Raw genomic sequence first — 144,179 nt, 5'->3', positions numbered from 1 at the left:
CCAGTTTACATCCTGGATGAGAGGGGGCTAAAAGATTTGCACTTGTCATCATCCCTGAATGTTCCTTTGTAACTGATATTCATACCAATGGTATCGCTCAAATAGTTTGTTAACTGATGAAATCTGAGCTAGCTGTTAGAAAACTCCGCGTTCCACTAAGCCATATTATCATGCTTTTATCATCAGCAGGTGAAGTTTCTCTCTCTCTCTCTCTCTCTCTCTCTCTCTCTCTCTCTCTCTCTCTCTCTCTCTCTCTCTCTCTCTCTCTCGCATGTTACCTTGTTATTTTTTACGAAAATACTAATGAGCAATGCAAAGTGAATCGATCTAGTGTGTTACGAAAAAGTAAACAATTATTTTTTTATGGCTAAATGGACACGCCCATGAGGTTATTAAGTACATAATTGTTTTTTAGTTTTTTTTCGTATAAAAATTAATAGAAGTAAGCAATAGTGAGGTTTTATTACCATCATCATTATTGTAACAGCATTAGCAATATTATTTTTACTATTAATAATCGCGGTTATCACAGAGAGGACAGGCTAGTAACGATAGTAATATCTAACTTAATAGTGCATCTATTTGTTCTCGTTGAAAACAAGTAAAAAACGTGTCTTCGGCGCAGTCGGGTTTTCTGTACAGCGTATATAATTCTGTTTGAGCCGCGGCCCATGAAACTTTAATCACTGGGCTGGTGGTGGCCTATCCTATATCGTTGCCAGAAGCACGCTTATGGCTAACTTTAACTTTGAAAAAAACTACTGCGGCTAGAGGGCTGCAATTTGATATGTTTGATGATTGGAGGGTGGTTGATCAACATACCAATTTGCAGCCCTCTAGCCTCAGTAGATTATAAGATCTGAGGGCGGACAGGAAAAGTGCGGACGGACAAACAAAGCCGGCACAATAGTTTTCTTTTACAGAAGACTAAAAACCTGCATTTTTACATTTACTCCGCATAATAGTCATCAACTCAAAAAACATGAACAGTTTTTTTTTTGGTAAACTTTAAATAAAGTACTTATTTGCTATGAACAAAGGTATGTGTCTACGTGCGGGCAAAATCTTGATAGCAGCTGGGTTTTTTTTATTATTTTTCTTTGTTAAGCGTTCTTTAGTTGCTCTGACCTTTTACTAATGTATATCATTTTGTTTTTTGAAATATTTATCCCGCATGAGAAGATTTCGTTCGGGTTGCAGAAACCCTATAGTCGTTCAAGGCTTCATATATACATATATATATATATATATATATATATATATATATATATATATATATATATATATATATATATATACACATATAAACTGTACTGTACATATATGTATACATACATATATATACGCATATATTTTTTTTTTAATGAATGTCCAGGTAGAATTCTGAAACAGATTTGACGTCATGTTTCCTTGTCCAAGGGAAACTAGAACCTTTTTTTTTTTGTCAAAGCAAAGCAGGTCATAGTTTGAATAGGGTAGAGAGAGAGAGAGAGAGAGAGAGAGAGAGAGAGAGAGGAAGAAAGAAAGAAAGATTAGGGCCAGGCGCTAGAATATTTAACTGAGCTTGTTTAGAAATAAGCAAAAAGTGGTCTTCTCTAAACTACGGGGATAAAAAAAAATTACATAAAAAACAGCTGCAAGGTTGAGACTGCCTTCAGAGCTTGTAGGTCGGACAAATGACTTTTTTTAGAAGTGTGTATTTTTTTGTGGTTGAATAAGTAATTTAGGCTACTAGTGGCACTTATGAAAAATATGCCATCAGGAAAAACATGGTATGTATCTGTATATATACATACACACACGGATATATATATATAATATATATATATAAAATATATAATATATATATATATATCCGTGTGTATGTATAAATAAAAAATCTTACGTGTTTCTGTCACGTATGGATTCAGCGTGTGGAAACGTGGAGTCTTTTAGAATTTATATTTTCGATGCCTAAAATATGTATTAAAACTAAATGAAGATTAAATTTCGTTAATGTTAAAAGAATGAAATTGTCAAATTTTTATTACTATATAAATAGATTGACCTATGATTTTTGTAATAATATTTTAATTTAACTTTATCCTACTTCATTCCTTGGTGCACTTACAGATTTGATTATATATATATATATATATATATATATATATATATATATATATATATATATATATATATATATATATTTATATAGTAATAAAAATTTGACAATTTCATTCTTTTAACATTAACGAATTTAATCTTCATTTAGTTTTAATACATATTTTAGGCATCGAAAATATAAATTCTAAAAGACTCCACGTTTCCACACGCTGGAATCCATACGTGACAGAAACACGTAAGATTTTTATTTATTTATTAATTAACTTATGTATTTATTTCTTTGCATCGTGAATTCCCAAATTAAAATTGTTATTGGATTCCTTTGTGCTATAACTTGGAAGCACCGAAGGCGAGTTTTTGAGGAATATCACATTTATAATGATTTAATAAATCTGATGGAAGTTCATGAGGTCTCATCAGTTAAAATGATTTTTAACCAATTAGGTGTGCATGAGTGTGTGCGTGTGTGCTTGTTTTTTTGTCTAAGGACAAATTATAAACATGACAGCTGTTCAGATACTCCTATGCCTTCATTTCTGTAAATTCTTTATAGTGATCAGCGCTGAATGACCTCAGTGGTCCCAGTGCTTGGCCTTTGGCCCAAACCTCATATTCCATTCCTGTGCTTTGATAACAGTTCATGAACAGACGGCTAAACCTTTATAATGCTGTTGCCTGAACCCGTCAGTGGGTAGTGCCGTCAGAACACCTCATGCGGTGCACTGTAGGCATTACTTACATTCTTTTACTGCGCCTCCTTTCATATTCTCTTTCTTCCATCTTACTTCCCACTCTCTCCTAACATGTGATTCATAATGCAACTGCTATATTTTCCTCCTGTTACACCTTTCAAACCTTCTTACTGTCAATTTCCGTTTCGGTGCTGAATGACCTCATAGGTCCCAGGGCTTTGCTTTGGCCTAAATTCTCTATTCTTTGTAATGGGTGCTGGAAGGAGCGAAGAAGAGAGAGAGAGAGAAAGATGAAGAAAAGATAATTAGAATCAGTCAAAAGATGCAGGAAATGGCTGGGTCTTAAGGTGACCGAGCGAAGAGGGCAGTACGTGCTGGCCGCCTCGTGTGTCAGAAGGTAAATTTATAAAAACTGACCACCCCCTGACAGGAAAAAACTAACCCCCGTACCATTTTATAGAAGGAAAAAAACTGTCCCTCCGAGGTGCCTGGGTCTGGTGAACTATCAACACGTGTAATTTTTTTTTTAATTGATGGCTCCTAGTAAAAAGAGGTTTTTGCTCTGCGTTAGAATTGTTTGTGTAAGTTTTTTTTTTTTTGCTCGTCTAACTTGATTTCTTTTTCAAGTTTTTGTGACAATAGGTATTCCTAGGTTTTTTTCACCTTGCTAAGTTCTGCTTTGATTAAGGTCGTTTAAAGTAAAAGCAAGTTTTTTTTTTTTTTTACCAACTGCAGTACTGCGGATTAGTCTGGCTCTGTTAAAGTGGCTCTGGGTCAGAGCGCTTTCCTCGAACACAACTAATCTTGTAATGATATAACCAGTGCCTTCAGTGCACCTTATGCTGTGTACTGTAGGCATTACTTAAGGTTCTTTGCAGCGTCCCACTAGCTGCAACCCCTTTCACTCCTTTTACTGTACCTCCATTCATATTCTCTTTCTTCCATCTTACTTTCCACCCTCTCTTATCAATTGTTTCATAGTGCAACTGCGAGGTTTTCCTCCTGTTACACCTTTCAAACCTTTCTAATGTCAATTTCCGTTTAAGTGCTGAATGACCTGATAGGTCCCAGGACTTGGCTTTTGGCCTAAATTCAGTATTCTATTCTATTCAATAACTTATGGTTCCAGTGACACGTGGTAAATGCCTGCTAAAATGGACGATCTCTTAATTTTTCAAAGACAAAATCCCATTGCTTTGTCATGCAAGCATGTACCATGCAGTGCATTTCTGCATGCAGTCTCGCATGCATGCCCTAAACTAAGTCTTCAAATATGATCTGGATCCTTTATCTCCCAGTAGCATTATGGCCACACTTCCGCCTACTTTATTTTTTGTTCTTTACTTGCTTCCGTGTTCCACGGCTGCCGCAGGTGCCTGTCCTTTTGATTTTTCGTCAGTGATGTGCCACGTAGGAGAATTGGGTTGCCTTTTCCATTGGCCTCTATATGCAGCGATTCTTGCTGAATATTTTGCAGTTGATTTCATCGGTGCGCTTTGGGTGATGTTGCTTACCTTCCAACTCACAAGTACCGAGAGACCAACTTTTTTGGGGGGAATTACACCTACTTGTATTTCCCTTCTCTCTCTCTCTCTCTCTCTCTCTCTCTCTCTCTCTCTCTCTCTCTCTTAGAAACTTCTTCTCTCTCTCTCTCTTCTCTCTTAGAAACTTCCCTCTCTCTCTCTCTCTCTCTCTCTCTCTCTCTCTCTCTCTCTCTCTCTCTTCCCCTCCCCGAAATCTTTCACGCCATTTTTCTCGACGAAAACAGGAAAGGCAAGAGATGACGAAATCATCAGAAGCGCTTGATTTTCGGAATCTTGGTCTTTCTGCCCCCCAAAAAAGAAACCTTAAAAAACTCTATTGTCTTTTTTTTTTTAAACAAAAATATCTGGTGTACAGTCTTCAGAGATGAAAAAAAAGGGCCATTTCTTCTTTTCCAAGGTCACTGGTGACTCACGAGGCGGGAAATAAAGGACCTTGAATTCAGTGGCCATGACCGTTATAAATGTCCATCTTTTTTTTTTTTTTGCCTCTACTGATCACGAATCAGAATTTCCTTTTTATTCAAGGAAACATCATCAGGTTGCTCCTCATGATTTTAATTGAAGGTTGGCCATCTTACCCATCTGTAACAAGATAATTGGGTTGCCTGCCTTGTATATTATCAATATATAATAATTTCAACTAACTCGATCTTCTTCTTCTTTCGACTAACTCGATAATATAAACTAAATGTCACGTCTCATTTTCTTATGCTTATTATTCTCTTCGTCTGGTTTTTTCTCATTCTTTTTCAGACTCATATTCTCATTCGCAGTCACAATATTTTCTCAAAATTCTAATTTCGGTGAAAATGGAATTGAAAATAAGACTGGCTGCAATTGTCCAAAATAATTAAACAGGGTCCTTCTTACTCCCAGTGAGGATGATGATGTTAAGGTAGTCTTCAGATAAAATGACAGTTTGACCTTGATAGTTCTGCTTAATATACTGATAAAAAAATTAAATGGTCTCGTGAGAAAATGTAATGTGCTGTTGGACCGTAAGCTCCTTGCATGATTATTAGCAATTATGTCTTGAAAAGTATGCTTTGTCAAGCATAAAAGTTGTAGCATAACACTGCGTAGATCAAAATGAATTTTTTTTTTTTTTTTTTTGTGCGTTTGTTTTTGTACAGGGCGCTTTGCAAATCACTAATATCAATTTTTTTGTGCTTTTGTTTTTGTACAGGTCTCTTCGCAGACCACTAATTTCAATTTTTTTATGTGCTTTTATTTTTGTACAGGTCGCTCCGTAAATCACTAATTTAAATTTTTTATGTGCTTTTATTTCTGTACAGGTCACTTCGCAAATCACTAATATCAATTTTTTGTGCTTTTATTTGTGTACAAGTCGCTCCGCAAATAACTAATATGATTTTTTTTGTGTGTGCTTTTATTTTTGTACAGGTCGCTTCCCAAATCACTAATATCAATTTTTTTTGTGTGCTTTTATTTTTGTACAGGTCTCCCAGCAAATCACTAATATAAATTTTCTAACTCGCACAGTTTATTTAGGCATAATGATTTGTAGCTGACAGGATTTCATGCAAAAAATAAACACTAGAAGTAAACTCGTTAGACTAATCAGTGAAACTTCCAAGGAACTTGGAAGGTATGAAAAGAAGGCACCCTTCCACAGTCCTTGGCTGCGAACTTTTCGTTAGAAAACTTGACGGTGGAGGACCCGACTGTTCAAGAGTCTAGTTTGTTGTGGGCAGTCGTGACATCGTTATTTGTTCATGAGGCGTTTCGTAATTCGTGGTTCCTCTTCGTTTGTTCAAAGGGAGCGGTTTCCTGTCAGCGAAGGTAAGTTTTGTATCGATTATGGAGTACTGTAGTTATGTAATTTTAATGGTTTTGATTCGGTAAGAATCTTCATTAATATTTTTTTTAGCTAGCAAAGGGTGTACGATAATCATCGTTTATTAATACGTTTTTTTTACCTGTACAACATAGCAAAGGGTGTATGTATAATTTTTTACCAGGAGATATCTTTTAATTACGGAGATATCTTTTAAATTTTTTGACCTGAACAACATGGCAATGTGTATATATAATCACGGACATAGTTTAAATTTTTGTCAGAATTATCTAAACGTAAAGGGTGTTACATATATTGCAAGTACAGGTGATTTAAGTTTATATATAAAGGGTAATTTGAGAAACACTGTTTGTATTTAGGTTCATCTCAGAGGGGTTGGCCCTAAACGCGGCGCCCAGCGGAATCTCTGTAGAACTGCCTAATTCAGTGTTGACATAGAATGCGTCGGTGGTTTGGTTTATTACGAGTCGGTGGTTTGGTTTATTTATTACGAGTCGGTGGTTTGGTTTATTTATTACGAGTCGGTGGTTTGGTTTATTTATTACGAGTCGGTGGTTTGGTTTATTTATTACGAGTCGGTGGTTTGGTTTATTTATTACGAGTCGGTGGTTTATTTATTACGAGTTTGGGGTTTTGGTTTATTTACGAGTCGGTGGTTTATTTATTACGGGTTTGGTATTTATTACGAGTCGGTGGTTTGGGGTTTATTGCGAGTCGGTGGTTTTTTATTTATTACGGGGTTTATTTATTACGAGTCGGTGGTTTGGGGTTTGGTTTTATTTATTATGAGTCGGTGGTTTGGTTTATTTATTACGGTTTTTGGTTTTATTTATTACGAGTCGGTGGTTTGGGGTTTTTATTACGAGTCGATTTATTACGAGTCGGTGGTGGTTTGGGGTTTGGTTTATTTATTTTGAGTCGGTGGTTTGGTTTATTACGAGTCAATGTGGTTTGGGTTTATTAAATCCTGGTTTGGTTTTGTTATGACTGGTTGGTTTAAAATCGCTTGATCTCCTGTTATGACTGATCACCTTTCTCCTTTCAGAAGAGCTCGTGGAAATAAACTGGCGTGTCAGAAGTGTTGGTATGACATCTACGCGACCAAGAGGAATTTAGGGTATAGTATACCAAACAGAATGGTGAGTCTTTAAATCTTTTCTTTGAAATCATTTTTGCAAGCTAGTCCTCCCCCTTCAGGGGCGGAGCCCCTGATGTGGGGAGGACGTCCTTTCTGATGTACGGTAATTTACCGTACGTCAGGAGGGGGCTTGCAAAACCTTAGTTTTAAGGCCCTTTAAATTATCTAAGATTAGTTAAGCATTAGTTAATTATCAATGAAATTTTGATCTTCAATTTTAATCTAGTTGCTATCCGTACTCCAAAATTTAAATGCAACATTCAAAATTATTCCAGAATTGAAATGCTGTGTAAATTCCAAAATTTAAATGTAGTTTTTTAAAATCCAATATTTAAATGGTTTTTAAATTTAAAATTTAAATGCAGCTTTTTTAAATGCAGTTTTCAAAATTATTCGAAAATTTAAATGCGGTTTTCAAAATTATTCCAAAATTTAAATGCATTCAAATTTACAAGAACGTTTGTCTTGATGCTAAAAAGGTTTTCAGTAGTCTCAAGTTTTAGAAGTCATTGTTATTGAAGTAGGGTTGAGGACTTGTACGAAACATTTTCTTTAGCTCCATTTTCTTCGCAGGTGTAATGGTACAAGGAAATTATAATAGGCTTCTCCAGTGGGGTTCGTCAGTAGGAAGCCAGAATTCCTCGTGACTTGTCCCGTTTTTGAGATTTTGGAACCTGATAAAGGTTAACTGGACACGACAGACCGATGGCGAAGTATTACAGTGATAGTGATAAGGTATTATAACTATATTCATGGAATAAAACACTTTGAAATATATCCCAATAAAACTTCAGAATTCTTTTACCTAAAACCACTGTCATTTAGGTCGTAAGTCTTAACCAAAATTGAAGGTTACTAAAGCTGATAAAGTAACATTTTAGATTTTTTTGTGAAGTTCACCCTTGATACGTCAAGAATAATCTGGGTCACTTTGAGTTCAGATAATTCATCTAATCTAGTACAATTACGTTGTCCTTGGACATGCTGTTCTTACTTGGGCCTCATTTAGCCCATTACTGCCGCTCACGCCTAACTTTTAAGGTCTGTTGCAAGTTCTTGAACATATAATTTGTATATTGATTATTGATTGCTAGGAAAATTATCAATGTCCTGGGTCACAAGGAAATTTGTGGAAACGGCCGCTGAATGCTTTAGTTATATTATCCAGAAGATGAACCCTATAAATATTCAACTAGCCACAGGGGCCATTGACTTGAAATTAGTTTCAAAGAAAATATGGTGTTCATTAGGAAGTTGAGGTAAAGGCAAATGCTGAAAGATCTCGCCTATTAAAGAAAATAAATGTATTAAAATGCAATGAGAATAGTGTTAGGGAGTAATATACACTGCCCATACCAATGGAAGGCACCTTTAAAAGAGTTTAGTCTTTGTCGACCACGTTGAATGGTATAATTAATCACACTGATACGCTTTTGGGGAGGTAACATGTTCGGCAATGCGATGTTACTGAGAATGAAAGAATAAACCAGACAATTGCTTTTTAAGACCACAATGTGAAATTGTTGGTAGAATCAATGGCTGATGATCAGACTAGCTAGAAAGGTGTGTTCGAACCTTGGCGTTGCAGTGTTTAACTTTAAATACCTGCTGCTGGGTGATCTAACAGCAATTTTAATTGGTCATACTGCAGTACAGGCATTAATATATCTTGATATGACTTAATATAAAACACGCACTGTGAGTGAACATTCACATGAAAAAAGTAGTCAGTTATTGACGAGAGAGGTAAGTTACCACATACTGTAAAGTTCTTTTCCACCTGAGTAAAACGATGAAATGCAATAACTAGCTAATTATGTAATTGCTTAGAAATCAGAGAAGGCAATGATACATACTGGCGTATATGAAACATGCCTTGACAAACTATAACCATTAACGTCTAGAATACTGAGAACACTGGAATAGCTTCACAGTAAATGGAATAATTACTGTGGATGTTGGCACCCTATTACAGCAAATAGCCTGCTTTAATTCTAGAGGCGTGGCCTCTAAGGAAAAAAGATACGAAAGTAGGAATTTTAGAAAATGAAGCAATTTGCCTTTACCACAATTAGCATATTGAAACTACCAAGATAAAATGCTTTTAAAGTTGTAACCTTTGTAATTTTTTTCTGTAACATGAGTACATTTTAATTTGTAAGGGAGAAAGTTAGTTTTCACAATTCCAGCTTAAATGTTCTTAAATGTATTTGGTAACTGCTATGAAGGCCAAGAGTATCTTGTTTGCTATGGAGTTACTGGGTCGTTTTAAAAATCTAGTGCAGGGTAATTACATTCGGTCATTTCAGTGTTAATTCTGAAAGCGAGACTTGTAGTTAGTTAGGACTGATTTTCAAGGCTCTACTTAATATTGAGGCCACCACTCGGTTGGTATTAAGAAGTCGGTCAGATTTCTCTCTCTCTCTCTCTCTCTCTCTCTCTCTCTCTCTCTCTCTCTCTCTCTCTCTCTCTCTCTCTCTCTCTCTCTCTCTCTCTTTAAAATGAAATCAAGGTCATATAATTGCCGCTTTAACAGAACAGGTATTGAATTTATGTAACACAATATATCCAAAATACTGAACCACTTAAAAGCCGACTTTTGTTCAGGACTGAGGTTTCATAAGTAGAAATTTCCTACCAATACCCGTGTTTTTTTATTTTACTTTTTTTAACTTTTTTTAAAGATAAATTCTTAGGTTTTATATCGCATGAAATACGTCACGGTTTGGAGGAACAGGAAGTCATGCCTGGGAAAATACCCGGTAGTTCTTTAATACTCACTAGGCGAGTGATTGAAAATTTCTTGCTCAGGACAGATAACTAGACAATCACGGTAGTTTTCGTCAAGTTTTACGTATATCCTATATTTACCTCCTTCGATTCGTGTGCGTCAGAGGGAACTAATATATCTTCCTGGTCTGTGATTCCCATAGTATGTCTTCCTTGTCTGTGACTAATGTTTTGTGATCAAGACTGTTTTAATTTTGTATAGAATTTTTCAAGTATGCCATTGTGGAACGGAATGAAACAGAATATAGAGTTTTGGCCAAAAGCCAAGTACTGGGAACTGTGAAGTCATTCAGCGCTGGAAAGGAAATTGAAAGTAAAAAGGTTTGAAAGGTGTAACAGGAGAAAAACCTTTCGGTTGCACTATGAAATTATTGTTAGGAGAGGGTGGATAGCAAGATGGAAGAGAGAATATGAATGGAGGTACAGTAAAAGGAATGATGAAAGGAGTTATAGCATCTAGGGGAAGAAGGGGCGCTGCAAAGAACCTTTAGTAATGCCTACAGTGCACCCCGTGAAGTGTGCCGTTATGACACTCGTTTTCCATTCACTAGATAACGTACCTGTGAGCTCATTGGATTATCAGTAAAGGAAAGACGTTTTAGTTAATAAACATTATTATATTATAAACTATTACAAAAACTTGCATCGGACCCTGTGAATCTGGTGAAAGCGGCATTGGGTCACATGAAGGCCGTGAGAGCCGACGAAATGAGTTAGTAGATTAAAGAATGCTGAGATATCTTGTGGAAAATACATGAAATAAAACAAAAAAGGTCAATGAAAGTATTGTAAGCAATGTAAGTAACTCGCCTTTTTATCTGTAGAATTGTAACACTTCATGATGTACACTTTCTATACTCTCGAGAAACACGCACTAATTAAGACAGCATGAGATCTCTGTTACATTTATAGAGATTTTAACCTTGTATATGCTTTAGAACATTGATGTGTCCTCTCAAGAAAAACGCACTAATTGGACAGTATGAAATCTGTTACATTTATAGGGATTTTAACCTTTTATGTACTTTAGAAAGTTTAAGAAAAAAAACGTAATTTAGGACAATATGCAAATTTTTAAAGTATTCAAGACCCTTTCAATAATTTGGCAATTTGTTTTCCAGGAATGACGTGACGTCAGATAACCCAGGAAAAAGACGTGGATTAGGACAACGTAAGAGTTTGAAATCACTTAGAATCATGTCAACTTAGAATCATGTCACCAGCTAATCACTCCCATGATGTTACCCTACGGTTATAGAACTTAATGCTTCTGAAAGCTATTAAGAATGACATGCAGAACAAAAAAAAAAAAGTTATATGAGCTAAGAAACTGCACCCAGAGGAATCCACAAATTATCACTTTGTTTGCGGTTATTGTAAAATTGCATGATTTTCAACTCATGCTGAAAACGCATGAATTAAGACAACAGGTAAGCTATGAAAAGTACTTTCAGCCGTCTTACTAATTTGTCGTTTAGTTTTGCAGGGATTCTGACACTGCATTCTTTTGAACTTTCAACTTGAATTGAATATAGAATTTAGGCCAAGGGCCAAGCTCTGGGACCTATGAGGTCATTCAGTGCTGAAACGAAAATTGACCGTAAAAGGTTTGAAAGGTCTAACAGGAGGAAATTCTCAAAGCAGTTGCACTATGAATCAAATTGTTAGGAGAGGGTGGAAAGTAAGATGGAAGAAAGAGAATATGAATGAGGTACAGTAAAAGGAACGAAAGGGGTTGCAGCTAGGGCCGGAGGCACACTGCAAAGAACCTTAAATAATGCCTACAGTACACCGCATGAGGTGCACTGACGGCCCTACCCTCCTACGGGTTTGAACTTTCAAGGAGAGCCCATTGAATTAGGGCTGTGTGTGAACTAGTAGACCATTTTAAGAGTTAACAGCTAATTAATTTGTTTTTCCCCGGAGTACAATACTGTCTACTTTTGGACAGTCTTCATGAACAAGCATGGATTAGGACAGTATGTGAGTTATGAAATTATTTTTCATCTGTCGATAATTTGTCATTTTATTTTCCAGGGATTATAACCCTTAGTTGATTTCGAGTCTGTTTTCTGATGGTTCAGTAACCTACCGTGTTGTCTTCATGGCTGATTGATTGATTGAGTTATGGCTGCTAAAACTTGCGTCACTACATCTAGGTTATTGACGCCTAGTCTCCAAGGCATTCTGACCATTGAATGCTTTTGAGGTTGCTCGAGGAAAACGCAGGTGTGAGGACAACGTTTGAACTATTAAAATATCTCACTGGGGTCGACAAGTTGTCCACTATGCTGTCCTAAAATGGAAGACTGCAGTACGAGTATCTGCAAAAATACAAAACTGAGAAAATTGGTAGATACTGCAGTTTTCCCTTGCCTTACTACTGATTTTGCAGACACTGCAAATGGGACCCCCTAAATACTAGTGGAAAGCATTGAAGAACCATTCTGAAACTGCAGTAACTTGTGTATTTTGGTTTCACGAGCACAGCAGGAGGCATATCTCAATTTCGAAAATTTTCAGATACTGCAGTTTTCTATTTTAGGGCGGTATGCCTCCAAAGATTTTGAAATTCAAAAGGCATTTTTCTGGTCTATTTCTTTGCAGGTAATTTTGACAAATGTTTCCAGTGTCAATAAAATAAGTGACTTCATTCTTGGACAGTTTCTGGATTTGTTTTGACTGTATGGGACATAGATTGAGTGACCCTATATCTCGAACGTTCAGTCGTCCTCAAGAATTTATAACTGGACTAGATCGGTCCATGCTAGCACTCTGCTGGGCCAGCGTTCGAGTCTCCGACCGGCCAATGAAAATTGGAGGAATTTATTTCTGGCGATAGAAATTCATTTCTCGGTATAATGTGGTTCGGATTCCCAATAAGCTATAGGTCCCGTTGCTATAGGCAACCAATTGGTTCTTAGCCACGTAAAATAAGTCTAATCCTTCGGCCCAGCCCTCTCTAGGAGAGCTGTTAATCAGCTCAGTGGTCTGGTTAAATGAAGGTATACTTAACTTTGATCAGTCCGTTGGTTTATTCATGTAGACAAACAATTTTGCCTTTCAGCAGTTTTTATAATTAGGAACAACTATGATTTGAGAAACACGCATACATAAAGGAGAGAGAGAGAGAGAGAGAGAGAGAGAGAGAGAGAGAGAGAGAGAGAGAGAGAGAGAGAGAGAGAGTTTATGGTTAATTTCGAGTTATTCTGCTTCCTGTAAAACTATTCATCATATTTTGCTTTCCATAATATCACCAGCATTTACCAGTTACCGTAGATGGCAGTCTCACAAAAAAAGTCCATTGTCAGTTAATGAAACATAAGACTGTGATAATTACCGGATAAAGATTTTTAGGGTATTCTAATATTTCTTAAAGACTATTTACGAAGAGATCATTTTCGCAAATAGAAGATCAAAAGTCTTGGAGAGTTAATTGTCTTGGATTTCATGTGTGTTTGTGTGTGTGTGTGTGTGTGCATGAGTGTGTAGGAGAGAGGTCTCTTTTTTCTTCCTCTCTCTCTCTCTCTCTCATATGCGGTCGTTTTATTACCTGCATAGTGCAAACATGGAAGGTGCAACATGGCGTGAACATGTTGGTTTTAAGCATTTGCTAACTCATTTTACGACTGGGTGGTTTCAGAAAGAGGGGAATTTTTTTTTATTCGTTTAAATTTAAGTTTCGTTGGCAGAAAAACCAACCTTTTCGCTGCCGTTGCATTTTGAAAGGTCATCACTGACAGAGTGGCCTTTTTGGCAAAATCTCCTTCTAATTCAGTTTCATTTGTTATGGGATACAGAAATTGTACTTGATGTAATCATCAGAAATATGACAGACGGACTTAATATGATTACTTCGATTATAAACACAACACACACATATGTACTGTATATGTGTGTGTGTACATATTTTATATATACATATATATATATAAATATAAATATATATATATATATATATATATATATATATATATATATATATATATATATATATATATATATATATATATATGTATAATGTATATATGTATAATGTATATATATATATATATATATACATATATATATATATATTATATATATATATATATATATATACATATATATATTAGTAAAAGGACGAGATTTCTCGTTACGAAATGCGACAGATAAAAAGTCCTCTTTCACAAGCTAATTTTACATTGGGTTTGCATGTCTTTGTATTTTAGAGTTGCTAGCTGGCTCTCTCTCTCTCTCTCTCTCTCTCTCTCTCTCTCTCTCTCTCTCTCTCTCTCTCTCTCTCTCTCTCTCTCTCTCTCTCTCTTCTTTCTCTTTGTCATGCCATAATTTAAATGCTGCTGCAACATTGAAAGCTTGACAAGCTCGACATTTATCAGGATGCGACCTTAATTGCAAAGAATGCTATCCTTCTGGCCTCCAGAATCCAAATGAACTTTTGTTTATGTTAAAATGTCTTGGATTCTATTGAATTCTTACATCAAGTTGATTTCTTGGTTCTTTGATTCCATGAGTGAATACAACTCTTACTTTTAAAAAGCTTCTAATCGCCCAGGGGAAATATCTATTATTTCATTTTATGCTTTCGCTTCCCCCCGTAGGGGTGTAGTGTCTCAGTGCACCTCACGCGGCGCACTGTAGGCGTTACTTGAATGTTCTTTGCAGCGTCCCATCCTTAGGCCCCTAGCTGCAACCCCTTTCAGTCCTTTTGCTGTACCTCTGCTCATAGTCTTTCTTCCATCTTACTTTTCGCCCTCTCCTAAAATTGATTCATAGTGCAACTGCGGGGTTTTCCTCCTGTTACACCTTTTAAACCTCTTACTCTCGGTTTTCTTTTCAGCGCTGATTGACCTCATTAGATCCCAGCGCTTGGCCTTTTTATACTTTTGTTTCCATATGCCTACTAAAACCTCTCGTCATTTTATTTTTAATTCGATTCAGGGAGATTCTCCTTAGAAGGAAAATGGGACTGCTTGGCCTTCGTTTCATTCCTTTTTCTTAAATTTACTCTGACGACTCTCAGGCATCATTATGACCCATTGTCGCGAGCACCATAACTCACCATGGCCTCCCTCGTTTAGGCGTTATTGCAGTAATTACCATTTTTTTTTCTTTCCTAGTTCCTGTTATTGTTATTTTAATTGGTGAATACCGACCTGGCCTGCGTAACATTTGCTCAGAAGTACGACCATGAGAATCCCATTTAAGCATGCCTGCCATTTTAATTATGTTTGCCCAGGCGACAACAGGACAACCTCTTCAATGAGGAATATCAATGAATAGCCGTTCAGTGGGGTCTCCTGGGTTATATTTTGATTAGAGAGTTGCTCTGCATAGCGTAAGTCGTGATTGCTTTATTTCTTAACGACATTTTATGGCGGCCGTCGAGTTTTCAAGGCAATTTGGGTTACGACAGGTTTCCACCTGCATTGTGGCTTGTTATTTACCTAAAATTAAGCATGATAAATATAGGTCAAAGGTTCCACCCACCCGCACTCCCCCCCCCCACCTTAATTTCCCGATCATTCACCTTCACCCCAATTTTGTCCAGTGACCCATTTTCCAAAACATGACCTTTTTTTTTTTAAAGTCCCCGTTTTCATTTGCAAGAAGTACTACCTCCTCCGCGTCCAGTGCTTCTTGTCTTCATCCCGGACTCCTTCCCAGGAAGCCACCTGACTCTATTTTGAGAGCAAGGTCACTCGGAGAAACTCCCCAGGCCACTGTGGACATCAAGGTCCAGCTGGGCGCACAGTGGACGGGAACAATGGCGGGGCGGACTCAGCCCAGCCCGAGATCAGCTGATCGCGAGATCGCAACATCTAATCGTCTGGGATGGAGTAATGTCATCTCATCATGAATCGTATATTAATTTCTTCGGCCTCGACGTCATGTCATCGCTATTTCGGTTCCTGCTCGATGTATTATATATAATAAATGTTATACAATGATATGTGATCGATATAATAACAAAAAGAAAAGCCCTGTGGGCTGTGTCTACGTATTCGTTTCGTTTCCAACACTTCGCTTATTTTTGTTTTCTCTCTAGGAAAAATCCTTCACGAATTTCAAATACATTTTGGATAACGATCTATTTACGGGAATGAAATAGCGGGAGTTACGTTGCGTCAGTCAGATTCAGTAAAACAGGGGATAGTGTTATCCATTACTCGAGGTTCTTTGCAGCGTCCCTTCGGTCCCTAGCTGCAACCCCTTTCGTTCCTTTACTGAACCTCCTTTCATATTCTCTTTCTTCCATCTTACTCTCTACCCTCTCCTAACAACTGATTCATAGTGCAACTGGTTTGAGGTTTTCCTCCTGTTACGCCTTTCAAACCTTTTGCTGTCAGTTTCCGTTGCAGCGCTGAATGACCTCATAGGTCCCAGTGCTTGGCCTTTGGCCTAAATTGATTTGCTTATCATTTCTACGTATTCTCGGTGTCGGAAACTATAAACACCACTTGTGGTCAGTCACCCTTTTCAATTAGGTTTTTTCAGCGAAACGAGAGAGAGAGAGAGAGAGAGAGAGAGAGAGAGAGCTAGTCTACAGTGGACACTTTACCAAAATGTTCCAGAAACTTTTGATTAGAGAGAGAGAGAGAGAGAGAGAGAGAGAGAGAGAGAGAGAGAGAGAGAGAGAGAGAGAGAGAGCCTTCAAGTGGACACTTCACAAAAATGTTCCAGAAACTTTTGATTAGAGAGAGAGAGAGAGAGACAGAGAGAGACAGAGACACACAGAGAGAGAGAGAGAGAGAGAGAGAGGGAGAGAGAGAGCTGGTCTTCAAGTGAACTTTACAAAATGTTCTAGAAACTTTTGATTAGAGAGAGAGAGAGAGTTAGAGAGAATTGGACAGACACACACAATGAGAGAGAGAGAGAGAGAGAGAGAGAGAGAGAGAGAGCTAGTCTTCAAGTGGATACTTTACAAAAATGTTCTAGAAATTTTTGATTAGAGAGAGAGACAGAGAGTTACAGAGAGAGTCTTCAATTGGACACTTTACCAAAATGTTCCAGAAACTTTTGATTAGAGAGATAGAGAGAGAGTTAGTCTTCAATTGGACACTTTACCAAAATGTTCCAGAAACTTTTGATTAGAGAGAGAGAGAGAATTGGACACTTTAGAAAATGTTCCAGAAAACTTTTGATTAGAGAGAGAGAGAGAGAGAGAGCTAGTCTTCAAGTGGATACTTTACAAAAATGTTCCAGAAACTTTTGATTAGAGAGAGAGACAGAGAGACAGACAGAGACAGACACACACAGAGAGAGAGAGAGAGAGAGAGAGAGAGAGAGCTAGTCTTCAAGTGAACGCTTTACCAAAATGTTCTAGAAATTTTTGATTAGAGAGAGAGAGAGAGAGAGAGAGTTAGTCTTCAATTGGACACTTTACCAAAATGTTCCAGAAACTTGTGATTAGAGAGAGAGAGAGAGAGTTAGTCTTCAATTGGACACTTTACCAAAATGTTCCAGAAACTTTTGATTAGAGAGAGAGAGAGAGAGAGAGAGAGAGAGAGAGAGAGCTAGTCGTCAAGTGGACACTTTACAAAAATGTTCTAGAAACTTTTGATTAGAGAGAGAGAGAGAGAGAGAAAATGTTCCAGAGAGAGAGAGAGAGAGAGAGAGCTAGTCTTCAAGTGAACGCTTTGCAAATGTTCTAGAAATTTTTTTAGAGAGAAGATGTTCCAGAAACTTTTGATTAGAGAGAGAGAGAGAGAGAGAGAGAGAGAGAGAGAGAGAGAGCTAGAGCTAGTCTTCAATTGGACACTTTACAAAAATGTTCCAGAAACTTTTGATTAGAGAGAGAGAGAGAGAGAGAGAGAGAGAGAGAGAGAGAGAGAGAGAGAGAGCTAGAGCTAGTCTTCAAGTGGACACTTTACAAAAATGTTCCAGAAACTTTTGATTAGAGAGAGAGAGAGACAGACAGACAGACAGAGACAGAGACACACCCAGAGAGAGAGAGAGAGAGAGAGAGAGAGAGAGAGCTAGTCTTCAAGTGAACGCTTTACCAAAATGTTCTAGAAATTTTTGATTAGAGAGAGAGAGAGTTAGTCCTCAATTGGACACTTTACCAAAATGTTCCAGAAACTTTTGATAGAGAGAGAGAGAGAGAGAGAGAGAGAGAAACACTTCCGCATCCACTCGAAGGTAATCTCCCGTTTGCTTCGTCAAGGCAAAACCCCATCATTGATCCGGGCACCGTCTCTGGAAATCCAGCGAATGGAACGGCAAGGGGACAATAATTCCCTCCGATGGAAATTCCCGTTGTTGCAAATCATTCGGGAGATTTTTGTGAGACCTTTCTGAGAAAACATATTAAAAAGCTTTTAAATGTACGTCCTGTAAACTGAAAGTAAAAGTAAACAAGAGCATAATTGGCAGTTTTTCGATTCAACTTATTTTTCGAAAGGTTTATGCAAGCAACTGGAGAATAAAAGGAGAACAAGTAACTTATTATTATTCAACTTAGTTGAAAATGTTAATGACCGTGGGCAGGTGAGCTCAGGTAAGCACCTGAGCTAAAGGGCAATTATGACTCAGGTGGACAACTATGGCCAACATAGCTTCGTATAATGCCATATTCCCGTCTTGCAACACGGTACTTGAGATTAATTTCCAGGTTGCACTAATGCCTTTAACTGCTACTTATGCAATTTATGCGTGAACTGGAAAGTTTCACTTGAATCTCAAATGCACCCGTGGGTTTGGACGCTCTCTTATCTTTTATAATAAAACTGCTTGTATCTGTAAATTTTCCCGTGTGTGACAATGGTATCTAGGAGCAATAAACTTTTAGACTCACTCACTGAAATAAAGCTAGGGGTCAGGAATTGCCGTTTCGACCCTCTCTTACATTACCGCCATTTTTAGCGGTGTGGGTACACTGTTTGATACAGCAATTTCCCGTAGGAGGCTAGTGCCGTCAGTGCACCTCATGTGGTGCACTGTAGGCGTGACTTGAGGTTCTTTGCAGTGTGCTTTCGGCCCCTAGCTGCAACCCCTTTCGTTTCCTTTTACCGTACCTCCTTTCATATTCTCTCTCTTCCATCTTACTTTCCAACCTCTCCTAACAATTGATTCATAGTGAAACTGCTTTGAGGTTTTCCTCCCGTTACACCTTTCAAACCTTTTTACTGTTAATTTCCGTTTCAGCGCTGAATGACCTCATAGGTCCCAGTGCTTGGCCTTTGGCCTAAATTCTATATTCAATTCAATTCGACACAGCAATTATCACTGTTTTAGATAGTGACACAGTATTTGTTGTAACTGTTACTGTTAACAGAAGTAATCTGATTTTATCATTGGCGTCTCAGGTCTCCTTGTGACCTACTGCTCGCCACGTCAAACTCCTCAAGTCAGGTGGAAGCTTTTGGGCGTAGATTTCTTTCGGGTGAAGCTGCAGGACCCAGGCCCTAAAAGAGTGAAAACTAGGAAATAGAGTTTTACATTGTTATTTTATTCAGCGAAATCATTGTTTCACTTCAGATTAAAATTTTAAAAGTCAGTTAAATTATGGTTCTTTGCCATCACTAATACTTAGGCACATATCATCTGAAGAAGAGTGGAAAATGAAGAATGTTCAGTGGAAAATAAGCTTCCAATTATTATTATTATTATTATTATTATTATTATTATTATTATTATTATTATTATTATTCAGAAGATGAACCCTACTCATCTGAAACAAGCCCCACCAAAGCCATTAATTTGAAATTCAAGCTTCCAAATATTATTATTATTATTATTATTATTATTATTATTATTATTATTATTATTATTATTATTCAGATGATGAACCCTATTCATATGGAACAAAGCGGCCGTTGACTTGAAATTCAAACTTGTTAATATTATTATTATTATTATTATTATTATTATTATTATTATTATTATTATTATTATTATTATTATTATTATTCAGAAGATGAGGCCCTATTCATCTGGAACAAGTCCACCAAAGGGCCACTGACTTGAAATTCTTCAAGCTTCCAAAGAATATTTATGGTGTTCATTAAGAAGAAGTAAGAAGAAGTAAAGGGAGATACAGAAAAAAGATTATCTCGTTTATTGAAAAGAAAAAATTAATAAATTAATAAATAGATAAAAATATATTAAAATGCAAGGAGAATAGCATTAGGGTAGTAATGCATTGCATCTTCGCTTTAACTTCTGAAGTTCCAATTACACAACAGTCTCTGGGAGGCTGTTCCACAGTCCAAAGGTGTGAGGAATAAAGGACCTCTGGAACTGAGAAGTTCTATAGCGGAGGCACATTTACTGCATAAATGGACTCTTCCTATAAAACCTCACACGCTCGAATTATCTCATTTTTAGGGATCTTGCATTCAAATGAGTAGCCATTAAGCGCCTCCCCAGGCAAAACCAAACAAAACCAGGTGAGGCTGATCTCTAAAGTAACGCCGAACAAACTTACTACAAATAATTGAGTTTATCTTTGTTGACCGAACAATCACTCACTGTGCAATCAGTTTCAAAATCATATCTCGATCAACTTCAATGTTGAAATGGTTTTGAAATCTCTTGAGGTTATATTAGGCCTAATAGAGTTCGAGGGACGATGCCGTGCTTTGCAACCCTAATGCAGTTCTCCTTGCATTGCATTTTAATAATTTACTTATTTTTATCTATTTATTTATTTATTTGTTAATAATTTTTTTTATGTGTTCTCTTCTTTCTATATTTCTCTTTACCTCCTCTCAGTTCTTCCTAATGAACTCCATATTCTTTGGAAGCTTGAATTTCAAGTCAGTGGCCCCTTTGGTGGGCTTGTTTCATATGAATGGAGTTCACTTTTGATTACAAATAATAATAATATTAATAATAATAATAATAATAATAATAATAATAATAATAATAATTATTATTATTTATTATTATTATTATTATTATTATTATTATTATTAATGGGCTTAACCGTAAGGGCCCTGCGCCAGGCATGCTCGCCCAGACCGACAATTCCTGACCTTGGAAGGCTGGGGAAACCCTTGTGAAGAACCGGCCTGTATGGAATAACCTCTTTTTCTGGGGTAGGCCAACACCCAGCCATTAGCAGTGTTGACCAGAAACGCTCCAAAGGGAGCAACGGTGCTTTCCATTGCCGAATGATTATCTGGTTGTTTGCATAACTGTAATCTCTTTAATGTCATCTTGTTCAGTATGACGCCTGAGTGTAGACAAATACAAACATTTGGACGAGTAACAGGGTACCCCGTAGTAAGGCAGTGCCGTCAGTGCGCCTCACGTGGTGCTCTGTAGGTATTATTTAGGGTTCTTTGTAGCGTCCCTTCGGTTCCTAGCTGCAACCCAACCGCTTCCATTCCTTTTACTATACCTCCGTTCATATTCTGTTTCTTAAATCTTGCTATCCAACCTCTCCTGACAATTGTTTCATAGTGCATTTGAGAGGGTTTCCCCTTTTTACACCTTTCAAACCTTTCTACTTTCAATTTCCCTTTCAGCGCTGAATGACCTCATAGGTCCCAGTGCATGGCCTTTGGCCTAAATTCTGTATTCCTGACAAGCAATAGGATCCGTACACAAAGCAAGGGTGGTGAAATATATATAAACCATAACATGCAATGTCACTCATTACAATGACAGAATTGCTGTTATCAACACCTGATGCGTCTGGGAAAAGGAATGTCTTTGTTAAAAATCAAGCTGCGTCCTGAATTGATTGATTTCCAGGCAGTGGAATTCTCTTTAACTATTCCAGCATTTGATGAATTTTTCAACCTGCCCTCACAAAGAGGCTTTGGTGCCATCACCTGCAGAATACTCTTTTATTAGTTTTCTGTTAGAAAAACCTATTGTGCCGACTTTGTCCGTCCGCACTTTTTTCTGTCCGCACTTTTCTGTCCGCCCTCAGATCTTAAAAACTACTGATGCTAGAGAGCTGCAAATTTGTATGTTGATCATCCATCCTTCAGTCATCAAACATACCAAATTGCAGCCCTCTAGCCTCGGTAGTTTTGTTTATTTTATTTAAGGTTAAAGTTAGCCATAATCGTGCTTCTGGCAACGATATGGGACAGGCCACCACGGCCGGCTGAGAGATTCACGGGCCGCGGCTCGTACAGCATTATACCGAGACCACCGAAAGATAGATCTATTTTCGGTGGCCTTGATTATACGCTGTGCAGGAAACTCGATTGCGCTGAAGAAACTTGGGCTCATTTTTTTTTTTTTATTGGTACAATTACCTCTGTTTAAGAACCATCATGGATTTTATTGGTAATTCCCATCTGGTTGTCGGGTCAGTTACTGATAACATATCTGAGTTTCGAAAGCGAATATTTCAGGGCGCATTTCATTCCTGGGTTATGGACGCATGAGCATTGCAGATTTTACGAACACAGACGATGACTTCAAGCAAGATGTTGCGGAATCGAGGGCCTTTCCAGTGATGAAACTTCTCTTCGTTGACGATTATGAAATGTGTGACGCGACGGGGTTGACTGCGCAAGCAGAGGAATGGCAGAGAAGTGAAATTAGACTCAGAAGAGGCTGTAAGACTTAATGAAACATAGGCGAGAAATAAAAAAAAAAAAAAAAAAAAATATATATATATATATATATATATATATATATATATATATATATATATATATATATATATATATATATATATAAATATATATATATATCGAAAGGCCTCTCACAGCACTCCAGTGTTTCGTTTCTTCGTGGATTTTACCTATGACTGCTGAGTAAAGGACCTAGCGTCGAAGGCCTCACAACTCCAGTGTTTCCGTTTCCTTCGTGGATTTTACCTTTATTACTGCTAAGTAAACCTAGCGTCGAAAGGCCTCGCAGCACTCCAGTGTTTCCGTTTCCTTCGTGGATTTTACCTTTATTACTGCTAAGTAAAGGACCTAGCGTCGAAAGGCCTCGCAGCACTCCAGTGTTTCCGTCTCCTTCGTGGATTTTATCTTTATTTATATTTTCATCACGTTCCATACTTTCGTGATTCAGTTATACATACATACATATATATATATATATATATATATATATATATATATATATATATATATATATATATATATATATATAATAATGAGAAATTATTTCAAAACAGAGAACTTCGCTGCAAATCAAAATGGCAAATGTATCAACTCGTACTTTTGAGGCCAGCACTTTTCCCTATATAAGAATCTTTCTGTGGCTGCATTAGATAAATATAAAGAAATGGTGGACCCATCCCCATAGGGGAGTAATGCCGTCAGTGCACCTCATGCGGTGCACTGTAGGCATTACTTAAGGTTATTTTTTGCAGCGTCCCTTCGGCCCCTAGATGCAACCCCTGTCATTTCTTTCAGCGTACCTCCGTTCATATCATCTTTCTTCCATCACACTTTCCTTAACCTTATCCTAACAATTGTTTCATAGTGCAACTGCGAAGTTTTCCTCCAGTTACACCTTTCAAACATTCTGGCATAAATTCTATATTCCAATTCCAGTTCAAAAGGAGTTCCTATGGACTAGTAAACATAGAGAACACCAACATATGGTAGACATCGTCAAGTCAAGGAGTAATCGTTTGCAAAAGGTCCGGGACAGAGTTATGACTGACCCCGCCCTTCGCTTGTTATCAGGCATTGAGGCCTGCTGTCCTTCGGAAACCAGTTTGATAATGTCGTGTCCTTTGCGTTATAACAAAAGCATGACGAAATGATAGAGAGAGAGAGAGAGAGAGAGAGAGAGAGAGAGAGAGAGAGGAGAGGGTAGGTGTCAAGGTTGACAGTGACAGGGATACTGGCAGATAATAAAAAAGGCATATGGATACCAAGAGAAAAAACAGTGGAACATTATATATATATATATATATATATATATATATATATATATATATATATATATATATATATATATTTATATATGTATATATATATATATATATATATATATATATATATATATATATATATATATAGAGAGAGAGATATATATAGAGAGATAGAGAGAGATAGAGAGAGAGAGAGGAGAGAGAGAGAGAGACAGAGAGAGAGAGAGAGAACCTATAATTTTTAGATAATTTTCTTGTTAACAATGAAAACAAACCAATATTTCTCTAGATCAAGAGATTTCTGTCGAGTTCCGTTCAAATTCAACATTGACTTGCAGTAGAGGCTCAGAGAGACGTCTAGGTTATAGCTTCCAAATACTGAAAGAATTTTATAATACCTTATTTATCACCAGCCACCAGTACACGTCAGGAAATAATTATTGACTTACTGTGTAAACTAAGATATGTTAGATGCGCCACCGGCCTCTCTGAAAATTCAGTGGAGCATGAAGGATATTTATTGAGCAATTGTGTTCTCTGGCGTTTCACCTGTGAATCAGGGACACTCATTGATCAACAGCAAAAATAAATAATTAAATAAATATATACACTCTCGCATGCGTACAAACTTAGAAAAGTTTCTTGACCAACTATGGGGAGATTATCATGGATGTAGCGGACACATCGCTAAACAACACACCTTATGGCTCTGAGGCTATCGGCAGTGGGTCACAGTGAGGTTTGAGGAGCTAAGATAGTATGAGAGTTCCCTTCGTGTCACTTCCATATCATGCGTACCCCGTAGGGATTTAGTGCCGTCAGTGCACCTCTCATGGTGCACTGTAGGCATTGCTTGAGGTTCTTTGCAGCGTCCTTTCGACCCCTAGCTGCAACCCTTATCATTCATTTTACTGTACCTCCGTTCATATTCTCCTTCTTCCATTTTACTTTCCTACTGCGAGGTTTTCCTCCTGCTACAAACCTTTCTACTCTCAATTTCCCTATCAGCGCTGAATGACCTCATAGATCCCAGTTCTTGGCCTTTGACATAAATTTTATATTCCATTCCACTCCATCTTATACGTACCAAAATTGTGAGAAGAAGAACGAAAAACTAATTATAGGATTTTAAGGGGCTGACGTAATGTAAAGAAGCTGATATTTAATTATTTATCTGATAAGTGAGCATATTTCCCCATGCGAAAGAGAGTAGAAATGATTCTCAGTTTTCAATGTAAACGACGAGGCCGTTTCAGGAATAATCTTAAAAGATATGATTCAGCTGTATTCCAGAGTTTATGTAACATAAACTGTCGTATTCTTAGATTAATAAAAGATTGTTCAGAAGGGAAAGAGAAACGCCTGGTCATTTGGAACGGGGCCTGAATTAGAATTGATATAAAAGAAATTCTTCGAATACCGTAAAAATTAAAACTACTTTTTAGTTTTCTGTAAAAGAAAATTATTGTGCCGGCTTTGTCTGTCCGCACTTTTCTCTGTCGGTACTTTTTCTGTCCGCCCTTATATCTTAAAAACTACTGAGGCTAGAGGGCTGCAAATTGCTATGTTAATCATCCACCCTCCAATCATCAAACATACCAAATTGCAGCCCTCTAGCCTCAGCAGTTTTTATTTTATTTAAGGTTAAAGTTAGCCATAACCGCTCTTCCGGCAACGATATAGGATAGGCACCACCGGGCTGTGGTTAAAGATTCATGGGCCGCGGCTCATACAGCATTATATCGAGACCACCGAAAGATAGATTTATTTTCGGTGGCCTTGATTATACGCTGTAGAGGCTAAACAGAAAACTCGATTGGGTCGAAGAAACTTCGGCGCATTTTTACTTGTTTTTTCTTACAAGTAATATTTTTGTAAATGATGAGAGAAAATTGTCGGGGCGGGGGCGGGGGCAAAATCCACCGACAAATTGAACCTGAAATTAAAATTCACTCACCCATACCTATTCATGAAAGTTTTTTTGTCAAAATGGAACCGTAACATTGGAATAAATTTCTCTCTAATCAAGTAAGGTCAGTGGTCGGCTTTTTTTTCTGTTATTTTTTTTTTTTTTTTGCTTGACCTCCTGTAAAAACGTTTTCGCTTTCTATTTCACATTTCTATTTTTACGAAAATGGCATTGACAGAGGTAAAAAGTCACTTGCAATATAACGATAAGAAGGAAGGAAGAAAAAGAAATGTGGAGAAACTGCAGTTTTTCTCTTCGTATTCCGAATCGTATCACCGTTTCAAAAGTATGACGTGTCCGCAGTATTTCCCCATTTTGATATTCGTGTATTAATACTCATTTGTATCTAAACGTTTTTCACAATCTTCTCATTCTGCTTCCAGTTTCAACATCGCTGTCCTTTCGTTTTTACGACCTTTCTTTAACCTGGACGTGGGCGATCTTTTTGGAACCTTATTGTCTCTCGCCATCTTTTCTTGTAAAGGAAGACGTCGGAATTTTGTCAGTCATTTCTTGCTGCACAAAGCGTGGACTTGACTTTTTTACCAGGGGCTTGCGCACGAAGGCATTTCTGAGCTGTGGGCGAAGTCTGGAACAACAAATCCGTCACACCCGAATGGGGCCAGGTAGATACAATCTAACCTCCTTGGGTAGACAATCGTCCCGCACGGGGGTAGTGCCGTAAGTGCACCTCCTGCCGTTAACCGTAGGCATTACTTAAGGTTCTTTGCGGCGTCCCTTCGGCCCCTAGCTGCAACCCCCTTCATTCCTTTTTACTGTACTGACGTTCATATTCTCTTTCTTCCATCTTACTCTCCCCAACCGTCTCCTAGCAACTGATTCACAGTGCACCTGTCGCGAGATTTTCCTCCTGTTACGCCTCACTTTCAATTTTCATTTAATTGCTGAATGATCTCATAGGTCACAGCCCTTGGCCCTTGGCCTAAATTCTATGTTCTGTTTTGTATTCTATTCAGGTAGGCGTTCGAAGCGGGATTTCCCCCTTTCCCTCGCCAAGCAAGTGGGATGTCTTCTGCCCAGAAAGTGAAATCAGGTTGGAAAGTTTGCCAGCTCGCGTCCTCTCGTAAACCTTTATTCGCCAATGCTTGATTTCTGTTTTTTGTTTTCCGTCAAAGAAAACTATTGTGCCGGCTTGAGTCTGTCCGTCCGCACTTTATTCTGTCCGCACATTTTTCTGTCCGCGTATTTTCTGTCCCTAATTTTTTCTGTCAGCATATTTTTCTGTTCGCACTTTTTCTGTCCGCGTTTTTATGTCCGCACTTTTTTCTGTCCGCACTTTTTCTGTCCGCCCTCAGATCTCAAAAACCACTGATGCTAGAGGGCTACAAACTGTTATGTTGATGATCCACCCTCCAACCATCAAACGTACCAAATTGCAGCCGTCTAGTCCCAGCAATTTTTATTTTTATTTAAGGTTAAAGTTGGTAATAATCGTGCTTCTGGCAACGATATAGGATAGGCCACCATCGGGCCGTGGTTAAAGTTTCATGGGCCGCGACTCATACAGCATTATACCGAAACCACCGAAAGATAGATCTATTTTCGATGGCTTCGATTATACGCTGTGGCGGCTGTACAGAAAGCTCGATTTTCGGCGTAGTTTTTATCTTTTATTCAGTTAACATTTGGAAGGTCCAGATGGAATCTGGAGTTTATATTTCAGATGGTTAAATTAAGGAGGCATCTTGAAATATTTTCATTTGCTTATCTCTTCTCTTTTTCTTGGCTGAACCTCTAGCAATGCGGTAGTATGTAAAACAATTTTTTTCTTTGTTTTTCTTAATTATTGTTCGCAATTTAGAGTTCCGTTGTCCTTCGCTGTATTCGGATGCGAGTTTTTGACTTAGATACCAAAAGGTGCCACCTGTCAAAATCTACACTGCGCAGTTATTTGTTGAAGTTTCAGTACGTAATTTACATTCTCGTTTTAAGTTAAGGTTATCAGAGTATGTGGACTAACTGTAAGAAGTTTATGTGTATATAAATATAAATTATATATAATATGTAAAATATATATATAGTAGCCTATAATCCCCATTAATACAAAAGAGGCGTTGCAAAAATATAAGCTTTTCTGGTGTACACTCTAAACAAATTCTTTTTCCACGTAACCCTACACAATGGAATATCATCTTGATCTACATAAGAGAACAGCAAATTCACTCTTCTTTCAACATGACCGTAACATAAAATCGAAATCACTGCAGTGGGCATTTCGCTCTGAGTGTGGGGCGGGGGGCGGCGGCTGGGCATTGCCTTGTAACCCCCCCGCCCCCGTCGGGAGATTTCACACACACACACACAAAGTCGGGTCACTCCTGGCTTCTGACATATATGCGGCGAAACTGCCGAATCACTCTTGCTTAAGTAAAGACTAGTTTTTACAATCTACACATAACAGATTTCCCTCTCCCCCCTCCCCCACTCCCCACCCTCATACCCCTCCCTCCCTCCCCCAAAAGAGCGGAGGAGATCGGCCACGATACGTTCAGCTCGTTTCGCCTTTTTGTCGTAATAAATGAATCACGATCTGCCCAGGCCGTTCGTATGTTTGTCAAGTCTGAAGCAGATTTGACCAGTTCTTGCAAAGAATGATAATAAAAAAAGAAGTTTCTGATTAATGGGAGCAGGAATTTCGCCTACAACAGGCCGTTAGGCATATAAGGTTATTCGTGAGTCGAGCCTGATCGCTGTTGTTCTGGTAACATGAGTTTTACTACGTACGAGTCAGGGGAAGAAGGAGTTGAGATACACTGATATATATATATATATGTATGTATATGCATGTATATACAGTATATATATAAATATATTTGTATATATATATATGTTTATCTATATACATATATGTATATTTATACTGTATATATGAATTATAAATATATATAATTATATATATATATATATATATATATATATATATATATATATATATTTATACATAATATATATATACAGTTTATTATATATACATAATATATATATATATATATACATATATATATACATATATATATATATATATATATATATATATATATATATATATATATATATATATAGAAAGAGAGAGAGAGAGAGAGAGAGAGAGAGAGAGAGAGAGAGAGAGAGACAGACAGAGAGAGAGATATAATAAAGGCAAATGCACATCCACAGGATAAAGAAACAAAAGAGGAAGAAAGAAAAAAAAACCCTCTAAGCAAAAAAAAAATAAATAAATAAATAAATCAAAAGCATAAAATAAGAGGAGGAAAGAACACAGGCAGAAGCAAAGACAGGCAAGCAAAGCAGTCTGTGTTTGTTTCGTGTCAGTATTTGCTTGTCATGCCAAATGGGTTCATTTAACTGAATTCGCGCAGCACAGGTGAGATTCGTGGACGTTCGGTTACCTGTGTACTTTTGGGATGTCTTTGTACAGAGGTTTAGTTAAGACAGAATGCACTGGATAACTTTTATTATTATTATTATTATTATTATTATTATTATTATTATTATTATTATTATTATTATTATTATTATTATTAATAAAGGTTTATTTAAGATAAAATCCACTGGGGAACTTTTATTATTATTATTATTATTATTATTATTATTATTATTATTATTATTATTATTATTATTATTATAATAATAATAATAATAATAATAATAATAACAATAATAATGATAATAATAATAATAATAACAACATGCTTGAATTTCAAGTCAGTAGCCTCTTTAGCGGGATTATTGCATATGAATAGGTATTATTATTATTATTATTATTATTATTATTATTATTATTATTATTATTATTATTATTATTATTATTATTATTATTACCTCCTTCTGTTACTTCTCTCCAATGAACACCGTATTCTTTGGAAGCTTGAATTTCAAGTCATTGGCCCCTGTGGTGGGCTTGTTGCATATGAATACGTATTATTATTATTATTATTATTATTATTATTATTATTATTATTATTATTATTATTATTATTATTATTATTATTATTATTATTATTATTATTATTACTCAGAAGGTGACCCCTATTCACATGGAACAAGCCCACCACAGGGGCCATTGACCTGAAATTCAAGAAGTTTCCAAAGAATATTATGGTGTTCATTCGCAAGAAGTAACAGAAATTAAAGGGAAGTACAGAGTTAGGAGACCAGCTATCATAAAAACAGATAAATTAACAAATTAATAGAGAATTAAAATGTGAGGAAAATATTAAAATACTTAGGAGAACTTCATCCTTGAAATTAACATGTTTTAAAAAGCACCGAAGGGAATTTATTGGAAAGTTAAGTGGAGAGGGGAAATAAAATTTAAACTATTTAGGTGGAAAGAAGTTGCGTGATCATTAGCATGATGAACAGAAGGAAATTTATAACACAAAAATGTGCTTGCATATATATATATATATATATATATATATATATATATATATATATATATATATATATATATATATATATATATATATTTATATATATATTATATATATATATATATTGTATATATTTGCATATATATATATATATATGCATAGATACATATACTTACAGTTATGCTAAGATATCTACATTATTCTACAACACTTATACTGTACATTCATTCAATTAAGATAATTGCCAAAAACGTATTTGTCATCACTGACACCAGCAACTGGATTTCTTTACATTCATTCATTTTTTTAATCAACTTGAATTTTTTTTCATTTTGTCTCTATTACTGGAAAATAAATGAAATAGAGGGATTTGATTAACTCATTCCTTATTGGTAATGCAATCAGCGAGCGTTCGCAATGATAGAGGAAGTCAGTCGCACGACAATTGCAGCAAAAACATTATTTGTGCGACAATCGATGTCAGAAATTAGGACAAAGTGGGACAAAAAAAAAAAAAAAAAAACTTTGGCTGCTTTGGGGTAGGTCAGTCCAAATAGATGCTCGTCATTGTCACTAATGGAAAAACTAAATATTTCTGATTTTCATCTCCCGGTTCGATGTATGACAAAGCAAAACGTAAGGGAATAATAAAAAAAAAATAATGGTACTCATTTTAACTGAAAAAATTTGATATATTCTTCGTCATGGCGTCTCTACATTCTCCCCATTATTTGACAAAAATTTCTCAATGTTTTTTTATTGTAATTTGGTTTCCAGTTCGTTACGATGCACGGAAATCGAAAGTATTTTCTAAGCAGACGTCTGGGAAATTTGTGTTGATTTAGCTGCGAAAGATTAGTTCTCCAGAAGTTTTGAATTAGTGTGTTGTTCATGGTGTCCTTTCTTGCGTGAATCTTGAAACTAAGATGGACCTTTAGTCTGAATTTTTATAGTTTTCCTTTGACCAGAACGAACTAAAATCGCTGATCTGGTTTTGTTAAATTTGGCAAATTTATGTTGATTCATTTATGCAAAATTCTTTCGACCTAAGTTTAGATTGAGTATGTTGTCTAGGGTGTCCTTTTTTTGGATGAATCTTTCAACTAAGATGGACCTTTAGTCTGAATTTTCATAGTTTTCCCTTTAGTCAGAACGAACTAAAACTGCTGACCTGGTTTTGTTAAATTTGGCAAATCTCAGTTGGTTTAGCTGTGAAAGTTTACTTCTCCTTAAGTTTAGGATGAGTGTGGTGTTCATGGTGTCCTGCCGAGCCAGAACGAACTATAATTGCTGATCTGGTTTTGTTAAATCTCTTCATGGCGTAATGATTCTTGATAGCTGTGCAGTCAGGTTACATCATCCTCCAGACTTTTGGAAAGCAATTTTTATCCGATTATGGTACCGAGAATATGCTGATTAAGCATAATGCCCATCACTTTGGGCACAATGGTTCAAGATGCTAATAATAAACTGTGTTGCATCATTATACTGTCATTTCCTGAATAATAAGTAAAACTCCACAGGTATTATTATTATTATTACTATTATTATTATTATTATTATTATTATTATTATTATTATTATTATTATTATTATTATTATTCAGAAGATGAACTGTATTCCTGTGGAACTAGCGGCAAGGGGCCACTGACTTGAAATTCAGGCTTCCAAAGAATATTATGGTGTTCACTAGGAAGTAAAACAAGGATGGAAATGCAGAAAAAAAGATACCGCTTATTAAAAAAAATTACTTGATAAATGAATAAATAGCCGGTCCTGTTCAGCCAACAGTTGGCGAACGCTCCCATTTCAGTAAGTTTTGTAATTTGATAAATATAGCCTTACTCAACTACATAACTGTGGAGTTTTATACTTATTAAATTTCACTAACAGTAGAAATTTCTTTTAAAAGATGAACAAGTACGTAGATAGAATTATATTTTCCTTTATTAGATGGAAAATTAAGAGCATTCAGAGAATTCCAAAGCTTGCCTGCTATTCTGATAAGTCCCCTAAGTGCCGTCAGTGCACCTCACGCGGTGCACTGTAGGCATTCCTTAAGGTTTCTTTGCAGCGGCCCTTCGGCCCCTAGCTGCAACCCCTTTCATTCCTTTTACTGTACCTCCGTTCATATTCTCTCTTCCATCTTCACATCCACCCTCTCCTAACACTTGTTTCATTGTGCAACTGCGAGGTTTTCCTCCTGTTACACCTTTCAAACCTTTTACTGTCAATTTCCGTTTCAGCGCTGAATGACCTCATAGGTCCCAGTGCTTGGCCTTTGGCCTAAATTCAATATTCCATTCCATTGCTATTTTGATAAGTGAAATTTCATGGAAATATTTTGTAACAATAGGTTTTGACGTCGTTTGTCCTCATGAATGTCAGTGCCAGTGACACGGTTCTTTATATCACCAAGAAAAGAAAAGATTAAATAATATGAAAATATGAACTTCAGTTTCAAATAATTTTCTTAAAATAAAAAAAAAAACTGGAACTTAAGTTTTTAGTTTTCTGTAAAAGAAAACTATTGTGCTGGCTTTGTCAGTCCGTCCGTACTTTATTCTGGCCGCACTTTTTCTGTCCGCCCTCAGATCTTAAAAACTACTGAGGCTAGGGGGCTGCAAATTAGTATGTTGATCATCCACCTTCCAATCATCAAACATACCAAATTGTAGCCCTCTAGCCTCAGTAGTTTTTATTTCATTTAAGGTTAAAGTTAGCCATAATCGTGCTTCTGGCAACGATATAGGATAGGCCACCACCAGGCCGTGGTTAAAGTTTTATGGGCCGCAGTTCACACAGCATCATACCGAGACCACAGATAGATAGATTTATTTTCGGTGGCCTTGATTATACGCTGTAGCGGCTGTACAGAAAACTCGATTGCGCCGAAGAAACTTCGGCGCAATATTTACTTGTTTATTCTTACGTTATAAAAATCATTTAAAACTGAAAGTCTGCATTTTTGTATTATCGATCTTGGAACTTAAGGGCGTTCATGCACATTTTATTTTCGATCTTTACCTAATCCAAACTGCACGAAAGTTTGTAAGAAATATTGGATGATAGTATATTTGATTTAATTTATGTTCTTCCTCCGTTAAAACCGTTATTAATTTTGTAAAAAGCTTCGAGACGAAGCATAAAGTGTAAAGTAATACATAAAGCAGTGGGTTATTCACTGACCTCCGCCCATCCAGTCCTTTTGACCTTTCCAGTAAATATACAGTAATCCTGTTCAATAAATATTATATTTAACAGTTTCCCGTGTATGCCTGTACCTGGATACGATCGCTTATCGAAATCTTACCCATGAAATCTTCCTGGGTTCATAAATCCTAATCTAATCTTACCCGCTGTCATGGTCTGAGTCACCACTTTTATTTATTTATTTTTTTTTTTGTGGCAAAGAATCAAAAGGGAAGCCTTCCCAGATTAATAAAAGTCAGTGGAAAAGACGAATGTTAACCTTACCTCATGCGGAGCACTGTAGGCATAACTTAAGGTTGTTTGCAGCGTCCCTTCCAAAGGCCCCTAACTGCAACCCCTTTCGTTCATTTTACTGTATCTCCGTTCATATTCTCTTTCTTCCATCTTACTTTCCTCAACCGTCTCCTAACAGTTGATTCATGGTGCAACTGCTTTGAGGTTTTCTTCCTGTTACGCCTTTCAGACCTTTTTTACTGTCAATTTACCTTTCAGCGCTGAATGACCTCATAGGTTCCAGTGCTTGGCCTTTGGCCTGAATTCTGTGTTCTATTCTTTTCTATCTTACTCCTTACTTAACCGATGATAAATTTGTAATTATCGGCGAAACACAGATAACTAATAATCTCCATATATACACACATATATATATAAACCCCCGCGATATATATATAAATATATAATATATATATATATATTCTATATATATATATATATATATAATTATATATATATATACACATTCCTGTCGAACCCCTGTATTCGCAGTGCATGCCACTAACACCCCGCGAATAGCTAAAATAGTTTTAAAACCCTCTCTAAAAACGCTTATAATTGCTTAAATTTGATAGTTCAAAACACCAAAAATTAAAAATGAATGTTTATACAAAATATAGTTTTATAACGAAAAAGTGCATTTGGTCACAAAATTGATATAAAAGTATGGTATCTGTGAATATTTCTCCAAAATATCTGCGAATTGGCGAATTTTCTGCAGATAATGTGTATATATGTTCCATGGAGAAATCCGCAAATAGGTGAGTCTATAAATTCTGAACCATAATATATATATATAAATCGATAGTATATATACATACATACATATATATATATATATATAAATATATATATATATATATATATATATATATAAATATATATATATATATTAATCTTGGTTATAATCATATCCTAGTAAAGGTTTCGATATTGTCGGATTTTGCCATTCGTTTCCACATTTTATTCATTATTATTCACTCACATTCCATTTAAATCTGCATCCATCAGAATCTGGTTCATTTTGCAATATCTTGAAATATCTTGAAATGAGTTTCAGGCGTAACGTTAATATTGTTTCTTATCTTGAATCGTCAACATATCTTAATCTTTCTGTCTTTCTTACAGCTCACTAAATTACAGTTGGAAAGAATAATAAATAAAAATGTGCCGGAGTTTCTTCGGCGCAACCAAGTTCTCTGTACAGCCGCTACATCGTATAATCAAGGCCACCGAAAATAGATCTGTCTTTCGGTGGTCTCGGTGTAATGCTGTATGAGCCGCGGCCCATGTAACTTTAACCACGGCCCGGTGGTGGCCTGTGTTTTTACGTTGCCAGAAGCACGATCATGGCTAAATTTAACCTTAAATAAAATCAAAACTACTGAGGCTAGAGGGCTGCAATTTGGTATGTTTGATGATTGGAGGGTGGATGATCAACATACCCATTTGCAGCCCTGTAGCCTCAGTTGTTTTTTAAGATCCGAGGGTGGACAGAAAGAGTGCGGACAGAAAAAAGTGCGGACAGAAAAAGTGCGGACAGAAAAAAGTGCAGACAGAACAACGAGCGGACGGACAGACAAAGCCGGCACAATAGTTTCCTTGTACAGAAAACTAAAAGTGGTCGAAGTTAAAATCTTATTACTCTGAAAAAATTTCCTTAATTGTACAGTAACTCCGTCGAAGAATCAAAACACAAGGATTTAACCTTTTATTTATTTATTTTTTTGTTGTATAACGGAGAACGTTGAGAATTGGATAAGTAACATTCGCTAATTGGTCGGTCATTTATCTTGTCCTCGCCACTGCTATTAAGTACGGGATATCTATGACGCAATTACTAGGAAAATGAACTGGCAAAGCAACTTTTGGGCTCGACAGAAATGCAGTGTTACTAACAAGAACTCTTATTCCCCTTAATTACATAGATTTGGCTGTTTTTATATGTATTATTTGTCATAGATGACAAATAATCTGTTCCTTTTAATTTTTGTCTATTCGTCTATTTATTCATTTTATTTTTTTCTTATTTTTTTTTTAATAAGTGCGATCTCTTCTTTCTATATTTCCTTTTACTTCCTCTTACTTCTTCCTAATGAACACCTTAATATTCTTTGGAAGCTTGAATCTCAAGTCAGTGGCCCCTTTGGTGGGCTTGTTCCATATGAATAGGTTTCATCTACTGAATAATAATAATAATAATAATAATAATAATAATAATAATAATAATAATAATAATAATAAATTATTATAATTTATAGTAATAAATTATTACATCACAATTTTGACTCTGCTTCGCTTTCACTTTTTATTTTTTAGGAAGGATTTTGAGAAAATCATTATATCAAGTTCAACGAAAATGAACGACGCGTCTTGTGAATTCGAATTCATTGCTTCGTAAATGAGGTAAAAATACTCAAAATTTAAGCAGCTCGCTGTATAACCTTTCCAGTAAGAACAACTCAGGCGTTTTTCTCGTTTGACTCATGATTGAATGAGCCCAAACTTCTCTCCCTTCCCTTCCCCCCTCCCCTTCTCACCCCGCCCTATCCCCAGGGCGGCAGCAAACCTGATACCAAATAGGCTTTAAAAGTGATGTCCTCGACGGAAAAATCGCCCACGTCATCCAAGAAGCTGCTTGTTTAAAAAAAAATAATAAAATAAAGTGCTTCTGTCAATAAAACGAAAATTTTATTCAAGAGTTCCATTTAGGAGGAAACAAGATTGACAACTCTGTTGGGTTCTAACTGAACTTTGAATCTTCAGTATCCTCCAATGACTGGTCAAGATTGGCCATTATCAATAAAAGCTAAGCTTCTGGGATGAATTAAGAGATACTGACTCTTTAGTATCTTCCAATGACTGGTCAAGATTGGCCACTATCAATAAGTGCTAAGCTTCTGGGATGAATTCAGAGACACTGAATCTTCAGTATCTTTCAATGAATAGTCAAGATTGGCCACTATCAATAAGTGCTAAGCTTCTGGGATGAATTCAGATGTATTGAATCTTCAGTATCTTCCAATGACTGGTCTTCAACATAGGCCACTATCAATAAATGCTAAGCTTCTAGGATGAATTCAGAGATATGAATCTTCAGTATCTTCCAATGACTGCTCAAGATTGGCCTCTATCAATAAATGCTAAGCTTTTGGGATGAATTCAGATATCTTCAGTATCTTCCAATGACTGGTCAAGATTGGCCACTATCAATAAGTGCTAAGCTTCAGGGATGAATTTAGATATATTATTTTTAATCTGATCCCATGCGTGATGTCTGCATGTAAAAAAAAAAAAAAGTTTTAATGTACCGATATTGAATTTTGAATCTTCAGTATCTTCCAATGACCGATCATCAACATAGGCCACTATCAATAAATGCTAAGCTTCTGGGATGAATTCAGATATACTATCTCTAATCTGATCCCATGCGTGATGTCTGCATGTAACAAAAAAATTCATTGCACTGGTAATCTTTCTGGGAAACTAGTCAACCCCAGCTAAGGCTAGCAAGAGTGACCTTACCAGCCTTTTGATGCTAGCGTGTATTATGACATCCATACCAGGGTTATCTTAAAGATGTGTCTGGGCATGTATTTGATTGGTTTTGCGAGGTATACATATGTATTTTCGTTTTAATAATGGAAAATATGGTGACATCAGTACTTTGCGTCCTTTTACTGGGACCTATCAAGATCATTCAGATGACCCCGGAGAGAGCCACAGGAATTTATGATATGCTGGTCAGCTGGCATAGTGGTTAGTGTCGTGGAAGCCACTCAGATGTCGCGGGTTCGCGTCTCCCCTAGGGCGATGAAAAATCCCTGGCTGTGTGTCATGATCAGTTGCTGCTGCAGTTTGGGGTCTACGGTGGGAGGTTGAAACCAAGATTCTTTGGAAGCTTAAATTTCAAGTCAGTGGCGCCTTTGGTGTGCTTGTTCCATGTGAATAGCTTAAATCTATTGAAATAATAAATAATAATAGTATTTTCAAAGTAATATAATGAAGTACACAATTCTTAACAGCAGTACACTTTGACAAACAAAATAAAAAAAAAGTATCCTATTAGAATTGTTGGGTGGTCTCCTTTTGGCTTCCATATCATAAGATGCTCTTGGAGCAAGAGCCCGTGCCAGAATGAGGCTCCGTATCCTAAACCAGCTGTGACATCTGAGGTCGATCCCCGATGCAGGATTGTGTTAAATTTGGAGTAAGGGCCTAAGAAAGGATTACTTTCATTGAAAATGAATCTCCCAAACCCTTATCCTACAAGAAACATTATTACACACAGATCCACATAAACCAGAATCATGTGAATGCCAAGGAATTTGATATACGTAAAATTATTGCTCACGATTAAGGATAAAGGGAAATTAATCAAGGAGAAAGCGACCTTCAAAAACAATCTGGAGGCTTCGAGTTTTCCCAATGACGGGTCGACGAAAATGCCTTAATTTCTCATTAGACCCTGGCATTTAATTTCAGCTCGATTCTCTTGATGAAGTTTCTAAGGAAGGACTAGGCCTACTGGTCAAGGTCTGCTGAAACCAGGCCACTTGCAAATACGTCAAGGAAGGTAATTGATTTCATGATTTCTCCGTTTTCACGTCAGGAAGTCGAAGGGCCACGAGTCAGGGGTGTCCCCAGAGAGTCCTTTTTGAAATTTAGCGAACTGGGCGGAACTTTCTCCCTAATCGCCGTGGCTTTGGGAGTTTTTCTTTTTCTGTGAGGGGCGTTAGCGAAGTCTTTTTCCATCAGAACCGTCGAAAAACATCGCTTTTATAATGGTCTGTTACTGATGATGGTGTATTTTTCCAATTCTATGAATCACATCTCTTCCTTTATGATGTTTTCAAAAATACTCGTCAGCCTTCCCAGTTTATCTTTACGTCAAGAGAGAATCTCATGTTGATAATTGACGCTAGATAGAAAATGTCACAATTGATTCTAAGTTATGAAAATCTATTTTTTGTATATTTATTTAAGTATGACCAACATCCTATATTTTATTCCCCCTTCTAATAATTGTAAAGTTTTCTAGAATATTGTGTTAAGAAACATCACTGTTTCATGAAACTATTTTCCAAATTGGAAAGTTCTAATCGTGTCCTAACTTGGAAGAACGCGGTCTTAGTATTCAAATCTCTGTTAATTCACTGGCTAAGTCTATCAGTCAGATCCTCTAGGCTTGAAAAAAGTGAACAGAAATCTTGATCTGTTGCATTGTACGAAGAAATCTAAGTGGTAGTCAGCAATATTACTGAAATGCGCAATTGTACATCGTTACAGAATCATGATTTCATTATCACTTTGGGCCTATTTCTTATTATAACCAGTCTCTCTCTCTCTCTCTCTCTCTCTCTCTCTCTCTCTCTCTCTCTCTCTCCTTCTTCTTCTTCTTCTTTTTCTTATTATTATTATTATTATTTTTGTTTGTTACTTTCACCTTGTTTGTCACGCTTGCTCTTACGTTCGTCTCTCTCTCTCTCTCTCTCTCTCTCTCTCTCTCTCTCTCTCTCCTCCTCCTCCTCCTCCTCCTCCTCTTCTTCTTCTGTTTGTTACTTCCACCTTGTTTGTCACACTTGCTCTCTCTCTCTCTCTCTCTCTCTCTCTCTGTGTGTGTGTGTGTGTGTGTGTGTGTGTATGTGAGCGTATTCTTCCTCAATCTCTTCTTCCTTCCTCTCCTACTGTTTCTACATACCATCACTTCACAAACCATCATTTCACAATTCATCATTTCCCCTTTCATGACTAAAACGGCTTTCCGCCCCACAAGACCAAAATGCTAAGGAATTTCCACAACTCCAATCGGAGAGTAGCCACTTAAGACAGGCCATGCGAGTCATCTCTGTCCCGCATTCCTCGTGGACACTCCATCAAAACTAGATTCAGGAGAGGGAAAAAAAAAAAACCTATAGAAGAACAGTGCTATTGACGCGACATTTACCCGAAGGCTGCTTCCTGCTCCGAGTGAGGTTTTTCTGAAGCGTTTTACCTTACGCAAGAAAAATTGTGTCGGTAAAAAGTCCCGACTTGGAGGTGTCGATTTCGGGGAAAAAGTGTGCGTGTTTTTTTTTATATATATAGCTTGTTAGAGCTATGGCCGAGTGGCCTGATGAAGTATGGTGAATCAGTGGCTTCGTGGAGAACAGTGAATCAGTAGCCTGATAAAGAATGATGAATCAGTGGCTTGATGAAGGATAAATGAATAAGTAGCCTGATATAGAATGATGAATCAGTGGCTTGATAAAGGATAAATGAGTAGCGTGATGAAGAATGATGAATCAGTAGCCTGATAAAGAATGATGAATCAGTAGCCTGATAAAGGATAAATGAATCAGTTGTCTGATAAAGAACAACGAATCAGTGGCTTGATAAAGAATAAATGAGTAAGTAGCTTGATGAAGAGCAATGAATCAGTAGCCTGATAAAGGATAAATGAATCTGTGGCCTGACAAAGGATAAATGAGTCAGTAGTCTGATAAAGAACAATGCATCAGTAACCTTATAAGGAGTAATGACAAGTAGCCTGTTAAAGGATAAATGAATCAGTAGCCTGTTAAGAACAATGAATCACTAGCCTGATGAAGAACAATGAATCAGTGGCTTGATAAAGAATAAATGAACAAATGATCAAGAATGTTGAATCAGTGGCCTGATAAAGAATGATGAATAAGTAGTCTGATGAAGAATAATGAATCAGCAGCCTGATAAAGAACAATGAATCAGTAACCTGATAAGGAGTAATGATAAGTAGCCTGATAAAGTATAATGAATCAGTAGACTGATAACGAACAATGAATCAGTAGCCTGATAAAGGATAAATGAATCAATAGCCTAAATTCTGTATTCCTTTCCATTCCTTTTCTATAAACGAAAGTGAGACTTCAATATCCCCGATCATGTGGACCACTTTCGTTCAAATTTTGGCGGTGAGGAGTTGAGAGATCTCTGAAACGCGTAGGATACCAACATCAAGTCCTTTTGCATGAAAAAAAAAGAATGTTTTAATCATATTGGTATAAGCTTCTGCTCAAATATATATCACCAGTTATGAATTATAATTGATATTATGTAACTGATGCCTATCACGCCTCGCACCAACCCGGTAAGACCTGTTGCAGCCTTCAATAACGATCAATTTTAGTTTTGTGCACAAGAAAACTACTGTGCCGGCTTTGTCTGTCCGTCCTCACTTTTTCTGTCCACCATCAGATCTTAAAAACTACTGAGGCTAGAGGGCTGCAAATTGGTATGTTCATCATCCACCCTCCAATCATCAAACATACCAAATTGCAGCCCTCTAGCCTCGGGAATTTTTATATTATTTAAGGTTAAAGCTAGCCATATTGTGCGTCTGCCAACGATCTAAGCCAGGCCACCACCGGGCTGTGGTTACAGTTTCGTGGGCCGCGGCTCATACAGCATTATACCGAGACCACCGAAATATAGATCTATTTTCGGTGGTCTTGATTATACTGATGCAGCGACTGTACATAAAACTCGATTGCGCCGATGAAACTTCGGCGCGTTTTTTATTTACTTGTTTAGTGTTGGTCCGGCATATACCCGTTTCCTTTTATGCGGGCTTAGAATCTCTCCTTAGCAGGAAGAGTAAAAATTCTAAGACCTTCACAAACTAAGTAGTCATGAGTTTTTATATTTTCATTACGTTGCTGATGAAAAGTGAAAGAATTCAGTTATTAATTTTTCTCTTAGTGCCATTTACAGAATCAAAGGTTATAAAAGGTTATAGCTGCATTCGCAGCTCTAGCCTAGACCTATGCCTTTTAAAGTAAAAAAATAAATAGATATTGCAACCTCGGTCCAGCAAGACTTACTATAGACCTTTCAAGAAGTACTTCGACAATGATTTTATATATATATATATATATATATATATATATATATATATATATATATATATATATATATATATATATATATATAATTCAAGCCTGAATGTGGTTTTGGCAACGATGCTTTTTTGGGCTGATATTCCCTACGTTTCAGTTTCTCCTTTAGATGTGTGTGTGTGTGTGTTTGTGTGTGTTTGTGTGTGTGTGTGTGTGTGTGTGTGTGCGTGCAGAATCGGTCAACAGAAATTACGGAATATCATTGGTTCAACTCTTCTCATTTTCAGAATTTTGATATTCTTTTACAAGATAGAGAAGAGAAATTTGCTATTATTATTATTATTATTATTATTATTATTATTATTATTATTATTATTATTATTATTATTATTATTATTATGGAATTAAAAGCCACCGCAGTGTTAAAAATATCTATGTACGGAGTTCAATAAATATTTTTAAAAATATTTATTTACAGAGTTAAATCAATATTTTTAACAATTGTGTCTTTTAATTCTCGATACTATATCCTCGTTACAGGGTCGTCATGTTTTTTATTATTATTATTATTATTATTATTATTATTATTATTATTATTATTATTATGATTATTATTATTATTATTATTATTATTATTATTATTATTATTCAGTAGATGAACCGTATTCATATTATTATTATTATTGAGAATTAAAAGCCACCATAATGTTAAAAATATTTATGTACGGAGTTAAATAAATATTTTTAACAACTGCCTTTTAATTCTTATATTATAGCCTCGTTTTACAGGGTCGCCTTGTTTCATTATTATTATTATTATTATTATTATTATTATTATTATTATTATTATTATTATTATTATTATTATTATTATTATTATTCAGTAGATGAAGCCTATTCATATGGAACAAGCCCACCACAGGGGCCACTGACTTGAGATTCAAGCTTCCAAAGAATATTAAGGTGTTCATTAGGAAGAAATAAGAGGAAGTAAAGGGAAATAGAGAAAGAAGAGATCCCACTTATTAAAAAAAAATTAATAAATAGACAAATAGGTAAAAATGTATTAAAATACAAGATGAACAGTATCTCAAATATAACCAAATGCCCACACGCGTTGCCTACCTCAGAACTCAGCAAAACCAGAGGGGTATAGACAGGAGAAGAAAATGCGGGTTTGTCATTTAAAGCCCCCACCCCCTCCACCCTCCAACCCCCATCCCTTCCCCAATAGAAGATAATAGGCTTTAACGAAACCGTTTTACTTATACTATAACAAATAAGAACAATACTCGACGCCCATTCATATTCTTCGAAGACCAAATCACTCATGAATTTCAAAATTGCCATTCTAAGCCATTATAATATAACCTCGTATTGATATGCAGGACTTCTGGACTGGAAAAGTTAGTGCCCTTTTCCTGGGCATGATTGAAGGGTACAGAGGAAAAGTGGATATGAAAAATTATCCTATAAAAAATTATAGACTGAGTTAGCATTTAACCGGGGTAGCACAGAAGATGAGAACATTCTAATTTCATTTATGAACTTGAAGCAGAAGTTCATTGGTATTTGCTGATGTGAAAGATTACTCTATCGAATGAATGGATTTTTTGGATTGTTTTAAATATATATATATATATATATATATATATATATATATATATATATATATATATATATATATATATATATATATATATATATATATATATATATATATATATATATATATTTATTTATATATAGTATATATATATGTATACAGTATATATATATATAATGTATTTATATATGTATATACTGTATATATAATATATATATATATATATATATATATATATATATGTTTATAATAATAATAATAATAATAATAAATAATAATAATAATAATAATAATAATAATAATAATCACAGCAACAGCTAAAATAAAATGCAGTTTTGTCAGCAGAACTCTTTCCTAAGTCATAAAACAAACTCTTCCTTGGATGTGAAGATAGGATTTATAAATTCGGTCTAAAAAACCCACTCTTTACAATAGCGTCCAAAGGTCAGTTGACCTTTTCTCGGCAATTAAAGATTCTACAGTTATACAAGAACGCGAGTTTCCCCCCCCCTTTTTTTTTTAAATACCGTTTAGATATTCGTTCGGTATCCGGTAAGTTATGCGAATGATTTTAGTTTGTGCGACGTATTATCGGAAGACGACATCAGGAGGTGTAAGTTACGTTCGCTACATGTTCTTCAAAATATAATTAAATATACTCGACTTTATTTTAGCTGAATTCCTGTATTTGAATTTACATGACAGTGAGACGCTATTCAAAGGTTTTATTTGCATTTTACATAATATTCATATATACAGTTCTCATATTAATCGAAAAATCTATCTGTCCTGTATATGAATTTATATGACAATGAGACGCCATTCAAAGGTATTATTTATATTTTACGTAATATTAATACACTCCTATTAATCGAAAAATCTGTCTATTTTTTTCCTCTACTCTTTATCTCTATATTGTCCCTTTACTCATTATCTCAACGCTCATTCAAATCCCCCTACCCCCCTTTCCTTCAAGTAACTCCTAGGTGCCACTGTAGCCTAATAACACCACCTGCCCTAGGCTATGTCTGAAAGTCTGATGCGAATTTCAGTAACGCCTTAATTCTCGCTCTCTTTTTTAAAGGCTTCGTAACTGTGATTACCAAGAAGGCTGATTTGACATGACGTTAAGTGTAAATGAGTGCAGATTTCTGAAAGGTGCTCAATAACCTTTGTGCGCTGAACGAGTACCGGACCGGCTTGTCAAGTTATACACGTGTCGTGTAACGTTAAAGGTAATAAAATCAGATTTTTGTCACTAAATTGTACAAACAGGATAAATGAGATTGGATATCGGTGCATTGCTGCTGTCTGTAAGTGAGGTTTGTTTATTCATTTCTGTATTATGTTTGTATTTTGTAACTTTTCATTTTCAAAAGACGCCATTTCTGGTGGACCGTTCAGAGTTGGACTGGGCGGTGTCGTTTAGGTAGGTATAAAATGGCTGATTCTGTAGACGTTTTCTGCAAGTAGGTCTCACCCTTGATTCAACAGATTAATGAGTATCGTCTTTTTCCTGTCTTTTGGGTGAATAGACGGAAAGAAAGATAGATAGGTAGATAGATCGATAGACAAATAGATAGATAGATAGATCGATAGATCAATACACTTGCAAACGTTTTCGTTTATCACGTGTATGTAAACATAATATATATATATGTATGTTTATATACATACATACATATATATATATATATATATATATACATACACACACACATATATATACATATACATGGTGGTGTATATATGGGTACTCATGTATCCGCAACTGCAGCATGACGAGAGGAAAAAAAATGGAAATGTGATGATGACGATGACTGTCTCGAGACTTTCTGACCGAGAGTAATGTAATTCGAGGAGTTCCCTCCTCCTCCCCTCCTCCCCTCCTCCTCCTTCTCCGACGGAGGACCATTAAAAAACTTTATGGTTCCAGCCTGCAACTTGAGTCATGGCCCCAGTGACCGGGGAACTAGTGACATTCTGAAGGGAAAGTAGAGCAAGGCTTGGTCACGGTGTGTTCCTCACGGGAGGCATCTCTGAGAGAGCGAGAGGCAGACAGAGAGAGAGAGTAGAGAGAGAGAGAGAGAGAGAGAGAGAGAGATTGAGAGATTGTGTGTGTGTGTGAAAGAGAGATAGTGTATGTGAGGGAGAGACAGAGAGGGTGTGTATGTAAAACGGGGAGAGAGAGAGAGAGAGAGAGAGACAGAGACAGAGACAGAGAGTGAGTGTATATATGTGAAAAAGGGAGAGATAGTGTAGGTGAGAGAGAGAGAGAGAGAGAGAGAGAGAGAGAGAGAGAGAGACTATGTATGTGGAAAGAGAGATAGTGTAGGTGAGAGACAGAGAGAGGGGTGTATGTAAAACGGAGAGAGAGAGAGAGAGAGAGAGAGAGAGAGAGAGAGAGAGAGAGAGAGAGAGAGAGAGATTTACAAGGATCAGGATGTCTCAGAGAGGTGTTAGTCCATCCGAGGAGACATCTTGAGAGAGATCTCTAGAGAGCAGATACTAGTCATTCAAAGAGAGAGAGAGAGAGAGAGAGAGAGAGAGAGAGAGAGAGAGAGAGAGAGAGAGAGAGAGAGAGAGAGAGAGGGGGCTATGTGAAACGAGAGATATTGTTTATGTGAAAGAGAAAGAAAAAGAGAGACACAGAGAGAGAGAGAAAGAGAGAGGGAGAGAGAGAGAGAGTGAGGATCTGGATGTAAAAAGAGTCCATCCGAGAGAGACATCTTGAGAGAGAGAGAGAGAGAGAGAGAGAGAGAGAGAGAGAGACTGTGTGTGTGACAAAGAGAGACAGAGAGAGACAGAGAGGGTGTGTATGTAAAACGGAGAGATATTGTTTATGTGAGAAAGAGAAAGAGAGAGAAAAAGAGACACAGAGAGAGGAAGAGAGAGAGACAGAGAGAGGAAGAGAGAGCGATAGAGAGAGAGAGTGAAACTGTATGTAAAAGAGAGAGAGAGAGAGAGAGAGAGAGAGATTGTGTGTATGTGAGAGAGAGATAGTGTAGAGAGAGATAGTGTAGGTGAAAGAGAGACAGAGAGAGACAGAGAGGTTGTGTATGTAAAACGGAGAGAGAGAGAGAGAGAGAGAGAGAGAGAGAGAGAGAGATCAACAACGATAGATACACAGAGAAAGGTGAGGATGAGAAATATTCTCCTGACAACCAAATTCCTTTTTCTCTTGATACGCGAAAGAATTAAGCTGTGAAAACAGCCATTTGAAAATAATATAAAAATGGTACATAAATCACACATACGAAAGAAAAGGTCTGTATTAACTGTTCAGTTTTAGGAAGACTGATGTATAAAGTATTTGAAAAAAAATATTGTGATTAAAGAATTTTAGAAATATTAACAAAGTTGGTGCTGAGTGACCACAGATTAAGATGTCAATAGTTATGGAATATTTTTTTTTTAGTTTTTCTCTGGCAAGTCATTGCATGAATATTCTGGACTGAATCATGTTGAACTCTGTGAGAGATTTCTTGGTGAACTCTGACTTTTAATTCAACCCACAATGAACAGTTCATTTTGTATTTGTTCATGTGCATTTCATTACTCTCACTTTTCCGGACACAATATACAGCCTCTCGTCATTGTTTGCTAGTCTTAAACTGACTGGAAAAAAACCTGCATCTGTCGAACAATAGGCATTCAACTGATGAGTCTCGTCGAGTCAAGAAGATCATGCTATTATAAGCTGTAGCACTGAAGGTCTGGCTAAAGTTCAGCGGACTTGGTATTTCCGAAGATTTCGTCAATGGCGGCTCACATTTGGGCAAGTCTTAAAATGGCGACGTTCGTCGCCCAATTTTGCCGGTTGATTTCGTCAGTAGGCGACATCTGGAAGATTTTCCCCTGTCTTCCACGAGTCTGTTTACAATTGGTAGGATAATTTCTCCCAACTTGTAGGCGCCGGATCCCCTGCGGCGTTTGGTTTTTCGTAAGTTGTGTTTCAACAGAGATCTTTCATATTCGCAATTGATCCCTGATCCACTTTACCTGCCGAGAGCAACAAGATTCGCTGAACAGCAGAAGCACCAATATGCGGTAATTGTGCCTCGCTGTCGAACTTCTCAGTTCCAGAGGTCCTTTAATCCTCACACCGTTGGATTGTGGAACAGCCTCCCAGAGGATATCTTGCAATTGGAAGCCCAGAAGTTCAAGCGGAGATGCAAAGCATTACTACCCTAATACTATTCTCCTCGCATTTTAATGCATGTTTATATATTTATTAATTTATTTTTGTATTTTTAATTAGTGGGATCTCTACTTTCTGTATTTCTCTTTACCTCCTCTTAATTCTTTCTAATGAACACCGTATTCTTTGGAAGCTTGAATTCCGAGTAAATGGCCCCTATGGTGGGCATGTCTATTATGAATAGGTTTCAGTCTTCTGAATAATAATGAGTTCTGAGTAAAAACTCAAGAAGTGACGTGATCCTGTATGTGAAATTCTCAGGCATATCTCACCGAATAGATTGTGGTGCTGCTGTTACTCTGACATACGAGAACTTTCGTAAGTTTATGATCTGAGATTCATCATGCCCAAGAACTCTAGCCTTTGGGTAAACTTGTCGTGTCCAGGGCTTATAGGTTCCTGGTTGTTGGTATCAGATTACTAATATTCATAATAATTATACCCTTAAGACAATCCCTCATCCTCCTGGCTTGAAAAATTAACTACCCTCCTCTCCTCACCACCCCTACCCCAACCCCCAACCCCCGCTCCTTCCCATAATGGTTCCTTATCCAGATCCTTCTGTAAAATTCTCGCAGAAGTCAAGACAACCTCATTGAAAATTAGACATACAAACCAAGCCTCCTTTGTTGGCCGAGTCGGTTGAGCTTCAGACTGTCATTCGATGGGCAGGAGTTCAATTCCTGCCGGCTGATGAAGATCCTGAGGAATTTATTTCTGGATAGAAATTCATTTCTCGCCATAATGTTATTCCACAATCTGGTCCCGATAAATTCATTTCTCGAAAATAAGTCTAATTTCGACCAGTATTAATCAGCCTGCTAACATACTTACTCGTCCCGTACAAACTGATCTAAGAGGACTAACCAGTTCATCAGGAACTTCAATCCACTTTAATCACTCCTGTAAAATAACTGTCTAATCCCTCCAACATTTTTCATCCTTCTGACCGAAAAGACCAGCCCTAGCGAATGGCTGTTAAGTCAAGCCCTACTGTGTTTCACAGAAATAATACTTTTTTAGGAATTTTAAAAGACTGGTTCTGTTTTAATATCCTTAGGAAGTAGATTCCAAGGCCATGCTGAGGACAGATGAAAAGCTGATAAACGTAAGACAAAGGGAACTAGGAAATCATGAGAACACACCTTCGATAATCAACTTTTTTGGGGGGCCAGTTAATTTTCATTACAAAATATTTCAGTCTGAAGGAGATACTGTGTAACTTTGTAATTAAACTCCCCATCAGAAATCGTTGCCCTTTCTTGCAGAAAGGGGGGAGGAGGAGGACATAAAGATAAAGTTAGCAAACCGTGAAGCAAGTATTAAAGGCCAACTGATAAGTTAGGCAATGGTAAAAACAAGACAGTGTTTCCTCCTCAATAACCTCTCCAGGAACTTGAACTGTGGGGTGTGGAGTGTGAATGTCCTTATGTGTATAGTAGATTCTGAATGTGAAGAACTCCAGGTTTGATAAGTTCTTCATATGCAGAAGAAAAAGGGAACTATTTTATACTCAGTCCATCACTTCGATAATCAACTCCTTTTGTTCTTGCGTTTTGACTGTTCAGTCAAATCAGCTGTTTCATGGTCCGCCTGTGTTACCTAATCGCAATACTTCATGTGTTAATTAGATCTTTACTCATCAGTCGGGGTCCCAGAAATTTCTTGCTCACCTGGAAATCAGGTCATAGAAATTTTGCTCACCTGTCAGTCATAAAGATTTTGCAAACTGTGTCAGTCATAGAAATTTTGGCCAACTGTCAAGAAATTTTGCTCAATAGTCAAAACAAGAAATTTTTACTCACTTGTCAGTCATAGAAATTTGCTCAACTGTCACAGACTGTGTGGGTCATAGAATTTTACTAACTGTCATAGAAATCATGTGAAATTTTGCTCAACTGTCAGTCATGAATTTTGCTCAACTGTAGTCTGAAATTTTAATAACTTCATCATGCATAGAGATTTTAAAACAGTCGTTAAATTTTTTACTCAGTCAGTCATAGAGATTTTGGCTCAACTGTCAGTCATGAAATTCTTGCTTTTGGCTGTCAGTCAAAGAAATTTTCATGCTCAACTGTCAGTCCTAAATTTTACACCTACTTCATAGAAATTAATTAGTCATAGAGATTTTGCTCAATCAGTCAGTCATAGAAATTTTACTCACTTGTCAGTCATAGAAATTTACTCACCTGTCAGTCATAGAAATTTTGCTCAACTGTCAGTCATAGAAATTTTGCTCACCTGTCAGTCATAGAGATTTTGCTCAACTGTCAGTCATAGAAATTTGCTCAACTTGTCAGTCATAGAAATTTTGCTCAACTGTCAGTCATAGAAATTTTGCTCAACTGTCAGTCATAGAAATTTTACTCACCTGTCAGTCATAGAATTTTGCTCAACTGTCAGTCATAGAAATTTTACTCACCTGTCAGTCATAGAAATTTTGCTCAACTGTCAGTCATAGAGATTTTACTCACCTGTCAGTCATAGAAATTTTGCTCAACTGTCAGTCATAGAAATTTTGCTCAACTGTCAGTCATAGAAATTTTACTCACCTGTCAGTCATAGAAATTTTGCTCAACTGTCAGTCATAGAAATTTTGCTCAACTGTCAGTCATAGAAATTTTGCTCAACTGTCAGTCATAGAAATTTTGCTCAACTGTCAGTCATAGAGATTTTGCTCAACTGTCAGTCATAGAGATTTTGCTCAACTGTCAGTCATAGAAATTTTACTCACCTGTCAGTCATAGAAATTTTACTCACCTGTCAGTCATAGAAATTTTACTCACCTGTCAGTCATAGAAATTTTACTCACCTGTCAGTCATAGAAATTTTGCTCAACTGTCAGTCATAGAAATTTTGCTCAGAAGTGTCAGTCACAGAGATTTTATCGACTGTCAGTCATAGAAATTTTGTCAACTGTCAGTCATAGAAATTTTACTCAACTGTCAGTCACAGAGATTTTGCTCAACTGCTCAGTCATAGAATTTTACTCCTTGTCAGTCATAGAAATTTTGCTCAACTGTCAGTCATAGAAATTTTGCTCAACTGTCAGTCATAAGAAATTTTACTCAACTATCCAGTCATAGAAATTTTGCTCAACTGTCAGTCATAGAAATTTTGCTCAACTGTCAGTCATACGAAATTTTACTCAACTGTCAGTCATGAAATTTCCTCAACTGTCAGTCATAGAATTTTACTCAACTGTCAGTCATAGAAATTTTGCTCAACTGTCAGTCATAGAAATTTGCTCAACTGTCAGTCATAGAAATTTTGCTCAACTTGTCAGTCATAAATTTTGCTCAACTGTCAGTCATAGAAATTTTGCTCAACTGTCAGTCATAGAAATTTACTCAACTGTCAGTCATAGAAATTTTTTTCTCACCTGTCAGTCATGGGGAATTTTGCTCAACTGTCAGTCTTGAGATTTTACTCAACTGTCAGTCATAGAAATTTTGCTCAACTATCAGTCATAAATTTTACTCAACTGTATCAGTCATAGAAATTTTGCTCAGCTGTCAGTCATAGAAATTTTGCTCAGCTGTCAGTCATAGGAATTTTCACTCACCTGTCAGTCATAGAGATTTTGCTCACCTGTCAGTCATAGAAATTTTGCTCAACCAAGTCAGCCAGAAATTTTTGCTCGACTGTCCAGTAATGAAATTTTGCTCAAGTGTCAGTCATAGAGATTTTACTCAACTGTCAGTCATAGAAATTTTACTCACCTGTCAGTCATAGAAATTTTGCTCAACTGTCAGTCATAGAAATTTTGCTCAACTGTCAGTCATAGAAATTTTACTCAACTGTCAGTCATAGAGATTTTGCTCAACTGTCAGTCATAGAAATTTTGCTCAACTGTCAGTCATAGAAATTTTACTCAACTTGTCAGTCTAGAGATTGCTCAACTGTCAGTCATAGAAATTTTGTCAACTGTCAGTCATAGAAATTTTACTCACCTGTCAGTCATAGAGATTTTGCTCAACTGTCAGTCATAGAGATTTTACTCAACTGTCAGTCATAGAAATTTTACTCAAGTGTCAGTCATGAAATTTTGCTCAACTGTCAGTCATAGATTTTGCTCAACTGTCAGTCATAGAGATTTTGCTCAACTGTCAGTCATAAATTTACTCAAGTGTCAGTCATAGAAATTTTATAAGTGTCAGTCATAGAAATTTACTCAACCGTCAGTCATAAATTTTACTCACCTGTCAGTCATAGAAATTTTACTCAACTGTCAGTCATAGAAATTTTACTCAAGTGTCAGTCATAGAAATTTTACTCAATTGTCAGTCATGGAAATTTTGCTCGACTGTCAGTCATAGAAATTTTACTCAACTGTCAGTCATAGAGATTTTACTCAACTGTCAGTCGTGGATATTTTAGCTATGTTTAGAGTCATTGTACAGGTTGTTTGGGTAAGAAAATTGTATAGTAGTGAGGTACAGAAACAATGTGAGGAATATCAAAGACTTATTTACTTTCCTATCCATTAAATTTAATTACTTTTCTCCAAACCTAAAGGAATCTATTTTTATTACCCAAAAAACTTGGAACTGCCTTAGGTTACACATGTACGAAAGCGAATGCATATATTCAAATTTTGCATGAATAAGTTGATGAAAAATATTTACTTTTTCCATCTTTGATTCAAATAGTCTAAGTTTCATTGTGACCAGAAAATGTATTTTTGTAGCAAACCGTATAGCTGGACGTAATTCATAAACGAAGCTTTAAGATATAAAGAGTTTAATAACTATTTATATTATTTGATGTAATAAAATGAAAATTTAATGCTGGGATAAATTTAGAGCAAAAGGTCATTGTTGTAATAGATTAATAGTAATTAATATGAATATTATAATATTAATTGAAACAACTTCTTTGTACTCAAACTTTCTGTATCTATTTTGTTATTCAATATATATATATATATATATATATATATATATATATATATATATATATATATATGTATATATATATATATATATATACATATACATATGATAATATTATATATATATATATATATATATATATATATATATATATATATATATATATATATATATACACATATCTGAATTAGGTCATCTTAAGTTCTCAAAGATGCTCACAGGAAATAGGTAACCATTTAGGTCATCTGAAATTCTTGAAGAGCTACAGAAAACAGTAACCTATTTTTTATTTTATCTACAGAGGAAAAAAGTAGGTTACCCCACACCTCTTGGGGGGATTTGTCTCTGCGTCCCAGAAAAAGCTATAGCAACAGCTTTCCTTAAACTCTACTATGACTGAGTCATCGGTCCATCCGAATAAAATCCTGGGGGATTCCACGGCTTTGTTTCCCTATAGCATTTGAGCAATAGGTTGCCTACATTTACCTAATAGTGTTTTATCCTATCTTACGCTGCTAGTAATTCCCCTTATCGATGTTCTGACGTAGGAAGTGCAGTGACGTAGATGGCATTCCGTCAGTGGGGCGACCTTGGTGGGGCCAAGATATTTTTGGGAGGGGGGCCCAAATAAAATTACACAAAGCTAATGTACCAATACTGTAATTAGTAAAATATACCATTCTCGAATGTATACATCCATGCGAATGAAGGAAAATCATAGTATTAGTAATTAGTGAACCTATATTTGAAATTATAGAGCTCAATTTTCAATTTATTTTCAGCACTTATTATATGCAAATGTATCAACTACTGTCAGGGTTGAAGTTTAGCTATAAAGGAAACTTCAACTGGGGAGGGGGCGGCCAAGCATCTGACTTTAGCCCTGGCACCCTCTGCCCTACCCACACCACAGAAGTACGCCACTGAGGAGATACAAAACTGATTCCAGTGAGGCGTGGTATTTAGGGAAACTTGGCTCAGGATTTTTGGGGGGAAGACACGGGCGATCTTCAAATGCCACGAACCCCGTAACAGGAAACGAGGATTGATTATGAGCGCATTTGTGCTAAATGTCTTGGTAGAATCTGATTTGTTTTAGTTTTCTGTAAAAGAACACTATTAGTCCTGGTTTGTCTGTCCGTCCGCACTTTATTCTGTCCGCACTTTTTCTATCCGGCTCTTCAGATCTTAGAACTACTGAGGCTAGAGATGCAAATTCAGCATATGTTGATCATCCACCTCCAGTCAAACATACCAAATTGCAGACCTCTAGCCTCAGTAGTTTTTATTTTATTTAAAATTAAAGTTAGCCATAATCGTGCTTCTGGCAACGATATAGGATAGGCCACCACTGGCCCGTGGTTAAAGTTTCATGGGACGCGGCTCATACAGCATTATACCGAGACCACCGAAAGATAGATCTATTTTCGGTGGCCTTGATTATACGCTGTAGCGGCTGTACAGAAAACTCGATTGCGCCGAAGACGCTTCGGCGCATTTTGTACTTGTTTAATTTTTTTGTGATTGTGTAGCAATGTAACAGAGATAGACTACGAAAAAGCACAGTAATAATATATTTAAAAAATCAGTGTTATTCATTCTTGTATAGTTATGCATGTATATAATATGTGTATATATAATATGTATATTTATGTATAACTATAATTACAGAATCTTCCACGTCGTTGGCAGCTTCATACACCTACACAGAAGGCTCATCAGCAACACTTTGAAACCGCCTGCACGCACAGCGCCATTTTCCTCTATCCTGAACAGACTGTCGTGAGCTGCCTGGTATCAGTGCTTCCTCTGTTCTTTCCACATGACCAGACCATCTCAAAACATGATGATCCATTCCTTCAACTGTGCTTTCCTCCTGTTTAAGTTATTCTTAAGCCAAGTATTCTACGCAAAAGTTCATCTCAGCAGTAATTCTAAATTTTTTATTTCACATGCATTCAAAAGACGTACTTTACATCCATAAAGAATGAATTGGCTCAGCAAACCCTTTGTGGATATATATATGTATATATATATATGTATCTTATATATATATATATATATATATATATATATATATATATATATATATATATATATATATATATATATATATATATATATGTATATATATATGTATATATATATATATATATATATATATATATATATATATATATATATATATATATATATATATATATATATATATATATATACCCATGAAGGGTTTGCTGAGCCAACTCATCCTTTATGGATGCAAAGTATGTCCTTTGAATACATGTGAAATGAAAAAGTTTAAAGCTGCTGGTGAGATATGCGTGTGTGTGTGTGTGAGTATGTGTGTGCGTGTGTGTGTGAGTATGTGTGTGCGTGTGTGTGTGTGTGTGTGTATGAATTACCTCAAGTGACCCAACCATCTTGCTCTCCTTTGATAAGGTGTCAAGATGCTCACTCTTAGGAGTTTATATAGAGACAAACGGCATTTATAGATCCACCGCGTTTCGAGATGACCCAACGCAATTCCTGTACTTTCTTCTTCTTCTCTTTCTTCGCCTGGTACGAGGCACGAAATGCCATAACGAAGTGTAGCACCTGATAACGACCTTCGGTAATGGAGGCATTAAAAGCAACGCTACGAGGAACAAAAAAAAAACGCGGAAATCATTCATGACATTTCTTTCGAAATACCTGCGAGATATCGCGACGGTTACGCGGGTTTTCTGGCGTCAGATTTTGTCGAGTTCCTGCTAAATGTTTCAAGAAGATATTGAAGATATTTTTACCCGATTCGGGAGAGTTTGGTTGTTTATATTCTGCAGATAAACAAGCAGTTGTCATATCATTTTATAGAGGCAGGTAAGTGTTCATTGCTATATTCATTTTTCTAAGGTGGGGTGGAGTGCTACCGTCTGTCTAGAAATGTATTTATATATATATATATATATATATATATATATATATATATATATATATATATATATAAATATATATATATATATATATATATATATATATATATATATATATATATATATACTGTATATATATATATAATGTCGTGCTTTGGTAGAAATATCAATCACATTTTTTTACATGATTCGACTTCAGTCCACAACTATTTGTAGTAAAAAATATACCAAAGTATCTTGACTTTATATATATTCGCTTTAGGACCTACAATCACAGTTGTAACAGATAAAAGAAGTAAATTCGCGGAGGTTGTAAAAATGTTTTGCGGAAAAATAAATATTAGGATCATTTTTGTTTTTGGAAGGACCGACAGTTTCTTGGCGTCCTCAATATAATACGCGACTTCTGGGACCAGCTAACGAATGGAGGTGTCAAGCGTATATATATATATATATATATATATATATATATATATATATATATATATATATATATATATATATATGGAGCTAACCAACAACACATGAGCACGTCGGGATCGAACCCCGGTCTCTCAATTGAAAGGCCATGTGGGGCCTATCAACTGACTATGCGGGTCAGCTGGTAGCGCCGGGGCCTATCAACTGACTATGCGGGTCAGCTGGTAGCGCCCCTGCCTTTCATTTGAGAGACCAGGGTTCGATTCTGATGTGATTAGAAAAATATGATTATACATATATATATATATATATATATATATATACATATATATATATATATATATATATATATATATATATATATATATATATATATATATATATATATATATATATATATATATATATATATATATATATATATATGAGAAGAGAAATTTGGAAATCGCCTGATTCGGATTGCAGACGCCATCGGATACCCTTCGCATTATGAAAATCGCTGGAACACCGCCAACCAACCCTGACAATTGTCCGACGCCGTTCCAGAAAGAGAGGGAAAATAAAATTATCACCGCCTGATTTAGGAAGCCCGATAGCGAAGGTCACTGGAGCCTGAAAGCAAGGTGACATTACCACTTGATATACTGACCTTTACGGCAAAGGTCCACAGTCCATGGTCCACGAGTGCGCCGAATTTTCGTAAAATTAGAGGCCGACCTTTTTCGTTGCTAATTTTCAATTAGTCACTCACGGCCATGAGGTCATTTTCCCCATAGCGGGGTAGTGCCGTCAGTGCTCCTCAATCGGTGCACTGTAGGCATTCCTTGAGGTTCTTTGTAGCGTCCCTTCGGGCCCCTAGCTGCAGCCCCTTTCATTTCTTTTTACTGTACCTCCATTCACATTCTCCTAACAATCGTTTCATAGTGCAACTGTGAGGTTTCCCTCCTGTTACACCTTTCAAACCTTTGACTCTCGATTTCCCCGTCAAAATTGCTTGACCTCTTAGGTCCAAGCGCCTGGTCTTCGGCCTAGATAGTGTATTCCGGATCATGATTCCATAAAGACTAGCCTAGTTTTCCAGTTGTGGATGGATCGTGGATCAATTTGGCCGAAGCCCTGTGGCAGACTTAAATGAAATAACATACAGATTCTTTCTCTTCGAAGCGTTCTTATTGATGCCTCTGGTTTAAAGACATATTGCTGTTGATGTACATTATTTTATGTTTAAGTAATTTCTGGTCTATCTTCCCTCGTTAATTATCTATTCTCCTTTTTAACTATTCTCCTTTCTCCTTTCCTTTGTCTCTCCTATGTAGAAACTTCCTTTAAAAGAAGTTGGTTTTAGTTTTCTATAAAAGAAAACTGTTGTGCCGGCTTTGTCTGTCCGTCCACTTTTTCTGTCAGCCCTCAGACCTTAAAAGCTACTGAGGTTAGAGCGCTGCAAATTGGTATGTTGATCATCCAGCCTCCAATCATCAAACATAGCAAATTTTCTTCAAAGCCTCTAGCCCTCAGTAGTTTTGATTTTACTTAAGGTTAAGTTAGCCATTATCGTGCTTCTGAAACGCAACAACACAGGCCACCACGGCGGCTTAAGAGTTTCATGGGCCGCTGCTCCATACAGCATATTATACCGAGACCACCGAAAAGATAGATCGATTTTCGGTGGTTTCGCTGATTATACGCTGTGGCGGCAGTACAGAAAATTCGATTGCGCCGAAGAAAATCCGGCTCATTTTTTTACTTGTTTTGTCTTAGGGCCATGTTGATGTTACTGTCATTGTTTTGTCCTTGATATTATCGTTGCTTTTAGATATCACTGCAGTGGCCAAAGCACCAAGCACAGATAAATCACAGATAGATTTGAAGCGAACCGAACATCACTCTTGAACCGAGTCGCATTTTGAGGTCATTTCTGGAGATTGCGATTATCTACACAGAGGTTATGCGTCTCTGGTTATCCAGGATAACCGTCGGATAGCAAATCAACGCAATAACAGGAGAATGAAAAGGCAACTTCCTTCGTCAGGGACTTCGGCATTATATGCCAAGGCTGAGTCCAAGACTTTGGATATAAAAAAAGAAGAAGAAGAAGAAGAAGAAGAAGAGGAAGAAGAAGAATAAGAAAACGAGAGAATTCAGTGACATAATAATATTTCTTGCACTACAAGTCGATTGTCATAAATCTGGCAAAGACTAGCTTTGAGTCAAAGGGTGGTGGGTTTTTTTCCCCCGAAATTTTGGACACGTTTGTAATTATACACTGGTTTTTTAGTTTATATATGAGGTGGTATACTTATCCGTCCGGGTTCGAAGGCGTGGCTTTGGCTTGGGCTCATTAAAAAAAAAAAGTCAATGTTCTCAATGCTCACGAGAATCATTTGCAATTGGTGTTAATTCAAGACTGAAGATATAATTTAGAATTATATATATATATATATATATATATATATATATATATATATATATATATATATATATATATATATATATATATAATCACAATAGTTCATATCAATCTACCTTCCCGACCAGCTAGGTCCTTTTACCGGTGAACGGACAATAACAGCGCATGCGCGCCATAAGGTAACGGAAATATTACGGCTCAGTTTTTTTTTTTCCGCCACATTTCAATGACCTCTGACCCTCCCCCTCCTCCCCCCTCCTCCCCTCCTCCCCCCTTCTTCCCTCTTTGAAGCATTAGCACAAGTGATCTCATTAACTCTAATTCCCCACATTGAGAGCCGAGGTTGCGCTTGCTTGCGAAAGTGAGGAAGAAGAAGAAGAAGGAGGAGAAGAAGGAGAAGAAGAAGGAGAAGAGGAAGAAGAAGGAGGAGAAGAAGGAGAAGGAGGAGGAGAAGAAGAAGAAGAAGAAGAAGAAGAAGAAAGAAGAAGAAGAAGGAGAAGGAGAAGGAGAAGAAGAAGAGGGGGGAGAAGAAGAAGAAGGAGATGAAGGGGAAGAAGAAGAAGAAGAAGAAGAAGGAGAAAAGGAGAAGAAGCAGAGGGTAGAAGAAGAAGAAGAAGGAGAAGAAAAAAAAGAAGAGGGAAAAGAAGAAGAAGGAGAAGGAGAAGAAGAAGAAGAGGAATAGAGAGAAGAAGAAGAAGAAGAGGAAGAAGAAGAAGAAGAAGAAGAAGAAGAAGAAGAAGAGGAATAGAGAGAAGAAGAGGGAGAAGAAGAAGAAGAAGAAGAAGAAGAAGAAGAAGAAGAAGAAGAAGAAGACAACGTTGACAGAAGACAGTCAATCGGACGAGATTACGGTGTGCGCATGCGCTCCGGGAAGTGAAAGTTCGTTAATTAAGAAAATTAGAGCAAAAATAACGAAGTCAACAAAGAAATTAAACGATCAATTGATGTTTCCGAGAAGAGTACGAGGAAAGCGAGAGAGAGAGCCGGCTGAGAGAGAGAGGCGCCATCAAAACAATTACGAAATCGCTCTAGGAGATGATAATGGTGGTGTTGACGATTGAGTGATAATGATTTTAATGACAATTTGATTATAATGATAATTTTTGTATTCTCTCGATGCGCTGGATAAGATAAAGCGCAAAGAAAAAGGTGATAATGATTTTATAATGATGATAATGATTATAATGATTTTTTAATGATGGTGATGTTTTACCTCTGATGAAAATACAATGAATGATAATGACTATGATGAATAATGTTTTCATTATCTCGTTGCGCCGGATAAGATGGTGATCATTAGCTAAAGTGCAGAGAAAAAGGTAATGATTTGATAATGATGATAATGTTTATAATGATTTTTTAATGATGGTGATGTTTTACCTCTGATGAAAGTACAATGAATGACAATGGTTATGATGAATAATGTTTTCATTATCTCGTTGCGCCGGATAACATGTTGATCATTAGCTAAAGTGCAAAGAAAAAGGTGATAACGATTTCATAATGATAATGTTTATAATGATTTTATAATGATGATGATGCTTATAACGAATTTATAATGATGATGAGGTTTTACCTCTGATGAAAATATAATGAATGACAATGATTATGATGATAATGTTTTCATTATCTCGATGCGCCAGATAAGATGGTGATCATTAGCTAAAATGCAAAGAAAAAGGTGATAATGATTTTGATAATGATGATAATGTTTAACCTCTGATGAAAATAAAATGAATGACAATGATTATGATGAATAATGTTTTCATTATCTCGATGTTGATAATTTGGTGACCATTAGCTAAAATGCAAAGAAAAGTGGTAATGATTTTTGACACGATGATGTTTACCTCAGATGAAAATATAATGAATGACAGTGATTATGATTAATAATGTTTTTATTCTCTCGATGCGCCAGATAATTTGGTGACCATTAGCTAAAATGCAAAGAAAAAGGTGATAATGATTTTGACAGGGATGATGATGTTTTACCTCAGATGAAAATATAATGAATGACAATGATTATGATGATAATGCTTTCATTATCTCAATGCGCCAAATAAGATAATGACCATTAGCTAAAATGCAAAAAAAAAAAAAAAGGTGACAGTGAATATGACAATTGATGATAAGGCTTTTAATATCTCGGTCCACCAGATCAGATGGCGATCATTACCTGAAGTACAAAGAAAAACATTGCCACTAAAACTTCCATTTTCTCTTAAGACCACCAGGAAACGGTGTAGCGACAGGGAAGCGACTATGAAAAGACTTTTCATTTCCCTGTTGCTCGAAAGAGCGGATTGTTTCGGAAGGGTTGAAGGCTGTTTCTCTGGATTGTCATCTGCTTCGAGACAAGTCATGATGGAGAGAGAGAGAGAGAGAGAGAGAGAGAGAGAGAGAGAGAGAGAGAGAGAGAGAGAGAGAGAGAGAGAGAGAAACGATACGACTAATCGATGCCCCGATGCCAAGGCATTTTTCTTTTTTAATTCTGGGCATTTCTCGCTTTGTTGAAACCTGCCACACAAGGTTATTTTACGATTAAGTTTTTTCTCTTAAGAAAAAGTAAATTTATTGTATGATGTATAATTTTTCTCTGCTGTCCTTTTTATAACCTAATCACTTGCTGTTTATATATCTTCGGGAACTGGAAAGACGCCGGAGAGTTTCAAATTAAAAGATGAAGGGTTAAAATTTCAACGCATGCATCTTAAAGTGAACCTGAATTTTATTTTGTAAATTCAAACTACAGATGAGACGACTTTACTAATCTGTAGAGAAGACGGGTCATTTCCATTGTGATAATTCCAGTCATTTTGCCTATGCTTTATAATTTAGTTTAATTCCTTAAAATTCTCTCCAGAGTCTGGAAAATGACTGGATACTTTTGTTATACTTAAGAATAACCGGTTCATCACCCTTTACAACGCAGGGGCAAATTCCATGGTATTTTCAGCATCGTCAGAATGATACTGTAAATTGTGAAATTGTGGAATTGCCAACAGATTGCAGACTTTCCATGCTTTCCATTCTGAATTCAAGACACTCAGGACATTAGGTCAGTGGCTTTCAACCTGTGGGCCATGGGCAGTTCTGAGGGGGGCAATACCACGGACATCTTCAAAATCGAATTTAAAAAAATGAAATACATTTACAGTAAATGCAGACCAGTGCTTTCTTTCGTAATTGAAAATGTATAACTAGTATAGTGTTCTGAAAAATAATTCCATGAATGAAAATGTAGAACTAATAACGTGTTCTGCAAAATGCTTTATAATAATTCTATTATCTCATTACACAGTTCTGAAGGGCAGTGGGCCATGAGTATTTAGGGATGCCAAAAATGGGCCACGGGCGCAAAAAGGTTGAAAACCACCGCATTAGGTGAACGCTAGGTGAAACGTTACATATGGTGGGGCAGATATTCTCTAGAACTGAAAGTATTAAAAAAACTCCCTGTTCTATATGAGCTCCGCATTGGTTCATGATTCAATATGAATTTATTGAAGCTATGTACGAGAAAATGAGCCAAACGTTCATTCACGAGTAAGAAACAAGAATTAGTTAGTTGTCAAGTACCACAGAATGCCAAAAGAACCCTGATATTTGAAAACAGGTGATTTTTAAACCAGCAGACACCTTTTCTCGGTCACCCACAGATACAGCAATCAACTTGAACCAGCAAACAAAGGCGATACTTCAAGCGAACGGGTTAGCTTCGTGACACCAAAAATGACTTGCTTATTCTGCTTTCCATTCCTCATGGTTAATTGCCCGTGTTTATTGGGCTGTGGTATGAGTGAAAACAAAAATTGAAAACAAAAAATTTACGTAATCTGTTGTGTGGCATAACCGTTATAAGACATCGTCCCTTTCTGCCCATTGTCAATAAATTAGTCTCTCTCTCTCTCTCTCTCTCTCTCTCTCTCCTCTCTCTCTCTCTCTCTCTCTCTCTCTCACTTTCACTTCTTACCGTTCCTCTCTTGTCTTTTTATCACGTGTTTTTATCCATAGTTTTTCATCAGGTGATAAAAACTATCTCGCACTTAACTTTGTTTTACTTTTTCGATAATTGCTTGTTCATGCTTTGGCCTATATACATTCTTCTGTCTTGCAGTCTCTGAAGAAGAAGGAGAGGAGAGAGAGAGAGAGAGAGAGAGAGAGAGAGAGAGAGAGAGAGAGAGAGAGAGAGAGAGAGAGAGAGAGAAGGGTATCTCTCTCTGCTGTTATTTTTCGCGATCGAAATCAGTAAATAAGAAACACAGCTTTCGTCGTCAGTAGGTTAACTTCTATAGATTGCTGGTACATGTTGCTATATGTTGCTGGTATGCATTGCTCGTTGCATTGTCAGTTCCATGATTTGTACGATTAGTAGTTGTTTGGATGTGAGACGAATACAGCGTACAAAGAAGCTAGATGGAAAGCCTTTTATTTAAACGAGGTGAATCGGAAAAGTGAGAATCTCATATTGACTGCAAAATAGCGAACGCGCCCTCCGAGTTAAGTCATCTGAACTTTAATATCGCGTCTAAGAATCTATACGAGAAGCGTAAGCATTTAGTAAACTTCAGTCAGAACTACAGTAAATGTTGACTGAAAAATAGCGAACGCCCTTAAGTTAAGTCATCTGAACTTTAATATCGCGTCTAAGAATCTTCCTGCAGAAGTAAACATTCAGTAAACTTCAGTCATTCAAATAGCTAACTTCAGCTTACGTCATTTCTTTTCAAAAAGAAACAGTGAGGTCAGTGAATACACCCAAACCTTGCTTATAATTAAAAAAGAATTAAAACTCGAGAAAATATAAAACTTGACCTTTCAATAAAAAAAAAGATTAAGGAGACAGTTTTTCGAACACTTTTCTCACGATTTCCAGGCGGGTGGTTTGGACAGAATATTCCAGACTGGGCAAAAAAACTACTTAAAACTGATTGTTCAAGCCATGGCTTGCCCCATATTAGGCTAGTCGTCTGATCAATTTTTTTTTTGGTTTTCATTTCGAATGAATGGAGATTCTGGTCTCAGTTGTAGCGAGGATTTTCTGAAACTCCAGTAAATCTAGAATTAGAAGTCTAGAGTCACTTGCATTCATTATTATCAACCCTAGAATTAAAAATCTGAAGTTACTTGCATTCATTATTTCAACCCTAGACTTAAAAGTCTAATTTTACTTGCATTGATTATTATCAACCCTAGATTTAAAAATCTGAAGTTATTTGCATTCATTATCAACCCTAGACTTAAAAGCCTAAAGTTACATGTATTCATTATCAACCCTAGACTTAGAAGTTTAAAGTTACTTGCATTTATTATTATCAACCCTAGACCTAAAAGTCTAGAGTTGCTTGCATTCATTATCAACTCAGCCCAGAAACTTTCTTCCGTCAACTTATTAAACAATTCTGCCCAAGGGCAAGGCGTTGGTAACTCCCTACAAGTCATTCTGGATTTTGAAAATATAAGAAAAAATGGTTGTAAATTACGAAAAGAAAAAAAATTATCTGACATAATTTCAATGGTCAGAGTCAATGTGAAATTTGAGAGACCACACCCCACCAAGAGTTCCGATTAGACAGGTTTTCAAGACTGCTATAGGTGATTTGGGATAACTCCTAATTACAGGTATGTTTACATTTTAAAAACTGGCGTCAGAACGTTCATGGTCAATGGTTTAAACCAAGTTTGTACATGGCATTCGTGGTGTTTTAATGATTAGTATTCATGATGTCAGTTCACAATATCATCTTAAAACAACAGATTTTTTTTTTTATGAAATCAATGCATATTAAATTGAGAATGCAATTCTGTTTGGAAAAGTCTTCATTTGTTTAGTTTCACAAAACGCCTAACCATTAGACTCTTAGACACGCTCCACCAGTTTATTCTGAACTTCAAAGAAGAGAATCGTAGACAATGGCCACTCACAAAAACGAAGAATAGGGCCGGTTTTCGCATAAACCAGTTCGCACCGAATTGGAATGTAGTACAGGCTCAGAGATGTACCGAAGGGCGAGTCCGCATTGCTGTACAGCGTGTCATCAACAGAAATCGGCAACTTATCGCTCACACGTCGCAAACAGGTTGAATACATGTCAACGACTTGTAGGTAGTTCTATCTAGTGGTTCATACGATGATCCGGCTCTTGCTAAATGTTTGTTTCCTACTTGTGGTCGTTGGCTTGTTGTCAGCCTGTTTGTGATATGTATGTCAACATAACATGATAATAACATGCTTAATTGTTTGTTTCCAATTATGGTCGTTGGCTTGTTGTCAACCTGTTTGTGATATGTATGTGATATGTTTGTTTTCCACTTATGGTCGTTGACTTGTTGTCAACCTGTTTGTGATATGTATGAGATGTGTTTGTTTTCCACTTACGGTCATTGACTTGTTGTCAGCCTGTTTGTGATAGGTATGTGATAAGTTTGTTTTCCACTTATGGTCGTTGACTTGTTGTCAGCCTGTTTGTGATAGGTATGTGATAAGTTTTTTTTCCACTTATGGTCGTTGACTTGTTGTCAACCTGTAGGTGATGGCGTATTTGATAAGTTTATTTTTCCACTTATGGTCGTTGACTTGTTGTCAGCCTACGCGATATGTATGTGATAAGTTTGTTTTCCACTTATGGTCGTTGACTTGTTGTCAACTTGTTTGTGATATGTATGTGATATGTTTGTTTTCCACTTACGGTCGTTGACTTGTCAACTTGCTTGTGATATGTATGTGATAAGTTTGTTTTCCATTTATGGCCACTGACTTGTTTTCAACCTGTATGTGATATGTATGTGATAAGTTTGTTTTCCACTTATGGTCGTTGACTTGTTGTCAACATGTTTGTGATTTGTATTTGATAAGTTTGTTTTCCACTTATGGTCTGTATGTGATATGTATGCGACAAGTTTCCAACATTTGTTTATAACATTTTTAACTGCAGTGGAAACGCAACTAAAGGACCTTTTCCCACTGGAAGCAACTAGTCACGAAATATGTGACCCACTTATTATATTTAAGCACTATTTGCGTGACAGCTAATAATAAATATGATTTTAAAATATCAAGCGTGAAAAACATCAAATCAAAAAGTTATTCATGCTGAAATCAGAAATGTAAATTTAAACAAAATGAAATCAGATTTTCATTTGGAGTTATTTTTGACAAAGAAGCTTGTTTTTCAATGAATAACTCCAGCCCCCCCTCCGCCCCCTAGCTCAGCTGGCCTCATTGTGACTCATTGACGTTTACACCTTGCTCTCAAGGTCTGTTGCAAATATCAGTAACGCTTTATTTTTTGAAGAAATAAAGTCACGTCTCCTTGTTTTTCTTACCTGGTGTTATTCTAATTATGTATGTATGTATGTATGTATGTATGTATGTATGTATGTATGTATGTATGTATGTATGTATGCATGGATGGATGTATGTACGTATGTATGTAAGTATGTACTGTACATATGTATGAAATTTATTTTTTCTTTTTATTTCTTTTTCCTATATTTCCCTATACCTTCTCTTGCTTCCAAATAAGCACCATATTCTTTGGAAGCTTGAATTTCAAGTCAATGACCCCTTTGGTGGGCTTGTTCCATATGAATAGGGTTCATCTTCTGAATAATAAATAATAATAATAATAATAATAATAATAATAATAATAATAATAATAATAATAATAATATAATAATAATAATAATAATAATAATAATAATGGAGAAACAAATCCACCGATATGTATATGTACATATATTTAAAGAGATCGAAAAGGCGAATCGAACTAATTCCAGAAAGCTATCTGTACAGGTTTATCTTTAAAATATATGTACATAGACATAACTGTGGATTTGTTTCTCCATTTCAAGACTCATGCTACAATCAGTATTTTTAATAATAATAATAATAATAATAATAATAATAATAATAATAATAATATTAATAATAATAATGTATGTACTCCCAAAGTTAGGTAAGCAGGGAATTCAATTATTTTTTCCACAGGTGTAACCCATATCTGACACCTAATTAGAATCCAAGCCAGTATTAAATGCCAACAGTTTTTTAAACCAGTCACAATGAAATGCCAAGCTTCCTAATTTAGTCTAAACCTTTAAGAACCTTACCATTTGTCTAATAGGTTTAGGCAAATGTTTCGAAAAACTCAGATAATATGCTCTTCAAGAGAAGTATCTCTGTGGGAATTAAGATCGAGATTTTCTTACTATTTTCTTACTAAATACTTGCATTACTACCCTAATACAATTCTCCTTGTATTTCAGTGGTTTTCTTACATTTTTATCAATTTATTTATTAGTTTTTTATTATTTATTTTAATAAATGTCATCTTCTTTCTTCTGTAATTCAACTTACCTCTTGTTACTTCTTTCTAATGAACACCATAATACTCTTTGGAAGCTTGAATTTCAAGCCAATGGCCCCTGTGGTGGGCTTGTTCCATATGAATGGGATTCATCTGCTGAATAATAATAATAATAATAATAATAATAATAATAATAATAATAATAATAATAATAATAATAATAATAATAAATAGATGAAAGCTTCCAGAGGTATGTCTCTTGCCTGATTGGTGTAACGCAGTGAGAGTCATTTTAAGTCAATGGCCCCTGTGGTGGGCTTGTTCCATATGAATGGGATTCATCATCAGATTAATAATAATAATAATAATAATAATAATAATGGTACTAAATAAATGAAATCCTGTAGACGTATGTATCTTGCTTGATTGGTGTAAGACAGAGAGAGCCCTTTCTTCATTCCCAAGGCTAACACACTTCAAGTCTTCCCATGATAGTGCGATTACTCAATCTTCAATCAGGATTCATTACGATCTAGTTTCACGGCCTCTCCCGGCTTTCTGCCGAACGTTGCTGGGTCGTAGGCGCCTAGAGATTACCTTCTGTGTTTTAAGCGTTTACTTACGTTTTTATCTAGTTATTTAGTGATTTGTTGATTTACTTTTTCTCTTCTCTCTTTCTGCATTTCCTATTGCCTTCTGTTAATTCTTTCTGATGAACACCATAATATTCTTTGGAAGCTTGGAGTTCGTGTCATTGACCCTTGTAGTGGGCTTGTTCCATATGAATGGGGTTCAACTTCTGATTAGTAATAATAATAATAATAATAATAATAATAATAATATTAATAATAATAATAATAATAATAATAATAATAATTATTATTATTATTATTATTATTATTATTATTATTATTATTATTATTATTATTATTATTATTATTATTATTATTATTATTATTATGATTTTGACGGTAGTTAGCAAACTAAAGGTTTATTCTACGAGGTTATTAGAGGGTAAAGTCTTTCAAAATAATGCAGAACAGAAAGATCTCTCATTATTATCTCAAACTGGAGTGTTCATTTCATAAGGAAATTAAAAAAAAAAAGTCCTTCAATGTAAAATGAATATAAATGAATTATGGTGTATCTGTGTCAACCACAGTAATTGAAAGACGAGACATTTAGAAAAAATCTTTCAAAGCAATGTAACAAAGAGATGCGTGAATACATCATGTTGTATCTATGCCAAGCAGAAAGAATGGTCTTTTAGTTCAGGTGGTCGTTCAAAAGCTGTAACTTGAACTAGAGAATAAGCAAATCAATATATATATATATATATATATATATATATATATATATATATATATATATATATATATATATATATATATGTATATATATATATATATATATATATATATATATATTATAATAATATATATATATATATATATATATATATATATTTAAAATATTTATGAATGTACTTTTATTGAACCCAACAAAGTATAATATGATGGTAAAAGGCCCATAAAAAGTGTTTTGGAACTTTGCAAGGATCTGCCACAAAATATACTGCAACGTTCAAATATGTTATATAAATTTTTATCTACACACAAAACTCACACACAAATATATATATATATAATATATATTATATATAAATATATATATATATATATATATATATATATATATGTATATATATATAATATATCAATATGAAGATAAATGGCTCAGCCCAGTTTGTAAAGGATCAAGTTTCCAACGAAGATTTAGAGCCGGGTGAAAGTGAAAGTTGGGAGAAAAAGAAGATTCAGAGATCAAGAATGAAAGTCAACGATAGATGAAAGCAAAACTTTCGTCACAGTGACTAAGGTCATTTGCTTGGAAGCTTGGCAAGTTTATTTTTTTTCATATGGTGTTACACTTCATAAATTTTTTCATTTAATATTTTAATGATGTGTTTTGTTGAAAGGGAATTGTCGGTCTTTATCGTGGATATTTTTTTTTTGTCCGAGTTTTTCCATATCACGATGCTTGATTTGCTTTGTGTTTATTACTATCATTGTTTTATTGTTTTTATATATATATATATATATATATATATATATATATATATATATATATATATATATATATATTTATTATATATTTTAATGTTCATGTGTGTGAGGTCCTGTATATCTATATATATACAAGATGGATAGAAAAACAGTGCATTTATCGAACTCTTATTGAATTCTCAAGGTCATTTCAGCATATCTCTGATACCCAATCTGATATACATACAAATCTCTGGAAAATGTATGAAAACACTTATTAATGTATTAATGTATACCGTTAAGCAACACTTCCAACTCTCTCCAAACTTGCACAAATATCTCATAACTTCACATCTCGTAGACGGAATATACGAGATCTCTCGGAGAAGGTCAGGGGGAGAGATTGAGAGAAGTGGTCTCTACAGCCAATCCGCCCCTTTTTTTTTTTTTTTTTTTTTTTGTCTTGGGGAAAACTCAATATGGAGACGTTCCTTCAGGGTTCGAACTTACTTTCTTTTTTATTTTTTGTAAAGAGAAACGAATTTATGAAAAGGGTTTTTAGTTTTCTGTAAAAGAAAGCTATTGCGCCGTCTTTGTCTTTCCGTCCGCGCTTTATTCTGTCCGCACTTTTTCTGTCCGCCGTCAGATCTTAAAAACTACCGAGGCTAGAGGGCTGCAAACTGGTATGTTGATCATCCACCCTCAAGTCATCAAACATACCAAATTGCAGCCCTCTAGCCTCAGTAGTTTTGATTTTATTCAAGTTAGCAATAATCGTACTTCTGGCAGCGCTATAGGGGCCAACAATACAGGCCTACCGGACCATGGCTGAGTTTCATGGGTTACGGCTAAAGTTTATGGGCGCTGGCTGAGGCCACCACCTGACAGAAAACTCGATTGCGCCGAAGAAACTTCGGCGCATTTTTTACTTTTTTTTTGTCTTGAGAGAAAACTCAATATGGCGACATTCCTTCAGGGTTCGAACTTTCTTTTTTTTTTTGTAAAGGGAAACGAACTTATGTGTACTTTTTTTATATATATATTGTATATATATATATATATATATATATATATATATATATATATATATTATTGCATTGTATCATCTCGACAAGTGCCATTTGTAAGATGTTGCGCGAGGTATGACTGGGTTTGGGAATCAAAGGGGCGTTTGCCTCGTATATATTTCAAAAGTAGGCTTTTGTGTATAAATCTCATATTATATATATGTAGTGCATATATGAATTTCTAACCCACCACGGGACCGAACCCCTTTCTTTCGAGTGAGAGTCCAGGGCATTAGTAATTCGGGCACAAAGGTTATAAAAGGAACTGGTCCTGTGGTGAGTTGGAAATTTTCTTGTTCTGTGTGAACATGTTCTCATGTGTTCAGAGAAGAGAGCAGTTTCCATATGTATATATATATATATATATATATATATATATATATATATATATATATATATATATATATATATATATAATATATATATCAGTAATGTCCTCGTGATTCCAGCGCCAAAAAAAAAAATAAGGAAAAAAGACAATTGAAGAATGATACCATAACATTGGAAACAAAAAACACAGTTCCCTTCCTTCCTGTAACTCAGGAGAATGTACAATTGAATTGTCTTCTTGAGCCCAAGATTAGAAAAGGTAAAAAGTGAACCAGAAAAAGCGAGAATTAGGCAGATAAGAAAAATCTGAAAGTCCAGCGGGAATGGCGCTGAAAATCCCATCTTTGCATAACCGCGGGGCCTCTGGTAGGACTGACTCACCGTCATCACCACTGGACCGACGTGATTTCGCAAGGGGGTAAGACGTACCCCCTTGACCAGCCCACCACCACAGCTCGCTGCTGACGAAGGAGGTCATGACCTGTCTTGCAGGACCGTGTCAAACGAGGGAGAGCACCACTGCATCTAATTAAGGACTTCTGTGAAAGTACAGTCCTTAAGAATGAAGGACTCGCAAAAAAAATCTGTTGCTTAGGAAATGAGACTCTGGGTCATCTTGGCGATTCGAGATGGATTTTTGTTTGTGATGGAGTTTTTTTTTTTTTTTTGCTGGTGCTTCGTCTTCTTCTTTGTTCGCCGCGGGAATCTAGGACCCTCTGCTTTCTTCCTGGGGCTTCAACTTCTTCTTTGTTCGCCTCGGGAATCTAGGACACCCTGCTTTCTTCCGTATTCTCAAGTCGTCAGTTCCCAAGTAATATCTGTCTTTGTTTCTTCGGCGTCACTTTTACGACAGTTTGGAAAAATCTTACTCTGCTGATTGCCTTCAATGTAAAAGTGAATAACAAGTCAAAAATGCAACAATCGAGTTTTCTGTACATCGTATAGTCAAGGCCACCGAAAATAGATCTATCTTTCGGTGGTCTCGCTATAATGCTGTATGAGGCGCGACCCATGAAACTTTAACCACTGCCCGGTGGTGGCATATCCTTTATCGTTGCCAGAAGCAGATTACGATTTGGTATGTTTGATGATTGGAGGGTGGATGACCAACTTACCAATTTGTGGCCCTGTAGCCTCAGTAGTTTTTAAGACCTGAGGGTGGACAGAAAAAGTGCGGGCAGAAAAAGTGCTGACGGACAGACAAAGCCGGCACAATAGTTTTCATTTACAGAAAACTAGAAACTAAACTGATCTTCAATTCACCAAGTCATAAACCACATAAAATAAACCATTCTTAGCAAGAATGGTGACAAAACTATACATTCTTTACCGAAGAGGGCCATGATTTCGTAAGGAGTCTGGTCATTTATATATCAACAAAAGCCTATCGTGCAACAATCCTGAGAGGTGTCTCGACAATAATATCAACTTTCATTGATCTTGCGGTGACGCTGGTGTACTGGGACGTAATAAGCACGTACGTCATGTAAAGAATAAATACCAGCTAGCTAAAAGCCTTTAGGCTTAACTTGAAACATCAATGCTGGCGACATTTCCGCCTGGAGTAGAATCTAGGCTCGCTGAAATCGAGCGCTACTTAAACTTCGAATAAAGACTATTCTTGCATTTCAATGCATTTTTATCTGTTTGTTAATTTATTAATTTATTTTATTTTCTTTTTTAATAAGTGAGTGGGTTCTCTTCTTTCTTTATTTCCCTTTTATTTCCACTTACTTCTTCCTAATGAATACCTTAATATTCTTTGCAAGCTCGAATTTCAAGTCAGTGCCCCTTTGGTGGGCTTGTTCCATTGAATAGGTTTCATCTCCGAATAATAATAATAATAATAATATAATAATAATAATAATAATAATAATAATAATAATAATAATAATAATAATAATAATAATAATAATTTAGGGTGTTCTTTTTTAGTCGGTGTATTTTTGCGGCAGATCCAGAATTTGTTTTTAAGTTATTCCTTACGTATTCTTGTCATTTTTCTTTATATAATTTGCCACTTTGAAGTAGTACTGTAATTGTCAACCATTATGCCTCGTTATTCATGTAATTGTCAACTGTGGTTATTCATGTAATTGTCGACCGTATGCCTCGTTATTCATGTAATTGTCAACCGTATGCCTCGTTATTCATGTAATTGTCAACCGTATGCCTCGTTATTCATGTAATTGTCAACCGTATGCCTCGTTATTCATGTAATTGTCAACCGTATGCCTCGTTATTCATGTAATTATCAACTCTATACCTCGTTATTCATGTAATTGTCAACCGTATGCCTCGTTATTCATGTAATTATCAACTCTATGCCTCGTTATTCTTGTAATTATCAACTCTATGCCTCGTTATTCATGTAACTGTCAACCGTATGCCTCGTTATTCATGTAATTATCAACTCTATGCCTGCGTTATTCATGTAATTGTCAACCGTATGCCTCGTTATTTAATGCCATGCCTCGTTATTCATAATTGTCAACCGTTATCGTTATTCCATCTGTTGTCAACCGTTATGCCTCGTTATATGTAACTGTCAACCGTATGCCTCGTTATTCAACAACCGTATGCCTCGTTATTCAAACAAAACTCTAACCTCGTTATTCAGTAATTGTCAACCGTATGCCTCGTTATTCATGTAATTGTCAACCGTATGCCTCGTTATTCATGTAATTGTCAACCGCACTTTCACGATTAATGCCATGCCAGTAGATGAGCGCCATAACCTCATATCGTTATGTTATTCCCTTCTGCATTTCGTCCTTTAGAGTAACCCGCTCGAAACAGCCTTCGAAAACAAAAGGGGAACGCTGGAAAGAAGAAGGAAATCTCAAGAAAAAGCAGCAATTTGTGAGACATTAGTCTAAAACGCCCTCGACAGCTCTGAACGTCGGTCTTTTAAGCCATTTCATACTTTGCTGTCTGCTGGTGATTGCCATCGTACGTTGCGTGCGACAGTTATCGTTCATTACAAACTCTTTCCACTCTCTCACACACTCACACACACACACACACACACACACGCACACACACCCAAAAGCAACTCAGCAGCGATTTACGATTTCAAAACAGGAGATGGTGAATAGGAGAGAGGCATTTCTGTTCTGTAAGCTGCATATTGCCTGCTTTTTCAAGCTCATTTATTCTCGGGAGTGAAGGGAATGGGCCTTTCTCAGGCTTTCAGCTTGAAAAAATGTTTTATGATTATCTGTGAGGATGTTAAATTAAATCTTTTATTGGTCTTTATGATTATTTGTGATATATATATATATATATCTTTTATTATATATATATATATATATGTCTGTTTATATATATATATATATATATATATATACTATATATATATATATATATATATATATGTATATATATATATGTATGTATATATATATATATATATATATATATATATATATATATATATATATATATATAATAAATATTATATTTCTTTACCCTATATATATAATAAATGGCATTGGATTTGTTTCAGCTGAACCCTCATTTTCCTGACAAATGGCATTACATTCTTTAAACAGTACCACGCTTTACAATTCCTGTATAATAATAATAATAATAATAATAATAATAATAATAATAATAATAATAATAATAATAATAATAATAATAATAATAATAAAGAGCATGAGTCACTAAAACGGTGAAGAAATCCCCAAAGATGTATATATATAAATATTCGTTAAAAATATATATATATAAAACGAGAGCTTTGAGAACCTGTTTAATTCTCTCCTTCTCAGACTGAGAAGGTTTCTGAAAGGCTCCCATTATATATGCCTGTTGTTAGTATATATATATATATATGATATATATACTATATATATATATATATATATATATATATATATATATATATATATATGTCTGCCCACACCCTTGTGGATTTCTCACCATTAATAATAATAATAATAATAATAATAATAATAATAATAATAATAATAATAATAATAATAATAATAATAATAACAATAGCTATCTCAGTGGCATTAAATTTATATCTTATCATTTCATTTATGCATATTTCTTCTCTCGCTTCCAGGGACATAGACATACAAACGTGACATTTCTTCCGTGAAACAAGGTCACGTTACGGTCTGGTGTTTTTTGCAGTCCCAATATTGACACGAGCGGCGGAAAACAACGCACAGGTGATAACAAACTGTTTTTTTTAATGTATTCGTCTGTTTCCGTAAAACCGCGCGGTCACTAAAGTGATTTGGCGGTTACTGAACTGACAAGAAAGGTTTTTTAATTTCCATGCGTCATTGTGAAAGGGGGAGCTCTTTGCATTTAACTGGTTTATTGTGTCTTGTCCCCCGTAGGGGTGGGGGGGGGTTAGTGCCGTCAGTGCACCTCACGGGGTGCACTGTAGGCTTTACTAAAGGTTCTTCGCTGCTTCAACCCCTTTCATTCCTTTGACTGTACCTCCGTTTATGTTATCTTTCTTCCATCTTGCTATCCACTTTCTCTAACAATTATTTCATAGTGTAACTGAGAGGTTTTCCTCCTGTTACACCTTTCAAACCTACCTACTCTCAATTTCCTTTCCAGCGCTGAATGACCTCATAGGTCCCAGTGCTTGGTCTTTGGCCTAAACTCTATATGCCGATTCCAAACCGATACTTGAGTGATTTAGCGGTTACTGAACTAACAGGACGGTTTCGTTTCCAAACGTCATTGTGAGAGGGGAAAGGTTTGCATTTAACTGTTTTATATTATGTCTCGTCATGTAAATTTCACATGGAAGAAAAAAGCACGAACCGTAATATGTCCTTACTACCCGGAAGGGGTCACGACGGACGTAGGTCAAATGTTTGCACGAGATATGCAACAAGAGAAGAATTGAAATGGCGGAGTATAATATTAATGAAATTTGGTATGCTATTATAATTTTTGACAAATTTGAAACTGTATTTAAATAATGCCTTCGACTCATATGTTTTTAAAGAAACGTACTCAAAATAGAGCCGCTTATGATAATTCAAAACAAAAAATAAACAAGTAAAAAATGCGTCGAAGTTTCTTCGGCGCAATCGAGTTTTCTGAACAGCCGCTACGGCGCATAATCAAGACCACCGAAAATAGATCTATCTTTCGGTGGTCTAAGTATAATGCTGTATGAGCCGCGGCCCACGAAACTTTCAACCACAGCCCGCTGGTGGCCTATCCTATATCGTTGCCAGAAGCTCGGTTACGGCTAACTTTAACCTTAAATAAAATAAAAACTATCAATGCTAGAGGGCTGCAATTAGGTATGCTTGATGATTGGAGGGTGGATGACCAACATACCAATTTGCAGCCATCTAGTCTCAGTAGTTTTAAAATCTGAGGGCGGATAGAAAAAGTGCGGACAGAAAAAGCGCGGACGGACAGACAAAGCCGGCACAATAGTTTTCTTTTACAGAAAACTAAAAATAATGTTCGAAAATAATGACAATAAGTCATTTATTTCAATGAAATACTCAAAAGAGAACCTCTTACCAAAGTAATACTGGCCTTAATAAGCTATGCAGAAATATTTCCATTATTGTGGCTGCCATGTTGAAATATTGTCAGTAGTAATTTTCATCAGTTTGATGGAATTACGTCATTGACTGAACCACCTCATTGGCTGTTCCAGTTTCATTTCCTATAGACCCTAAAGTCACATTAATAATAATAATAATAATAATAATAATAATAATAATAATAATAATAATAATAATAATAATAATAATAATAATAATAATAATTTTTATATCGTATAGTAATTTTTATAATAACTAATAATAATAATGTAATAACAATAATAATGATAATAATAATAATAATAATAATAATAATAAATTAATAATAATAATATGTAATAATAATCAATAATATATAATAATAAAAATGAAATAATAACAATAAAAAATAAAATAATAAAATTAATGTAATGAAATCAATGAAAATAATAAAACAACAATAATAATAATAATAATAATAATAATAATAATAATAATAATAATAATCATAATAATAATAATGTCGCTCATATTCATATCACGAGATCGATGTATTCCGAAACATATATGAATTGGTATTCTCACCCTGAGGGTATTTCGTGTGACCTCACGGTCTCATGCATTCTCGTGACCTCATTTTTTTTCCTGACCCCTTCCCCAGAACACCCACATGCCCCCCCCCACAAAAAATAAAAATGTATATATATACTGTATATGTATAATTCGCTTGCACAATACTTATGATTTTCTTCAGTTTGATTTCGTTTTAAAAGTCTAACGACTGAATAATGCGAGAAAGAGTATATATATATATATATATATATATATATATATATATATATAGCATATATATATATATATATATATATACATATATATATATATATATATATATATATATATATATATATATATATATATATATATATATATATATATATATATATATATATATATATATTTATATACACACATACATAATTCACTAGCATGTTGCCTATGACTTTCTTCATTTTGATTTAGTTTTAAAAGTCTGACGACTGGATAATGTGAGGAAATTCGTTCTCATAAAAGAATTGCGAGAGGAAAATGTATATTGTCATTGTTCCTTGCTTTTAAATTGTCTGAGATTTTTTAAGGACAAAGATTCCTTTTCTTCCTTTCTTCTCATTTTCTTCTTTGTCTTCTCCTTCTCCTCTCCTTTCTTTTCCCCTTTTCCCTCAACGACTCTTGATTTCTATTTTTAATTTTCTGTAAAGGAAAACTATTGTGCCGAGTTTGTCTGTCCGTCCGCACTTTTTCTGTCCGCCCTCAGATCTTAAAAACTATTCTGGCTAGAGGGCTGCAAATTGGTATGGTGATCATCCACCCTCCAGTCATCAATCCTACCAAATTGCAGCCCTCTATCCTCCTCAGTAGTTTTTATATTATTTAAGGTTAAATTTAGCCATAATCGTGCTTCTGGCAACGATATAAGATAGGCCATCACCTGGCCGTGGTTAAAGTTTCACGGGCCGCTGCTCATACAGCAATATACCGAGACCATCGAAAGATAGATCTATTTTCGGTGGCCTTGATTGTACGCTGTAGCGGCTGTACGGAAAACTCGATTGCGCCGAAGAAACTTCGGCGCATTTATTACTTTCTTTTTTTTAAGAAAACGGTACACAAGAGATACGAGATTCAAATTCACTTGTGATTCACTCGTCCATCATGATTTGTACGGAGATAGACACTATATTTTTAATTTGATATATATATATATATATATATATATATATATATATATATATATATATATATATATATGTATATATATATATATATATATATAATAATATATATAATGTATATATATATATATATATATATATATAAATATATATATATATATATATATATATAGAGAAGAGAGAGAGAGAGAGAGAGAGAGAGAGAGAGGGAGAGGTGTTACGTTGAAGATCGGGACTGAATTTCCATTATCAAACTTACATATGGATTTATATATATGTATATATATGTATATGTGTGTGTGTGTGTGTGTGTGTGTGTGTGTAACGCCTACCAACATAAAGGACCCAGATTCGGCTCCCGGGCGAGAAGCTGTAGCTCTTTTGAATTGAGTAGCTAGTCGTGTACCCGGTAGCTGGACGACTGCGGTGATCATCACCGAGGTCAAGAAAAGGGCACGAGACTGCAACCTCATCCGGAAAATTCGCCGAGGACCGGAAGTTCGACCGTTTTTGAAGCCACCCCTTGTAACACACATAAAAACACTGTCATTGAGACCTTATGTGTCATTTTCTAAAACTAGGGTATAGTCAGTTATATAATAAAATGGCTAATTAATGGATTCTGGAGGAACTCCTATGTTGGGGTCTATGCAATTGAAAACTGGAGGAACTCCTATGTTGGGGTCTATGCAATTCAATACTGGAGGAACTCTATGTTGGGTCTATGCAATTGAAAACTGGAGAACTCCTATGTTGGGGTGGGCTGGAGGAACTCCTATGTTGGAAATTGACTGGAGGAACTCCTATGTTGGGGTCTATGCAACTGAAAACTGGAGGAACTCCTATGTTGGGGTCTATGCAATTGAAAACTGGAGGAACTCCTATGTTGGGGTCTATGCAATTGAAAACTGGAGGAACTCCTATGTTGGGGTCTATGCAATTCAATACTGGAGGAACTCCCATGTTGGGGTCTATGCACTGAAAACTGGAGGAACTCTATGTTGAGTCTATGCAATTCAAGACTGGAGGGAACTCCTATGTTGGGGCTCTATGCAATTGAAAACTGGAGGAACCTATGTTGGGGTCTATACAATTCAATACTGGAGGAACTACCGTTGGGAGTCTATACAATGAACCTCAAATCCTATGTTGGGGTCTATGCAATTGAAAACTGGAGGGAACTCTATGTTGGGGTCTATGCACTGAAAACTGGAGGAACTCTATGTTGGGGTCTATGCAATTGAAAGCTGGAGGAACTCTATGTTGGGGGTCTATGCAGTGAAAACTGAGGAACTCCTATGTTGGGGTCTATGCAATGAAAAACTGGAGGAACTCCTATGTTGTCTATGCAATTCAATACTGGAGGAACTTGGAAAACTGGAGGAACTCCTATGTTGGGGTCTATGAATTGGAAACTGGGAGGAACTCCTATGTTGGGCTCTATGCAATTGAAAACTGGAGGGAACTCTATGTTGGGGCTATGCAATTGAAAACTGGAGGAACTCCTATGTTGGGTCTGTGCTATTATTGTGAAAACCACGGGAGGAACTCCTTTTGGGGTCTATGCAATTGAAAACTGGAGGAACTCCTATGTTGGGGTCTATGCATTGAAAACTGGAGGAACTCCTATGGTGTTGGGGTTCCATGTTGGGGTCTAAATTGAAAACTGGAGGAACTCCTATGTTGGGGTCTGTGCTATTGAAAACTGGAGGAACTCTATGTTGGGGTCTATGCAATTGAAAACTGGAGGAACTCCTATGTTGGTCTATGCAATTGAAAACTGGAGGAACTCCACATGTTTGAGGTCTGTGCTATTGGGGCTCCCATGTTAGGGTTGAAAAAAACTGGAGGAACTCCCATGTTGGGGTTCTATGCAACTGAAAACTGGAGGAACTCCTCTATGCAATTGAAAGCTGGCTCCTATGTTGGGGTCTATGCAATTGAAAACTGGAGGAACTCCTATGTTGGGGTCTATGCAATTGAAAACTGGAGGAACTCCTATGTTGGGGTCTGTGCTATTGAAAACTGGAGGAACTCCCATGTTGGGGTCTATGCAACTGAAAACTGGAGGAACTCCCATGTTGGGGTCTATGCAACTGAAAACTGGAGGAACTCCCATGTTGGGGTCTATGCAATGGAAAACTGGAGGAACTCCTATGTTGGGGTCTATGCAATTGAAAACTGGAGGAACTCCTATGTTGGGGTCTATACAACTGAAAACTGGAGGGAACTCCTATGTTGGGGTCCTATGCAAACTGAAAACTGGAGAGAACTCTATGTTGGGGTCTATGCAACTGAAAACTGGAGGAACTCCTATGGTGGGGCTCTGTGCAACTGAAAACTGGAGGAACTCCATGTTGGGGTCTGTGCAACTGAAAACTGGAGAACTCCTATGTTGAAGTCTGTGCAACTGAAAACTGGAGGAACTCCACATATTTGGGGTCTATGCAATTGAAAACTGGAGGAACTCCTATGTTGGGGTCTATGCAATTGAAAACTGGAGGAACTCCTATGTTGGGGTCTATGCAATTGAAAACTGGAGGAACTCCTATGTTGGGGTCTATGCAACTGAAAACTGGAGGAACTCCTATGTTGGGGTCTATGCAACTGAAAACTGGAGGAACTCCCATGTTGGGGTCTGTGCAATTGAAAACTGGAGGAACTCCCATGTTGGGGTCTATGCAACTGAAAACTGGAGGAACTCCCATGTTGGGGTCTGTGCAATTGAAAACTTATGCAAACGCATCTTCTCAGGATCAAGCACGTGCTCGAAAAGTAGGCCTAAGAACGAGTTCACAGAATAAGAAAATTGAAGGACTCTGTTGGTAAAGTTCAAAGTTCACCTTTTCGTTTGACTCTGGCAATATTTTGCCCTTTAGAAAACCTCCTCCTACACCACAAGCAGAGTCTGGCCTACGTGGAAATAAGCTGTCGGCCGAGAATCGTAAACATAAGTCGATAGCCTTGGTCGTTCTGATTCCTTTTTAGTTTTCTGAAAAGAAAACTCTTGAGTTGGCTTTGTCTGTTCGTCCGCACTTTATTCTGTCCGTTTTTCTGTCCGCACTTTTTCGGATTCCTTTTTAGTTTTCTGAAAAGGAAACTATTGCGTCGGCTTTGCCTGTCCGTCCGCATTATTCTGTCAGCCTTTTTTCTGTCCGCACTTTTTCTGTCCGCACTTTTTTCTGTCCGCACTTTTTCCTGTCCGCACTTTTTCGGATTCCTTTTTAGTTTCCTGAAAAGCAAACTATTGAGTCGGCTTTGCCTGTCCGTCCGCACTTTTTCTGTCCGCTTTTTTTTTCTGTCCGCACTTTTTCGGATTCCTTTTTAGTTTTCTGAAAAGAAAACTCTTGAGTTGTCTTTGCCTGTTCGTCCGCACTTTATTCTGTCCGCCTTTTTCTGTCCGCACTTTTTTCTGTCCGCACTCTTTCGTTTTTTTTTTCCGAAGAGAAAACTATGAAGTCGGCTTTGACGTCCGTCCGCACTTTTTCTATCCGCCTTCTTTTGTCCGCACTTTTTTCTGTCCGCTTTTTCGGATTCCTTTTTAGTTTTCCGAAAAGAAAACTCTTGAGTCGGCTTTGCCTGGACGTCCGCACTTTTTCTGGACGCCTTTTTTCTGTCCGCACTTTTTCGGATTCCTTTTCAGTTTTCTGAAAAGAAAACTTTTGAGTCGGCTTTGTCTGTCCCTCCGCACTTTATTCTGTCTGCACTTTTTATGTTCGCTCTTTTCTATCCGCCCTCAGATCTTAAAAACTACTAAAGGTAGACGGCTGCAAATTGGTATGTTGATCATCCACCTTCCAATCATCAAACATACCAAATTGCAGCCCCCTCTAGTCCATTAGCTTTTATTTTATTTGAGGTTAAGAGTTAGCCATAGCAAATTGCTTCTGGCAACGCAAGCACAGGCCACTCGGCATTGGCTGAGAGCTTCGTGGGCCGCTGCCCATACAGCAGTAAGAGTCCACCGGCGATAGATCTATTTTCGGTGGCCTTGATTATGCGCTGTGCAGAAAACTCGTTTCGACTTAATGTCGGTAATAGAATTCTCAAAGACGAATGTAAATGCAAGATCGTGTCGCTAAATTCTTAAATACGACCGGAATAATGTAGATTGTCAGGTAAATCGTAAGGATAACGGAGGAGAAGTAACGATAGCATTCGTGGGTCAGTCTACGAACAGGCGCAAACTCATAGAGATCATTCTATATAGAGATGAGCTGATGTTTATTTTTGACCTTGTCTTCGCTAACCTCATCATAACAGCCTACTGGGATGACAACAGCGCTTAGCATACTTGTCCTGCACCACCTGCAAAGCATAAAAGAGAAGAGTTAGTTCAGCCTATCGGGCGCGTTCTTTGCAGTCGAAGGACACCTCAGATACATTTCGACAAAAAGTTGTTCTCGACCCAAATGCGCCGATTAGCAGAGAGCTCGTCACTCGATGGCTGACGTGATCGCTTCTGAAACTTCTTCGTTCTGTTTACAACACTTGACGACGCGTGGGAATGACATCTTTTGTCATTTTATCTCCTTCTGAATTGAGTCTTTCCACCGCTAGACTCACCCAGAAAGTATTCTTGAAATCCGGAGGGACATCTGGTTCATTTTTCAAGGCCAGTTCAATGATGTTTTCTGGGGGGGGACCTTGCTAGAGGTAAACACGTCCGGCGGTCCTAGGTATTTTTGCGCCAGAGCCGAAGGACAGATTAAAGGGTAAACACCTTTTGCAATTCTTTAACTGTCCTTGTGCTACTCTTTGTGGTCAGTTCAGCATTACGGTTCCGAAAACTGGGTGCCTACATAGGTGCGTAGCTGACTAGAATTTCCAGTCAGGTCAGGATAACTTTTTTTGGGGGCAAACCCGAAGTTCGAGAACGTAAATTGTTTCCCTACTCATTTCTGTCATTTAATTCAAAAGCAAATCATCAGCTTCGTGAAGGAGAGTTGGTTCAGCAATCCTTTCGTCCTTCTTTGATGTTGCTTTAATACTTCTTCCTTGCATTGCATGGTAATAAACAAAGTAAATGAACAACTGGTACAGTTTTATATTGCTGATGTAACAGTTAACTGTAAGAGACTTATACACAAGAAATATAGACACACACACACACATACTGTATATATGTATATATATATATATATATATATATATATATATATATATATATATATATATATGTGTGTGTGTGTGTGTGTGTGTGTGTGTGTGTGTGCATGATAGAAGTAATCAACAAAAACATCTGCGTGTGAAACAGAAATGTAAATTTCTGACTCGCATCGGGAACGAACCCAGGTCTTTCAATTGAAATGCAAGGGCGCTACCAACCGTGCCACATAAGTCAGAAATTTACGTATATATAGATATATATATGTATGCATATAAACATATATATATATATATATATATATATATATATATATATATATATATATATGTGTGTGTGTGTGTGTGTGTGTGTGTGTGTGTGTAGTTAGGTTCCTGTTCAAGTTAAAAATAAAAACCTGGTTTTTGAAGGATACCTAGGAATCCCAGTGTCATTTTGGACCTGAGCAGTGAAATGGTTTAAAACAGTATGAACCACTTTTATATTATGTATATATATATATATATATATATATATATATATATATATATATATATATATATATATATACAATAAAGTATATATATTATATATATGTATATAAAAATTAAATCTTTCTTGTATCATAGTATAACATATTTTCTTCAGCGTATCTTCTAAAAAGCATTTAAGTAGAAAATATGAAATGGACATTAATCGCTTATCAGGAAATACCAAACCCATTATTATTATCATTAAGATTATTGCTATTATTATTATTGTTATTATTATTATTTTTTCTCAAAATTCTTTATTTCTGTAATAGTTTTTTTATCTTTATATTTCTCATTTATCTTATTATTATCTAAATCTTCAATATTATTATTTTCTCATTATTTTTCATGGGGGGGGCCACGTGCCCAGGTGCGCCCCCCACCCCCGACCTGGATCCGAAAGTGGATTTAAATAAGGTGAATGAGAACGCGCCTGATTTCATTTTTTTCCTTAAACAATATTTTCCCTAATTTTTTTTCTTATATATTTTTTTTTTCCTTAAACAATTTTTTCCTAAAACCTTTTCTCTTTCTCACCTCAAAAATTAATCATTAAAAAAAAATATCCAACTTTTGAGAGAAGTAAAAGCTATATTTAATCCCCTGCTTAATTTTTAATAACATTTAGTGGTCATGTTTCTTCTATTTGAAACTTTGGCCTCAGCCGTATTGTTGATTTGCTCAAAATGGTTTCAGTTATTCCTTAGATTTTCCGACCTATCTATCGTTTCCATTAATAATAATAATAATAATAATAATAATAATAATAATAATAATAATAATAATAATAATAATAATAATAATAGTAAACGATATTTATTTCCTTTTTATATTTTTAAAAATGCATTATTATTATTATTATTATTATTATTATTATTATTATTATTATTATTATTATTATTATTATTATTATTAATAGTCAATGCGGTATACACTTTTATAATATACTTTAAAAATTCATTATTATTATTATTATTATTATTATTATTATTATTATTATTATTATTATTATTATTATTATTATTATTATTATTATTATTATTATTATTCATGGGAGATATATGAACAGCAAGGGCATGAAAATTCTGAAAAACGGCATTGAAATAGGCCACCGAAGCGCAAAGAAGTGAGATGAGAGAGAGAGAGAGAGAGAGAGAGAGAGAGAGAGAGAGAGAGAGAGAGAGAGAGAGAGAGAGAGTCCAAGAAGCACCTTAACCTTTAAGTGCTTGGAAACGCTCGAGAGACAGAACTGTAATTGCGTCCCAAAGCAAAATGCTTCAGAAGTTCCACGCCCACCAGGAAACCTTAAAATACCTCGGATTCAAAAAAAAATAGAAAAATTAAAAAATTATAATAAAAATATCTAAAAACGAAAATAGTAAAAATAGACAATTTTTACATGATATTAAACATTATTCCGCCTGTTGTAGTCGTATATACTGGAGATAATGCATAAAAATCTAGAGAAACGATTTTTTGAAAGTTGTGATAGAAATAAATTTATACTGAACAAAAAAAATTAATAAATTAAAATACAAATATCTAAAAATTAAATACTACAAACAGACGATTTTGCATAAAAGTAAATCAAAATCAAAATATCTAAAAATGAAAAGTCTAAAAATAGACAATTTTACATAAAAGCAAATAAATATAAAAATATCTAAAAATGAAAGCTAAAATTAGACAATTTTACACGAAAGTAAATAAAAATATCTAAAAATGAAAGCTAAAATTAGACCATTATTACATGGAATTAAACATTATTCCACCCATTTTAATCGTATCCTCCAGAGATGATGTGGACAAATCTAGAGAAAAGTATTTTTGAAAGTTATAATGAAAATCAATTTATTCCGAACTATTCTCGTTCCAGCGCCGCCGAGCTTGTGGTTCACATGTCAGCTCATTCCTGCGAACAAATTACTAAAGTTTTTTTATTTTTATAGTTTTTTTTTCGTTTATTTTTTCTATAATATTCATGCCATGAAATTCGTATCTAGGGTCTGGGTCATGAATGACAAAGAAATATTTTTTTTTATTTTTTATTTCATATTTTTTATAATATTCATGTCAAATGAAATTCGCAACTAGGGTCATGAAATGACAAAGTTATAAAAAAATGAGTTCATGACACGTAAAAGGCAGCTTACGTCGTTCAATCGATTGAGTAGAATCGATATATTGAAATCAGTTGGCGCATCGTGGCAATGACAGTAGACAACGGCCGCATTTTCATTTAAAACGATTGTCACTTTTTTTTCCAGTTGCTCATTAGATCGATTGACTGCCAGCTGTAAAAAAAATTGAAGAATCGATTGTTCAGATTCATTATGGAAGGGAAAGCGTCTCTCAGTTTGTTCCGTGAAACGCCCTTTGCTCTTTAAAAATGACCTTACTTTAATAAACCAGGACAAAAAAAAAAATAAAGTAACACAATAAGATAAAGCAAAAAATTAAAGTCATGCAATAAATTTTTCATTTAATCTGTGACCAAAGTCTGGTGACGTCATCGATTCATTTACCTCTTTGACTCAGACGTAACCCAATGGTTTTCCCACTCGCGAAGTTAACCAACTGGTCAGTAATTAGATGGGTAACCATTTGGGGAAAACCACTGGCACACAAGCTCTTGGGAATCTCTCGAAAGCCCTTGGGAAGCTGGGCGAACGGCAAGGGGTCACAATGAGATCCGAGAGCCAATGGAGCGAGGGCGACCCAAAAATAATGCAACGTATCCATTACCTCTGCATTCCTCGTTTTTCTTGTCCTGTGTGCTACATCTCTCATTATAGTTTAAACTTTTTTTTTATTATTTTTTTATAGTAATTATTATTATACAGTTCTTCTTAAAGTGTCTAAATTTCTACTTCAAGTTGCGTGTTAATGTCTACTGAAACTCGGCATCCATTCCCCATTCAAATCCATTTATCAAATCATTAAAATGATTGAAAAATGGCTAAACTCCAATTAGGCCACTTATCGAAACGATCGTCCATGATTCCACTCTCGGGATAAACTCTCGCCCTTCGCAGAGTTTTCCAGTCTGTCATGCTCGTGATGACAAAGAAGTTGGACAGCGCTGTCGAAGGCTGTCCAGGACTACGACATAACGGATGGACAATGTTACATGTCGATTGCCGAAGACTGCTATCATTATCCCATTGAAAGATGTCGTTTAATCCCGTGCGTTCTTTTTTCAGGTACCCGGTAGTCTCCGATTTCCAGAGAACTTCGCTCGCGCGGCGTTGGACATCGTTTGGGTCAAATTGCGGAGCTTCCAGGAGTTTAGGGAGGTCTGGACTGGAAACAGTCTTCCAGGGGCTAGACTGAAGTCTTGAAGTGTGGGGGGAAATGTATGCTTCATATCTCATTGGGGAGTGTCAGATATCAACTAACGTCCATTTTCATTCCGTGTGAATCATTTTGACGCGGCCTCTCTGACCTTCTGGATAAAGTGCACGGGTGGTGGTGGTGGCAAAGAAGGCGCGGCGGTGGTGGTGGTGTGGGTGGGCAAAAAAAGAAAAAGAAAACCTCGTTCATTGTGCCGACTTAAGGACACGGCACAACGTGGCTGCCTTAGTAGACCTCTCTGTTCCCGCGTGGATTACACACGTCGCACATGGGAGCTCTGGTGAGTGAAGCAAATGGATAGAGTGAAGGACTAAGTGCTTCTTGTAACAGTGCATCATGTGCTTGCCTTAGCTGGATCGAAAAGCCCCTGAACCCAAGTCCGAACTGCAGTGGCTAAGTATCAAAAAGATAGAAGCCGCGGCCTCAGAGTTTACCGCAGTCTCCCCACCCTAGATGCTATATGGTTTGCGGTGCCGTTTTCTACGCCTAGACGAAAACGAAAGTGGACCGACTACTTTTTGTTGCTAGATTCATGGGCGAGAATTTGTATGTTGAAATGCCTTTAGAAGCCTTTTTCCTCTGGGTCAGCTCCCCTCCTCACTCGTTGCCTTGCTTCTGTGCTAACAAGCATCCTAATTAAGGGCGCTGCCACACTGGCCGTTGGAGTGATCAAACTATATATCATTTTTCGTCTGATTCTTGTGTATTTGGATTTTTCCTTCACAGCTGTGATCATGATGGCGGTAGGAGTCTCTTCTCTTCAAAGGAATAACTTTTGTGACTTCTCCTAAGAGAGGAATATGTATATATTCCCGCTGTTACTAACTATAAGGGACAGTTGTGCATTAAAGCAATTCTCGCTGTTACTAACTATAAGGGACAGTTGTGGACTAAAGCAATTCTAAGTTTGTAGGTAACCTCGCCGTTGAGATTTCACAAACGTGTAAATCCTTTTGTTATATGACGGTATAAAGCTTGCTAAATGTGTGTCTGTAAATTGCCGAGGGATATTGTGTTCATTGCAGAGTGACTTTTATATCAAAACCTAACATTCGTTTGATTTCACGCGTTTTGTAATTATTTATGTCTAAGCAAAATTCTAAATCTCTATACAAAATGTATGCGTATATTGTTTTAACCTTTGTGTGTATAATTCTTACAGATATGTATGAAATATACACAAATACAGATATGTGCGTTCGCTTGCATACACGTAAACGTATTTTTAAAGTATATCTGTCTGTTCTCCATTATATATATATATATATATATATATATATATATATATATATATATATATATATATATATATATAACATATATATATATATTATACATATGTATGTGTGTATATTATGTATATATATACATATGTATACATTGATTAGTTCAGGTTGAATGCGTGACTGCATACCTGTCAGTATAGGCAAGCGTTCTCCTTCTCAAAACCTGCTTTGCAGTTTCAAACGAGTTTGGATACCGAGGGAAATAGTGAAAGTTTCGTTGGCTCTCTTGTTTATTTACTTTATATTTATACTATATATATATATATAAGAGTATATATACATATATATATATATATATATATATATATATATATATATATATGTAAATTCTGTGAGTGTACTTATGCATCATATTAATTGTCTTATAGATAGCTATATCTATATTTTAATATCTTGTTTGCTCATTCAGTAAATAAAAAGGCAATGAAAGGTCGACACAAATACTATCTACCAAAGACGTGAATAACAGTTACAATAATGTAATGTATGTTTGGCCATAATAACTGCTCAATAACTTGAGGTATTGTTATGATAACGAAATAAAAACGAGTGTTAACCTTTCAAGCACAAATATCCCAGATATTAGCTCCAGGAAGCATGAAATCTCTGTTATGTGTCAGACCTTAATTTTTGTGATTGCTCAATCACCTGATTATTACAAGCCGCAAAAAGGTTCACTGAAGGTTAATAACTGTCTCGAATTTTTTTCCCTTCTTCCATTGGGTGATGGGAGGGCGGGGTTTTGGGGTTTGGGGTGGGTGTGGGGATGTGGGTGGGGTTGGAGGATTGCCCTGGGTGTTGGGAGTTAGGGTGGGGTTGGAGGAAAGTTGAGGGTTATAGTGGGGTTGGAGGTTAGTTGAGGGTTATGGTGGGGTTGGAGGATTACCCTGGGAGTTGGTGGTTATGGTGGGGCTGGAGGATTACCCTGAGAGTTGGGGGTTAGGATGGGGTTGGAGGATTACCCTGGGAGTTTGGTATTAGGATAGCGTTGGAGGATTACTTGGGAGTTGAGAGTTAGGGAGGGGTTGGAGGATTACCCTGGGAGTTTGGTGTTAGGTTGGGGTTGGAGGATTGTCCTGGGAGTTGGTGGTTAGGGTGTGGCTGGAGGATTACCCTGGGAGTTTGGGGCTGGGGTGTGGTTGGAGGATTACCCTGGGAGTTTGGGCCAGTGTAGTTGAGGATTACCTGGAGTTTGGGGGGTGTGGTTGGAGGATTACCTTGAGTTTGGGGTTAGATAGGGCTGGAGGATTACCCAGGGAGTTTGGTGTTAGGGTGTGGTTGGAGGATTACCCTGGGAGTTTGGGGCTGGAGTGTGGTTGGAGGATTACCCTTGGAGTTTGGGGTTAGGATAGGTTTGGAGGATTACCCTGGGAGTTGGGGTTAGGGTGTGGTTGGAGGATTACCCTGGGAGTTGGGAGTTAGGGTGCGGTTGGAGGATTACCCTGGGAGTTGGGAGTTAGGGTGGGGTTGGAGGATTACCCTGGGGGGTTGGGGATTAGGGTGGGGTTACCCTGGGACGTTCTGGGGACTTCCCTGTGTCCCATACCCTGAAGTTTTTTCTCGTTCACTTCACACACTAAGAACTTCCTCGTGATATCAGGAGAATGTAAGAAATAGAAGTTGGAACTTCCGCCAGTATTTTATTATATTTTATATTACCTTTTTGTTTAAAATGAACTTCTAATGGCTCCAATGACTACCTGGGACCTTGAACCCACTTTTCAAGAGATAAGTACTGAAGTAGCAAAAGGTCAAACGGGCAGGTGACTAAGAAAGGTCAAGATCAAAGGAAATCACAGAATGTCATAAATGGATAAATAAATATTTGATTAATCAGTAGTAGAGACAGATACATAGAATATATGAATTTATATCCTGAGGTAATTTGATAAAAAGTGGAAGATATATACGAGGTTATCTTTGAATAGATCCTAACGGCATCTGTAACAGTAAAGTAATATTTACATAACTTGATATCTGTACATGATTCAGATTGGTGACACCATTTTTTAACAACTGATGTTGGTAAATATGTTAATTTTGATTTTTTTCCTTATATATTTCTTCCATTGTTCCTCTCTTTCTTCACGCGACATTCATTTCTTGCACCATCAACCAAAGAGAGAGAGAGAGAGAGAGAGAGAGAGAGAGAGAGAGAGAGAGAGAGAGAGAGAGAGAGAGAGAGAGAGATGACTTTCTACCTCATCATCATATCAGTTATCAGTTATATATTCATATACCGATCAACTATCACTTACTATAAAATATTACATATTAGCATTATTACTATCGCTCCAAAGTCACGAACAAATTATCGAATGTTAAATTACTTATCAGTTGTAAAGTATTTCTTTTGACAGTTATTGTACCCATACTTATCACTGGCAACATATCAGAACGATTATAATCTATTCAATTCTTTTCTTCAATATCTATTGATATATTCCCAATTTGCCACTTGGGCTAAACAATAAAGTCCGTATGGCTTAGTGTATTAATTTATTTGCTTGTGCTTGCACTGAGTTACTTTTGCTTTCATGCGTTCCCAGCCATCTATCTTGCCTTCTCAAACAAGCACTATGTCTGCATTGAGTTACTTTTGATTTCATAAAGGATTCCCAGCCATCTATCTTACCTGCTCAAGCAAGCACTATGTCTGCATTGAGTTACTTTTGATTTCACATGAGTCTTTCCCCTTCTCATCTATCTTGCTTGCTCAGGCAAGCACATCCGCTAGATTTGGCTCACCCTTACCTAAAGGCAAATAAACCCTTCTGTCCCTGACCGAGTCCCAATTATTGAAGTGTGGCAAGGTCAGGGCACGGGGCGAGCTCTTAACTGAATGACGTACCCCGGTGCACCCAAGTGAGGGAAGGTAGTGGGGAAGGAGGAGAGAGAAGAGGGGAGGAGAGGAGGAGGTGGAGGTGGAGGAGGAGGAGGAGGGGTAAAGGAAGGAGGAGGAAGAGGAGGAGGAGAAGGAGGAGGGAGAAGAAGAGGGAGGAGGAGGAAGAGTAAAGGAAGGAGGAGGGAGGGGAGGAGGAGGAGGAGAAGGGAAAGAAGGAGAGGAGGAGGAGGGAGGAGGAGGAGGGAGGAGGAGGAGGAGGGGAGGAGGGAGGGCAAGGAAAGAAGGAGGAGGAGGAGGAGGAGGAGGGAGCGACAACCATGAGAGGGGGCACACTTACTGAGCAAGTCTATCTGGCTTGCCAGAGTTGACAAAGAATGCAGTGAAAGAGAGAGAGAGAGAGAGAGAGAGAGAGAGAGAGAGAGAGAGAGAGAGAGAGAGAGAGAGATTTAATATCCAGTTATCTTTCTTTCTTTTTCTGTTTATCTGTTTCTTTGTGTTACTTTTTATTATGTTATGCCATCTTTATAGGTTCCTTAGGAGCTAGGAACAGTCTCGGTAGGGTGACAACACGATCTAACGATAGCTACAGAGGTAATTATTATATATATATAATATGTATGGATATTATATGTATATATGTATATATATGTATATACAGTATATGTGCTACACACTTTCCTCTGAGTACAATAATAATAATAATAATAATAATAATAATAATAATAATAATAATAATAACACGAGCACTTTCCCACGAATGGTAAAATAAGACATTTCGTGGAATTCCTCCAACACGCTTGCGGGATTGAGACAGATTTCTCTGGAAGTAGGCTACGGAAGGGCCAAAGATCAAGCAAAAGTGTTTGAAAATGGCTTGCCTTACGAAACTTCGTCTATCAAAACCTTCGCTTCAACTCTGTACTCGTTAAACTTTTTTCTCTAATACCTGTGTGTATACATACATACATACATATATATATACATATATATATATACATTTTATATATATATATATATAGAGATGTGTATATATATATATATATATATATATATATATATATATATATATAGATGTATATATATATTACTAGCAGATTTACAGAATACACAGTACAATAGCCATGTATACTGTATACGTATTTGCCTTGTATAATACATGTTCTCCGCGATGTTGCAAACGCTTTCAGTTTTCTCAAAATTAGCAGATGGTGCTTTCCCGTCTTAAAAGTCCTTCACTACCAAACGAATGTATACCCGTAACTATAGGTGGGCGACTGGTTCTTTTCTGTCCCATTTGTGTAAACGGTAATATAAAATTTCATGCCGGGAGTAGACATTAAGAGGTGCTGTTTAGGCTAATCTATGGGGGTCAGATTTTACCAAAATTTTTACCTGTACAAGTTTACAGGAGACTGGATATAATTCTTGCCATTTTTATATATCAAAATCCAGCTGTCAAAGAGCTAAAATGTCAGTATACACACACACATTATTATATATATATATATATATATATATATATATATATATATATATATATATATATATATATATATATATATATATATGTTCTTTTTAAGTCATATCAAAAATCTCAGTTTTTCTCGTCACATTGTTATTCATAAACCAATATCTTTGAGAACCTTTCTTATAATCTCAAAAACAGTTTTGTAACAAAAAAATGTTTTACGTTTGCAAATTTCTATAGAGAGAGAGAGAGAGAGAGAGAGAGAGAGAGAGAGAGAGAGAGAGAGAGAGAGTCGCGTTCTTTTGTGTGTAGTTTGAGATTTTGGCATAATCTACAAATTTCTCCTCTATTCATCCATTTCTCTGAGAACCTCAATTAGTGAAAATTCATAAAATATAAATAATTATACATCAGGTTGTTCGACCAACAAACTTTGAGCAACTCTCTTTAATACTAAATGACTCCTTAACCTATTTCCAAAAGACCCGAAAAGCTGAATTCCAAAGTACCGAATTGATCTAATTGTTCTCGGTCACAGCTCAACGGTCGGCTGACTTTAGTGGACAGGATGTGGGTTCTCGGAGATAATGTTGAAGGTGAAGGATCTTCTCCCTTGTCGAAGGATTTGCTCCTGAAAAAAAAGGATTCGTCATCCTTCTTACTTATTCTGTTTCCCTCCCGTTTGTTGTGTTGTCCTGATTATTGCTGCTCCTTATTTGGGGTTCCTTTTTAAACATTTTTTAAGGATTTTTTTTTATCTTTCGAAGGATTTGTTCCTGGAAAAAGGATTCGTTATCCTGTTTACTTATCCTGTTTACCTCCTGTTTGTTCTGGTTCCTGATTATTGCTTCTCCTTGTTTTGGGGGATCCTTTTTAAACATTTCTTGAAGGATATTTTCCTCGTCAAAGGATTTGCTCCAGGAAAAAGGATTCGTCATCCTGTTTACTTATCCTGGTTGTTCTGCTGTCCTGATTATTGCTGCTCCTTATTCGGGGTTCCTTTTTAAAACATTTTTTAAGGATTTTTTCTCTTGTCAAAGGATTTGTTCCTGGGAAAAGGATTCGTCATCCTGTTTACTTATCCTGGTTGATCTATTTTCCTGATTATTGCTACACCTTATTTGGGCTCCTTTTAAAACATTTTTTAAGGATTTTTTTTTATCTTGTCGAAGGATTTGCTCCTGGGAAAAGGATTCGTCATCCTGTTTACTTATCCTGGTTGATCTATTTTCCTGATTATTGCTACACCTTATTTGGGCTCCTTTTAAAACATTTTTTAAGGATTTTTTTTTATCTTGTCGAAGGATTTGCTCCGGGAAAAAGGATTCGTCATCCTTTTTATCCCCTCTTTTTATCCTGATTACTGCTCCGCCTTGTTTGGGGTATCCTTTTTTAAAGAAATTGTTTAAGGATCTGTTTTCCTGATTGCTACTCCTTATTTGTGGTTCCTCCTTAAGTTTTTTTTACTGGTACCATTCGGAGAATCTGGGCTTAATTTCGGGGATCCATAAGTGTAACGACTTTTTGAATATCTGTTGGAACCTGACTGGGGCTGGATGCATGATTGTGAAGCTGTTACGTATTAAGAAGCATTTATAATTCTTCTCTATTTGTTTTTGTATTTTCCCTCTATTCTCTTTTGTCATTATTATTATTATTATTATTATTATTATTATTATTATTATTATTATTATTATTGCATTATTATTATTATTATTATCCAAACAAGATCGGAGTTTAGGTAATCATGGACCCCACAAAGGACAGAGTTTAGCCCCATATGCCAAGGGCATGAAATCTGTTGTGCCCAGCTTGTGGTGGCCTCCATAAGTGACATTTGAGTTCATGAATGCAAACGTATATTAATAAGTTCAGTTAACTCCTCGAGGACACAATATTTAACGTCGCTTTCGTAAATTTGTGATCTCTGATCTTTTTTCAAGTTTAACTTTTTTGGGGGGTTTTCATCTAATGTAGGTTTTGTTGTAACCCGAAATAGGTTATAACTTTTCTCGTGGATACCTTCGCGATTCCTTGCCTATATCCTTTCTAACGTAGCTGTTGTTATAACCTGACATGTGCTTATAACCTGAAATAGGTTATAATTGTTCTGGCATACCTTTGCAATTCCTGACCTATGTCCTCTCTAATTTAGCTATTGTTATAACCGGAAATAGGTTATATTTTTACTTGCATACCTTCGCAATTCCTCATCTTTGTCCTATCTAATGCAGCTGTTGTTATAACCAGATATAGGTTATAATTATTCTCACATACCTTTTTCAGTTCTTTACCTGTCCTATCTAATGCAGCTGTTGTTATAACTTGAAATAGGTTATAATTATTCTTGCATGCCTTTGCAATTCCTAACCTTTGTCCTATTTAATTTAGCTGTAGCTATAACCCGAAATAGGTTATAATATTTCTTGCATACCTTTGCAATTCCTTACCTATGTCCTATCTAATGTAGCTGTTATTATAACCCGAAATAGGTTATAATTACTCTTGCATGCCTATGCAATTCCTTATCCATGCCCTATATAATGTAGCGGTTGTTATAACCTGAAATAGGCTATGATTATTCTTGCATGCCTATGCAATCCCTTACCTTTGTCCTATATAATGCAGCTGCTGTTATAACCCGAAATAGGCTATAATTATTCTTGCATGACTTTGCAATTCCTTACCTTTGCCCTATCTAATGCAGCTGTTGTTATAGCTTGAAATAGGTTATAATTATCCTTCCATACCTATGCAATTCCTTACCTTTGTCCTATATGTATCATGTCATACATACAAAGAAGCCTCATTTCAGATTCCTTAGTTTGATGTAGTACATTATTTGCTAATTTGTTTTAATTTATATTAACTGTAGAATCCCACTGGACAAGAAATCTGTAACAAAATCACTCTAACGATGAAGCCAAAACCTCGTTCCAAAGATTTTTATGGCGACCTTGATTTCAGCTGCATCTGATAAGCTTTTCTGAAAACGGCGGATGTTTTAAAACGCCTCCAAATCTGTACAGATTTGACGAGACCCGGAAGCAGTTTCCCGAGATGTAACCGAGTACCGAGGCCTTTCCCTGAAAAAAGCGGGACGCCATATCTTAAAAACTAACCATAGATTTTTCTTGGAAATAATCTCACTATGTTTCCCATACCCAATTAACCACGTATCGACTACTCTAACCTAACATAACCTAGCCTGACCTAACCTAACCTAGGGGCACGGCAAAAAAACAGGGGCTGGTGCAACACTAACATACATCTCAGGAATTTGCGACCCGGAACCATGAAATTACGATGACGTTCGATGTTGAATTGCCTAATTATTATTTTATCTCATTACCATTCGTCAGTATGCAAGGCGGGTATATTATTTGGTTAATGACGATTTCAGCGTGTGTGTGGGTGTGTGTGTTTCTCTCTTTGAGATTGATTAAACGGATTTTATTTACTTCTGTTGTTTTCAAAAGCGGAACAGTGCAGTCAGTGAAAAATAAATCCCTTTTCAGTTTTCAGCGAACTGAAAAATGCGATTTTTATTTCTATTTTTTGAATCAAACGCCTGAGCACTAAGTTTCTATTAATCAGTTCGTAAATAATGTTTTCGTTAAAGCTCGGATGCATTAGATATCAATTACTTTTAATATTTATTTCATTGTGACATTACTTGTGAGATATATTTTGGAAGCGAGTGGCCCATTGTAGCTAATTTTGTGTTGAGATATTTCGGGGACTTTAGCTGAATTCTGTATGATTTCTTTATTAAAAAAAAATAAATCAATCAATGGATTCTATAAGAATTAGAAATAAACATCTAAAAGAAATTGCGGCCAAATTTTGCATCATACATACTTAACAAAATAAAAATGGATTAGGTATTAGCCCTTTTGTTTGGAAGGTGGATATTATCAGTACCTGTAGAAGATAATTTTGTTTTTCAACCCTAAGCCTCTTTCCTCAAAATAAAAACCCTCCCCCCTCTCCCCTCCCCTCCCATTCCCCAAACCCCGACAGAATCCTGAACAACACTCGCATTCATACATGTGTACATAGCATACACACTTAATTTTATCTATTTATTTATCGTTTTTTGTCATGAACGAGGTCATAAGATACGAGCAAGGAAGGAAGGCGTATTCTGCAAGGTTAAAGAATGCCATTGTGAAGATGAAATAGAAGAATAGAGACTTGTTTCTCTTTAGGGGAAACTTGCAAGCAGCTGACGCGTTGCGTATGGGGAGTGTATTCGAGGTCGTCGTGTGACGCCAGATGACTTACAGTCAGTCAGTCAGTCAGTCAGTCATTCCTTCTTATGGGTTTGCTTGATATTTGTTAGACCTCTCTCTCTCTCTCTCTCTCTCTCTCTCTCTCTCTCTCTCTTTGATGACTGACGATAATATTTTCAGGACATAATATAGGTCTCTCTTGACGACTGACAATAAAAATATTTTCAGGAAATAAGCCCTGGCTCTCTCTCTCTCTCTCTCTCTCTCTCTCTCTCTCTCTCTCTCATCCGCCTCTATCTTTGACGACTGATGATAAGAATTTTTCAAGGAATAATTTAGTTCCCTCTCTCTCTCTCAAGAATATTCAGGAAATTCAGAATGTTCTGAACATTTCCAGTCTGTGCAAACTTCTTTTTTATGAAGTTTTATTTTTATAATGAAAATTTCTTACTATATACTGTTCGCATATTCATATGAATATCACCCCGTAGGGGGGGTAGTGCCGTCAGTGCACCTCATGATCCACTGTAGGCATTACTTAAGGTTCTTTGCAGCGTCCCTTCGACCCCTAGCTGCAACCCCATTCGTTCCTTTTAATGTACCTTCATTCTCTTTCTTCCATCTTACTTCAACCCTTCCTAACAATTGATTCATAGGTTTTCCTCCTGTTACGCCTTTCAAACCTTTTACTGTCAATTTCCGTTTCAGCGCTGAATGACCTCATAGGTCCCAGCGCTTGGCCTTTGGCCTAAATTCTATATTCAGTTCAATTCAATTCATATAAAGATCCTTTAGACGTTGTTATCTAAACTGATTATACTAGGAAGAGGCTTTTCGCATTACATAAAGAAATACATAAATAAAATCATATTTGTTCTCGAGACACTTACTCAAGCAACGCATTCATATCGAAAACTTATCAAAGACACATTACTGATATGTTGAATACAAGTCGACGACTTGTTGGTTGTTCTTGCGATTATTTATAGCATTTGCCAAAGGTTCGTTGACTTGTTTTCAACATGTTTGTGATTTGTATGGGGTAAGTTGCCTACATGTGTTTACGCTTTTTCACTGTAGTGTGGTTGTGTCCTAACGCTTCGAATTACAACATCTAATATCTTAAATATGTTATAAACATATGTGGACAACTTATCGCCCACATGTCGAAAAAATGTTGACAACAAGTCAACGACCGTAAGTGAGGAACGAGTCTTCATTCAGCGCTGGATGTTCGTATGAAGAGCTGGGGAGGCTTGCCGAGAGGTCGCTGACTTGTATTCAGCATGTTTTGTGATGTGTATGCGATAAGTTACCGACATTTTCATTAAGTTAAATTTTTAATCATGCAAATATAATTGGAAGCACCGTTAATCATAAAAATAGACTGAGGGTGAAAACTCACCTAAACATTGACGAAAAAGAATACGGCAGACAGGTACGAGTAAGTTGCAAGTTCAGAAATACTTGTTGTACCCTCAAATGCCAGCATATGCAGATGTGAGGAAAAACGAAGCAGGTTCTTGTCATATTTCCATCCTGTTGCCCTTTCCTGGTGATAAACAAGTCCTGTTTATGCCTTGTCACACTTTTTTCTTTATAGTTTGCCGCCGCGGATGATTGGTTAGCAGGCCCAGGTCTGGTAAATAAAAACTGATGTTTGGAATGCATATAGATGACAGCCAACTTGAAACAGCAAAAGCACATGCAAAATGTTAGACATGGAAAATATTGATTGGCTGGTTTCTAAGAACCTGGTGGCGCATCAACAATAGTCAGTGAACTCCCGAAGAATGATAAAATCCGAAGTTTGTAATTAAAAAGTCAATGGTTCTTAGTGGTTAAGTCGAGAATTTTTTAACAAATCTGGGGAGAAATCTTTATGATTCCAAAATATTCAATATTTTTCATATTCTTTTATTAGTTTATAAATAAAAATTCAATGGTTCTTTGTATTTAAGTCCAGAATTCTTATCAAATCTGGGAAAAAAATCTTTATGATTCCAAAATATTGAATTTTTTCATATTTTTTTTATTAATTTTATAAATAAAAGTCAATGGTTCTATATAGTTAAGTCAGGAATTTCGATTAAAAAATCTGAACGATTCAAGAAAATTAAATATTTTTCATATTTTTTTTTTTTTATTGAAGAGGCCTTAGGGACAGGCAACGTAACACAATATTGTCCAGCCCACGCCCAAAAATTACAAGAAGGGGAAAATGGAAGTTATAAGCGCAATATTCAACACATTTTCATTCCATCGTCTTCTTTAGACAATAGGTCGAAAAAAAGATTAAATTTTTATTCGGTTTTTTACTAAGTATGACCAATCGCTTATTGCTATTATTTCCTTCCATCCGTTTCTATTGCTTTATATCACACCTTTCCATAAAAGCTACTAGTTGTGCATATCTATACATATTAACTTTATCACATACACAATTGTTCTGGGCATTTTTTGAATAAATATCTCCGCTAGATACCATCCAGTTGAGTGAGGTCCTGTTAGTAAATATATTATATATATATATATATATATATATATATATATATATATATATATATATATATATATATATATATATATATATATATGTATATATATATAGTGTATATATATATATATATATATATATATATAGATATATATATATATATATATATATATATATATATATATATATATACTCAAAATAATTCAAGCAAAATGGTATTCTCAACTGTACACGTCATTAAGATCCGCTTTGGTTAACGTTAACCAAATACGATCTAGTAATGTTAAAAGGTTACACCCATATTGACATTCGTCCTAATAAGCGGCCAAAAAAAAAAAAAAAAGACCTTACAACTGAATCCTTATTCAATCGGGCAAGACCGAGAAACAGGTAATAGATGGAACCAACGATTATCATAAAAGCCATTCAAAACGCTTCCGCGATGACAGCGTCGAGTTTTTAACTTGTAAGTTCCATTGCTGGCCTTAAACTTTTAGGTTGCGGCCGATGGAACGCGTTGGGCGAGTCATTTGACTAAAAGAACGCGCCGATTAGCTCCTTTGACCAACAGAACGCGCCCAATGGCCGGGGAGCATTTTTGTGAGATGTAACCAAGTACTAGGACGTTTCCCTGAAGAAAGCGGGACGCCATATATTAAAAACTAACCATAGAATTTTCTTGAAAATAATCTCATTATGTTTTGCCAAATTACGCCAGTGATTTTCATGTAACCTAATCTGACTCACCCTAACCTAACCTAGGGGCATGGCCAAAAAAAAACCAGGGCTGGTGCAATACCAGCAGACATCTCAGGAATTTTCTCAAGATTCATTAAAGGGAAGAATAGAGTCAGTAATTAGCGATTTCATCATCAGTTGAGTTCCCGTTCGTCGCCCACTGTTCGGGCGGGACAGAATAGAGCCAGTCGAAGAAGTCGGAGGCTTCTAGAGGGAAATATCGAATCTAGTAAGAAATGAGGAGGAAAAGGCGAACTGAAATAGCAAATCGGGCAGAAAACAAGCAAGAATAGTGACAATTCTTTCTCGTGAACTATTAAGACCTTAATCTTTCAGTTACTGGGAAAAATACACTGTTAGTTTCCTTCAGTGCGGTGATGTTACACACACACACGCATACTGTATACATGTGTGTGTATATGTGTGTGCGTGCATGCGTGCGAAACCTGATATATGTTTAAAAAATGTACACAAGATTAAAAAAAAACACCTGAACGAGGCTCATTAAAAACAACGACCCACCCTAGGGATTAAACTGAATAATAGAAATAAGAAGAAGATACTGATTTGCCTACCTGAGTCACCATTAGTCTTTACTTTAATTACCTGTTAGGAGGACCAGACCCTAGTTGACCTGTTCGCCTTGAGTTTGTTATTGTTGGGTGTAAAGAAATTGAACGATTAATCCACCCAGGACCTGTCTTAATCCCCTAGTCCTAGTCCCAATTAATCCACCCAGGATCTGTCTTAATCCCTAGTCCTAGTCCCAGTTAATCCACCCATGATCTGTCTTAATCCCTAGTCCTAGTCCCAATTGATCCGCCTACGACCTATCTTAATCCCTAGTCCTAATCCCAATTAATCCACCCATGATCTGTCTTAATCCCTAGTCCTAGTCCCAATTAATCCGCCTAGGACCTATCTTAATCCTTAGTCCCAGTCCCAGTCGACCAGATTAACACCGGTCCTGAATTGTTTAGTCCAGTCACAACATTAGGTCTAGGAGATCGACTGTCGCTGCCGCTTGCAAGCACCAGATCCCTCAGTTATTTGGATCTTTGGTATCTAATTAAGGCAGTTTCGTGGAGTTTTTTTTATATTTTTTATTTTTATTTTTTTGCTGTAGGAGGGAGTTTGGGGGTATAGGTGGGGAGCCTGCAGTAACTTGCGAAAAAATGTACTCAACCAACAGCTTGCATCTTTTGCATGACGAATTCCACGTACAAGGTCGTAGATATTCTCTCTCTCTCTCTCTCTCTCTCTCTCTCTCTCTCTCTCCTTTACTTCACAAAAGAAGTAAAAAAAAAAAAAAAGAGAGACTATGCAAATGACACGTTCTAGACTTAGTTCTTCGTCGTTCAATATTGGCCAAACGTGTTTGACTGCTATCGCATCGATCACGTAGGCCTATTATTATCACCGCCATCCTCTCTCTCTCTCTCTCTCTCTCTCTCTCCGAATAAATTGCGAGTCTGTCGGTGCAACCGTGGCATTAAAAAGTGATTACTGGAACGCGTCTTCTTTTTGGTTTGAATTCTCTTGCGTGTTCTTCGCCGTATCTGCCTCTTCTCTAATTTCTGGACAGGCGTTTGTGGCACAAGGCGATCTGCTTCGAAGCAGGTGGTTGCAGAACGTCGAATGTATTCTGTATTGCTAGATGAGTTCTCTCTCTCTCTCTCTCTCTCTCTCTCTCTCTCTCTCTCTCTCTCTCTCTCTCTCTCTCTCTCTCTCACAATGTACAGTTCAAAGCATGAAAAACATACTTTCACAAACAGGAATCTCTGCAACTGTTGTATTGAACGTCAAGATTTTAAAGTTTGTTCCTTTGCAAGCAAAGCCTCACTTTACAGGAGAGATCCTTCGTAAGTTTACTTATCTAATATGACATCGCATAAAACAGAAAAGTGACTCCGTATATTTAAGTTCCCATAAGAGGGACTCAACAGGCAAAAGTTTCTGGACACGGGAGAGACCTGTTGTTCTCTGCCCCACATCCTTTGTCCCGTTAGTAGCCCAGGGCTACTTCAAGAAGTTCCTACTGTCTCGGGAATAAAAGGTTATCACGAACCGGTTCTTTTTTTCCATCAAGTAGTGACTTTTCAATTCTTTTATTGGACAAAAATGAAGGACAAACCGTCATCGGCCTAGTTAAGAACTAGGACAGCTGACGGGACTCCGCAACTCTTGGTGTTTCCACCAGCGCATCGGTCTAGGCTTGGTCTTCCCCAGACCATTGGGTCTAGGGTTCGCAACTTCGCACTCGTTTCCAGCTCGATCCCCAGATACCCGCAGTCCGTCTTGGGTATTTCTACCCCTGCCCCTACCGAATGGGGCTGGTAGACCACGTGTGGGCCACCTCTGAGGGCGTGGTTAATGCCAGCCGACCTTCGAAGCTAACAGACTGCGACCTTGCACGAGTCAACTTTTTTCGAGACACTTCTCGGAGATCCAGTCTAGGCTTACCTTTGTTTTTATCATTATTCAGAGCGGTTTTTGTTCGACTAGGGATGTTTTTTTATCATTTTTTTCCCATCAGCCATGTTTTATGTCTGAGAGGTCTCATTTTCACCGATTGGTTAAGTCTGATTCATCTATTCCAGCTCGTGAAACGTGTAACTGTAAATGCGTGAGACTTGCACTAGTTTATTTTATTTCTGCAATATTATTCCTGTCCTCTTTTACTTTAATTCGCGTCATTTTTTGTCTTAGATTATATTATTGAATTGTGTCCTTCCAGCTTCCAGGTTTTATTGCTGGAAGTTGTAAGGTTCGGTCAGTTTTTAGGCCTAATTACTCCTTTTGTTTAGTATGCTACAATTGTTTGGAGGGAATCCTTATTTTTTATAATAATAAAAATAATAATAATAATAATAATAATGCCTAATAATAATTGGATTTTATTTTTTATATTAATATTAACTACAATATTCTTTCATGTAATAAAGGTAGTTATTATTATTATTATTATTATTATTATTATATTATTATTATTATTATTATTATTACCAACTTGCCCAACAAGTTACTGGCCTTGGTGATAATAACATATAACTTACTAACAAAATTCCTACTGACGAGAACGCCCATATATGACAAAAATAGAACCTAAGTTCTATAAAACATATGCTTTAACATTTGATTGCTTCGAAGCTCTCATTTCTCAACAGTCCAAAAGCTAAAATGAGAGAGAAAATACATAAAAGGGAGGCTGGGGGCGATGCCACACCCAATTTTGTAAAAAAGTGGAAAACTCCCAGGGTTGATGTGGCCATGTTGGAGAGATTGCACTGTACCCCCGAATAAGTGCATGACTTTTCGTTTCTGTGCACTGTTTATATATAGATGTATATATATGTGTGTATATATATACATACATGTATATATATGTATATATATATATATGTATATATATATATATATATATATATATATGTATATATATATATATATATATATATATATATATATCTATAAAACTATATTATACTGTATCTCTAAAAAACTACAGACTTTCTCTCTCTCTCTCTCTCTCTCTCTCTCTCTCTCTCTCTCTCTCTCTCTCTCTCTCCTTCTTACATACACAAAACACATAAAATGAAAAGATACCTATTTTAATGGGTAGTCCCAATCTGCACTAAATTTTGTTAAATGTCAAAAGTTTACAGCGATTTCAAAACCTAAAAAAAAAAAAATTCAGAAAACAATAAACAAAAAAAGATTCCAGACACATCTGGAAGTTTCCAGGGTCCCCAGAAGTTCACGCGAAGAAAGAAGTTGAATTCAAACTTCCAGGTTTAGGTCAAAAGGTGAATAAAAAAAAAAAAATAGATTCTCCTGAGAGATTTCTGAGTCATTCCTGGTAATGAATTCTGTGGGCAGGTGTGCTATGAGGTGTTACGGGGTGGGGGAGAGGTGTTGTTTGCTGGTTGGGAGGCGGGGAAGGATTGAAGGGATTGGGATGAGAAAGACAGAAAACTGGAAATAGTGATAGACTTAAGTTCACTCCTGCCCAGAAGCTGTTGGTGACGTCACCAGCTATCTGTCATATCTTTGGAAGCGGATCTAGTGGAGAAACTACATATGAAAAAATAAAATAAAATAAGTATAAAAAAATGGAACACGTTAACCAAGGCCAGCCTGTGCAATGGAAATTAAATCAGACTGTACAGGCTTGATAACGATGTTCCTGCAGTTGGTGCCTGCGGCCACAGTCTACCAAGTTACGCCAATCACATCCAGAAAATGAATGTCTTAACCTAACTTTCAATTTACTTTTCAGCCATCAGTTCACTCCCGTTTGAATTTCACGACATGGATTGAGAGAGAGAGAGAGAGAGAGAGAGAGAGAGAGAGAGAGAGAGAGAGAGAGAGAGAATTACAAGTCACCTAGTTTTCGTGAATTAGCAGGAGCAGGACAGCTGTCCCGAGGCGAACATTCTGCCTGCAATTGACATTTTGTTAAAAAAAAAAATAGGTTGTACATGCGACGCAAAAAATAATTGCCATTTACGAGTTTAGTTGGCCTTTGGAGATTTTAGGCGATTAAGAGAACAGACTCATACGTGTATGTTCATACTCACAGACATATGTACATACACACACACATATACACACACATATATATACATGCATACATATCCATATATATATATATATATATATATATATATATATATATATATATATATATATGTGTATGTGTGTGATATGTATGTGTGTATGTACATGCATGTATACACATACAAACGTAACTGAGATTTGAAACACATACAGCATACAAGATCATTACATCATATTCAGCCGAAGTGTGACTCAGAACGAGAGATATAAAAATATATTAATAAGTCGAGTCATTTCCATCTGAAATTAAATTTCATTCCCATAAAATTAAATAGATTTATACATCTAATATAAAATTTTTCATTTTTCATGGCTCTCCAATGACTTATTCATTCTTATTCATTGAAACCTTGAATTTCAAGTCAGTGGCCCCTTTGGTGGGCTTGTTCCATATGAATAGGCTACATCTTCTGAATAATAATAATAATAATAATAATAATAATAATAATAATAATAATAATAATAATAATAATAATAATAATAATAATAATAATAATAATAATAATTCAATAATTTTATTTTGCCTCAGTGGAATGACATTGTTAAAATTCGAGGCATATTCATTTAATATCTATGCAAATGAAGGCGAGGCTCCGCCCACACGTCTTACCTGTGTTGAATCTGTTGTTGCAAAGTTGCAACATCAAGATCCAAGATGTTATGCTGATTCCAGCACCGCCGGTGGTCAGTTCCGATTCATGTCATGTTGATGTTTGTTCCTTGAAATTACTGTGTTGAAGGCGTATAGGTTTTATTTGATTATAACAGTATCTTTTTCATGATGATGATATAAATTTTTTCAGTTATTTTGTATGTGACTGACTGACTGACTGACTGACTCTCTCTCTCTCTCTCTCTCTCTCTCTCTCTCTCTCTCTCTCTCTCTGTGTTACGATACCTGATATCTTGACAGTGTATTTTGATGAAATTGCCACATCTGAATTTAATTCAATTCTCTCTCTCTCTCTCTCTCTCTCTCTCTCTCTCTCTCTCTCTCTCTCTCTCTCTGTTGCGATACCTGATATCTTGACAGTGTATTTTGATGAAATTGCCACATCTGAATTTAATTAAATTCTCTCTCTCTCTCTCTCTCTCTCTCTCTCTCTCTCTCTCTCTCTCTGTTGCGATACTTGATATCTTGACAATGCATTTTGATAAAATTGCCACATCTGAATTTAATTTGATTCTCTCTCTCTCTCTTCTCTCTCTCTCTCTCTCTCTCTCTCTCTCTCTCTCTCTCTCTCTCTCTCAACATTCGTATTTTGTCAAAAAATTTTGATTAATTTCTGCCCGCCTGTCAATAATTATGACTATAGCAGGTATGTTGACAAAAACATCATCGATAAAGTTCCTGCATTTGAAATGACATTCTCTCTCTCTCTCTCTCTCTCTCTCTCTCTCTCTCTCTCAATTAAGATATCTGATATCTTGCCAATATATTTTTGAAAAAATTGCCAAATCTGAAATAAATAATCTCTCTCTCTCTCTCTCTCTCTCTCTCTCTCTCTCTCTAACAATTAAGATACCTGATATCTTGTCAATATATTTTTTTTTAAAAATTGCCAAATCTGAAATAAATACTTTCTCTCTCTCTCTCTCTCTCTCTCTCTCTCTCTCTCTCTCTCTCTCTCTCTCTCTCTCTCTCTCTCAGCAGAATTTTCATGTCTCATCCCTGTACTGATTTTTCCTCCCCCGGATCTTTCTCTGGTCAAGAGAAAGTGGCTACGTGTCGACATGCAAAGGATTTTATCTCTTCCGAAATCTCCCAGAAGGAGAAGGAAATATTTGTCATCACAAGAAACAAGGTCTTGTTTCCCCCCATTGTTCCCGTATTTCTACATACGTTCATTCTCTTCAGCTTATGCCGTATTCTTCGTTTCCTGATATTGAGAAATGGCCGCCTAACGTTTAACAATGAAACGAGCGTATTCGAGTGTCTAATTAAAACCTCATTATAATTTTCTCTCTTTTTTTTTTTCCTCTCGATAACCTTGACATTTCCGCCACTTATTCCTTACTACTCTCTCTCTCTCTCTCTCTCTCTCTCTCTCTCTCTCTCTCTCTCTCTCACTTTCAATCCATGTGAAATTCAAACAGGAATGCACTAATAGCTGAAAAGTAAATTGAAAGTTAGGTTAGACATTCCAGAAATTGTTACCTGTGCCACAGTCTACTGCAATACGCCAATCACATTATGCTTATTTTTTTTCACTTTTCTAAGGTCTTAGTAAGAAGAAAATAACTGCAGATACCAAATATAATTACGGAGAACGCGAAAAAATATATGAAACTTGTTGTTAAGTCAGACACACCTGAATCTGAACCGGACTTGGGACCAGCTGAAATTGGGTGGCTGTGTACGACGACGAGCAAGGTCTTCACAAAAGGCCAAAGTGCTTCTCTCTCTCTCTCTCTCTCTCTCTCTCTCTCTCTCTCTCTCTCTCTCTCTCTCTCTCTCTCTCTCGTGCTGAACGTATACATTATCGAAAAGACAGAGAAATCATTTTTTCTCAGAATATCAAGTTCAGAAAAATTTCTCTCTCTCTCTCTGAACGTATACATTATCGAAAAGATAGAGAAATCCTGTTTTTTCTCTCTGAATATCAAGTTCAAAATTTCTCTCTCTCTCTCTCTCTCTCTCTCTCTCTCTCTGGTGAACGTACTTTATCGAATAGAGAAATCCTTTTTCTTAGAATATCAAGTTTAAAAAAATATTTCTCTCTCTCTCTGTCTCTCTCTCTCTCTCTCTCTCTCTCTCTCTCTCTCTCTCTCTCTCTCTCTCTCGTGCTGAACGTTCTTTATTGAATAGAGACAAATCCTGTTTCTTAGAGTATAAAGTTCAAATAAATATTCTCTCTCTCTCTCTCTCTCTCTCTCTCTCTCTCTCTCTCTCTCTCTCTCTCTCTCTCTCTCTCACTTTTTCCTTCTAGAACAACGCACAGAAAAATAGTTAGGGAAAAACTTGCCATTCTTCTTGGGGGACCTTGAAATCTACAGTCCAAAAAAACAAAAAATGATCGCATTGTCACCCTGGAATTAGCTGATCGAAGGCAAAACCGCCTCTGAGCAGCCCAAATTCTGGATTTTAAGGAGCCAGTTAAATGTCCTGGAAGTAATTATGGATGTTTCGTGGATGTTCCTGGCTAAGGGTGAAGTGAGTTATCAGTATTTGATTTGACTGGTCACCGATTTCAGCTTGTTCAACATCGCTGTTATATTCAGTGACTGAAGTGATGACAGATTGCTAAATATTTTTTTCCTTGTCTTAATATTTAGACATCGATGGCTGTGCTTTGATCTCTCTCTCTCTCTCTCTCTCTCTCTCTCTCTCTCTCTCTCTCTCTCTCTCTCTCTCTCTCTATATATATATATATATATATATATATATATATATATATATATATATATATATATATATATATATATATATATATATATATATATATATATATATATATATATATATATATATATAAACTATATATATATATATATATATATATAATATATATATATATATATATATATATATATATATATATATATATATACGTTATACAGATAAGATCAGAAAGATTTCTAAACAACAGAAAGATTTCACCTGACCAAACCTCGAAGCCATAAAACGAGAAATGGATAATAAGTACCTCTGTTTTTTTTTTTTCCTCACTTCACATTTTCACTCATGACTCGGCGTTTTTCCCCCGACGTTCGAAAATGCCTTTTGCGCTTTCATCTCTTCCTTTTCACCTTTTCGTTGCTTTTGCCTTTTTGGATGTTTGTTTATCTTCTTCTTCTTCTTCTTCTTCTTCTTCTTTTTTCTTTCTTGCTTTTCTTTCTTCTTTGCTTTCTTCTTATTCTTCTTGGTTTCTTTCTTCTTCTTCTTCTTCCTCTACTTTTCTTTCTTCTTCTACTTCTTCATCTTCTCCTACTTATTCTTCTTCTCGTCTTCCTCCGTCTTCTTATTCTTCTTCTCCTATTTCTTCTCCTTCCCCTACTTCTTCTTCTTCTTCTTCTTCTTCTTCTTCTTCTTCTTCTTCTTCTTCTTCTTCTTCTTCTTCTTCTCCTCCTCCTCCTCCTCCTCCTCCTTCTTCTTCTTCTTCTTCTTCTTATTCTCCTCCCTTCCTTTGTTAAGAACTGACTTCATATTTTCTTTTAAAAATCTTTGATTAATTTTGTCTGTGGCGGTTCGCTTAATAATAATAATAATAATAATAATAATAATAATAATAATAATAATAATAATAATAATAATAATAACATACTTTCTGGTAACAAGTAAAAAGATATGAACAACTGCAAATATATAGTAATAATAATATCAAATCCCGTTCCAGTCTATTGATTAGCTTTCAAAGCATCTTTCCATTCCCATGTTTGGGCTGTGGGTGTACGCGCAGAGTAATACCTTGAAAAAAAATTGAATAGAAATCTAGAAAAAGAACTTTCACTTCAACAGTTTATCTTGACTAGTTATAAAAGAGAAATCTTCCTTTTTAGTTGTCTGCGAAATAAAAGTATAGCGCCGGCTTTGTCTGTCCGTCCGCACTTTTTCTGTTCGCCCTCAGATCTTAAAAACTACTGAGGCTAGAGGGTTGCAAATTGGTATGTTGATCACCCACCCTCCAGTCATCAAACATACCAAATTGCAGCCCTCTAGCCTCAGTAATTTTTATTTTATTTAAGGTTAAAGTTAGCTGTAATCGTGCTTCTGGCAACGCAACAACACGGCCACCACGGCCGGCTGAGAATTTCCTGGGCCACGGCTCATGCAGCATTATACTAAGACCACCTAAAGATAGATCTGTTTTGGGTTGCCTTGATTATACGCTGTACAGAAATCTCGATTGCACCGAAGAAACTTCGGCGCATTTTTTACTTGTTTTTTCGTATCAACAATTCTTGCATTATGCAATAAAACTAGTGGTACAGTTTATCATAAATCCTTAAGTAAATTTTTTAGATTGATTCACTGTATTAACATTGTATTGTTTATTTTTTTTTTTATTAATTTATTTATTCATTTTTTTTGTAGCCGAAAAATTTCGTGTCAGTTCTAGAATTCGCTACATCATTCCTTATATAAGTTTTCTTTTTATATTCATGCTACGCATTACATTGTTTTTTCCTTTTGTCATTCATTGTATAATTTTTCTTTTCCTGTAAAAGGTTTCTGATTGATATTTTCTTTTTTATTGCTCACCTCTTACGATGAAACCGTTCTAACATTCTTTTTTTTTTTTTTAATGCCAGGAAGTTCCGTTGGAGGTAGAGTGTCCTTGCCCGAGAGAGTTTCATAATGCGCTGTCTCTTTAAAATATAAAACTCTCACTCTCTCTAACTTTTTTTTTCATGCCAGGAAGGTTTCCGCAAGAGGTAGAGTGTTCTTGCCAAAGAGGCATGTATAAACTCTCTCTCTCTCTCTCTCTCTCTATAACTTTTTTTTCATTCTGGGTAATTTCATTATAGGCAGATTGTCCTTGCCAATGAGAATTTCACAAACATCTCTTACTTCATAATGTATAAATCTCTCTCTCTCTCTCTCTCTCTCTCTCTCTCTCTCTCTCTCTCTCTCTCTCTCTCTCTCTCTCTCTCTCACACACACACACACACACATGCCAGAGTAAGACTACTAAATCCTCAGCATGAAAGAAAAAGGCTCTTCAGTGCCTCACATCATCACTCCACATGGGTACTTCCTGCCAAAGACATTGAACCACGTGACGTGTTCTGTAGTTAAGCCAGACGGAAGAAAGAAACTCCCAGGGCTCCTAAGTACTTTGACCTTACACGCGAGGGTGTAAAGAGGTCATTCTGGCGCGTTCCAACGAGCTGTTATTGCGTGGGCAAAGGTCAGTGTCAGCCACTTAGAAAATAACTTGGAAAACGAGATCGCTTTTCGGATAGCTCGTGCTGTTCTTGTTGTGGCACGCAACGCGCCACCCTATAGGCCTAAAACTAGACCTTGCCTGAAGAAAGATCGTGTGTTGTTATAATTGTCGTCTTGGTCTGAATATATTGTTCTCCGGTAATCCATTATGCCCTATTTCTTATGATATATGTGTATATATAGATATGTGTGCGTGCGTGTGTTTGTATGTATGTAAAAGTGCGTGCAAGATGAGTGCTGGGAGTTCAGCTCATGTGTGGTAGGCCGATGGATCGCTCCAGGGCTTATGACCAACAGTCCACCCTGCTGTAAAAGGGCATCGTCATCTACTGGGTTCAGGGGAAAATCTCATGTCCCGGTAAGAGAAGGCTCATCGGTGGCACATCATACCTCTGACCCTACACAATCTGCGCCACTTACATGTCTTGTAAAGACTGTTGCTGCTGTCTGAACACTTAGGCATTTTTACCCCAACATCTCAGCCACCCCTCCCCTCCAAAAACCTCTCCCAGAACCTCCGAATTTTGTGCGCCCTTCAACAGGGAAAGCTGCAAATGTATTGAATACATTTTTCACCCACCTGGTACCACTCTGTTCTACCATGTGACCAAACCACTGACTCCTACAGACTACATGCTTTTCTTAAGGTTGGGTAATTGTGGATAGATACTGGCCCATATGGTACTACCAAAAATGCACTGACATTTTCAACCCATGTTTTAAAATTGTACACAACAAAGGCTCGGTGAAATGCTGGTACCTACTTTTCTTTTTGGCTAAATTACAATTTCAAAATTAATTAATGATAACAATATCAGAGGTCTGTGTGTACTTCAGGCTTTAAAACATTATTTACATACTTGAGGCTTTCAAACATTATTTACATGCTTAATACTTTTATGCCTTTATACAACCCTTAACTAACAGAGCCCTTTGTTTTTTAGGTGATGATGAAAATGCCGCGGTGGCGGACGACGAGGACGACATTCCTGTCGTTGGGTTTCTTAGTTGTGTGCTGTCTTCAAGTGACCCAGTCTGCACCACCTTTCAGCACAGAAGACGACCACAGCACTGAGGGATTCCACCGGCAGTATTCAGCTGGTGGTGTTTCCTCTGATGACGATGGCAACAGCGCAGAAGACGTTCATTCATTCTTTGTTGTGCCTGGCACTAACAGGGAAGTTCCTTCTAGAAGTCCCATAGTTGGTGCTGCCAACTCCCAACTCAATCATGCTGCATTGGCTTCACAGCAGAACAGGGCCAAGAGCATGTCTGCCCATTCTCACTTCCGAATTGCACGTGACAGTCTAGAAATTCCAGATCCACAGAGTAGAGAGATAATCAGTTCAGGAATCGGTCGTACGGCTGGATTCCCTAAAGGCAGCTTCTCTTCCCAACACATTTCATTCGGAAGGAGCGACGACGATTTCGATGACAAATTTGATGATGACAACAACAGCCGTGAGTCCGACGATGATGACCCTCCATATTTTGGTTTAGGAAGGAGATACCAACCTGAAGGATATTCCTATGTTCCTGCTAAGAAACTCTTCATCCCTCCTCCAGCACATCTATCATCACAGGGCGCTGGGAAGCAGATGGCCCAAAGTATTTCCAATCCCTACATTTATTCTGTAGATACATCTGGTGAAGATCATGATGATGATCGGGATGATCATTTTGATGATGATGATGACGATGACGTCAAACTCTTTGCCACCAATAGCATTATCAATATGCGCCACGACGCTACGAATGAACACCGCTTAGCATTTAATGAAGACACTTTGCCCGGTTTTTATAACTTTGTTGATGGACAAGGCAGCAGACGATGGGCATATGAACTAGACGATCAGTACCAAGACCATACAGTGCATGATGATGGCACCATGAAGGGTAAATATGGGTGGACTGCTCCTAATGGACACAGTGTTAAAATACAATATGTTGCTGATGAAGGTGGATTCAGAGTAATTAGCTCTGAAGGTATTTATCTGAGCGATAATGATGCTGTAGAAGAAGCAAGAAGACATCATTTACTAGCTCATGAAAAGGCAGGAAGCATTATAGGATCTGCAGAGGATGATGTCACACTATTTGCAACTGGCGGAGCTCCACTCCCTGGCCAGCAACCAGGATTTGGGGCAAATGGTGGTGGATCTGTAGGAGTTCCACTTCCAGGGCAGGAACCTGGATTTGGAGGAACCAGTGGAGGATTTGGTGGCGATCCATTATCCAGCCAACCTGGATTTGGAGCAAGTGGTGGTAGCCCTGGTGATGCTGGTGTTTCTTTGCCTGGACTGGAAACTGGAGGCCAGTTGCCTGATGGAGCAGGACTTTCTCCAGGTCTAGGTGGTTTTGGAGGGTCTGATGATGACACAACACTTTTCGCAACTGGCCAAGGAGCTGGGGTACCTCTACCAGGAGCAGGATCACCGACCCAAGGTTCTGGAGTGGACTTCCAAGGACCCCCAAGTGGAACTTCAGGAGGTTCTGGATCATTTGGGGCACCACTGCCAGATCCAGGAGCAGGTGGAGCAACAACAGGGGGAGGTTTGTTCAGCGATGAAGACCCAACATTTGTGCTCGGGGGAGGTGCTGGAGGTGTTCCTCTTCCAGGTGCTGGAGGACTTCCAGGAGGTGGTGTCCCATTACCTGGCACAGATGGTGGAAACAACTGGAGTTTAGCACACTGGATGCCAAAATGGAACATCAGGTGGTTTGGAGATTTTGGAACAGGAGGAACTTTGGAGGTGGTGTCCCATTACCTGGAAAGGGTGGAGTGTCAGGTTCTGATTCAGGATTTGATCAATTCAGGATTTGATTCTGGGTAGGTTTGGGGGTTAGATTTGATACAGGAGCAGGCTGGAATACCGGAAAGGAACTGGAGGCTCAGGTTCAGATGCAGGATTTGGCAGTTCAGGTTTTGATTCTGGAGCGGGTGGCACAGGATTTGGGTTCTGGAACAGGACTGGGACTTACTGGAGCTGGGGATCAGGGTTGGATGCTGGTGGTGCCACTCCCAGGAACTGGGGATTCAGGTTCCAGCGCAGGAGCTGGCAGTTCAGGATTTGATTCTGGAGCAGGAAGCTCAGGATTTGGCTCTGGAACAGGACTAGGACTTGATACTGGTGCTGGGGGATCTGGGTTGGATGCTGGTGGTGTGCCACTCCCAGGATTTGGGGATTCAGGTTCTAGTGCAGGAGCTGGTAGCTCAGGGTTTGATTCTGGAGCAGGAAGCTCAGGATTTGGCTCTGGAACAGGACTTGGATTTGATACTGGAACCGGGGGATCTGGATTGGATGCTGGTGGTGTGCCACTTCCGGGAGCTGGAGGTTCGGGTTCTGATGCAGGAGCTGGTAGCTCAGGGTTTGATTCTGGAGCAGGAGGCTTAGGATTTGGCTCAGGAACAGGACTTGGATTTGACACTGGAACCGGGGATCTGGTTGGATGCTGGTGGTGTGCCACTCCAGGGATTGGAGGTTCAGGTTCTGATGCAGGAGCTGGTAGCTCTGGGTTTGATTCTGGGCAGGAGGCTTAGGATTTGGCTCAGGAACAGGACTTGGATTTGACACTGGAACTGGGGGATCAGGGTTGGATGCTGGTGGTGTGCCACTCCCAGGATTTGGGGATTCAGGTACCAGTGCAGGAGCTGGTAGCTCTGGGTTTGATTCTGGAGCAGGAAGCTCAGGATTTGGCTCTGGAACAGGACTGGGACTTGATACTGGAGCTGGGGGATCAGGGTTGGATGCTGGTGGTGGTGTGCCACTCCCAGGATTTGGGGATTCAGGTTCTAGTGCAGGAGCTGGTAGCTCAGGGTTTGATTCTGGAGCAGGAGGGACAGGATTTGGCTCTGGAACAGGACTTGGATTTGACACTGGAGCTGGGGGATCAGGGTTGGATGCTGGTGGTGGTGTGCCACTCCCAGGATTTGGGGATTCAGGTTCCAGCGCAGGAGCTGGTAGCTCAGGGTTTGATTCTGGAGCAGGAGGGACAGGATTTGGCTCTGGAGCGGGACTTGGATTTGACACTGGAGCTGGGGGATCAGGGTTGGATGCTGGTGGTGGTGTGCCACTCCCAGGATTTGGGGATTCAGGTTCCAGTGCAGGAGCTGAAGTAGCTCAGGGTTTGATTCTGGAGCAGGAGGGACAGGATTTGGCTCTGGAACAGGACTTGGATTTGACACTGGAGCTGGGGATCAGGGTTGGATGCTGGTGGTGGTGTGCCACTCCCAGGATTTGGGGGGATTCAGGTTCCAGCGCAGGAGCTGGTAGCTCAGGGTTTGATTCTGGAGCAGGAGGGACAGGATTTGGCTCTGGAGCAGGGACTTGGATTTGACACTGGAGCTGGGGGGATCAGGGTTGGATGCTGGTGGTGGTGTGCCACTCCAGGATTTGGGGATTCAGGTTCCAGTGCAGGAGCTGGTAGCTCAGGGTTTGATTCTGGAGCAGGAGGGACAGGATTTGGCTCTGGAGCGGGACTTGGATTTGACACTGGAGCTGGGGGATCCGGGTTGGATGCTGGTGGTGGTGCGCCACTTCCAGGAATTGGGGGTTCAGGCTCTGATGCAGGAACTAGTGGCTCAGGGTTTGATTCTGGAGCAGGAGGCTTTGGTGTCTCAGGATCTGATTCTGGCATAGGAGGATTTGGTGGTTCAGGATTTGATTCTGGAGCAGGTGTGCCACTTCCAGGAGCTGATAGTTCAGGCTTTGGATCAGGGGGATCAGACTTTGGGTCCTCAACGGGAGGCTTTGGTGGAACAGATTTTGATTCAAAAGCTGGGGGTACTGGACTTGATTCAGGAACTGGAACAGGATTTGGCAGTGGAGTAGGATCAGGTACTACTGGGGATTCAGGATTTGGAGGAAGTGGTTCATCAGATTCAGGATTTGGTGGAGGATTTGGTGGAAGCAGTTCAACAGATTCAGGATTTGGTGGAAGTGGTTCATCAGATTCAGGATTTGGTGCAGGATTTGGTGGAAGCAGTACAACAGATTCAGGATTTGGAGGAGGATTTGTGGAAGTAGTTCAACAGATTCAGGATTTGGTGGAAGTGGTTCATCAGATTCAGGATTTGGGGGAGGATTTGGTGGAAGCAGTTCAACAGATTCAGGATTTGGAGGAGGATTTGGTGGAAGCAGTTCAACAGATTCAGGATTTGGTGGAAGTGGTTCATCAGATTCAGGATTTGGTGGAGGATTTGGAGGAAGCAGTGCAACTGATTCAGGATTTGGTGGAGGATTTGGTGGAAGCAGTTCAACAGATTCAGGATTTGGAGGAAGTGGTTCATCAGATTCAGGATTTGGTGGAGGATTTGGTGGAAGCAGTTCAACTGATTCAGGATTTGGTGGAGGATTTGGTGGAAGCAGTTCAACAGATTCAGGATTTGGTGGAAGCAGTACAACAGAGTCAGGATTTGGAGGAAGTGGTTCATCAGATTCAGGATTTGGTGCAGGATTTGGAGGAAGTGGTTCAACAGATTCAGGATTTGGTGCAGGATTTGGTGGAAGCAGTTCAACAGATTCAGGACTTGGTGGAGGATTTGGAGGAAGTGGTTCATCAGATTCAGGATTTGGTGGAGGATTTGGCACAAGTGGTTCATCAGATTCAGGATTTGGTGGAGGATTTGGTGGAAGTGGTTCATCAGATTCAGGATTTGGTGGAAGTGGTTCATCAGGGTCAGGATTTGGTGGAAGCAGTTCAACAGATTCAGGATTTGGTGGAGGATTTGGTGGAAGTGGTTCATCAGATTCAGGATTTGGTGGAGGATTTGGCGGAAGTAGTTCGACAGATTCAGGATTTGGTGCAAGTGGTTCATCAGGTTCAGGATTTGGTGGAAGTGGTTCATCAGATTCAGGATTTGGCGGAGGATTCGGTGGAAGCAGCTCATCAGACTCAGGATTTGGAGGATTCGGTGGGAGTAGTTCGTCAGATTCAGGATTTGGTGGACTAGGAGGCACTTCAGGTAGCACAGGTGGTTCAACAAGTTCTGATGGAAGCAGTGCGGGATTTGGGGCGGGGTTCGGGGACAGTGCATCAGGGTTTGGCACCACTTTTGGTGGGAGTAGCTCCGGAGATTCGGGGTCTAGTGGGTTAGGTGGGTCTGATTTTGGCAGTGGTTTTGGTAGTGGGTCAGGATTTGACAGTGGATTTGGGGGAAGTAGCTCTTCAAGTCCAGGATTTGGTAGCTCAGACAGTTTTGGTGGGGGAAGCTCCTCTGGCTCAGGATTTGATAGTGGATTGGGAGGAGGCAGTTCAGGGTTTGGGGGAAGTGGCTCAGAAGGATCAGGGTTTGGTGGAGGATTTGGAAGCAGTAGTTCAGGAAGTTCGGGGTTTGATGGAGGGTTTGGAAGTCTTGGGGGAGGAAGCTCAAACACAGGAGTCCCTTTACCTGGAATAAGTGCAGGGTTTAGCTCAAAAGACGGACTATCAGCAAATGAGGCTGGCTCTGACTTGGGGGCAAGTTCCCCTGGGAGTACCATTCCTGAAGTACCGTTGCAAGGGCCGCCGTTTCCATCAGACACACCAACAGAAGCGGAGAATACCATAAATGGAAAGAGTACTGGCCAACCCAAAAATACTAGTGTCTTTCCGTTTTTTGAGCAAGGCCCACCTGAGCTTGTCACCGAGCAAGCTGCAGGTGGGCATAACCTCCCACTTGACCCCATAGTGAGTGAAAGTAACTCAGACACAAACACTAAAGTCGAAATTCCCCTCCAAGACCTTGAAATCACTAACAACGAAATTCATGCCGATACACCGACTACGACTGAGGCCCAGGATGTAGTGAAAGTCTATTTCGATATTTATGGACTCAAAATGCTCAAAGATGATGCAGCTTTTCCAGGGAGAAGGTCACCTGCTCCAACCAATTTAGAGCTTCCAAAAGCATGATATTTGGGATATATGACACATTCACAGATATAGGTATGCGTGTGTATTGTGCATATCTGTACAGAGATATAGGCACATGAGTATATAACGTACATATCTGTGTAACATTATAGACAGGGCATAGCATACAAGTATATGCACACAGACAGCAGTGACACTGTGTGGAAGTGACGATAAGACAATAGTCAGCACGTGGTTGTGTGTCCCTCTGAAATTCTTTAAAGTACATTTGTAAATAGAACACTTCTCAAGAAAATGGTCATTTATATTGGTGTATGCTAAAAAATCAATTTAATAGGACATACAGTAAATGAAAAAAACTGCATGTGAACTTATTTGGCAAAAAGACTCACCATATTATTCAGTGAAACTGAAAACATTAATCATTCGACGCCGTGTCAGAAAACCTGACAATTGGCAAAAATCAAATTACCATATACAGTATAAAATAAATCTCTACAGTCACAACCTGGACCTTATATAGTAAACCTTCAATTTGGGCACTGAAGATTGCTCACCAACTTCCACCTTCAATAAGGGCACTTCCGTTCCTAGTTCTTGAGATCTGTTCTTTTGGGAATACTAAAGGGATGTCACTTCCACTGTTATCTTCTCATCCCACAGAATGTGATATCATATCATCCTTCACTCAGCTGACTTCACAGTGTTCTCTATTTCCCTGCTAGTGCCTTTAGCAAACAAGAATGTAATGTATTTTTATAGGAAATTGCTGTTGAATATTGTATAATGATTAGACCATAGGCTTATTGCCTAGTTATTCCAACCAGTTGTATAATAAATTCGACCTCATGATTATTGATACGATCAACATTGACAATCAAACCACAAAGAGGAGAAACTTTAATGAAAAATACCAAGAGAAATAGCCATAGATGTGTACATATATATAAATGCTGTATACAGTATATGGTTTGCCATATATACATATGCTTTGGAAGATATAATGCACAACTACACGCAAACTACATGATTGCATGGACAGAATGTGTGTTTTTATGTACATATATATGAATATGTATGCATGCTCAACATGACTGTACTGTATACAGTGTATATGCATATATGCATTCACTGTTTTGAGCATAGCCTATAAAATTACAGTAAAGAGTGGCGTTCAGTCTTGAGAGTTACTTGTCACAAATACAACTTTCCTTTTGAAAACTGAATCAAAAATTAACTGGTGTACACAATGGTCGCTGCAAATGTGATATTTTGAATAAAGTGTAAATGGAAATAGTTTTATTTATTACAACTGGACTTGCTGTGATCTTTATGATAAGATTAGGATTAGATAATAAGGAAATGTATGGCTATATCTGTTTCAGTCAGCTTTGCGGTCTGTAATTTATATCACGTTGTTATCTGACAGCCAGTTTCAAGCAAGACTCCTTTCACAAAATGATGACACAAAACTATAATAAAAATCATGCTGAATATTTTAAGTTGCTTTTCATGAGTGAACATTATATAACCAGAGTATAAGAAGCAACAACACATAGTTGCAATCGTGCAACTGAATCTTCTCACGAAGAAATGGTTCCTAGAAGAGATTGACTGAAGTCATCCAGAAAATGGGGCAACATGCTTCCTACAACAAATTTCCCTTAGAAAGGAGTTTGCAGCTAACAGTATTATTATTCTGGCCCGTGAGTCTTTGTTAGTTTTATCACTATTTATACTATTATCTTATTGTCACCATTGCTTTACAACTTTTAACACAAATGTCTTACTTTAGTCTCTTAGTTTCCTTTGGCTGAGGTTTTGGTCTTGGCTGGATTTTCCCATCTACTGGCTTTGAAATATCTTTTCTTGATAGAGTATTTGCTTTTTTTTTACTCAGTGGCTTTGAATTATATCTTTGCTTATATCTTGCTTATACCTTCATTACTTTCACGTCAATGCTTTCAAAGGAATTACTTATAAAGTAACTACGTATGTAGAAAGCACAGTACATAGCTATCTTGAATGAAAGATTCATTTTCTCATTCATTTCTTACCTTTGCAATTTGGCTTTTACTTTTCATTCTTTTTCACTTATTCTGCATCCTTGGTAATGTTACAGTTCCATTCAGGCATGTGTAAATGAACGCTGAATTCATAGTATCCTAAGTAAACACTATATTGCTTTCACTAGGGTTTTGTACAAAGACTGTTGTTTCGTTCCAGAATTTTGGACTTCAAATGATAACCGATTCCTTCGGAACCTAAATTCAGTCAAAATTTTCAGTCCCTCGGACAAAGAAGCAGAGCATGCTGAGCCGTGCATGCAATCCTGAGGTTCAGTTTGCGTACAGAGAGTCTCTCTTGCATTCCCACGTTACCAATAGAATTTATGCTGAAACAACGATATAAAATATATATATATAAAAAATAAACGATACCAAATGAGTGTCATCTCCTTTATCCTATCCCACATCCTTGCATGCCCATGACTGAATGTTTATCATTGCCTTAAAATGCTGAATCATACATCATTAGAAGTTCATTATTCAGATATACAGTAGGGAATGCTGTATCATTTAGACCTATTTTGTTTTGGGGGTAGATCATAGGGGTTGATCAAAAATGCTTTTCATAGGAAATCCATACCTGGATAAATTACAAATGTACACAACTTTGGACAGTCACACAAAGCCTGTTTCATATACTACAGATACAAATACCCTGTACATAATCTACTGAAACGTAAAGCTTTACCATTAACGTCCTAAGAAATTTGTATTTTAGGTTAAGATCAATAAAGAAATAAAATACATGAAAGGTATGCAATCCTTTTCCTTGGCTCTAGATATTAAGTGAAAGGACATTTCATAAAGTTTTATCCTTGCTTCGCTTCATATCTCCCTTTCTCCCCTTCTATTGCAAGTAGTATAGATGCAATTTTACCTTTTTCCACGAGAGACAAGCAGTGCCGAATTACAGAATGCGTACGATCCTATCTATTTGCCATGAAATTTCCTCATTTGTCCTTATGATTTTATCACAGAAATCAAAGAAAATTTATACAGCCCTGTTAAAATCAGAAACAGACATTACCAGCTTTCTCTAAAGCTTTTCATTCGCATCTAGACGAGCAGTTTTTTCCTTGCTACAGAAATAATCCCATAAAAAGCAAAGACTATATAAAAATAATTTTGCCAGATTTATCAAAACCACAGAGTTGATATTAAATTTCTTACAAATAATTTCACCCAGCATCAAAGACAATCTCGTCGAAAATGCAACAGGCTTCTGTTATAAAGAAATTCAGTCTCTTGATGTAGAGTTAATAATCCAGGTCAATAATGAGTTACAGGGAGCAACAGCTATAGTAGAGTACAAGAAGAAACACAGTATTACCATCTTTGTCGCTCTTACGTACTGTCAAGAGGCATAACCCAGTATCCATTTCCCTGTTTTTTAATTATCCTTTTCCTTCAAACATGAGATAGGTAAAGGCAAGCATGTGTCTACCCTCATCAGCCTTCAGTAAAATCATGTGTGTATTGTATAAAAACAATGCAGTAAAAATCTCAGTACTGTATTAACTGAGTAACAGACCGTGCTTGTAAAAAAGAACACCCAACAAAGGAATATGTTACCTGAAAAGAAAAATGAAAAGCTTTGCAAAATAAGCCCAAGACCTGATGAAACAATGAAACTGGAAGGAAAATATAATGATGATGACTGTTAATCCTCTTTAAGCACATTTAGAGGGATCTGATTTGATTTATTAAATTCAAGATGTCAACCCAAGCGCCAGTGCACTTTCGGTCATTCAACCAAAAGTGCCGCAGTGCCCTCTTTTCACATATGACAGTGAAAAGATGGAGTTCGAGTGACTGGACAAACAATAAAAGAGGAGAATGAAATGCAAGAAAACCCACAATTGTACCAAAAAATGTGAGTTAGAGAGGTTGGACAGCAAGACTGGAGAAAGGAAGTGGGAATGGTGGTAAAATAAAAGCCTAAAAACTCGGTGCAGCTAGGGGCTGAAGGGACGCTGGAACATTTTCCCGGAATGATGGCAAGATAAATAAAAAACTGTCTATGGACATCTGTAGAAATTATATACAACTAATAAAAATATAAAATGCTACAGAAAATTCTGGTGTAATCTTTAATAAAACTTTACAAATAAAAAAGATTAAAAACCAATCTTCACACTTGGGAAAATAATGATCCAACTTTAAAATGGAAAGAATGAAGACCACAACAGTTTACTGTAAAAGAATTAAAATATAAAAATCAGTGAATATCACAAACGAGAAAAATATGATAGCATTGTCAAAACCTTCAATAGTACCTGAATACAAAAAAATGGCAAAATCTTCGAATACAAAAACAGGAAAGGATTTTAACATTTATGTAATGCTGTACATAATCTGAAAAGTAATAAAATAAAGGAAAAGATCTTATATTTCATACAAGCCCTCCCATTGTTGTTTTAAACAAGAAAATCAGTATATATTCCATGCTAAAGGAACCACTCTCTTCCAAGAAGAAACAATTTGTTTCTATCTGCAGTACGGAAATGTGTGCAAATCAAAGATGACCTGAAGGGGTGAAGAGTATACTGTAATGAAAACATAATAAGAACTATTTTCTCCCAGCATATTGCAAACTTAATAGCTTTTACTATAGCCAAATAACTTCATATGACAGAGACGCCTAAAGCGTTTTGTGCTTCAAGATACCTGAACACTAAGATAATCACCACATAGAGTGTAACCTCACAGTCCACTTGCCATGGGATGTGACATCAAGTGCTGGTTGTGGACTGGTTGGCTGGTGTAAGGTGCTCAGGTGAGTTTTAATAAATAATCTGCAATCCACTGCTGCTGGTCCTACTGTAAATATTCCCTTATGCAGTACTTTGTTCATAAAATGTGTCCTGCAGCCCACATGTCCAGACTGCATAGCTCCAAAATTATGCATGCCTTTCTGCAGCAAATAAAATTTCCACTTCACAAATTATACAGAGGGTAAAAGTGTAGAAATACTATCGATATCTGCCCATGCAGGTATCAAAGGAAGTGAAAAAGATGAAAAAGCAGCCAAAGCTGAAACCACTACAAAGAAATTACACATAAGTATTCCTGTTAGTGCTTCTATACCATCTCTAAAACCAATTATAATTAATAAATGGCAGAAGATATGGAACAATGAACATAATGGTAACAAATTAAAGCAAATCAAGCCCAGTGCTGGAATATGGTATTTGTCATATCAAAAGGTCATACACAAAGTAACTCTAACACATCTTCGAATTTGTCACTCTCGTTTGAACCATGGATGACTGATGAATAGCCCACATGACCCAACCCCTATATGTATAGACTGTAGAGTAACATTATCAGTTAAACATTTTTGTGTGTGAATGCCCAAAAGATACTTGACAACTAATGTCAAGTTTGGGGAACAAATCAGGTAAAGAAATTTTGTCAGAATCTCCATCACTGTCAATTAACCAAGTTAAAAATATTTTAAAGAGCCATATTCATGTATATAAAATCTAAACCCTATCATTAACAAGGACAAATCCGTTGGGCCAGTCCTGTGTGCTGATAAAACACCTGAGTGGTCTGGTTAAAGTATTTAATAATAATGACACTGTAATAACAATCTGCAGACTTCCTCCCACTGCATTGCTGGGTTGTGACTGAAACAGAGTTCTGGAATTATTTCCTCACGTTCAGGGATCTATGAAACTTCACTGGAAATTTGCTTTTGTAGAGCATTGTGCTGTTGGTGGCATGAAAGGAATGCTGATCAGATTACTACCAATACTCCACACGCAGCAGACTTCCTGACAACAAAGTTGTCAGTGTCACCAATACAAGGATAGAGGTCTTCTCTTCTTTAGGTCTATGAATTGTAAGCATCAGCTTAAGCTCTCCAGCGAACTTGCAATGTTTATTTCAACATTTTTACGAGGTAGTTTCCATAAGTCCTTAAGCATGGTTACATGGTCATTCCCAATAGTTTCCCAAGGCAACATGGAGTTCAACCTCCAACATCCCTACAGGGTCTGAGATGAGATGTGGATGTTTTACTCGGAGCATACAATTTACAAACTTCTTAATTACTTTGTTTAACAAGATTTTTGTTATCCTAAAAGGACTCACTGAAACCTTTGTAAAGTTGAAGGATTTGAATCAATCCAGGAAGACTTTCGAGTCAACCCAAAGATTACTTTGAGCCAACTCAGTAGTTTCAGCAGGTAAGTCTGCCCTACCTAAAATGGTGTGAGCTGATGGTGATGTGTTTGTGATGAAGAAATCAAATTAAAAAAAATTCACTTCTCAAACAAACCCATTATTTATAATGTGAGTTCCTCCCTCCAAACTCCACTGCTTTCTCATCAAACTGACAAGCAAAGAGGAAGGAGTTGGCTCGGATTGGTGGTTCTGCTTGCAGACAAGCAAGGCTATGACTAACTGCTGCTTTCATTGGTTATTTCAACAGGGACCAAAGCACCAGGGAATCCTTTTTGGCTAACGAAAATGGTTTATTATAAGCAGTGGGTTAACACAAAAAAATCAATTTTGTTTTGAAAGTAATTTATTTGTTAACTTCTCTTATTTAATTTTTCCCCTGCATTTTCCCTTGTGATTATCCTACTACTTGTACATGGAAAGTTACTACGTACATCAGTTACATTTTTTACTTGTTCTATTTGGATTTTGGTTTATTTTGAATACTACAGTACTCATATTAATAAGGCTAAAAATAATAATAAATTATTTTCAGCTGGCTTTAGAGTACGTGATGAATGAGACACCTTGTTCTTAAAAACTAGACTTGCGACAAATATTAAGTGAAATTAGAACAGAACAGAATATAGAATTTAGGCCAAAGGCCAAGCGCTGGGACCTACGAGGCCATTCAGCACTGAAACGGAAATTGACAGCAAAAAGGTCTGAAAGGCGTAACAGCAGGAAAACCTCGCTGTTGCATTATGAATCAATTGTTAGGAGAGGGTGGAAAGTAAGAATGAAGAAAGAGAATATGAACGGACGTACAGGTAAAGGAATGAAAGGGGCTAGGGGCCGACGGGATGCTGTAAAGAACCTTAAATAACACCGACATAAAAAAAATTAAACTTATAACAGCTATTTTTCATAAAGACAACTCCTAAAATTATTACCCAATGACCTGGGACCTCTTAATGCAGCATCCTTCTGCAGTAATTCCACACCTACATCTCTGATGCTTTTTCCTTCATAAGCCTTGCCTCAGCAAAATCTGAAGGAAATAAGTTCTGCCTTAATCTCACTCTGAGGAAAATGATAGGATGTCTTTGTCTGTCAACAGTAACGCCACAATCAAGACTATTGCTCCCAGAGAAATGGAAGGAACAGAAACAGACTATAGCTGGTAAACTGTTTGTAAGTGAGCGACTGGAGACAGATACAACTAGAGAGGTTAAGATTGCTAGAAAGCAAAAGATCAAAGGATACAGATGATAAAACAAAGACCAAAAATAAATGCATAAAGGAACCAAAAGGAACCTGCAAAGAACCTTTGGCACCATCTATAGTATGTTGCGTAGGACTCACAGTAAACGATATCCCCTACAAGGTAGGCACTGATTGGAACTGTTACCTTATCACACAAAGCAGTAAGAACTGAATATCTCTGGCAAGTGTACGAGTATATAGAAAGTTCATTTAAATGTAGCACAACATTCAGAAAAAGTTATGCAAACTTGGAAGCAAACAATGCTACCTCAGTTCAAGCAGATGTCTAATAAACTCAAGTTTCAGTTTTTTATGAGTTTAGTTCAAGCAGACATCTAATAAATTAGTTTCATTGTTATGAGTAAAATATAATTCATAAAACCTTATTCAATGATTGTACAAGAAAAGTTGAAAATTTTATGAATTTTAGGACATCACAGTACTAAGAAAGTTTCCACTAACAAACTTTATTTTCCAAAAATATTTTACATAACTCTGCACTTTTTGTTTCATAAATCTCTGACTTGAAAAATATGTACATTTACTACGCTAATATTTGGTCACTAATTTCTACAAGAGGAATTATACAAAAACGTGATCACTAAACTGCATAACATCATGTATGTATAAATAATAATGATGCACGATTCACAGGAAAATTGGTGCAGTAAATGAAATTTTCATATGAGAGAGAGAGAGAGAGAGAGAGAGAGAGAGAGAGAGAGAGAGAGAGAGAGAGAGAGAGAGAGAGAGAGAGAGAGAGAGAGAGAGAGAGAGAGAGCATACAAAATTAACATAACAGGAAGAGCAAAAAAGGTAAATCCAAAAACAGTATATAAAACAGTATATATATGAAACAGGAATATGAATGCATGTGCACAGCAAGGCACAACGTACACACACTAAAAATAAGTTCACTAGGTAAAGCTGGATTTCTGAAAATCTAAGTCCCAAGTGGAATATTATTTTAACAGTAAACTAGTTAGGTGCAAGTTTACTTATCATAGCCGATTACTAAACGAGCTTCATTCAATGTACTGCTCTTGTTCACCACGTGAAATCTAATATAAAACTTACTTTAAATTTCAAAACAAAAATACATCGCCCCCCCAGCATAATTTAAAGTACAGCTTTTTATTAAATACCAAACAAGTTTACACTACTGCAATTTCTGGTCACAAAACCAAGGGGTCTTCTTTTTCTATCTCCATAATAAGGACTTTGGAACAATCCAGCCTTGTATTTTCAATCATTCCATTAGCACCCTGCAGTACCTAAATTCTCAAATACGACTTAACCTGCAATTTGATTCATCAACTGCTCTTTCACATCCTCCTCAAAGCAGATCATACTCTTGAATGTTAATGTCTATGATCCATGAAAAGTTGCACATTAAATACAAGACTAGCAATCCTCTCTTAAAGCTCTTAAGTCATTTTTTGTAAGCTGAAAGCCCTTTAACCACAGTCCAATTTATTTCTGTTTCAGACTTGCACTTTTCTTTACAAATACTACAGGCCTAACAAACTTTTTCCTTTTAACAGGGACATTCAATCTTACTCTGTTCCTTGACATTTTATCACCTTTGGTTAATGCACAATTACCTCTGTATATCCACTGTCACCTCACTGATGCTCTGGAATCCTGTTCTATAGCTAATTATTTTTCTGAGTTCTTTGCCATCTACTGACTATCCTTTAACCTTAACCCATTGTTCATCTCTGAAATATAAATTATCTCTATAGGTGGAGAAGAAAGCAACAATAGTAAAACAAAAAATGCACCTCAATCTCTGTCCAATCTTACATAGTTCTAACTGAAATAGAAACCTGAGCAAATCTTTTATCTACCCTTATTATTTCCAGTTTACTGTACACATTTCACTACTCTTGCAGCAGTCCATCAAATACAAGCATATATTTGTACTGCAAACACTGCTTCTGTGGTACCAAAGGCAAAAGTGTTTCTCATACGCACTCCATAACATTCCTATAGATCCTTTTATCACATACTCTGATCAGTATCTTGAAAATATCCAATACTGTACTATAATAGTACAGAACATTCACCCGCATATATTGTATAAGTGAAAATGGAAAAATTGAACTATTTTAAGACTTTATGTACAGTCACACATGTATCTTCAAAAACCGGCGGCAGACAATATAAAAATCTTCTTGAGAACTGTATTCCTTTGGTAGATCTGTAATACACTTTAATGCAAACAAAAATCAAAACAGTAAACATTCAACAAGAATAACCAATGCTACAGAAGAAAAAACAACGAATTAACACAGCCTGACGTAAGACTCTAATCGTTAAGCCACACTCTAAGAACAAGTACAGTAAATACCATACTGTTTGGTAACTTGTGCTTCAAACAATGCCAACATCTGGACTCGGTACTAAATGACATTAATCACGACGACTTGGAAGGTACTCTTTCATTTGTGACGGCCTGATCCTGAAAAGAGGAGATAAAATTATCCATACACAGTAGTTCACAAATAACAATTTCTGTTAGTTAACTATAATAATTATAAATAATTAAAATCAGAACACTTTAAACTTCCAGAACTGTACTAAAGGAAGTAAAATGATTAAAATACTGATGAGTACAAGGAATGAACATCCCTGAAGGTAACAATAATAATAATGTACTTGGTACCAACAGTTAGAGGGATGCAAAAATTAGCTAAGTAAACATAAAAGTGCAGTAGAGAAAAATACCAAATCACTCCATATAAAATTCTTTGTTGATTGCAAGCTAATTTTTGGGAATTATTTTTATCTTACTAAAATCCAATAGAGGATAAAAATATAAATCTGCATTAAACATGTACCAAAATGGCTTCTTGTCAAACATTACTTTCTATAAAGCTGAAAAAATTCATGATTGGGTATACAACAGTATAGAAATGGTAAACTGGCTGTACAGCACTCATATGATTAAATATTTGTTATTTCTAGCCTTAGTTTTGGGTTACTTGAGCCACTGGCAAACTAACTTAAGGCTGCACACCATCATACACTGAAAAAATGGTATTGAAAAGCTAAAGTATTTGTTATTTCTCATAATGCTTTGTCAGCGATTAAAAGTTACAGCTATCAAAGAATGCAGACTGTCTCTGAATTTGATGATGCAGAGTTTCACTCAAGAAAAATTAATAAGTGTACGAAACCTTCAATTTTTCTCTTGGTTTGTTCAAAACTGATGGAAATAAAGTGTTAAACAGTGTTAATTTCTATTATTCAGTTACATGAAATTTTCTACCATGTACTGACTGTAGGCAACTTCAAGCAAACAAGACATTTGTGAAACACTAGGCAACACCTCATAGCAAATTCCTATATGACCTTTGGCCTCTATGCATGACCTACCACTTGAAAAGCCATTAGTAGAGTATGCATACCAAATTAAGGTCTCTATCTCATACTGTTTAGAGGTTATAGCCAAGCCTCTGAAAACACTTGAACAGCGGTGAGAAAATGAACTATGAAAATTGAGCTTGACCAACAAGTATAAATTGACATGAAGTTCAGAGTCTTTATCCTCAAAGATATCAAAATAACACTCCTTAAACAGGCGTTGACCTTAGTGGACAGATGGGCATGTACAGAGCTGTACAGACAGAAGGATTAATTACCAGATACCCAATGACAATATCTGAGGAAATAAAAATTGCAAAGCCCACAATGGTGGTAAAGTATAACTGTGGATCCTGAACACTGGGTCCACCACATAAAATGTTGAATCCACAACATATATGATATATATGAATTTCGACCTGATACTACAATTATAGCAGAGGCAGGTTTCTGATGTCCGTAGACAGTAAAGCATAGAAAAGAAAAAGCTTTATAAGCAATTCTTTGGGCAATTTCGAGCTAAAACAAAGTCAGTGACATTACCGCAGTGACTGGAAACCCTTATTGATCAATTAATAAAAGAAAATTATAAAATTACAGTAGAGCCAATTGACAAAGTTATTACTGCATTCTTATGTACTAACTATGATAACCAATCATCAACCTAACTGTATGGCATTACAGTATCTTCAACAGTCACAAAAAAATGCTTACCTTATGCTTCATATACGATAGGAATACATCCCATATAACTGTCACACCATTAATGTACAAGACTCGATACCGAATTGGAACAAAATAGAAGTTTATTGTTTGTGTGGGAGGCCATATACACCAGTCAAACTGAAAAAAAGGATAAAAAATTAAACATATAATCGTATGATGAAACTAAGGGTAATTAAGACTCACCCACAAAACAGTATTGTTACACTTAATGGAAAGCCTCTTAATTTCAACTTATATTCTTACATTGTAAATTATATAAATTACAAGCAGCTCTTAAATGTGGGAAACATATACATAATCTAAAAAGTTAGGAATAAGACTTCTACAAAGCAGATCTCCAGCAAACTACTGTAGTGACAATAAGACTAATAAATAATAATAAACAACAATGGACATGACAAAAAATACAATGATTTCATTTCCACAGGAAGTGTAATCTGTAAAACACTCAAAAGAAAATAGTCTGGGGAACCACAACAACAACAACAACTCACTGCATAAACCGCAGGAAATTTCTCTTTGAATTCTAACCAAGCTCCCTTGAGAGTTTTGCCCTCCAAAAGTCCTGCTCCAAGAAAAAATGTGACTGCAAAGAATGGTGCAGCCACAATTTGATCTGCCATTATTTTCTTGAACACTGTCTTTGCATTCTTTTGAGGTAAAACCTGGAAGGAAAATTAAGGGATTTATTTTCTAACTGCTGCTAACTTAGCTTACAGCCTACATATGCAAATTCTTTTCAACTTGGGAGAAACTTAGTGCTGTAGTAGCATTCTAATATGGACAAATGAACACCAGCTAATTATGTAAGGCTAAATTTAATTACATGTTTATGACCATTTGGTGCTATTTTGCAGGATGTGTAGACTAGGTTAACAGGCACCAGTCAATTATAAATGCTATGGCTTTCCTTTTTATGTTTAAAATTTCAAATAATTAAACAATCCAATTCATTATACTTTCATGTTAAATACATACATATGTTGGTTTCACTTTGAATATAAAGTATACGCAGACAATGTTAAAATGTATCAATGTACAGTACGATGCTTTTGTGTTCAATCCCTAGCTATGATGCTGCCAACTTAGATATTAAGTTGTGCAGAAGCCACATAATACTATACCTTGTCTAACCATATATAAAAAATATGATGTGGCGGACCTTGGGAAAGACCAACTAAGAAAAGACGTCCTGTCCTTCTCCAGTCATATCCTGGAGTTGCATTTACACCTCGGGCATGCTCAATGTACTGCTGGATTCCATCTCCAGCTGCCAATAAACCTCCACAACTTAAAGTGTTTGTAGCCCATAGGTATTTTCCAAATAACTTTGACCACACACGTTGAACAGAACGAAACATGATCACTTTAGTGCTGCCACCACCTGGAAGGTGAAATAAAAACTATGAGTTATTGCATACTTAAATTTCCATGCCAAAATACAAATTGTTAGTTAGTCTTGATAGCAAAATACACTACTGTATGTGTTTTTCAAAATTAAAATCTCTTTCATTCACATGATAAATGTTCCACACATGAAGCTTCTGTGGTTCTGGTAGTGAGTCATAAATTTTTGTCCCACCCAACAGAAAATACATTTCACACAAACATGAATATCCTGGCAACTGATAAGCATTTATCATATATTGGTCATAAATAATGACTATATTAATGTGTAATTATCATAATACAACATCCTAAATCCATACAAACACACCATTAGCACTAATTTTACCTAAGCTGTGTACTTCTCTATCATAGTTGAAATTCTTTGGAATCCTATTTCAACTACATAAAACTGAAAGATGATTTCAGGCCATTTCTGGGAAGGAAATAAAATTTCATGCATTACACAAGCTCACACAGTTTGCTGGTATTCTATTAACCACCATGAAAACTGATAAATTATTTTTACAGACATTAATAATAAATGTACCAGAAAGACAATAATCAAATAATGGAACAGCTATGCATGGGGTAAGCTTAGCCTTTGCCCTCAGGTAGGGAATCTAGGCATTCTAGGTCATGCTTTACAGGGGGTCCAGTCAGATAGAACATTACATCCTAAGTGAGGTTACATTAGGCTATGTGATCCTTCCTTAGAACGTATCCCTTTTAAATGCTATTGTATCAACCAAAACCATTTTGTTTTTAGCAAACTTACCTTCTCTACGATGGCAACCAGAAAGCTTCTCTGGTGCTTGGAGTGTATTGCTGTTGGTGCTAATCCCTTACATTTGTATTTCCACACTCACTCAGTTTCTCACTGTCATTCTTGCATTGTTTAAGGGGTAGCTTATCAGTATGGGAAAAACAAATATGGGTTACAATATGACAAATTCATTTCTCACAAACACCAATTAAATTGTGCTAGTGTTTGAATAGTGAAGATTGCCCTGTTTTTTCTAATGAAATGTGAGGGCAACTTATTAATGCCAGATATTTGTAGCCTAATGTGGGAGAGATCTGTGAATATTTAAAATCCCCACAACAATTTTTAAATTACTTTTGCAAGTTTTTTAATTCTTTTTGATCTTTTTTGTTTAATTAGAACTTCATCGTTCATGATTCTCCAGATCACTCAGCTTGTCAAACTCATCACACCTTTTCCCTTGACAGCATTATCACAGTGGAAATGAACACACCCTAAAACTTTATTATTGAAGTTTTTTAAGTTTAGATTTAGTAATACAGGACATATATTCTTAAAAGTACTCATGAAATTCGATCTGTAAGGTCATGGGCATGGACCTCCACCTTGTTGTTTCCAAATACAGACAAAAATACTCCGAATTAATATACATCTATAATCTCCAGAAAATATGATTGCTGAAAACAGGCAAGTAATTCTGATGAATGAGTCTGCTTTCCTCACTTTCCTAGTAATGTTCAAATGAACACACCTATTTCTTCAGACTTTCCAAGCACACAAGACTGTACTCTATGCATTAAAACGAACAACAGGTTTGAAGTATGTTACAGGGGTCCTAGGTGGGGCAAAGGCACATGCCACTTTCCCTGTCAGGTAGGAAGCAGCACCCTAGGTTAGGGTAGGTTATGATGTATCCCACTAATTATCATTGCCACACCTTTTAACCAAGGTTAGGGGAAAGGGAGTCAAGTATGGGCAAAGCCCTCATCCATATAGAGCGTGGAACCCTATGACAGGTTAGGTTGGGAATAAATCTCTCTGATTAGCACCACTAGGCTATACTTTCCTCCTTTAATCCAGTTTTTATTTATGATTTCAGGGATTAAAACGTGAACCATGTGGGGGTATATTTTCCCAGAAATTTTTATATTACTTTCAACATAGCACATTCCTCTATTATTGCTGGTATTATTCACCCATTTTTGTATTTCTACTACAAAAAACCAAGTTTCCCATTGAAGTCCCCCTTGTCATCCCCAACCATATTTTGATTTTATCCTCTTCTCCCATAAGCCTAATGTACTGTGATGTCTGAGGATAATTGCACAAGTGTATAGTGTTATCATTTACTGAAATGACCAATCTACATATGATTTTGTGTTTTTAGGAGTATGTTATGAATAACATAGTTCTCTCCAATGCAAGGCACCCCAGGTCAGGTTAGGTAGCAGCACAGTGCTGGCTAGGTTAGGAAGCATCACTGTTGCCTCTTTCACTTGACGAATTATGGAGCCCTATGTAGGGAGTCAAACCCCCAATCCCGTTCAAGTAGGCCTAGGACCTGGTGACCTAGATTAAATCAGGTTCGACCTGGGTGAATTCATGGTATTCACTACTGTTGGTATTATCCATCCAAAAACCCCAATTTCCAGTCCTGGTCGTTTCAGTCGCAACATTCAAAACAATGTAAGATGTTGTGTTTAAGGTATTTACCGTCATTATTATATATTTTACGTACATCCCCACGGGGCTGGTACTACACACAGCGCCCATTTTGCATGTAAACGTGCTTGCGGCCTAAACGACTTGCATTTGGGTCGTTTCGGCCGTAAGCACGTTTATGTGCAAAATGGACGCCGTGTTTAGTACCAGCCCCTGGGGATGTACGTAAAACATAAAATAATAACGGTAAATACGATAAACATAACGGTAAATACTGTTTTGGCCGTAAGTGACTTACGGCCGAAACGACCCGAACTCCTCCCAATTAAGCCATTATTAAACTTGACGGGGGTGAATATTAGATTAACTAATTAGCCACTTTCAACTGAAATGACGATTCGTCAACAACTATCATGAACACTATATTTTACAATCGTGCTCGACTAATCATAAAGGTTTTTTTTATCTATTACTTACCTGGGTTTACAGGTAGGATCTCAAATCAATGCATAAGCTATCGGCAGGCAAACGGACCTAAACCTACTCATACATTCTTATCGTACAATAATCCTTCGAATAAAACATTTTTTTATGTTCATATCTCCATCCTAACTTAAAACAATACCACCGGCCGGATATGACTAGCAAGGCCACGTTGCATAAAGAATTTACTGAGCCATAGATAAGATTTCGGGCGTGAATGAACTACCGGCGAGTTGTTATGGAGCACCGTTTCTTTAGAAAGAAATATTTCATGTGTCGAATTACTTATTTGATACTTTCAAAATTCGTATTTAGATATGTTATAAATTTTTATATATAATTTTTAAATCATAATTTATAACAATAATGTATTATATACGGTAATAAAAGCATTTATAATCGAAAAAATTACTAAGTTGAGTATAGAACAAACCTCTGATATGTGACAGACGTATACTCAGTAATAAATAGATCACAGACATTGTTACAAAACAAGAGTTTTGACGAAAGAACACTGAAATAATGTTGATTGAAACCGAATAGAAATATCACACAAAATTTGAATATTAGTTTTAATTGGGAAAACAGAACTCAATTAGTTTTTTAAATGAAAAAGGTTTCAGGCACAAGGCAAAATGGAGGTGGAAAGTCTCATGTTTTATCATAGGATGGGCCGGTGGTCATAGACGCAGTAGCGAATGCAGAAAGGGGTAGGCTACTGATAGAAATATATAAAGGAAGTAAACCACATTTGCAGGCAGAAAAATAACGACGTGGAATATGTGGAACGAGAAACCCAAAAAGTAAAACTAAAAAAGAAAATAGTTAAAGTCAGACCTAAACTACCTTGATGTTACCAAAATCACGGGAATGTATGCATGTTTTTTTCAGAAACATTTCCGCTCCACCTGACATCTTGATTGTTTTCTAGTATTTTCTCGAATATATTAATCTCTATGAAGAAAGACGATACTGTTCCTAAACAATATTTTCTTAAAATGACATCAAGAGTACATGTGTTTCACGCGGAGCGTATGTGCCTGAACCTCAGGTCTTCAAAAAAACACCAGTTACAGTTTAGCTAATAATTGTTCAGAATTCATGCCTCTGACACATCGCTGTTGGTTAAAAAGAATCCTGAGGTCCCAGCCAGTCTTCCTACTCGCATTCACTTCTTACCACACTTAAGGGCCATCTTAGAGAAAGGCCCAGTGCTGGCATAAGCCTTAATCTAAACCAGATAACCTCCCTGACAGGCATAATATACATTCGCAAGTGGTGGCGTTTAGAATCCTTTTTTTCGCTGCCCTATAATAAACAGTCTTAAAAGGAAATAAGACCTCTTTATCAGCAAAAAGAGACAGTTGAATTCTCTGTAAAGTTAACATTTTGTTTATAGTCCGTTTTCAGTATTTTTATAATAAATCTGAATCATAGCTAGATTGATATACGTACATACATACATTACATATATATATATATATATATATATATATATATATATATATATATATATATATATATATATATATATATATATATATATATATATATATATATACAGTATATATATATATATATATATATATATATATATATATATATATATATATATATATATATATATATATATATGAGAGAGAGAGAGAGAGAGAGAGAGAGAGAGAGAGAGAGAGAGAGAGAGAGAGAGAGAGAGCACAGTGAAAAATTCTTCAGTATTTTTTCACCATACATTTATCTGTTCCGAAACACCATTAAAAGAGTAAAAAATACAGCAAAATGGACTCCCGGGAAGGGTTTCACCTCTCTAACACCCCTACCCCCTAAACTACAGATTTGACTTAGTGGAACTTTTGTTTGTTAGTTTTGTTACCCTTCATGAGTTTCTGCGGCAGACTTAAAACTCCTATCAATTTTGTTTTCGTTAATAATACTAATGTTCCTGGATTACCCAGCGACACTTAATGATGATTAAGTAGAAATTTCTTTTCTATTATGAAAAAGACATCATCTCTCAAGAAGGTAATGTAAATTTATTAAGAGGATATATATACATCAGTGATTTAGCTTACATCTAAGTGCTGTCAAATGCGATTTTGTACATTGACCGCATAAACTAATTACATGAAGATGCCGTCTCTATATGATATAATAAATACAAATCTTTATTTACAAAAAAAAATCATCAAACCTTCGTCTGCAGACGCCAGTACTTCGTAGACTTTTCGGTGAAAGATCTTTCTCTGACTTTTTGGATCAAGCGACTCGTCGACTGTATTTGTAGATGCCTCAACAAGAGTGACTTACAAGCAAGCTTAGATTTCCTCGCGCGTTCAGAAACACTGAGCTGATCATTTTCCTTCGCATCCGATAGCAAACTGTCGATCTCAGTTAGTCTCATTTGTTTCCTGTTGTCAGTCAATGTTTCAAGGTCTTCGGATTCCAAGCGTGTTTGCAGGGCGTCTTGGCAACCAGTGACAGGCGTCGTCTGCCTATGAGACACGTCAGTGAAAGTCTGCTGAACCGATGAAGGCGTAATACTCGTTTCTGGACGCCTGTAGGCATATTTGTCCGCTCCGTGGCTGGTTGTTTTCGAAGTGCATACAACTTCTGGATTGTAAACAGGTTCTGTTCGAGGAGCTGGGACAATGTTTCTCTGAAGGCTGGTGAGGCCGCTGGCTCTTAAGATGATTAATGCCTGGAACAGAATTATGCATATAAAAGTCAGATAGGTCAACAACAATACTTTATCATCATCATTATACGACATGTGTCAGGGTTTACAATAATAATAATAATGATAGTTTGTATTCTAGTTTATTAATCTTCTTAATTAGGTGAACAGGTACGGTATGTTTTATCTGCTGCTACAAACATAATAATAATAATAATAATAATAATAATAATAATAATAATAATAATAATAATAATAATAATAATAATAATAATAATAAATAATAATAATAATAATAATAATAATAATAAATAATAATAATAATAATAAAATAATAATAATAATAAAGCAGACTCACCTGGAATCCAATTTCTGTCAGGTATCTAGCTTTCCAATCAAGATTCTCATTCATTTGTCCACTTAAAAGACCCATAGTGACCCAACTTGATCCGTAGTGGTCAATCAGAGCTGAGGAATCTTTTGCGTCCATCTGTGAGAGACAAATATTTATACAATTAGTTGCCATAAATGTCACGAATTTTTCGTGAGTTTTAGATTGTTAATTAGTCACACTCATTGAAATATAGAACTTAATGATTTGGAAGCTTAATTTTAATGTCTATTGTAGTTATATCAACTAGAACGTGAGATGAAGCACTGTGGTTTTAATATTCACCAAAGATTTTATTTTTGGGATGTATTCAAAAGTTCACGTTATTCTTAATGTTAGGAACATCGAGGTTAAATCAGATTTTTCATTTTTGGCAAAATGAATTTACCAATAAAATCATTATTTTTCCTGAATGTCTTATTATCTTTCGTTTTGGACAGAATCTTATTTGTTTTCTGCATATTTCATAACTAGAGAAAGTCAAATAAAAAGTTTTTCCCCTCAAAATTAAATGATATATTTTGGCTAAAATAATTTCCTGAGTGGGAAATGCTCTTTAAGTAACCTGTATAAAAACGTATTAATTTTTTTTTTTTCAGATCAGACACTGAAGTTTGCAGGACTTACAAAACAGTAATTTCGAGATTGTTTCTCTTCGTAAGATGATTAAGGATGCCTATCTTTGATTCCACGTCGACTTCGAGCAAGGAAAATGGGTTAAACAATATACTAAACAGGTTAGTATTTCCTAGCTTCACTTTTTCTTTGTTTGTTTGTCAAATAATAATTCTATGAATCGAACTGAAGAAGTGAGACGAACAGAATGAAACGAGGTCATACTGAGAGACAAAACCTGAAACCATTCTTTTTAAATCTGTACACACTAGCGGATCCAGGGCGAGGGGGCCGGCACCTGGGCACGTGCCCCCCATTGAAAAATAATGACAAAACAATAATATTGAACGTTTAGATAATAATAACATAAATGAGAAATATAAAAATGGGAAAAAATTAAAAAATCTATTGTAGAAATAATAAAATTTAGAGAAAAAATAAAAATAATAATATTAATGATAATAATAATGGATATATATATATATATATATATATATATATATATATATATATATATATATATATATATATATATATTGTATATATTATATATATATGATATAATATGAAAATTGGTGCCCGCCCCTCCATGAAATTTTTCTGGATCCCGTAGTGTCTGTATCTTAAAGACTTAGAGTTCGGACGACCAAACAACCTCAGTGTTGAATAACTCACTCGAGATCAATAACTTACTTTGACAAGTGTCTCTTGCGGAACTTGGCGTGTGACACGAGACCAGTAGCCGTGATTCGAGAACAGAGGGAGAGCGTTCAGGAACGTCCGTACTTATATATAGTTCTCTGTGGTCTTTCGTTTCTCACGTTTCAAATTCGCCGGAAGGACTTCCGTCCCGTCACGGGGATAAGGCAGAAGGGTCCTAAAGGATGTGGTTCGAGTTGTTTTTATTGTAAGGACTTACGTTAGTTTATCTATGTTGTTATTTAGCGGGGATGTTTGACTGTGCAATATCCAGTGTGATACGGTAGATTAAGTATTTGTTTTTTCAGGTAAGTATAAGTTTATTAGTTTTCTGTAAAAGAAAGCTATTGAGATGGCTTTGTCTGTCCGTCCGCACTTTTTCTGTCCGCCCTCAGATCTTCAAAACTACTGAGGCTAGAGGGCTGCAAATTGGTATGTTGATCATCCACCCTCCAGTCATCAAACATACCAAATTGCAGCCCTGTAGCTTCAGTAGTTTTAATTTTATTTAAGGTTAAAGTTAGCCATGATCGTGCGTCTGGCACCGCTATAGTGCCAACAACACAGGCCACCACCTGCCAGTGGCTGTAGAGTTTCACACAGTATTATACGCTGTACAGAAAACTTGATTGTGCCGAAGAAACTTGGGCGCATTGTTTACTTGTCTGTGACAGGGGCTGCTATCACAAAGGAAATACCAAAAGGTTTTATTGACAAACTGAGCATTTTTGTTCGTTTTAAAGGCAACATACATATGCCTTGTCATTACTTTTCAACCTAAACTTTACTGTGATGTTTTGGAATATGTTATAATTATCTTACTATAATCACATGATGATTATGCTTATAATATCAATTTACCAATACTACATAATACTTATATCAATAGCAATTTTGATGGATAAAAAATATTAGGCTAAATTTTTATATTTTATAAGGTCAATTTTACAAAGTTTGGTTATCATTATTTGATTAATGAGAAATGAGTACAAATTTGGCTGTAATGACTTGAAAAAAATTTTTAAAAATTATAGACACGAAAAAATGAAAAAAATTATAGACACGAAAAAAACGAAAAAAATTATAGACACGAAAAAATGAAAAAAATTATAGACATGGAAAAATGAAGAAAAAAAAACATTTAAAAACAAAAAATTATAAAGAAAAAAATGAAAAAAATTATAGAAAAAAAATGAAAAAATTATAGACAAAAAAGAAAAAAAAAATTATAGACAAAAATGAAAAAATTATAGACACAAAAAATGAAAAAAATTATAGACACAAAAAGGTAAAAAAATCATAGACACGAAAAAATAAAAAAAAATTAGACACGAAAAAATGGAAAAAATTATAAACACGAAAAAAAAAAAAATTACAAACACGAAAAAATTAAAAACTAAAGAGACAGGAAAAAATGAAAAAAATTATAGACATGAAAAAATAAAAAAAATTATATACACGAAAATGAAAAAAAATGAGACGAAAAATTTTTTAAAAACTATAGACACTTGAAGATTAATTTTCTTTTGCATAAACTGACTTTCCAGACTGCGAAACCATTACCAAATCAAGCAAAATAAAATCACTCTACAACAGCGAACAATAACAAAAATAAGTTCATTAATGAACCTCCCGCCTACTCTTCGGATTTTGGAAAATACGGAGCTGGAATGATGACAAAAAGAAAAGAAAATATTCGAAAAGGTCCCACGAATTCCCATTGCGCTACGGAGCGCCGGTGGCCTCCGCCTCCCGGCACAACCCCCACCCCTCCCCCTTCTCGTGGGACGATAAACATTCGTGTCTTACGTCTAAAAAGGTCCCGTGACGCCATTACCCCTGGGATATCCCAAGACGCGTCGCCAGACTTCCTTTTAGAGAGTCGTTTCTTTTTTGTGTTTTGCTACAATTTGATGCATTTACAAAATCGAGCTTTCAGTGCGTTGTTACCTTAATACTACTATTCTATTTCTTTGCATTTCAGTTTATATATTTTTGTCTGGGATCTCTTCTTTCTTATTTATCTCCTCTTACTTTTCCAAATGAACACCTTAATTTTCTTTGGAAGCTTGAATTTTAAGTCAGTGGCTCTCTGTGGGCTTGTTCCATGAGTGAGTAATAATAATAATAATATGTAGTTTCATTTACTGAATAATAATAATAATAATAATAATAATAATAATAATAATTTCTGTATTTCCTATTACCTTATGTTATTTCTTCCTAATGAACACCTTAATATTCTTTGGAAGCTTGAATTTCAAGTCAGTGGCTTTTGAGTGGGCCTTTGTTGTAGGCTTGTTCCATAATGAATAATAATAATTGGGTTTCATCTTCTGAATAATAATAATAATAATAATAATAATAATAATAATAATAATAATAATAATAATAATAATAATAATAATAATATGTGTGTAATAATACAATGTTCCATATGAATAGGTTTCATCTTCTGAATAATAATAATAATAATAATAATAATAATAATAATAATAATAATAATAATAATAATAATAATAAAAGTAATTGATTTAAAGACATGTCATTCAGATCGCAAATATCAGAAGAGATTTTCTTGTTGAGTTTTTATTTTAAAAATCATCTTGTGAGGTCTTGCTTACGTATTGATACGGTAATTGTAAGAAAACTGTTTTTTGGTTTGCCATAGGTGAGACTTGGTTACCTGTAACGGCTATTGTTACTGTTTTTTATTTTTTTTGGGGGGGGGATGTTTTTGAGTGTCAATAACAATTAATAAAAAAATAAAAAAGAACGATTTTATTTCTTTTTTATTTTTATAAAATTACATATCATCAATTTCTTTGTATATTCTCCACTTCAAAATAAATCTTGAATGATTTATTCAAAATATAATTTAAAATATATATTATTTTTACGAAATTCGTAAATATAGACTTACGACGTCTGAAGGGGTAAATCCTATGACCGTGTGTCTACAGAAGGATTCTCTATTACGACAGTGTAAACACCGGGAATATCTCAGGATTCCTTCTGCACGTACTCCTGTGGAAGTCCGTTGGCGTTTTGTATCTTTTGTCGTGTGCCTTGTGTCTTTAGCTTTTAGTGTCTTGTTTATTATGGTTTTGGTTCTTCCCTCTTTTGTCTCTTGTTTCGTGTCGTGTGTCGTTCTTCTTCTTTTTCTTCTGGGATGTCTTTTTTATCTCGTTTCTGATTTTCATTGAAGTCTTGAGCCTTTAGTCTGATTTAAACTGTAAGCTGTTAATTCATTCTATAGCTCTTGTCTCTGTCCTTTTATTTTGTAAAATTTCTCTCTCTCTCTCTCTCTCTCTCTCTCTCTCCTCTCTCTCTCGTGTCCTTTGTTTTATTCAATATCACGTTTCGCCTTTAGACTCCTGTTGTTTGTGAGTATTTTTAAGCTTTCCCTCATTACTGCGTACAACTACTTTAGAGGGCAAAAAAAAAATGGAAGCTTTTTTTTTATTTCCCTGCTCAGTTATGGAGTCAAAAACTCTGTAAAGAATCATCTTTAAAAGGAAGTAGGTATATATATATATATATATATATATATATATATATATATATATATATATATATTATAATGTATATATATAATATATATATATATATATGTATATATATAATATATATATATATGTGTGTGTGTATGTGTGTGTGTTGTATTATGTATATGTGTCTACATTAACACATGCTTTGATTCCATCCTAAAAGCTCTAGTCACCAACAAATTACACTCTCTCTCTCTCTATCTATCTATATATATATATATATATATATATATATCTATATATATATATATATATATATATATATATATATATATGCATATATATATATATATATATATATATATATATAATTATATAATTGTATGTATACATATTGTATATACATGCTTATATATATATATATATATATATATATATATATATATATATATATATATATATATATATATATATACACAAACATATATATAGAAATTCAAAAAGAGAGGGAGTAAGATATAGAATATAGTTTGTTGAGAGTGACTAAGAGCTTTCATGATGGAATCAAAGCATGTGTTAGAATATGTAGACAGGAGAGTGACTGGATCTGGTGTAAAAGTACCTCTGAGACATTGGTGAGCAATTTCTCCGTGGCTGTTGAGTAGACTCATGGGTGGAGTGACCCGAGAAGTCAGAAAAGAAAATTAAATGTATATGCAAAGCTGAGTGATGAGAAAATAATATAAACAGGTATGCCAGTGAAGAGAAACTGCAGAAACCACTGAAAGACTTTGAAAGCGTTTGTAAGAGAAGAAATTTTCGAGCAAATATTCCTGAAAGTAAGGGGCGCTACTTTGTCTTGTTATAAACGCGTCATCTCCTCCGAGGTGCTAGTACTAAACACCGTGTGGTAAATGTAATTTGTTGACCACGCAATATAGAAACTGGTGTATATGATGCTCTGATCCCCGAGGGGCTAGTACTAAACACGGCGTCCCAAGAAGCTTCCGCCATGCTTAGTACTAGCAGCCCGGAGTAGGTGACGAGCAGGTAACAAGCTAAAGTGGCACCAATTAAGTTTAACTGGGTACATTGGAACCAAGACGATTGAGCATTGAATCTTAATATATATGGTTGAAGAATGGAAGCAGTTCATTGGTACAAGTGTAGTATTCGGGACTAAATTTAATGGATAATGGCAGGATGAGATAAGAGAGTCAAGTTGGCTATGATTTCAAGATTTCTTTAGGCTTTTGTATAAATATCTCCCACAGGATCCAACACAAAGGAGTAGGAGAAACAATACTTCTATATTCAGTATTGTTTACCTAGATTTTAGAGCAGGCCTTTATTGCCTCATCCTAAGCTTACCTAATTGCTCTGTCATGAAGGGTCAAACTGCATCTGGACTCGTCCATGGCGAGAATTCAAACTTTTTTTTATTTTTGTGAACTCAGATGCATCACCAAAGCACCCATTCCTCATGCAGACCTCACTCCTTTGAGATGGATGTGCTTTATTAGCCTCAGAATATATGGCTCATGGTTACAACTTAGCTCTACATAGCAATAATATATCAGTATTTGACATTGGATGGAATTATATATCTCTTGCATATGTCTGTGGGGATATAATCATTACCCATCTGTCAGTTATGGTTTCGTATTCAGACTTTCTGACTTGTGTTTTGCAATAGCTGGAAGCCATGGGAAACTTTCAGAATGTTATTGAAGAAGCGTGATATATTTAACTAAAATATAAAGCAGCTTGGGGGAAGTGGAGAGAGGGGGCGGAGGTAGTGTGTGTGTGTGTGTGTGTGTGTGTGTGTGTGTGTGTGTGTGTGTGTGTGTGAAAAAGATGCCAGATGATATGGGCATGTGGTAAGAACGAACGAACAGGAGGAAGAAGTGACGAGGGGTTGGATGGAACCTGTTGGTGGAAGAGGGTCGAGAGGATTAGAGGACGTAATAAAGTGAAGGAGTATTTGGAGAGGTGTGGTTTATCAGAGGAAAATACTTTGGACACCAGTAATTGAAGAGGAAGCATTAAGGCAACCGGCTCTTTAGCTGAGTGATGGTGGTGGGATGAAGAAGTTGGTAAAACTGAAGATTACTATCGCGCCCCTCTTGCTCGGTAAATACCAGTTTATGTACAATATGGGCTCCGTGTTTAGCACCAACCCTTTTGGGGGTGAACGTAAAGGCCATAAACAAAAGACAGTAAATATCAAAAACATATAAAAAAAGACTTAAACATAAACAAAAACATAAAGAAAAGGCTGTTATATATCCCTGTCGGTGACTGTTGGGAACCAGGCCGCGGTAGTACTAATCAGTTTAACATTAATGGGTACTTACAGAAGTATTTTTAAACTACAAAAGCCATAAGTAATTTAAGTACTTCAGTAAATGAAACGAATTGCCAAAATAATGCTTCGCTGCCTTCCTAATTTTCACGGACACCCTGAGTTTATATGAAAGAAAACGGACATTGTTAGCAAATTAGAGAAAATTACTATTTTCTTTATGGAGGACATATTTATTTATCAACGCTAAACTCTTTCGTTTTTAATTCCAAGGATCCCAAGTATAATAAGTATCCAAAGCAACGCTTGAGACTTTGGTGATGGCTTATGATTTTTTGTAGCAGAAATATGGTATTTGTTCCAGTTTTATCAACATTTTTGCATACTTTCATCAGAAAGTTAACATTATAAAGATTGAGAGGTTTGATTGTGATATAAAAATGACTGTAAATTTCTCTCATGAACATTTTCATTTATCATTAGTTCTTTAAAAATAAATATTGTCGGTGAATCAATGTCACTTGCCATCCAAAAGCCCTGAGATTTTGAGATGACTGCACCAGAGACCAGAGACAGCAATTGCAGAGAAAGTAGGCAGAAAAAAACTAAATTTTTAACATGAAATTGAAAATAGAAATTAAGCTATTATTTATTAAAATATAAAACGAATATGTCAAATGTAAGATTTATAAAGATAGCTACATTTTCAAAGCAGATATCATACTTGTAAGAGTAATTATAACATCGCCACACAAAAAAAGAAATAAGGAAAGTGAGATGCTAAGTAGGCATTCAAAAGCTCCTGGCAAGGGAAAATTCATATTTTGAAGGATGAATCGTCACTGACTGCGGATGTAGATAGGGGAAAGCAATCAGGCTTGGCGCCAGAATGAGCTTTCGAAGGATATTTTACTTTTTACATAAATATCATTCGTTAACCAAAACGTATACTAAAGAATTTGACACTTCTGGATGACACTCTTACTTTCTCGTGGTAAAAATCTGATTTAAGTCTAGTTTAGTTTGTTGGGGGGGGAGGGAGAGAGAGAGAGAGAGAGAGAGAGAGAGAGATAAGGTGTCTAAGGAAACCATCAACAGAGAGGAGATAAATTAACTGATCTCCGAGTAACACCACTTGTAATGACAGGCTCTCGATGACGCAAGACTGATGTTTGGCAGAAAGAATACCAAAAAGCTTTTCAGTTGCTCTTGAAACGCCGAAACCTTGCAAATGATGCGAAAAACGGTTTTGAAAACCAGGTATTAAGAAACGAAAAGGCAAATGTGGTGGGTGTTTAGAAGGCTTTAGAAATAATATAAGGACTGAAGTTTGAATGGCTAAAGCGGCTACTTTTATTTGAAATTCAAGCAAAATGTGCTGGAGATCTGAGCCATATGCCTTGTCGGTTTTCAAGGTAGCGTAGGTCTATTGGCCTTGTGAGGTGGGAATACAAGGCAAGCAATAGGATGGGAAAGGGACATGGCAGAATGATGAGAAGCACTGGAAATGACGAGGAAGGAAAACGAGAGGCTAAGGAACTGAACTTTCCAGTGCGTGATTGTGGGTGGGCCAGTAGTTATTTCAGAAACCCTTGGGGTTAGTGCCAGCAAGACCTTCACGGGGTGCAATTGCAGGCATCAGCGTTCATTGCAGCGTC

At 36.5% G+C, this 144,179-nt stretch overlaps 4 protein-coding genes and 2 long non-coding RNA genes across 9 annotated transcripts; 4 read left to right on the top strand and 2 right to left on the bottom strand.

Annotated features, from left to right (window-relative positions):
* Nucleotides 1–6,004: 6,004 nt before the first annotated feature.
* LOC136849811 (uncharacterized) lies at nt 6,005–11,467 on the top strand. 2 transcript variants are annotated; one of them, XR_010856434.1, is made up of 4 exons: nt 6,005–6,142; nt 7,204–7,297; nt 7,870–8,031; nt 11,208–11,467. It is a non-coding gene; the product is annotated as an uncharacterized lncRNA (long non-coding RNA). The 2 variants fall into 2 exon arrangements; XR_010856433.1 differs by lacking the exon at nt 11,208–11,467 and having other exon boundaries at nt 6,010–6,142; nt 7,870–8,071.
* Nucleotides 11,468–86,186: 74,719 nt separating this feature from the next.
* On the top strand, nt 86,187–112,431 carry LOC136842970 (uncharacterized). The gene is made up of 2 exons (XM_067110979.1): nt 86,187–86,298; nt 110,542–112,431. Exons 1-2 carry the CDS (start codon nt 86,287–86,289, stop codon nt 112,429–112,431), a joined length of 1,902 nt encoding a protein of 633 aa, XP_066967080.1. The 5' UTR covers nt 86,187–86,286.
* A 165-nt stretch (nt 112,432–112,596) lies between these two features.
* On the top strand, nt 112,597–118,900 carry LOC136846401 (loricrin-like). 2 transcript variants are annotated; one of them, XM_067117196.1, is made up of 3 exons: nt 112,597–112,986; nt 113,133–113,693; nt 114,004–118,900. In XM_067117196.1, exons 1-3 carry the CDS (start codon nt 112,602–112,604, stop codon nt 115,548–115,550), a joined length of 2,493 nt encoding a protein of 830 aa, XP_066973297.1. In that variant the 5' UTR covers nt 112,597–112,601; the 3' UTR covers nt 115,551–118,900. The 2 variants fall into 2 exon arrangements, with proteins under 2 accessions (XP_066973297.1, XP_066973302.1); XM_067117201.1 differs by having other exon boundaries at nt 112,890–112,986; nt 113,850–118,900.
* Nucleotides 115,590–116,491, top strand: LOC136842959 (uncharacterized). Its single transcript, XM_067110972.1, has 2 exons — nt 115,590–115,689; nt 115,776–116,491. The coding sequence occupies exons 1-2, from the start codon at nt 115,590–115,592 to the stop codon at nt 116,489–116,491; spliced, it is 816 nt and encodes a 271-aa protein (XP_066967073.1).
* Nucleotides 118,901–124,401: 5,501 nt separating the features above from the next.
* Nucleotides 124,402–132,602, bottom strand: LOC136846382 (mpv17-like protein 2). 2 transcript variants are annotated; one of them, XM_067117191.1, is made up of 6 exons: nt 132,341–132,582; nt 130,214–130,344; nt 129,174–129,433; nt 128,544–128,714; nt 128,038–128,166; nt 124,402–126,418 (listed from the first exon to the last, which is right to left on the bottom strand). In XM_067117191.1, exons 3-6 carry the CDS (start codon nt 129,408–129,410, stop codon nt 126,374–126,376), a joined length of 582 nt encoding a protein of 193 aa, XP_066973292.1. In that variant the 5' UTR covers nt 129,411–129,433; nt 130,214–130,344; nt 132,341–132,582; the 3' UTR covers nt 124,402–126,373. The 2 variants fall into 2 exon arrangements, with proteins under 2 accessions (XP_066973292.1, XP_066973285.1); XM_067117184.1 differs by lacking the exon at nt 130,214–130,344 and having other exon boundaries at nt 132,341–132,602.
* A 1,649-nt stretch (nt 132,603–134,251) lies between these two features.
* Nucleotides 134,252–136,846, bottom strand: LOC136849808 (uncharacterized). The gene is made up of 3 exons (XR_010856432.1): nt 136,720–136,846; nt 135,379–135,510; nt 134,252–135,044 (listed from the first exon to the last, which is right to left on the bottom strand). It is a non-coding gene; the product is annotated as an uncharacterized lncRNA (long non-coding RNA).
* Nucleotides 136,847–144,179: the final 7,333 nt, after the last annotated feature.

Source organism: Macrobrachium rosenbergii, chromosome 2 (genome assembly GCF_040412425.1).
Source record: "Macrobrachium rosenbergii isolate ZJJX-2024 chromosome 2, ASM4041242v1, whole genome shotgun sequence".
Classification (NCBI taxonomy): Eukaryota; Metazoa; Arthropoda; class Malacostraca; order Decapoda; family Palaemonidae; genus Macrobrachium; species Macrobrachium rosenbergii.
This window is presented reverse-complemented; position numbering and strand designations above follow the sequence as displayed.

What these genes read in the sequence shown, in the direction of transcription:
- LOC136846401 (XM_067117196.1), top strand. Translation starts at nt 112,602, where the DNA reads ATGCTGGTGGTGCCACTCCCAGGAACTGGGGATTCAGGTTCCAGCGCA. An exon ending in GTTTGATTCTGGAGCAGGAG is followed by an intron (nt 112,987 to 113,132) that starts GCTTAGGATTTG and finishes TCTGGGCAGGAG; the next exon opens with GCTTAGGATTTGGCTCAGGA. An exon ending in CCCAGGATTTGGGGATTCAG is followed by an intron (nt 113,694 to 114,003) that starts GTTCCAGTGCAG and finishes TTGGGGATTCAG; the next exon opens with GTTCCAGTGCAGGAGCTGGT.
- LOC136842959 (XM_067110972.1), top strand. Translation starts at nt 115,590, where the DNA reads ATGGAAGCAGTGCGGGATTTGGGGCGGGGTTCGGGGACAGTGCATCAG. An exon ending in GGAGATTCGGGGTCTAGTGG is followed by an intron (nt 115,690 to 115,775) that starts GTTAGGTGGGTC and finishes CTTCAAGTCCAG; the next exon opens with GATTTGGTAGCTCAGACAGT.
- LOC136846382 (XM_067117184.1), bottom strand. Translation starts at nt 129,410, where the DNA reads ATGTTTCGTTCTGTTCAACGTGTGTGGTCAAAGTTATTTGGAAAATAC. An exon ending in AATTTCCTGCGGTTTATGCA is followed by an intron (nt 128,167 to 128,543) that starts GTGAGTTGTTGT and finishes CCTTTTTTTCAG; the next exon opens with TTTGACTGGTGTATATGGCC. An exon ending in TATCGTATATGAAGCATAAG is followed by an intron (nt 126,419 to 128,037) that starts GTAAGCATTTTT and finishes TCCTCTTTTCAG; the next exon opens with GATCAGGCCGTCACAAATGA.